At 46.1% G+C, this 144,179-nt stretch overlaps 1 protein-coding gene across 1 annotated transcript; it reads left to right on the top strand.

Moving 5' to 3' along the window:
- Positions 1 to 24,319: 24,319 nt before the first annotated feature.
- On the top strand, positions 24,320 to 143,962 carry LMNTD1 (lamin tail domain containing 1). Its single transcript, XM_090041116.1, has 8 exons — positions 24,320 to 24,408; positions 28,471 to 28,697; positions 32,494 to 32,692; positions 39,321 to 39,507; positions 46,027 to 46,229; positions 47,991 to 48,163; positions 80,842 to 80,933; positions 143,689 to 143,962. Exons 1-8 carry the CDS (start codon positions 24,320 to 24,322, stop codon positions 143,818 to 143,820), a joined length of 1,302 nt encoding a protein of 433 aa, XP_089897242.1. The 3' UTR covers positions 143,821 to 143,962.
- Positions 143,963 to 144,179: the final 217 nt, after the last annotated feature.

Raw genomic sequence — 144,179 nt, 5'->3', positions numbered from 1 at the left:
ATAAAACCAGTCAGTGGAAATGGAAATGGAGATGTCAGAGGGTGAGGGACAGGATAGGGTGGGGGGTAGGAGGGAAAGGGGGATGTAGCAGGTACAGGGACATTAGGTACAGACACTGGTCCCACCTCCTGGCTTCCGCTAGCAGCACTGATACCATGGCTGCTTGGGAAGAGAATGCATCTGTTTGGGATGGGGGGGCTTGCAGCTCTAGCTCTCCCCATACCCCTTCTCCCTCCCCTGCCAGAAGACCTGGCACCTGCCTTTCCAGCACGCTTCATATTGAACTTCCCTGTGCTGCAAAAGGTCTCTGTGTGTGTGTGAATCCTTTTGTATATCTGTCTGTCTTGTTCTCCTGTGAATATCTGTATCTATCTTGTGCTCTGAATAAAATTATTTGTGTGTCTTCCTGTGTCTCAATATATTATCTGTGTCTTGGTCTTCTGTAAATATCTGTCTGTCTTGTTCCGCTGTGATTTTTTTTCTATATTCTGGGTCTCTGTATATGTGTGTGCGTGCGTATGTGCATGCGTGCAAACACTCTGCCTCCCTGCACAGTATAGAGAACACTGACTGGGAAAACACAACTGTCTTTTCACAACATTTCCAAAACATGTTTCCAAAAAAACAATTCAAAGAAATAAATTGAATTGTAATACTACTAATTATTGAATAGAATAGCTAAGCTAAACTAAGCTAAGCTAAGCTAAGTGCTAACCACTCCTTTATAACATGAAAAAGCAGCAGGCAGGTCTCAGTCACAGTGTTCCTGTCTCACACAGTCACTGACAGGGAATGACTTGCAAAAGGCAGAGAAGGCCTGGAAACAGGGGCTTTTCTAGGTTTTTTAGTCCCACGCCACAGACGCTGCCATTGGAAAGGTAGCCAGGGAGAAATCCTTCTCACTGGCTACCTATAGACATCAGTCTTCCCCCACCCCTGCTCCCCCTCACTCCCGCCTCCCACTCTCCGTCCTTCCCTTGCTCCCCTTCCCTCTTCTAATTGCATCAAAATGGCCAAAGCAGTTCTGAAGCATCCAAAGTAGATCCAAAGCACTTCGGATGCCCCTGACCCACTCTGGACACCATTTCTGGGATCCCGCTTCGATCTGGAAGTGCCGCTTCAGATGCCGAAGCATCCAAAGTGGGTCCGGATCCAAAGCGGAATCCGAAGACTCGCACAGCCCTAGCACATACTGCCTTTAGCACATGCTCCTCTTTGGAGGAGCTGTAAGGACCATTGCGATGCAAGTTATAGCAGGACTCTTGAACCACTTTATTTCTCTCTCTATTAAGCAGTGCACTCACTTTCCCCCCTTCTAGACACTATACTGCTTTTCTTGCCTGAGGTTCATCAGGAAATAAAGCTTCCCCATTTTCAGGACTTTTATTACTACACTGCCATATACTGATTGTGACTCACATTGCATTTATTGCCTTCATACTATTTTTTGTTGCCTTCTGTCCTAATCCTTGTTTTTATATCTTGTCTGCTTGAACTATAAAGTTAAGGTCTATGGTGCCTCATTTCTTTGGAATCATTGGGAGAATCTGGCTGGGGGTCTATACATGTTTACAAAACTTGTTGCTTTGCAACAAATATTACCTAGCCATTTTGTTGCAGCTGTACTTCAGATGATTTTAAATAGCTGAAAGAATGCATTTCAGATGTGATATAATGGATGGTCTATTATTTATTCCATGTATTCTGTCACAGATATATATAATAATTTAATTAGCGTGTATGTTGTGTGCATTATATTAGACTGTGAGCTCCAGATCTGTGGTTCCTAACTTCCATAGAAATCAGTGGGAGTATTTGCCTGTGTGTGTATATAATATTTTATTCTCTCATTAATAGGCAAATGCTGCACCCACCATACTATTTACTGAGAATGAAGCCTCAATCTGGACAGTACCCAGATTGATAGCTTATAGCAAGAGCTTTTCTTAGAAAACCTTAAGGATCTTTTCTGGGAGCTCTTTTATGTATAATCTATAAGCCAAAATTTTAGTCACTTTCCTTAAATCTTCAAGCTTTTCCAGTTCATTCAGATATTTGTTGTTAAGTAAAGAAATTTGTTAATATACTGGTGAGTATTTTAAAATGAAGCTGAAGTATGCATGATAATAATAATGATAATAATAATAATTAGCATTTACAGTTAACCAGCACCTTGCAAGCCGACATGCTCTATTAACTGGCATGCCTGATTGTAAGGTAAGAGCGAAACCGGAAGTACCCACCATAGCACTTCCAGTTTCGCTGAGCCCCCATGAGCCATGGCAAAGCAGCCTGCACTGCCAAGCCCCACAGGCAAAGCAGCCTGCACAGGGCCCACCTCCTTATCCCTTCGGGGCCTGTGGGAAGGGCAGTGAAGGGGCGGGAGGGGCGGCGACACCCCAAACACGGTGGCCCAAGCAGGCAAAGAAGCCTGTTCAGATCTCTCAGTTAACCAAAATATTTTGTTATCCGGTACCCCCCATTCCCCATGGGTGCTGGATCACAAAGCATTTGCTCTATATAGTAGTTGTGCTTAAATGTCAACATTTGCCAGTGTATTCCAGATAAGGTGAGTGGGGCCTGATCCAAAGCCAACTGAAGTCAATACAAGGACTCAATGGCTCCCACTCATTTCAATGCCTTTTGGGTCAAATCTTTTCTTCTACGTACTGAGAGCAGAAAAATATTGTAATATGTAAAAGATCGCCACATAACTGTGGGCAAATGCAATACACTTACAGTAACCTAATGTTTCTAGCCAATACTATACAGAAAAAAGGTGTAATATGCTCTAAAATGTTGCAGGTCTACTTACTTTCTCTGTTTCTCTTAATTCTTACCTCTCCTAAAGAAGCTTTTTAAGTCTTCCTGCCAGTTATAAGAATTATCTTATCCAATGAGGCAACTGAACCCCCCCCATATGATACATTCAACCTGTCATTATTAACACAACAATATTGGAATTTTAATCCAAAATACAAATGTAAAATTAATTCATAAGGTTATAACAAATTGGGAGAAAATACATTTGCAGAGAATGCAGTCCTCCCAGGAGAAAAGAATGAGGTTAAATGCAGAGTGGGCATTCCAGAAGAAGGGGGGAAAACACTAAATTAATTCAATAAATTATTTACTGAAAATCATTAATCTGGTTCTGGTCCCAGGTCAGCTTTTAGCTGCTTATTGGAAATTAATTGATATAGATATTAGTTAAATATAGGCCAGGCAATAATTTTAATAATTTATCTTGTACTTTTTGAACACTTATTTTACTAGATGTTAAATGTGAATATTAGGCAATATATATACTCTGTGTGTGTGTGTGTGTGTGTACATGCACACATACATACACACTGTGTATTATTAATCGTTGTTACTGTAAGCTGATGGCACCAAAGGTATTTTTACATGAGGAGTAAAGTAAGTTGTTTGGCCAGCACATCCTTTCCTGGTTACTAGAGAAAATTAAAAACTTATTTGTATACAGATGAACTTACATCCGCATGAGACTTTTTTACAGAGATAACATTTTATAGTCACTTATGTCCTGAAAACTAGCCCTAGTCAAGGTTTCTGAGCTGTGAAAGCATTTGTGGGAAGGAGATAAGTACTCTGCCAGGTTCTCTGTTGTTAATTCAGAATTATATTATTACAAATAATGGGGCATACATCCCCACCGATGCATGTGATGGATGGGAAAAATATGGAAGAAAAGTCCTTGAAATTCTAGAAGGAGAGACATTACTCTACTACCTGCTTTCCGTAGGCTTCAGTCTTTATAGGAGATCCTCTACTCTGTACAGTTGGGGTTCCAGGGCTAGAAAGATACAGAACTGAGAATGGACCATAGCCTGAGCTTCTGGTGTAGGTGGCTTTTCATTTAGAAATTTGCTTGGTAGTTAATGGTAGCAGCCCTAGTGGTAATTGTCCTCTCTGTGGCAGTTATTCCTTGGTACAGAAAAAGAGTGGTGGACACCAACTAACCAATTGACAGACCTCTCGTCCTGCAAATGGTTATTTCTCTAAGCAGTCCTTATTCACACGTTATTCCCCCTGACCTTACCTCTTCAGTTTCTTGATCTACAAAATGCAGCTGATACTTAAAACAGAGCTGTTGTAGTTTTCAGAAGTGTATACATTGGCCTAACTCTAACATGGATACACTATTCCGTGGTAGATGAGTTAGGCCATCCATGAACACTTGGGAAATGACCCCTCATCAAATAATACATTTGATCCTGCTCTTCCTTCTGGAAAAGTTGAAATTTTCTCTTTCTTGTTGTAAAACCTTTGACTTTAAAAAGTATTATGTAATATTACGTTCTCTTCATGTGACTTTAATGTTCAAAATACTTACATTTTCCGTAGTTAATTAAGAAGGAATTGTCTTGATCTACTAGTTTTTCTGTCTAACATCTTTCCATTTAGCTCAAGGGTGTTAAAAGAGTTAATTTTAATGAAACTTACATGTGCACTGAGTGGAGAACATATTCTTAAATCTAGCAAAAATGCTTCTGAAATGTCATTTTTGCAGTTCAAAAAGGAGGTCATTTGAAAAAGATACTTGGAAACCTATTAGAGGACAAGAAATTTGCATGTGAAAATGAACACAATTTTAGGCACAGAACCATGCTTAAAAAACAGCCTCTAACTGAGTTTCTAATTTACAGTTATATTACATTTTCATGTGTAGAGTGCACAGTGCTTTACAAAGAGGGTACATATCATTATCATCATTGTTCAGGGACCTAAAACAACAGAGGGATAAAAGGTGCCGTGTTCAAAATGCTGAACTCACTTAGAAACATAACCCCTGTTTTTAAAAGTACCTGAAGAACTTAACCCTTAACAACTTCCAAGGAGATGGAGGGCCCAAAGCATCTATGTCACTCCTGAAACTGCATTTCGACTACCAGTACTTGGTGCTTTTCTATATATATGTGCAATTATATATAGGGCTGTGTGAGGCTTTGGATTGCACTTTGAATCTGGGGCCGCTTTAGACACCTCAGCGTCCGAAGCGGCATGCCCAGCATGAAGCAGAGGCTCAGTTAAGCTGTCTGAAGCGGTTCAGAGCTTCCAAAGCACTTTGGAAATACTTTGGATGCTTTGGATTCTTCAGATGCTGAAACTGAAAGTTGGAAGAGGGAGGGGGAGCAGGGGAGGAAGGGAGAGTGGTGGGGGGAGGGGGAGCAAGGCAGAAGACTGACAAGTGTAGGTGGCCAGTGAGAAGGATTTCACTCTGGCTGCCTTTCTGATGATGAGTGTCTGTGGGGGGGACTAGAAACAGCATAAAAGCCTCTGTTTGGAGGCATGCTGTGCCTTTTCCTAGCTTGTTCTCTCTCAGGAACTGCATGAGAAAGGAACCCTCAGACTGAAGCATGTCAGCTTGCTTGCTGTACTCAGTAGTTAAACTTGCCTGCTCCTTTTTCTTGTTAGAAAGGATTGGGTAGGATTTAGCTTATCTTATCTTAGCTATTCTATTCAATTACTGTTACTATTCAATTCATTTCTTCGAATTTATATTCGCTCTTTGTTTTTTTTGGAAACCTTGAAAAACGAAAGCTGTGTTTTTCCTTGCAGTGTGAGCCATCACTGTGCAGGGAGGCACACAGATTGCACACACGCGCGCGCACACACACACACACACACACACACACTATAAAGGAAAATCAGATATTCATAGGAGAAGACAGACAGACAGACAGCACACAACTTTTATATAACTCTTAACACTGAAGCAAACAATCAAAGAAGAGGCCAGTGCATGCATGCAACAGAGGGAATAAAACAATACAAAAGGATTGACACACACACAGAGACCTTTTGCAGCACAGGAAACATCAGTATGAAGCGTGCTGATGCCAGGTCTTCTGGCAGGGGAGATGCTTGGGGAGCACTGGGGAGAGTATTGGGGAAATACTTCCTTTGGCTAGCCAGCCCTTCTCCCTAGTTGAGTGGATAGGGTTCAGATGGTTCGTAGCACTTCTGTCCCCATTTTACAAAGTGCCCACGTGCACCATCTTTACCAGGACAGTGGTGCCCTCCCTGTATCAGGCATGCGGGGAGTACTTGAGGGAGGAGCTGCACAAGGCAGGGCCACAGGTTGCCTTGTACTTCATGTCTGACATCTGAAGCAGCCGGGGTGGCAATAATGCCTACCTCTCCCTCACAGGGTACTAGTGCGATCAGTCAGGCTGTAGAGGTGCTGGATGAGTCCCACATGTCAAGGGAGATCATGGGGGCCATGAACCACATGGTGCAGGGGTGGCTCATTGGGTAGGCTGAGCTCATCTGCGGGTTCATGGTCACTGACAACAGGGCCAGTATGGTGAAGGCTGTCCGTGATGCCAACTTTGTTGGCATCTGCTGTGTGGCACACAGGCTGCACCTAATAGTGAGGGATGCCTTGGAGAAGGACAGGGCTGGTGGTGACAGCACTGCCACCAGTACTGTTACAAGCCAGCTGATTTCAAAATGGAGAAAGGTGGCGGGCTACTTCCACTGCAGCATCAAGGGGAAAAGGTGCCGCAGGACAAAGAGGCAGAACTGAACATCCCATAGCACAAAATCATGCAGGGTGTGGCAACTCAGTGGAACTCCACATACCTGATGCTTGAAAGTTTGGTGGAGCAACAGAAGGCCATCCATCAGATGGTCTTGCTTGGGGATATTGGGGTCAGTGGTCCCCTGAACAGAGCTGAGTGGGGTACCATCTCCCAGATCTTGCTGGTCCTCAAGCCCTTCCTCGAGGCCACCGAGACCCTTAACACTGGCGATGCCCTCCTCAGCCAGGTGATCCTCCTAGTGAGGGAACTGGAGAACTAAATGGAGAAGTTCCAGGAGATCAGTGTTCCTGGCTGGGGCAGGCCACTGTCACCAGATATGCAGACACTGGTGAGGCAATGTGGCCCATGTCCATGGCTTCAATGCTGGGGTGCAAATGCACCAGACCCCAGCCTCAGGCAGGTAGCACAGAGGCTTCAGTGGCTGCCTATCTTGCTGAGGATGTGGAGCCACTGGACTGCAACCCCTTGGCCTACTGGGCAAGCTGCAGCCAATGTGGCAGGATCTGGCCACATTTGCCTGGCAACACCTGTCCTGTCCACCGACCACTGTTCCAACCGAGATGGTGTTTAGCATTGCTGGGGATGTTGTCACCCGCATATGCTTTTACCCCTTTAAAACCCCTGGGCCAAATCCTTACCAGATTGGTGAGGAAAGGGAATCCCAAGTCCTCCAATCATCTTCTACCCTTTCAAAACCCCTTGGCTACCAGCTAGCCCATCACACCACTTTCCAGGGCTAGGCCTATAAACTGCACTTCATCAGCTTCCTAGGTAGTAGGTACAGAAACTCATGGGCTCAATATACACAGTGGCATTCTGGTGCACTGCAACCTGCTGGACATCTGACACCCCAGGCACCCCTGCACTTTTACCTGCACTGCTACATCTCCCTTTCCCTCCTACCCCCCACCCCATTCTGTCCCTCTCCCCCTGACACCTCTATTTCAGTTTTCACTGACTGGCTTTCTTGCATTCATTGTGGGCCAGGCCAGCCTCTGGCTTCTTTACTATTCCTTCCATCCAGGACCAACTACAGGTACCTCCTCAGCATGACCAGAGGGTTTTCAACCCTAAAGCTTCCACAGATACATTTTTTTAAGTACTCCTTTTTTTTCATAATACACATATGGACAGAAAAACACATGATAACCCATCGCATACCATGAGTAACATCATATGTCCAACACAACACAGCATATTTACTTGCTGTCAATTCCCTTATAAAACGACAGGCTCTGTGACAGTTCCGTTTAGGTACCTTTGATGCTGCTGCTGATGCTACTGGTGTTGAGCCCGCTAAGTTATTTTACCTGTTGTCACATAAAATGGAGGACCGGGCATGAGGCTGTAGGGGAGGAGAAGACCTCACTGGGGCACACTGCCATGTTGTGCAGAGGCCCCAGCACCAGGAGGGGTACACCTTAACACACTCACAGTGTCACCCACCCACATCACGAGTTTTGCCTGTCAGCAGCTTGAGGTCCAGTTCCCCCAAACCCTGCTGGCATGCTTTGTGGCCTCACCAGGGGCCACCACCCCTGCAGTTTTCACCCCCCTGTGGTATAACGTATAGATGTGACAGGAGTTTTGCTCTAAAGAATTTGGGGTGCATTTCCCCCCGAACCCCTGAACTTATCTTCTTGAAGCTTGGCAGGCTTCATGCTCTTAGCAGAGGTGACCACCCCTGCAAGTTTCACCGAAAGCAGAGACAGAACAACAAAATTATAGGTATTTCATTGATCCCCCCATTATAGCCTATGGCCAGATTTCCGAGACCGCTCCGAAACTTCGAAGCCGCTTTGGCCAGATCAAAGCAGAAACCCAGTCCGGAGCTTCATATTGGACCTTTGACATCCAAAGTGGCCACAGCCAAAACTGAATCGAATACCTGCCTGCTCACAAAGGCCTATTATATATATGACGTTATTATACAAATATTAAGAACAAACTATATAAAATATTTTACCTATGTTTCTTGCTTGCAATTATGCAGCAGATCAAGTTGTAGAGATGGAAATATATCCCACTGACTCATCTTATGTGATAGTGAAAAACTGAATTTGCTTGTTAAGAGAAGTGCAAAGCAGGTAGCTGTGGCACTCAGAATTATCCACACACACCAGGTTTCTGCTCATGCAAGTAATTTTGCACATAAAATTGTCTGCTTGGTTGTGATGTAGTTAATAAATTAAGAAACTTGTGCAACTGTTTGATGGAAAATGAGCATGCAATTCCACCAGGGCAAATATTTGATACAGTACTGGTTCTTCATGGTATAATCTCATGGCTCCAATTAGCTGTTCTATGGCAAGAAAAAAAATCTTTCTAATTCTATAGTTAGAAAATGATTATGGTCTTGGGGTAGGAATAGACTAAGAGTAAAGAAATCTGGTTCTATTCTTAGTGTTCAGCTTTGGAAATTACCTTACCTTGCTGAGCTCCTGTTATCCCTTCTCAGCCTTTTTGAATAGGACAGGATATAAATGCAAAAAATGATAATAACAATAATCCTGTGGTTGTTTTTTTGGTTTACATGGTAAGGTTGTCTGGGTCTTCAGGATGGTGGCTTATTGTGTGCTTCTAGGGATCCAGGAAGAATGAGGCCATGTTCTCAGTAGGGCCTCTAGGCATAACTGTAGTATAAATAATAATAATCTCTGCCTTCACAGTCGTAATACATTGTAGAAATTTCTAGTATTTGAAAATGTGATAACTGTAATGTAATCAAACCTAGCACAAATACTTTAGCCAAATAATAATTTTCTACTGTGCTATAACAAGGGTTTTTTTATCGCATCTGGGAAGATAACTAATAAAATATAAAATGCATAATCATTACAAAAATAGATTTAAATTCAGTACAACTAATTTAAATTAATATTCATGGGCAAGTAAAGTAGAAACTAAGAGGAATATAGGGAAGTACACTAAGAAATAGTTTTATGTACCTGATTGTATAGTAGAAAAGCATAAGTCAGTGTTATTGAGCTTTTTATCGTGCATACATATTGAAGGTGAATGGGAGAGATTTCTGATTGACCTTACAATGTGCTGGCTGGGGGCTGATGGAAACTTGTAGCCGCAGATATACAAGTTAAAATTCTGTCCATTTTTTTTTATCTGTTGAAAATGACTTCTCAGTTGAACTGTTTCTTTTTTTCCTCATTTGCTTGCTGTTTGGTTAGGTTCCCCGCCCCCATTTATTCTCCATTTTTGTGGATTTTTTTCCTACTCTTTTTCTTTTCTGTTAAAAAGCCCCCCCACCACTGAACTTTGCTGAGCCCTTCACTCTACAGGCCAGATTTAGTAGCTCCATGGGGTGGATCCAGCCATGAAACTGGTTGCCTATCCCTGTTTTAAGCAGGTGTAGTTAAGGATTGTGCTACCACCATAGTATGTTACTTAAAAAAATCACATATACTGTAAATGAGAAAACATTACAGGATATCCAGTCAACTTCTACACTCCTTGTTCATGTGAATTACTACTGAGGTGAATGAATTTACTTGAAGTACAAAGGGTTATTCCCATAAAAGTGGTTTGCAGGCTTTGACATAAACATGAGATAATAAGAAAGTCACTAAAGGGCATAAGTAGGAGATGGTATGTTTCTGTACTTTCAAAAACTGAAACTTTTAATTTGTATGTATAATTTGTTAATGTGTATGTGTATGGACTAAATCCCCTGATTTACTCTGGCAGTGGCCCATTAAGCACTTCCTAGGTTTCTGTCAGAGAACATTAGTAAAGGGCTTTTACTAAATAACCTTCTGCCCTATGCTTCTGGTTTTACTCTTATATGTGTGTCCTATAAATTGGCCCACGTTCCTGTAAAAAGAAAAACCCTGTGTGTGATGAGACAAAATGTTTTACAGGTTTCAAAGGTAACATCGTTTTAAAGATTGGCGGCCACTCTAAAGTAAAAAAAGGGCAGGTTGAAGGGATGATAGTAGAGGTACACTGATATGTTGGTTGTGTATTGGATTGGCACTGATAAAAGGAAAATTAACGTTATCGGCTATCGGCTTTTTTTAGCTGATGTAGCCAATAATGTTCTCCGATAATTTAATTAGGCTGGGGCCCCCAAATGCCTGGGTTCTCTCTCACCTTTGGGGCTGAGGCCTCAGACACCTGGGTTCCTTCCCATGAGCCGGGGTGACCCCAGATACACCCTCAGTCCCTCACCTGTGGGCCAGGCTGGGCTGGAGTGGAGCAGCTGCCGCAGTTTCCCAGGTGCTGGAGCAGTGCAGTGTGGTGTGGGCTGTGGGCTGGGGTGGGCACTGTAAAAGCCACAGATGTGACTGGGTTAGGGCAAGGTGGGCAGAGCTGAGCTGCCCAGCCCAGCCCAGCCCAGCCCAGCCCAGCCAAACCCAGTGTGACTTAACCCACAGTGCCTGGTGGTCTGCACCCCAGGGGCTGGGGCAAAGCCTAGTAGGGGCTGTGGCAGCCACGACCTCCCACTGTGTGCTGTAGGGTCCTTCCCCCAATGAGAAGGAAGCATCCGGGAATGGGGGGCAGTGTTTTAATGAGAGCAGCTCTGAGAACCGCTCTAATTAAAGTGCCCAGAGACCACCCAGCCCTGGGTATCCTCATGCTCAGGCAGCTGCCCCCAAGCTGGGGTTCAAGGGCAGGGGCTGCAAGTGGCATGGGGCACTTTTACATGTGCTGCAGAAGTGGGGGGGAGGAGGGCACTGCTTTAGTTAGTGAAGCTGTGAGAACTGCTATAATTAAAGTGCTGCCATGTCTCCTGTATCAGTGTCCCGATACTTAGAAATGGTGGAGGGGGTGCTTGAACTAAAGTTCATTCAATGAGCTTTATAATTAAATATTGGTTATTGGATCGGTATTGGCCAATATGGCTGGTAATTGGCTATCCATATGGACCAAGAAAATCTTTATTAGGGCACCCTTATGTGATAGTCATAACTCAGCTGAACAGACAAATGTTTAAAACATGTGTGACTTTTAAAAAACAGGATGTTAGAATGAAAACTGTTGTGCAACATTAACTATAGCATTCACTGCCACTCCAGTATAATATACTACATTTCAATACTGATTGGTTCTTATTGCCATCTAGGATACCGTGGTAAATCAGGGAAAAACAAACTTGACCTTCCAGCTCTCTATTTCCAGTTTTTCCACAAAACTTCCATAAAAGGGACACTTGGGATTGCAGACCCCAAAATTATAATTTCTTTAAAACTTCTTTCATAATCCTGCTCAAATAGATGTCATGTCCTGGGATATGTCTAAAGTGCAGTGCGGTGAGGTAATAGCAATAACTGTAGCTTGTGGAATATGTCCTGGATTATTAGGGTTGTGCAAAACAGCACCATTTTGCTTTGACTTCTGTTTCAGTGTTTCAACGGAACAGTCTTTTGTTTTGAGTTTCGTTTAGTTTCAAAAGCAGTGTTACGTTTCATTTTGTCGAAACATTAAAACTGTTTCGACACTGTTTTGATGTTTCACTCAGGCTATAATATGGAAGCACGAAACTGGAGGAGGAGCAACCTCCTCTGATCTCAAGCAGATAGGGGCCCACACCCTGGGGTGGAGTCCAGCAGAGCCCCGCAGCCCTCCAGGGGGTGCAGCAGGAGGCTGCCACTGTCGCCTGAGACCAGCCCTGGGAGCTGAGCCAGGGGAGGGAGGCAGAGCTCCACTGCCTCCTATTGGGCTCAGTTCCATGGGGCTGCAAGCAGCTGGGAACCAAGCCAGGTAGAGGCAAAGCACAGCCCCTGGGCTGTGCCCCACCTGCCTCTACCAGGCTACAAGCTGCTGGGAACCTAGCCCAGTGGAGGCTGGGTTCCCAGTGGTTTGCAACCTGGTGGAGGGGCTGAAACTTTCAAAATGTTTCTACTGACCTCGTTTTGTTTTGAGGGTATTTCGAAGCCCTCTCTTTCATTTTGATTTCACTGTTTGGAGCTCAAAATGAGTCAAAACAGCATTGAAACAAACCAGCTGGAGAAATTTTGCACAGCCCTGTGGATTATCTCTAAGATTGTCAGCTAGGGTATTACCAGCAGTATAGTCATGGCAGCATGCAGCTGAGCACAGGCTGCAAAATCTTTTCAAGAATCAGGGTAAATGTTTAAGTGGCTGGTGTGTACTGGCCTCCCTGCTGCCCTAGTTACGTTGTTCACAATACCTGACACAGCTTGTTTGCAACCATCTTAGGTGGATGTCTACCCTCAGAAACATTCAATTCATAGTTTTACTTAAAATATGTTAGTTCTGCATCTTGGACCCACTGCAGCAACCCACTGTTGAGAAAACTAATTCAAACCTTACAAAACTGAAGGTATGCTTTGCAACAGAAACAGTGACATTTCTTGTATATGAATATTCTGTAGTCAGCTGACCTTTCCTGAGGGTCTAGCTGCCTCCTGCTCCCCTGCCTCCATTTAAGTCTTCAATCACCAACATGTTTCAGTATAAATGTTTTTCTTAATTTAAAGACAGTTCTGAGAAGAGTAGGACCTTCTGTTAAGGTAAGAAATTCTGAGACACATGAAATTATGGATACCTCAGGCACTTCCCTAGAGAGTCAAGCAACAGTGTAAATATTTAAATGGATACTTTCTTTAGTATGCTTTATTAAAATGCTTTTAATTAGCTGACAGTTGTCCTGGTCACCTGCTAACCTGGACAACCAGACTAGGGCTAGTTATGTGAAACACAGCCCTTATAAAACAGTGTGGTTCCCTGCAACCTTGGTTGTGTGATTTGGAGTTAAGGGACATGAAAAGCAAAGACTGATATTCAGGTGTAAAACATACTGTGTTCTAATGGTGATCCCTTAAATTTGTATGTCTGTGTTTTTCAGTCTCTCAGTGATGTATATGAAGATATTTCTTCAGTACAGTAGCCAATATTTCCACCTAATTACAATACTAAACTTGTTGCCTGCTAATTTGATACTAGTTATTAATAACCTGATAAGACTATACTTCTATTCACGTTTTCTGTCCCCAAAGAAGACACCACATTTATATTTTGCAAAAACTTTTTCTTTTATGTAGGATCTTATTTGTTACAAGACCACACGTGCCCTCTGCTGTCCCTTCCAAATTATAGGGAACTAAGTCACATTGACAGAATATAATAGTAGGAATTACAGAAAAATTAAGAGGAGGAATCTGCATTTTTTTTAACCCAACATGTTATTCTTCAGTGGAAATCTATGTAAATCAGCCTTGAAGAATCTAAATATAAATCTCAATATTATATCTAGATACAGACCTCGGGCCCCTTGGAATGTGTCAGTAAGAGCACATGGCTACATTATGGCTAAGTACAGACAGTCAAAAAGCCTGAGGCTGAATCAATTCAATCTTCTCATGTTAGTCTGAGCTGCATAGATTGAATTGATAAGCAAGTCAACAGACATTCACTTTTGATTCTGGAAATGCAGCCACTTGCCTGCAGTTGCCCAGGAGAGGGAACACTATGGAAAGACACCTCTTGGAGATCTTTCACAGGACACTAAACTCCTGTAGTGTGCTTTTGCTATCTAATTATGGCTTCCAATTGGTAGCCATCCCCCTCCCCCAACTCCTTCACCTTTTTCAAGGCATAATCTATTCTTATTGTAGACTATAATCATTTATGAATTGGTTTTTCTAGGTATGTACATGCCAAGATTGAGCTGGGATGTAACCACACCAAGATGCAGGCCATGTAGCTGTCTGTTAGATTCCAAACACGACAGCATTCCTGTAGCTCCAATATTGGTTAAACTACTAGCTTGCTCATGGAACTACTAGGATACAGTTATGAATCTGTAGCAGTAGCATAACAAATACGGAGTGACCAAGGCACCAGCCACAGGCACTAACCCAAATAGGGTGTAAAAATTGCAATTGTGGTTTTGCTGGCCTGGCCACCACCACAACTGCAGCCAGCACAGCACCAGATGCTGCTCCATGTGCCACTGCTACCCAGGGTACTTAACCATCCATTTACACCTGCAAGCATGGAAGCTTTCAGCATATGTTAAAGTTTTCAGCACTGTCACCATTGTGGTAATCAAAAATCACAATTATTAAAATGAAGCTGATATAGAATGTCTAGTGCATTACACCAGACAGCTGCAGAAATAAAGCATCCTCATTGAAAATGTGAGGACTGAAGTATTATGGAGTAGAATATCTGATAGGTAATATGGGGACTGTCCTGGGAGGTGAAGTAATGCAGGGCACTTACCTGAAGCCCGGGATGGAGCACATGTGGAGTGGAGGGAGGAACCCACACGGCTTGTTAGCCGCCTCTTTGTACAGCTGCAGCTGGCCGGTGACATCAGCATCAGACGCTGGCTGGCAAAGTTAAAAATGGTGGCCACTGCTGAGGAGGGGGCAGTTAGCCAGGAGATCAAGCTGCAGCTGACACCGGCAGCAGAGTGGGCTCCACGGGCAGACACCAAGGAATCTAGTGCGCCACAGGTAATGGTGGCTGAGAAGGAGAGCACCACATCAAAGACCCCCGCTAATCAGCAAAGGAGCGACTGGCTGACTGAGTGAGTGAGGGAAAGCAGAAGCAGCCCCAGGAGCGCCGCTGGATTCAGGTGTGAGTGCTGAGACGATGGGCTTGGAGGATGCCATGCCGAGAGGCGAAGATCCAGGGACAACCCTGAAGGGGATGGTGGTAATTGGGGCGGGGATCGCCGCCGGGCCCTGGGACGTTGAGCATGGTATTGGAACTGGTCTGGGGAGCGACAAATAGAGAGTAGTGCCATCCCTCCCCTTTAAGGGCCCAGGGATGGGGAATAGGTGGGGGGTTGGTGAAGGTGCATTGGTTGTTTCAGAATACCCCGAGCTAGGGGGACAGAGTCTATAGGGGTGTGCCCCCGTGGTGGGGTTTGCAGGGAAGCCCTGGTAGGGGCAACAGTGGGGAAGGTTCCTCATGGGACAGGAGTAAGGTGTGAAGCACTGCAGGGGTGAGCAGAGTCTCCCACCATTGGCTTCGGGACACAGAGTGGTGGACGTGGTCTGCGGGGAAGACCACAGGTAACAATGAGGTGGTACACTGAAGGTGGCGTGAGGCCGGGGTGTAGGGGTGGTGGAGCCCTGTGAGCAACTGTCGGGCCTAACCCAGGCCACCGAGGGACCTGCTAACTAACCCCGCCTACTGAGGTGGCAAGACGTGGCAGGAAAGAACGGGGTTGGCGACTCAGGAAGGAAGAACTACCTTAGCAACAAGCCAGCCTGGAAGAGGCGGAACAACCACTAAGAGACCAGAGTTGCCCGAGAGTGGTTAGCCGAAGCCCGGCTGTCACAGGGACATTTAGAAATTCAAAAAAGTCATATCAAGGGATTCTGAGAGTCAGCCATACTTAAGTTTGCCAAGTCATGCCAAGTGCAGGACCTCCCCAGCCCACTGTTGTACACCTCATATGTGAAGACAGCTACAGACTATTTTGGTGTAGAGCCAGCCGCACCAGCTGCAAACCACCTGAGAATTTCCTTTTTAAGGAGGAATCCTTAGGTGGCTGTTTAAGCCAGTTTTTCAGTGTCTTGCACCTTGTTGGCATGATGCAAAAGGGACAGAGCAGGATGTGGCCACAGAATATCTAATTATGGATTTCTGGAAAATAATCAAAGCCAGTACTGCCCAACCTTCTATCCCCATAGGCTGGGTGTGGTGGTGAGACACCCCCACAGCCTCCTGATGGGGAGAGGGTAGTTTGCAGCATGGGGAATATTTTTTCATTCCTGTATGTGCCTCTTGCCCCATCTCAAAGGGGTTTGAGGAGGGGAAAGAGACATGTGTGCACTCGTCTGGACGCACCCTAAGAGTCTAGGATATTTTGGGGTGGTAGCTTTTATTAAATAAACTGCATTGTTGGGATAAAGTTAGAAAAGCTTTCAAATGCAAGGCATTCTTTTTTAGATTGAAAAAAGATATCACTCAAAAAATCCTTGTGTCTCATGTAATTCTGGGACCATCACAGCTATAACATCACTCTTAACACTTCCTGAATACCTAAGACATACCCAGGTCATCCAATGCTCACTAAAGTCAATGGAAAGCTTCCTATTGATTTCAACTGGCTTTGCTCAGCATCTGTCTGTATGTGATTTCAGTATAACGGAGATCAGCTGAGGGGCCTGACTTATCACTTCTGTGGCTTAGATTAGGCCTGGTCTAATTTTGTTTGCTTTGCCTTTGGGTATTAATTAGGGTTCTGGAATGGGTAGCACAGGGAGAAACATTAGTGTGTGGAGGTGCATTTTGAGCTAGCTCATATTTGAGCTATAGCAGTGGTTCTCAACCTATTTGCCATAGTGGGCCACACTTGTAGCTCTCAATGTGTTATGTGGGCCATAGCCACACAACTTACTTCCTGTGTATCCATTTAAAAATATTTTGTAACTGTTATCTGATACTAATACCTCTCATTTCTACACCATCAAATGAAAACTAAAAACAGGCATTTTCTGAGGGATGCCTTGAGTTTAACAGGGTGGGGAGACACTGCTCTGTGGGTTTGTAAGTGCTTGTCTTTGTATTTCACCTCAAGTGGTGGGTGGGGACTTTTATTAATAACATTATGTTTTTGTCTGTTTATTTATTTTCAATTATGCCAATTACATGCTTGGCACTTCTTGCATACATAAGAAGATACCATACCTGTCCCAAATACATGACAATCTGGGAACATAGAAGTAAATGAAGGGATAAGAGATGGATAAAGTAGACCATTGCTTTTTAATCATTATATAAAAATATTTACCATTACCTGCTGAATCTCTAAAGGAGGAGACTGTACTTGCATTGTAGTTCACAGAGGGCCTTCTAGGTCTAAGGGGTCTCATGGAGCAAGACAGAAAGATAGTTGTAGGAGAAACAAACAAATGCTTGAGGCTGAACTACAATATTTAGAGCATCAAAGTATGTTGAGGCTGAGTTCTGAAGGGTCAGGAAGATGAGGACAAAGTGACTGAAGTAGGAGAACCCAGTGGAAGGTACATGGTCAGAGTGATGAGCAAAGAAGCTGATATAAGCGGCAGCATTTTCTTGGGTTGGATGGGCTGGGTATTGGTGTCAAACAGTCCAAGAAAGGATGATATTACAACCCTCAAAAAGTAGAATGATAAGGACCTGAACAAACACTTTGGAAGCATAGACTGAAATAAAATGTCAGACCTTTGAAATGTTTTAGAGGAAGAAGTGGAAAGAACTGGACAAAGGCTTGGAAGCGTGGGGCACAGGATAGGGAAGAGTCAAAGATGATCGCCAGGTTACAAATACAAGCAGGAGGGATAGTGGTACTTTAAAAATGAAATGTATTTCAATGTTAAATTCTGACTTTATTTATTTATGCTATTACAACTTATTTACATTATTACTACTATTTATAGTACTACTAATGAAAATTCCTCCTCCATGAATGTTCTCCATACTCATGTGGAAATTATGCACTGAGTGCTCTGGGAAAATGAGCAGTTAGAACTCACCAAGCTATGAGCAGATGATTAAAATTTGAATATTTTAACCAAAAGGTCAACTGCAGTGATTGGCATTTGGAGTATACAGTAAACCATATGGTTAGTCAGAGGGAGCAATCAGCTAAAATGAGCAGTCAGCTGCTTAGCAGGAGGCTAGGTGAGGAGATGAATTTTCACCATGCAAATAAATGAATGCCAACGTATCTGGAATTGTTAACTGAACAGAACACTCTATCAATGTTCAGTTAACCTGAACTGAACATCAGTAAAAGCAAGTGCAGATGATATGTCTGCGTGCATGCATGCACATGTATGTATTACTCATTCTTCAGTCAGCTCTGAGAACAATACTAGGTGTATCTACACATGCATTTGAGGAGGAACCAGTTTACTTGTGAGTAAACTACTCATTCCTGGGCAGGTGCAAATGTAAAGTAAATGTCCTTGGCCGGCGTCTACGTGTGAAGGGACATACGAACATTTTTGCTGCTCCTAACAGCAAACTGAGGTGGTAGTGGGATTCCATGCCCTGGAATTTCTTCAGTGCATTGGGGCCCTGGATGGGACCCGCATCCCCATCACTTGCCCACCCCATGGAGACCACCCCTACTACAGTTAGAGGGGCTTTCACTCCATTGTGCTCCAGGCCATTGTCTATCATTGTAGTGCCTTCACCAGCATGAGTGTTAGCTGGGCAGGGAGTGCCCATGACACCCAAGTGTTTCAGAACTCTGCCTTTTCAACCCTGGTGCAGAGTGGGTGCTTCATGTTAGGGGTGCCAGACCTGCACCTGGGCAACTTGGTGGTCCCACCCCACCTCATCAGGGACCCCACCTACTCACTCCTGCCCTGGCTCATGTGGCCTTACACTAGCCATCTGACCCCCACCAGACCCACTTCAGCTGGTGCCTGGGATGGACCCATGCCTTGGTGGAGTGTGCCTTTGACTGCCTCAAGGGACACTGATGCACCCTTGCCACCCGCCTTGAATTCACCAAGGACAACATCCCCTGTGTCATCCTCACAGCCTGCATGCTGCATAACAACTGCAAGACATTGGGGGAGCTTTTCCATGAGGCCTGGGTGGAGGAGGCACAGCGGGCAGAGGATACCTGGCAGTGGGAGCACCAGCTGTGGTTGCAGTGACATCAGAGGGCTCCTCCCACTGCAGTTCCAGCCTAACTGCATACCCACCATAGGGGGTCAGGGCACCAGGTGCAGGAGGTGCCTACTGATCACATTTTCCTGCACTTCCTTCTGTAGACTGCTTGGCTGGCCACCCATAGATCCCTGCCCCAGCACCCATCCCGACCCCCATGATCACTGTGGACAGTTCTTAGAAAAAACTCCTTATTGCCCCTCACAACAAACAGATCCTTCTTCCCCCCCTCCCTGTCCAACAACAGAGCCCATACCCCCTTCTCCCTCTCACCAAAGCCCCTCCACCACCCATCCCACCCACCAACAATAAAACACCCTCTTCCCCATGCAAACTATTTACAATGTGGTTTGTGTGTGTGCCCTCCTAAGGTAGGCAACCATGGGATGGGGTTGGAGGCTGGGGACAGGTGCCTAGCACCCCAGCCTCCAGCCATGCCCCTGCAAGTGTGCACACCATGGTGAGTCCAGCGGATGGGGGGGCTTGCCCAGGGGCAACGGTGCCCACTGGTCCCCTGACACAGGTGGCTCCTCCAGCAGTCAATGGCCAGGGCCAGGAGAGCCAGTGCATGGTTTTGGCTGCCCTGCAGGCAGCTTGGGCTCCACAGTTACATGGAGCTGGGGCAAGTGGCAGACCTGGGCCCAGATGGGGGTGCTGGGTGGTAGGGGACCCAGGGCAGAGTCTAGGGCAGAGGCTCCTGGATAGTGGAGGCAGTGCTGGAACTCCACTTAGGCCTACAAGGGGGCCTGCTGCTCGGTGGCAAAGCTATGGTCAGGGGCACAGAAATGGGAAGCATAAAGGTGACTGCCAGAGCCAGGATGGTGTCTAGCACCTGGAGGTTCACTGCCTTGGCCACAACCACAACCTGTGGCCTTCACTGCCTTGGCCATGACTGCACCCTACTCCTGCAGGGCTTCCACACGGTCACACTCCAGGGCCATAAACTTTACCCTGAACTCCTTATCCTTCCAGGCAATATCCTCTGTGTGGCCTCCTGCCAGTCCTCTATGGTCATCACCAGCTGGTCCAGGAGGAGGGTCTGATCCTGGGTTCTCCTCCTGTGGAGATGGTGCATTCCCAGGGCCCCAACTGTGTGTAGTAGTGACCCTGAGACCACATCTCAGCTGCCAACTGTGGTTCCCCCCCGCCCCATGCAGCTGCAGGCTTGCAAAGCCATGAGAAAGAAGCTGTTTGTGAGAGTATGCAACATTTCTGAGATATGGTGCTCTGTATGAAGGGCTGTGTGGTGCCTGTGCTTAGACTGAGGGTCTGGCATGCACAGGTGCCCAGGGACCATGGTAAGTTGGGTGGGCAGAGCCAGACCCAGGAAGCCACCAGCCAAGTGCCCTAACCATGCTCACTCCCCAAGGGCCAGTGGGCTGCTGGGTGCTGGCTGCAGGTAGCCTGCCTCCCCCACCCCATTCTCAGGCTGGGACAGGCTAGGCTTCTGGCAGCACCTGCTGCCCCAGCTCCAGCCCCCACTGCCCTCCTTCTCCTTCTGCAGATCCACCAGTCTCCTGTGCTGCTGCTCAGCCCACGGTGCTTAAGCTTGGGGTGCAGGGCTCCCGGATGACTGGGACAAGGAGCTGCCCATGCCCCCACCCATCCCACAGGGGGTCCCTCCAGGAAGAAACCCTGGGACTAGCCCCCTGCTCATGCTGGTGCTGTGCCCTGAGCATGCCCCTGTTGTGCGTGTTCCAGGAGATGCATGAGAAACTGTTTGCACAGACCAAGGGGTGCCTGACCCACTATGTTCTGCTGATGATGATTACCATGGTGCCCTGGGTGAACCTATGCACCTGGCATGGGACCCTGAGCTTCAACAATGTGGGGGGCAAGCCCAGGCTACCTTGAAACCTTTGCCACCACCATGTGGCTGTGTTACATGTCTCTGCCCCCCCAAGCTGAGGAGAACATTGCTGCTGGCATAAACACATTCCTCAGCATGCAAGGTCCATGCCTGCTTAACTGTGGTGGCATGGGCTGCTCAATAAAGTTTTTCACTGTCTTCCACCTCCCTGTGTACTGTTGGGGGGAACCTGTGGGCCAGAAGAGTGCACCTGGGTCAGGCTGGGTGGGGCGGGGGGAACAGGGCGAGGGACAGGTGTCAGGCTTTACCATGTGGGTGGGGCTGGCATGCCCAGTGACTGTGGTGAGTCCTGGCTGGCAGCAATGGCATGCAGCTACTGGAGGTCTCATTGGGCAGCGGGATGTGGTGTGTGGGTGCATGGCCAGCCCCATCCCCAGGGAGGAGTTGGCATTGTTAGTGGCCAGTGGTGATGTGCCAGCTGTGCCTTGTGGGTGGGGCTGAGGCTGTGAAGCTGTTGGGGCAGGCACTGGCCCAGGTTCCCTGAGCTGCTGGTGGAGGCTGGGGTGCTGGGGTGCTCAGTGGGATGGGTTGCTGGTGCTCTGACAAGCCCTTCCCTGGTGACATATCACTGTGGATGTCACTGCTGTACATACCATGGCTGTGGCCTGGGTTCAGGGGCTTAAAGATGGCCTCCAGCTTCCACATAAAGGGAATGGACTTGCGGGCACTCCCCAACTTACAGTTGTGTTCGGTGATGATGACCCAGTGCCCAGTAGGCCTTGTCCTTTATGTGGCACTGTGGCGCCAACTGGTCATTCCCATGGTCCCACATCTGGCCTTACAATCCCTTATAGACATAGGTACTGGAGCACCCACCCAACACAAACTGCTGCTGCACCTCTGCCTCTGAATAGTAAATTATGCTACTGCATAGTAAAGAGTCTTGTGTAGACACACCCACCATATATGATAAATATTCATAAATAATGGTATTTTGAAATAATTAAAATGTTGCTTAATATATTACCTGGAACAAATGCATAGAAAGTTACTCTTTTTAAACTTTCCATTCATTTACACTAGATTACACTTGCATTTCAAATGTAACAAAATGTCGGGGTGGGACTGGAAGCAGGATGTGTATTAGGCTACATGTCTCATGGTTTGCAGCCCAGCTGCAGGCAGTAAGAAAGTGACTGAAGGCCTGACTAGGGGGACTGGAGCAGTTGATGAGGATAACTGGCTGGCTAGAGGAAATTACAAGCTCCAATGGAAGGGAGCTGGGGGAGGAAGAAAAGGCTGTGAGACTAGAGGTGACAGCATTGAGCTAAGGGACTCTTCCAGGGCATAAGAAAGACTGCAGGGTATGAATTAACCCTTTGTTGTTTATGTATTTGTTGGTTTGTTGGTTGATGTTTTATGTTGTATCCTGTAGGGCAAGTTCACCCAGAGAAATAAAGACTTAGTTATATAAGCTGACAACCCATTACATAGGGATTGTCTTACAGCAGTTCCTATACCAAAAATAAGATTAGATGTTAAGGTTAATTAAAGTTCCTATGAAATAGAATATATTGAGAGTCACTTGAAGGCCCAGGTTTTTTTCCCTAAATTATTTTCACTTTTGGAGGTTTGTGGCTAGAGCCTATTCTTGACTGGCCTGGGATGTGAGAAATCAAGAATTTGGAGGACACTTGTCAGAGACAGTTGCCTAGATCACTATACAGAGGAAAGGGGTAAGTTGAAGGTGAGGTTAAATGTGCCCTTTGTAGTCCCCCAATGCTGGGAGCAATGGTGTACCCTTCTAGCAGTCTGAGGCAGCATTGACTTACATATGCAAGCACTGGTTCTAAGAAGTGACCTTATAACCAAGAATCAAGGAGTTACATTTATACTTCTTTTTCCTGACTTCTGTCATTGTGCTAGTTGGACCTACTGGCTTTGGATCTTCACTCTCTTTTATGTTGATGACATGACTCAGAGTGGCTGCAGCACTGTCCAGGAGGAAGGCCAGTAGTTGTAGTGAAATGGGGCCACATGGAAGGAATCTAACTGTACTGAGTCTGTATTCACTATTTTCATACAATGTTGTCCCTGTTGCACAGTTTATATGGATTCCAAGATGTTTAGCTGTTGGATTAAGTACTCTAAAAAGGCACAATGGGGGATGGAGGGGAGGGGGGGGAACATAGGACAACACACAAAAACAAAAACCAAACAAAAATAAACACAGTTCTAGGGGGTCCTGCTAAGTTATCGCAACTATGTGGAGCCAAGGGTAAGAAAATTCAACAGCCTCTGCAGAAATAACACCCATTCATCAGCACCCTCTCTCCTGTCCAATCTTCCAAATATGAGGTGACCTAGGGTTTTTAAGGTATTCATAGAGTTTTTAAGAAGAAGATATGGAATTTCAGTTCTGTACTATCTTTTGCCCAGCATTCAGGAGTCACACAGCCAGAACACTCCCCAGCCAATTTGTCCTGGTTGGCTGCATCCAGACAAGCATGGACATTTCATTCCCCAAGGACAAGTAGCAGCAGTGCACCTTGCACTGCTGTTGCTTGTCTCCAGGGAACGCTTGTGCCATGCACACTTTGGCACACAGCAAGTTACTTTGGGAGTGGTAGGGGAGGCTGGGGCCAGTACTGTGCTGGCCCCAGCAGCCTTACCTGTGGTTCTGGGGGCCTCTGGGGCTGCAGCTGCAGTGATCCTGCTGGGTGGAGCCTAGCCAGCAGCTGCAGCACAGGTCTAGGTGGCCCAGCTCCACTTTTCAGCTGCATGCAGTGCCTGAGCATGCACTGTTCTATTTTTTTTCCCCGTGGGTTTTTTTGACCCCTATATATAAGAACTTCCTTTCTGACCTATGCACAATCCACTTATACTCTGACACATGAGGTATGTTTACCTTTCTTGCACCATTTAATTACAACTGTTATTGAGTAAAAAATGATCCTGCTATTACTTAAAAGGCAAAATTAAATAGAGCCTCACTAATGAACACAAATGCCTGTGAGACTGTGAATAGCTGAATGTTAAGACTTACTGAACAAATGAACTGTTCTATTTTTAACCACTGCATTTTCAGTTGTGGGCAGAAGTCTTTATGTTCAATATATAAACTTTGTTTCAAGTACCTATGTTTGTGAAGCATTTTCAGTTCCCATTAGCATGACAGGTTGAATATAAGGGCTTAATCTATTTAGACATTTATAACATATCATTTGAGGAATATTGTAGCCTAACCTGTACAAAATAAAAGTTTCAAAAATAGTAATCACCTGATTCTGTATGATTCCTTTCTTAGGAACTGCAAGATCTTCTTGTAGAGAAGATGAAACCACTGAATGCTGTTCAGGAGAAAAATATTTCCTTGCAAAGTGAGATCACTTTGCTCAAAAGCATGACTGAAGGAGAAAAAGGGTAAGAGTATCAACTAAGAAACTGCTGTTTGATATCTACATTTGTTTCGTGTTGTATTGCACAACCATTATTAACCTGATGTGGACCTGCAGACATCAGAGGTTCCCAATATTTGTAGTAACTGAAAAAGTTTTCTACCATGACCATACTTAGAGCTTACAGTCCCTCATTTAATTAGTACAGACACTAGAACTCAAATCTTTTGGGGATAGTGTCATTATTACCAGGCTATTCTATTTATTTAAATGTTGGCTGATATAGCATTTGTTTATGTGATGTATCACTAAAAATATGAGTAATACGTGTGCACCTCTTGACAAAATTCAAAGGTTCATCATCTCTGTAAAATCACTTATTATCTTGCTGAAGCCCCATGATAGCAGGTCTCAAAGACTACCAACACACTGGACATGGGGGGGAGGGGAGTGGCCAGAATTTCCAGCCAGAACAAGTACGTAAACAACCAACCTGTGGGACTGGTAGGCAGGTTAAACAACAAACGTGGCGGCCACCCACACAATAAGAAGTCTGAAGGGCCTGGCCAGTGCTCCCCCCCAGGCCGGTGCCCAGGGGCCATGGCCCCCTCCCACCCTCCCACCCCCGTCAGTCCACCACTGCCTCAAACAGTGGTGCAAGGTGTTGCTTCCCTTGAGATGTGATGGCAGAACAGCTAGGCTAGGGACAGAGATTCAAAAAGCCTGAGCCTGAATTGATTCAATCTTTGCAGGTTAGTGTAACCTGGCTAGGTTGAACAAGTTTGTAACTGTACAGAGGTTCCCTCTGGAATGAAGAAATGTGGACACATGCCTGCAGTGGCTCAGACTAGAAGCCAGGGGGCACTAGAGAAGCCCTCCATTCCCTTTTACAGTGCTGAACTGAGGGGGGCATGGCCAGGCCCCAGCAGGATGCTCTGATTCAGGAAGTTCCCTCCCCCCAGTGCTCCTGATCAGTGAGGGAGCCAGCAGGGAGTTGATAACAGAGCACTTAGCACCCCATCAAGAAAACAAAAGCCCTTCTCATTAGTTCAAGCTCTTCTTAAACAGCTTTTCTCAAGAAAGGAATGGAGGGACATTACCAGCTACCTGTTGATTAGGTCCAAAGAGCCCTAAGCAGGCACTGTCCTGTCTGCCTTACAAAGACATCTCTCAGCATTAGCTCGCATACCACATACTAGCTATGGTCCATGTTGTGGGAAAGGGGTGTGGGGAGTGGGGAATCCCTGATTGAGCAGGAGCAGGGGCAGGAGGAAGCCAGGCAGATGCTGCTGTACCTCCAGTCTTTGTCGGAGCTCCAGCCAGGGAGGAGAGGGGTGGGGCCAGCTCTGCTGTGGAACAGAGATCCCTGCCCAGGGTTGCAAAGCATCTGGGGTGCTGGGGGACTCAGGTTTAAATTAAACCAGGAAGGGGTCTGGGACAGACATTGCATAAGCTGGTTTATCAGTATGATTGCCTCAAGAACTTTCACAATTTGGTGAGGTGATCCAAATTCGGCCTAAAGCATAACATGACCCAGAGAATATATTACTAAAATGTAGTCCATGATGTTATAACAACAGGATGAGGTCAAAGGCTTTCCACTGCAGGTTTTTAATGCTGGCGAGCTCAAGAAGTAGCAATTTCTGTCACTCAATAATGGTTGATAATACTGTATTTATTTGCATTCTACATGTACCTTTCCCTTAGAATTAGTTAGTCCTCCCAAACTGTGGTGCATGTCTTAAGTGAGAGAAGGTAATTTTCTGCCTGGAATGGAAGCACAGAGATGCTGTAAGGTGTCTGCTGCTTCTTTTCCTTCTCTTCTCTCCAGCAGCTGATTGAAGGGAGGGACAGAGTCCAGTCTTCAGTAGAAGCTACCGTTTTTATCCTTTCACAGTGGATTGGAGCAGGAACAGAGCCTAAAGCTCACCTCATTCACCTTCCCTTTCCTGCTCAGGCAAAAGCAGTCAATTCATCTGTGAAAGGGGTAGAACTGTAGCTTTTGCCTGGGCAGAAAAGAGAGGGTGAGTGAACTAAGGGTTAGGCTTAGTCCCTGCTCCTGGCTGCATAACTCAGGGGAAAAAATCTTCTTTTGTCTTCATTCTGTCTTCCCAAAAACAAGATGTCTGATTTATTTGGATGTATGTGGTATGTGAGAAAATACAGTAGGCAAGCACTATGTCTGTCTGCATTTTTAGTTATTCAAATATCTTTGTAAATGTATATATGAAAATTGAGTTCAGCTCTCCCTCATTCATACCAGCTAAAACCAGTTATTTAATATTAAGGACTTGAAGAAGACAACTTTGTATCAAAAGTTGGGATAGTTTTGTAGTTTACTGTCAGACTGAACCATTTTTTCTGTTTTTCCTATTGTACCCAGTGAAGTCTAAATCTCTTGGGAGAAAACTTGCTGATTGAAAGTTTGAAATAACTGATCCATTCCAGTAGCTTCTCTGATACCACCATGATTGCCCTCCCAAAGCAGCAACTATATTTAGCTTGTTCTTTGACTCTTTCTAGGATGGCTGCATAAATAAACCTTTCTTGGTAGCATTTTTCAGCCCAGAGATCTAAATTTTCCAAAGCAGTTATTGATTTGGGGTGTCGTAATCTGGAGGAGCCCAACTTTAGACACTTTACAAGGGTCAGATTTTCATAGAGTAAACCCTTATTATTTTCTGAAAAACTGGTCATTTTCAGTTGTCTGGGCCAACACACCCCAAATCACTAGTCACTTCAGAAAATGTAGGCTGGTTTTCATTTATTTAAGATACAGTGCTTTCATCCTAGTCTTACCTACACTAGGAGAACTCTGTAGAGCCAAATTCTCAGTTGGCATGATTGCACTGACCTCACTGGAGTCAAACTTATAGTGTATTTGGCTTATTGACTTTAGTTAGTTATTCCTGATTGACTTCTAGGTATGTGGAAGCAATGTGACAGATATGCCTGTGCCCAGTTGTGTGTTCCATTTGATTTCTATACATTGTTTGTTATTGTATCTGTCACTATGAATTATATCATCCATTTGGCAGCAGAAGTTTGACTTATAAGAGGGAAACTATCTGGAAAAGTGTGACAATGCCATCAGCGACCATCAGCATTGAGCAGTTTTCCCTTGTGGAAACAATGGGTTTGTTACCAGCAGAAACATTAAGCCTAGCTTGACTATTTCCACTTTGCTGTGATCATACCTCTGAGAAGGGCTTTGTACCTGGAGGAGTGCCGAGGGACACAAAGCTAAGAACAGTAATCAGATATTACCCAGCACCCAGAAGCTTAGCAGTGCTTGGGAATTAGCAATTGGATCCCATCACAAAACATCAGTGTCCTTCTAGACAGCAGGACTGGGACAAACAGAATTAGACCAATGAGTACTACGTACATCACCAGGATAGGCATATTAGTTTGAACTGGAGGTGTGCTCCTTGGATGAATTTTATAATTTATGCAACACTGATGAGCACAATTAAGGTCAAGATGTAATGTGATAATTGGCTAGTGGTTGACATGTTTTGAAGGGAGAGTGTAGAAGTAATTGGCTTACTTGACTAGAAAAACAGACAAAGACCAGAAGTGCTGATACTGCTTAATTCAGTTAAATATTCTGAGATAAGGAATCCTGCACAACTTGGGTTATCCTTAGGTTATCTTGCCCTGTGCATAGATGGTTTGTTTAAGTAAACTTCCTAAATTTTTGTGTAATTTACTATTGTTTTGTTTCTCCAAGGTGTATTTTTTATCTCTTTCTCTGTCTTAGGTATAAATAACGCTTGTAACCTTAGAGAGTCTGAGAAATCCTTTGAAACAGACAAGTGGGTGATTCCCCTTGCTGTATGGAATTCTCCCTGTGATCACAGTATAGCCTTAAATAAAGAAAAGCTGGCTCTGTCAGTTCTGATTCAACCACAATGCGAAGTTTGATTTCTTCCACAAGAGACATGCCATGTTATGCCCTAATTTACAACCCATCCATCCCTATGACAGTAAACACTGTTGTGCAATGTGCCCATTGGCCCTGAGTATTAAATGTGTTTTCCATAGACTCATGGTAAATTAATGCATTTTCATTGTTTTTATACAGAATGGAGGCAATACATTTCCACCCACCCTTCAATTCACCAGACTTGGGCCAGTTCTGTGGTTCCCCAGATTTCATGACAAAGAGATCAACTGGGCCCTCAGAGGATGCACTCTTCTTTGAATTAGTTTCGCCTCCTTCTGCAGCTGCTATGATCAATGGGACCACAACAGCAACCAGATTATCCAAATCTCCTGCAGCAGTTCATACAACTCAAGAGAGAGACTCTGGTAAGCCCTCCAAAATTTTACATACAGCATGACTAAAACAGGGAATTGGAGAAATTGCAGCTCCTTGAATGATGTAATTCACCATTAGATACATCTAGAACAAGGAAATTAAGCAAAAAGAACTGGCTTTTCTATGTGACCTAAGTTTCGTCTGCACTAGTTACAGTCTTATTAGGGAATCCAGTTACAGCACAGCTGTGCTCCAAAGACAACACTTTCTGGTTTTATGCAGACCAGGCCAAAGTATATTATAGTAATTTTAAGAGAATTTTCTGTAGCTCATCACTAGTAGGTGTATAGCATATCACTCCAAACATTGTAACTGAGTGATACCGAGTTGGTTGAAAATTGAAATTTTCCATCCGGTCAGGAATTCTCACATTTTGAAATATGTTTTGGGGATAAATTAAGACAAAAAATACAAAAAATTGAAAGAATTTATGGAGCCAAATGTATGGACAATTTTGAAATGATATGTTTAACCTAAACAAATATCCTCTGACATCCCTGAATGGAAACATTTCATTACAATTTGTCATGCCAAATCAGAACACTTAGTTTTGGTTCAATTTGATGCCTGAATGGCTTCTGACTGAGCTTCTTCATTGCCTCTTGGGAGTTTGAGTTTTAGTACTTCATCCTAGGTGACATTTGTTCAGTGAAATATGTGGTCTGGTCATCCCCAAACTATTTGTAAATTCAGACTGATTTAACAAACAGTATTAGCTAGAAAACAATTTTCAAGGTGTACTTTTACCCAAAGCAGAGGGTGATCAGCTAGGTGCTAAAACTCTGGATATCCCACAACAATGCCCTAATCATTAGATTATAGTGGGGGTGGGCAAAGTCCAGCCCATGGGCCGGATTGGATCCACAGTGGACTCAATTTCCCAGCAGCTCTTGCCCAAGTCTCTGTGGCTGCTTTCCATGGAGAATAGCCTCAGTCGTGCTGGCAGGGCACACAGCTAGTCAGGAAGCTTGTTTGGGGCTGGGATCTTGTGGCAGTGACAACGTGGTCCAGAACTGGGGCAGAGCTGTGATCCGCTGCCTGCATACCCTGGATAGGGGCATGCAGGCAGCAGATTGAGGCTCAGCCCCAGCTCTGGACTACACTGTCACCACTGCAAGATCCTAGCCCAAGCCATGGAGCCCATCCCTGCCCAGCCGACATTAATGGGACCCGTCTCAATGGAAACCCCGGCCCTGTGCTGTCATGGCACTGCCGCTGCTGGGGTCTCCATAGAAACCGGCTATAGTGATCTGCCAGCCAGATCTGTCATTTTGCCCACACTTGGATTATAGGGTATTCTGCAAAAAGGGCTCTCTCAGCCTTTTTTGTTCCCAGATTCACAGAAGTTTAGGGCTGGAAGGGACTTTATGAAATCGTCAGGTCCAGCCCCCCTGCTCTGGGCCCTTTCCACTTTGCATATATACTTAAATATTGACTGAAGCAGGGACTGGGGCTGAGCTGTTCTCTTTCTTGATTGTTCTAACCACCAGAATGGAAAGTCATTCTCTCTTTCAGTATCTGTATTATTTAGTATTTAAATATTTTATATGGAATTAAACTGTCCCAGCAGGAGAGAATGAGGGAGCCCTTCAGCATAGGGTATCCCTGCTCTGTGTCAGGTAGAGGGTACATAAATATGAACTCCTTACCTCCCTGGAGAGTTTCTTACTCCTGAGGCTGCCCAGGACCCTGGAGTGGGCTTCTCAACTTCTCAACTGAAGTACACAATAGAAGTCTCAAAAATGCTCATTTATATTGTATCCTGAGAGCCAGGCAGGCAAGTGACAGGTACAGGGAAACCAGAACCTTGGCCTTTCTTCACCATCCTATTATACAGGGGAGCCAGCACCCCATTAATCTGTGGTGCAGCATAGGCAGAGGCCATGTTTGCCTCAGGGCAGACTCCTCCTCTTCAAAGACACAGTTCCCGACAGTCCCCTTCTCAGTTCTTGTGGCTAAATGCCACAGTTTTAGGACCAAATTTATGCACCCAAATCCCATGGCATTTTGGTAGAGTTTGGGAGCCTAATACACTGAGGCATTGTTAAAATCCCAGCCATAGCCCATGGTATCCGGTAATACAGGAGAAGAAGCTATTAGTGTAATCTGAGAAACAGACTGGCTTATTGACACATCTCTGAAAATCATCTTCAACACAGTCTCTTCATTCTTGTACTGTTAGCCCTACTAACCACTCTGAATATCTGATCCAACAAAGACTTTAGCAGAGAAAAACAGACTGCAAGAACTCATCTTGTTTCCTGATTACAGAGCTTATTGGCCTCTGCCCTACCAAGTCCCCAGACACTATTCCTAGTTAGGTTAATTCTTTACAAAATTCACACACTGTTAAGCTGCATACCTGCCATGGCTCTCTCTTTAGCCCACTGAACTGTAACATTTAACCTCCTTATTACCCATTTGTTATTATACTTGGCTGCTACCAACTGTTCATTTGCCAAGAAGATGAGAATCTGTTTCATTGCCCAAGGAATGGAACTGCAGGTACATCTGAGCATTAACACAGGGTATCTCAGGGGAAGGCACTACAAACAAAGTGTTAAACTGGGGCTCTGAGCTGTATCACTGCCCTGGTATAACGCATTACCAGAAGGAGACACATAAACTCAAAATGCTTCTAGCAACAAAAAACAACCACACTGAAAAGGAATAGCAGCATGCCTGGCTAGAGATAGCTTTCCTGGTATGCTGGAAAAGATAATCCATCCAGCAGTGACTTAATTTGTCAGGAAGGTAGGAGGTTAGAGCATACATGACTCTTGACCTATGGCAAAGCCAGTCAACTGCAGCATGGATTGTTATTAAAGGACTGTGGTGCAGCAGTGGCTGAAGAAGCTTTTGTTATCGACTGACATTGCATCTGCAAATGCTGGCCAGGTGGAGTTGTGTCCAGGTGGTGAATAGTCCAGTTAATCTGAGTTCCCTCTGCCTAGAAGCTGAGTCTTCTACAGTCTGCTGTAATGTGATTACTACATACTTTGGAGAAAAACTGGTCTGTGTCCAGCATGGGTTGCTGGACTAAAGCCAAGATGCTGTGAGATACAGAGCACTTCCTGGGAGATGAGGCTGCCCCCTGTCCCATCAGATCTGCTTAAGGACAGTTTGCCGAGCAAGGAATTTCTGAATCCAGGGAAGTCTTAAATGCAACAGTGGATGACAAGCATCAATAGGAACTGAAGGCAGCTTTTTGGGTCCACACTTCAACATCTCACAAGGAAAACTCTTGGTATAAGGGGCAAGGTTCATTAGCAGTGTTCACCAGAGTCTGTCAGAGTGCAGAGCCTATGGTAGTGCCCAAGACCTTATCTCTGAATATCTTGAACATGTTGCAAAAAGGAGAATACAAAGTAATCAAGCATATTATCACATCATTCTGTAAGTGGAAGAGAGATTGAATATATTCATTACCAACTCACAGCTGATGCTAGGCCTTCTAGCAGCACTGAAATTGCAGGATGACAATTATACTGCTGATGGCATAATTTATTGTTTTTTAGCTACCCAAGGTAATTCTGACACTGTAATAAATCTACGTCACCAGCAAAATATTTACTTCACCAGCTGTGTTTCATTTTATGGTTTATTCATAGGTTTAAAGTTTTTGTCATCAGGGCTCATTGAGTACTGCTTTATATCAGCAACTAGAGGGGAGAATAAGGAAATTAAATTATGCAGTTTTGATATTAAAAATGTAGCGTTCCTGTTTATTTGTCTTTGTATATTTTTCACATTACTCACCACATCCTTCTATTGCCCATTCAACAGCTACTTCTGTCACTAATACAAACTCAACAGAGTGGTCATGTCCTAACTGTATGTGCCCCAGCCCTACTACAAGTATATCAGACCAAGGTCAAGAGGATATCAGCTCTTCCTATACTGACTTGGAGAAGAATACCCAACACCTAAGACATTTGGAGAGGACACCTTCAGCAGCTGAGGGTTACAACATTTCTGCATCCAGGTACACGTGCACATTACCTACCAGATGTTTAAGGACTTTGACATGTTATATTTAAGGCTTGTATACATCCTGTTATTAACATCCTTATAATCAGCCTAAATATGCCCTTGTTTAAGTTCATTACCTTGCTATTAATTAAAAGCCTTTGAGCCTAATATTTCTTCTGTCTTCTTGAACTGTTCTCCTTCAGACATATTTTCTGTCGTCAATACTCTGTTGTGATTACCGAACTAACCCATACCTATTTAACTTTCTTGGTCTTATTTTTTTTTTCATAATTCAGACCATAATGATCTTTTGTGACCTTTCTATGATTCCTTCCAAATTGTCAGTATTTTCCTGGTAATGAAGTGCTCAGAAAAGAATACAGAGAGGCTGATGATACTCTCACATCAGAATAAATAAAGAATGATGAATTTATTGTCAGTAGAGTTCTACTCAGATGAGAGGAGAATGAGGATCAGTATTCCAAAGCTTCTTCAAAGCTGCTTAAGGAGAATCTATTACTTTCCTGCTTCCTCCTTTACATATGTGCAGCTACAACTGAAGCAGCCTTTTTTCTGTTTCTTTTTTCTTTCTTTTTTATTTGCAATCAGGTTGCAGGACTATCCTTGTCCTACCCTCCTTTCAACTTTAATGCTTTCCAGCTTTTCCTTCCCACTTAATATTATACTTTTGATTACTACCTGCAATATATTAGCATGTAATTTTCTAAGCTGCAATGCACTTTATTTCCTACCTATATTTCTAGGCCTTCTAGAGTCCTGTGTGTTGTCTCTGTCCTCATTGGTGTTCCCCCATCATGTACCTCCTCTCAATTTAGCATTATCTACATACTTTATTAACTAGATGTTTTTCTTCCCACTTCTACATCATAAGTGAGGATATTCTATGTGATGGAACCTACAACCAATATCTGTAGGAATCCCACATAACACCTTCTGTCTTCTCTTTATCTTGTTATTTGTTTGCAGCCCTACAGCCTGTTTATACAACATTATTTATATCCAAGTCAAGAAGAACAAATGTTTTGAGAGGTACTATATCAAATGCTTTACTAAATTCCAGATCTTTGCTTTTTTCCCTGCCTCACTAATTTTGTAATTCTGTCAATTTTATTTACACTTTTCTTGAAGCTGTATATAGCAGTCTGTATACATCCCTAGTGCTTAGCAATTTTGTTTCCATAGCAAGACCCATTTAGTCCAGAACTTTTTAGGCATGGCTCTAAAAATAAGCCTTTGAAAAGCTAGCTAGAAAGCCCAGTTGTTTCCTGCATTCTAAAACCATTTCCAAATAATGAGATATGCCATATTGTTTGACTGAATATAAAGGATAACTGTAGTTAAACACCAAAAGATAAAAAAGATTACCTTCTTCTCCATGTATTTCCTTGTATTGTGTGACTTATTTTCCAATGGGGGATTGACTTCACATCTTGTCTAATATGGAAAGCCAGATAAATTATTAATTCTTCTAAATTGTAGAAGATAAAGAGAGTAATGTGATGACAATTTGCAGTGTGTGTAGTTAGAATTGTTTAGTGTATGAAAGAGGCATTTAAAAAAAATCTTGTTTAATTCATTACTATTGTGACATACAACCACACCAGAACACTAATGCCCTTTTGGACACATTCACCTTAAATCTAAAATCCATTCAATGTCAATGTACACATTAAATAATTGAAAATTATACTCTAAAGCATGACCATAATGCCAACCTGTTATTTTGTCATTTCATTAAATGACATGTTATTAAAGTATATATGAAATAGTGCATGTGCAGATATATCAATAATTAAATGGCTGTATAAATTTGTCAGTAGCATGTTTAAGGGAGTTCTTTTTATTAGCTTAGTTATTTTGATGTATTTTGATGTATTTGTTTATTTAGTAGATTTATGTGTCATCTTTCCCCAAAAAAGGTTCAGGGTAAATTGCAATAAGAAAATAATGATAAAGACCAGTAAAATCTTAAAAATAATCCCTAAACCATAATCCAGGCTATCCTGGCTTGCTAAACACCTGCCCATATAGGAAGGTCTTAGAGCATTTTCAGATGTTCAGACTCAGATTCTGGCAGACCTCAAAGACAAAGGCATTCAAAAGCTAGGGAGTGACTATCAGGAATGGTCTTCTGTATGTTTTTTCCAAGCACATTTGGTGCACTGATGGTACTTGCAGAAGGCTGCTTTCAACTGAGTTTAGGGTTGGCACTGAGGCATAAGAAAGAGGGCTTTCCCTTAGGTACATAGGGTCCAGACTGTTTAAGGATTTTGTGGGTCAAAACCAGTGCCTTGAATTGTACTCAGAAAGCTATTTGAAGTCAGTACAGACTCTACAGCACTGGAGTTTTGAGCTGCTAGTGACCCAACCCTGTCAGAAAGCAAGCCTTTGCATGCTGCGTCAGGTGTAGCTTCCAGACAGTCATCATCAAGAACAGTCTCATGTAGAGCAGATTGTAGTAGTATAGACTCAAGATTACAATGGCATGAATGATGTGTAATGAGATCTGAATTTGAAAGGAAGTCTCAGCCTTCTCACCAGATGGAGCTGGTGAAAGGTACTCCTAGACACTGCCACCACCTGAAGATCCAGGTGCAGCAGAGGATCTAGGAGCTCTCCAAATCTGCAAACCTCAGGGACAAAGGAAGGCTGAATTCTGTCAGTAATAGGTGTCCTAATCCTTCCCTAAAAGCCAAGTGGTCTACCCACCACCACCACTTCTGTCTTGTCCAGAATCAACTTCAATTGGTTCACCTACATCCAGACACTGGGAAAGGATGGATACTGCTAACAGGGCAGATGAGAAAAAAAAAAGCAAGCTGAGTATGATCAGCATACTGATGACACTTAAGGCATAGCAATGCAGCTCGGTGCCCAGGGCAGCTATAACACATGGGGGTAGCAGTGGCTTCCAATTGCCACTGTACCACCACTGCAATGGTACAGCTGCAGCAGCAGCCAATCTTTCCCTATCCCCTACCTAAGTCTGTGCCTGGGGCAGCTGCCCTAGTCACTCCACTCTAATTTTGCCACTGATGGCACCTCACTTTGAATCTCCACATGATACACCCAGCAGCCTCATATACACTTTGAAGAAGAGAGACAATATCATGGAGCCCTAGAAGACCTCACATGAAAGGTCTGAAGGGAATGTTGAGTTCTCACCTGTCACCTTCCTGTTGGATCTTCAAAATTATGCTCCTAGGCTTACTCTACAGTCAGTGCCCTGCAAAGGGCAAATCAGAACCACCCAATGGTGAACATGGAACCACCCAGTGGTGAACCACCGGAACTAGACAGTAGGAAATGCTGAGCACAGGAATGTGTCTGAACTCCAGCTTCTGTCCAGAGCTTAGTCATTTCAATCTTGATCTCCTTGGTCTAGATGGATCTAATGGTGAATTACAGCATTCAAGGAGTTGCAATTTCTCCAATTCCTTGTTTTAGTCATGCTGTATGTAAAATTTCTGAAAGTAGATGAATAACTGACCAGGACTGACTCTTTATAATTCAGCTGGAGAAGAAAAAGAATTGTGATTATGCCCACCTTTTGTATGATAGCCTAGTGGCTGCAGCATCACTTAGAAAGTGTCAGACAAGGGTTTTAGGTCCTTCTTAGCCCAGAGATATCCAACCCTACATCTCTCACCTGCCAAGAGAGTGCCCTGCCCATCAGGCTGTAGGCTATACTATGTGGGGATGCTCTCCATCTCCTACGGAACCTGGGTCACCATGTAGCAAAGAGTGTAAAAGTCATGGGGCCAGGAGATCAATCAAGAGAGAACCTCATTCTATTCTGTATCTCATGACTGTCTAATGTAAAATGCCTAATCCATCTGGGAAACAGGGACTGGAAGGCATGTTTTTTTCCCTTGCCAGCTACAGAACTGAACTACTAGACTCCCTCTTGCCTGCTTTCCTTCGGGTCCAATAAATTCTGCATTCTTGGCTGCACAGTGGTTCAATTTTAAGCCCACAAGTGGGACAGAGGGTGATTTGACATGCATAGTATTATACAGTAGGGCTGTGCAAAGTTTCAGTCCCTGATTCAATTCGATGGAGATTCGGCCCGATTTGATGTCCGAATCTCTGAATCCAAATCAAATCAGAGGACACTTTAATCTCTCCTAATTGAATTGGAACCTTCCAAATCAATCTGGAGAGATTTGGGAAGATTCAGCGATTTGGACATAGACACAGCTTTAAATATTTTTTCTACATACCTCTATGTAGCAAGGGGCTCATGAATGCTGCGCTGCTGGGGCGCATGGAGTGTCATAAAGAAGTGCAGGGGGCTCCCCAGAACACTCAGCTGCAGACCCAGAAGTGAACCAGAAGCACTTCCAGCTTCCAATCCACTTCTGGGCCTATCGGAGAGTGTGCTGTCCCCACCCCCCATCCCACCCGGGCTCAGCAACTGGTGCCTCCTGTATCTGGGGGGGCACCCAGGGTTCCGCTGTGGCTGATCACTGAGCTGGGTGTGTGTGGGGGGGCCCAGTGTGCTGCCCAGTGGACCTGGAAGTGCACTAGAAGTACTTCCGGTCCACTTCTGGGTTTGCCGCCAAGCACGCAGGGGGTCCCTGCTATTTGGAGTTGGAGTGTCTTATGGGACACTCCATCCACCCCAGCATCTCAGCATTCATAAGCCATGTCTGGTACCTTGAGGTATGTAGAAAAAAACATTTAAAGCTGTGTCTGTGTTCAAATCGCTGATTCTCCAAATGAGCATCGGATCTTCGGATTCAGCTGAATTGAATTGGGGACGGTGATTCAAACCAACAAATCAAATCACAGTCCCTGATTCGGGCCAAATCCAAATCCAAATTGAATACAGCCCATTTTGCACACTCCTATTATACAGCCTGATGCTTAGAGCTGCCTTTTGGAAGTGGGAGAAGATGGGTCCCCTGCTGCTTTATCCATCACACTCCTAGAACATTCTGACCATGGTCCCATTCCAGGTGCCCTTTCCAAATCTCCTGTCCCCTTCAGTCCAGATTCAAGTCTTGCCTAGAAACAAGTCTTGTTCTAGCACCTACCCTAACACCTCCTGTTTCCATCCAATGCCAGCTGCCTCTGCTGTGTTCAATACTTCTGTATATTTTGCAGCTCCAGCCATTTCTAAGCCCTGAAGTTCATTTGTCTCTCTTGAGTCTTCTGCCCATCTTCATATTTGTTCGCTACCTGATTCAGACTCCTACAATTTTTCTTTTTTCTTCTTCATGTAAACCCAAGCTTCCTCTAGAAACAGGTTCCCTGTGCAGGAATAAGAGGAACTACTAGCAGAATTTTTGTGTCACCAGTGGAATCTGGGCAGTGGGAGGCAAGGGAGCTTTTAGGAAGACTTCGGACTATGTAACTTTTGTCATTTATACCCCTAGGGTGTGTCTTCATGAGTGCACATATGCATTTCCCTGGGGACAAATAGCATTAGTACATAGTTATGTCACTGCTACTTGTCCCTGGGGTATACCTGTGCATAAGCACCAAATTGCTCCAGGTTGGGTAGGGGAGGCTGGGGCCAGCACCTAGTCATCTCCAGTAGCCTTACCTTGGGCTCTGGGGGTCTTCCAGGGCTGCAGCAGCAGTGATTCAAGTGTGCAGAGTGGCTCTGTCTGTGCTGTAGGGCCAGACTTGAGTACAAATGCAGATGTCCAAATTAGGCTTATTGGTGAACACAGCAAGGCAAACAGAGCAAGGAAAAAACATTACACAGGCAGGCAACAAAGCCAAGACATAATAGGGCTAAACAATTAACTAAATCACAGTGGGTGTCACACGGAAAGTTGAATGATTCCTCAGGCTCCATTCACAGTTTGTCTAGTAAAACCTGCAATGAGCATTACAGCACAGTGCTGTGTTTTTAAAAGTGCTCCCTTGACAGGTGAGTTGCTCAGGAGGAACAGGCTAGAGATAAATTTGTTTTCTAGGGCTTGCACAAGATTAAGTGTTCCTCTGCTCCCTCAGGGAGTCCCTGGGTTTACTGCTGATAAATAACATATCCTGGTTTGCTATAGTTCCAAAACAAAAGAGAGAGTAGGTTTTAATTGTTTTAACATGTTGTCTCTTGGAGTTAGTTAATAATAAAGATGCCCCTTCCTCCAGAAAGAAAGAAGAAATGAAGGGCATCAGGAGAAAGCAAGCAAGCAAGCAAGAATATATAACTGAACTCAATAACTGAGATTTTCCAACCTGAGAAGGGGGTTTACTACCCAGCTCCCACTGATTTTAATAGCCAAATCCCTTTGTTGAGCATTGATATGATGGGCTACATACATCCAGGAAAAACAAAAGCAAATAACAATAGGGGTCCTCATTACATTTTTCCTCCCCCACAAAGAACTTTTAAATTTCTGACACCAATAGGAGCTGCATAAATCTGTCATATAATTACTCTTTTTAAATATTGTTAAATATTTCATTTGTTAATATTTAAACTTTAATTTAAACTAAGTTTATGAAAGGAAGAGAGCTCTATAAAATGCAAAATATTTTCTGTCAATAGTCAGCATATGATGTGATTACTGTGCAAACCTGTGGGCAGATTTTTATAATTAAAGATATGAATACATCACATGTGAAGTGCCTTTAAATCTTTGGTTTGACTTTTATCATTTTAGTGCTCTTGGAAACTTAAGAATTGCTGATGTTCATCCAGGTGGTTATTTTGTGAAGATCCTTAACTCTTCCCCTGTTACAGAAGAGAGTATTGGGGATTATATCCTCCAGCAGAATGTCAGTGGCCAAGCAGTAGCAGTGTTCAGATTCCCACCAAACATCAGAATGAGTGCCAACTCTACAGTAACAGTGAGTACAGAATCTGAACTAACTCAGAGTACAGCCAAAATGTAACATGTATAATTCAGCTGGCCCTTATCTTCTGCAACATAAAGACTAGGACCAGCTTTTTAACCTAATTGCATGAAGGCTGAGTGCCTAAATATCTCAGTGAAGAAAGATCACTGCTGGTGCCCATCATCTGTTTATTTAAGGGTCTAAATATGGACTAACAAGACTGAATTTAAGAATTCTGGCCTGATATGGTAAGCTATTTCCTCTTAACCCCAGTTTCTTGTCATATCAATCCTGTAAAACTCTACATATTGTGGCCTAATTTTCAGAATTGAGGATGGGTCTGAACTGAAGCAAACAACAAGACTAGAAAGGAAAAGTCTTTTATGCCTTGTGAAAAAGGGAGCCAGGGGCTCCTGCTACTTGGAGAAAGGCTGCAGCAGAAAAGACCCCAAGCGGCTAAAGATAGGTCAGCTGCAGGAGGGAAGGCAGCAAGGAAGCAACTCCAGCCTGGGTGCAGTAAACTGCCCATGAAGCTGTCACCAGTCAGGAGACCAGAGGAGGAGCTCAGGAGCTATAAAGCTTTTGCAGAGGGGTAGTGCAGCCCTGAACCCTGTGTGGAGAGCTCCTGCCAGCACAGACAGGCAAGGGAGGGAATCTGCAGGCCAGAGCAGGGAGGCCTGGGGACTGGTGAAGAGACTTCTGCAGCAGCCTGTATGTTTAAAGCATTGGGCTGACATTGGGGTTTTTTTGTTGCGGGGTGGGATTTGCTTGTTTGACTGGAGGATGAGGTAGTGGTTGGAGGGGAGGATGGGAGGTCACACATGGGTGCCTGGGAGATGCTCCAGATTCTGAGTTCTAACAGCAGGATTGGGGCAGGCACAAACTGAAAGGGTCAAGGACTGAAAGCCCTCCTGAGAGAAGGGCTAAGGCCCCCAAACAAAGGCCAGACCAGGCTGAGACTCGAAAGCCAGGCCAGAGAAAGTGGGACTAAGCTGACAGACTACAAGAAGAGTAACCAGCAAGCTAAAGCCAAGAGGGTTCCAGCCTATACAAGCTGGTGTGTGGATCAAAGGCCACAAATAGTTCATAAGGTGACTGGTGCCCTAGGGCACTAATAAGGCTAGGAGAGCCACAACCGAGTCTCCCGGGGACAAAGTTGCTCTGGACTGGGTTCACTCTGGGGCCCTGGGTTGCAACTTCCCTTTCACACTAAGAACAACTAGATCAAAGCATGGCAGGAGAGAAAGAAGGGAAATTTCCCTGAGGAGCTGGAGTAGAGGGCAAGAGTTGAGGGGCCACCATGACCAGGCCAGGACCTGCTACACCTAGCTTTGATAAAGCCTTGAGATGTTTTATCATGTATCTAGTGGTGCCAAAATTGTGATCCTGTCTATAGTAACAGGTATAACCAAAAGCTATATCCAAGATAGGGCTTGAATTAGAAAATAAAAAGTTATAGTAATACTCTTCCAATCTCTATCCAGCCCCTGCTGTGGTCTAGTGGAGAGAGCACTGTACTGGCACTTGAGAAGTGCTGGCTCTGTCACTAGCCTGCTGGGTCACCCTGGCCAACACATTTCACCCTTCAGTTTTCTGCTCTGTAAAATAGAGAGTATGACTTTTGATCTCCTGAGGAATTCTGGGTGTTATCTGAGGTGCCATTGGCAGTCCATTTTGCTGGTATTCAGGAAATACTCATACAGGTTCTGCATTTTAGCCTTGGTTTCCTGTCAGTGGCCTTCAAATACACCCTTAGGTTGGCTGATTTAAGGCATAGGTACTGTGACAGCAGCTACAGCAGCTGGCTAACTTGCCCCCTCCTCCTTCTTGCTCCTCTGATCCGCCATTCTCTATCTCGCCTACCAGGTCAAATGGGAAGCATCCAGAGCCTTGAAGTGGGGTGGGAAGGATTCATTTGGGCCACTTGGCTTCCCCCTTTCACACTTCTCTTGGCCCAGACCTTCTCAGTTGGGTCCTAGCTGCTCTTTTCAACTCTGGGCCTACTCAGTCTGGCCTTGGCTCTCTGTTAGCAGCAGCGCAGCTTGGGAATTAAGCTGCACAGCAGGGCTCTGGCCCTCTGGGTTACCGCACCTAAAACAGGTTAAATCCCCTCTGTCTCTTTCAGTGTCTGAGGCGTCACCTTCAAGGAGTGAAAACGCATAAGACACTTTAGGGCACCTGCAAAGTGACCTCCACCTCCCCTCACAGTCACTTCTGATTCTCCAGGTGTCCAGTAACAAACAAAAAGCAAAATCCTAATTGAAAGTTCTTCCCCTGCTTTGGGGTAATAGACACAGTCTTTATTTTCAGCTTCATCCCATGGGCCCACTGCCTAAGCCACACAGAAACAAAAAGAAAAAATTGCAACAAAACTCACTCCCTCATTTGGGCATGTGGGCTGTCTCTCCCTTCAATCCTGCCCTCTCCATGATCAAGGCTCCACTATCCTTCCAGCCTGAAGGCAAGTCTGTTTTCCCCTGGAACCTTGCCCCTTCCAGCCAGCCTGGCCTATTAGCTGGCCTGAGCACAGGGGCTGCTTATTAGTCCAAGCCCTGGCAGATGCCTCAGCCCAAGCCACAAACACCCTTCTCTCATCATTCTGCTTGCTGGCTTTGTAGCCCTCTTACAGTAACAGAAAATTACAGTATATACTGACACCGCTCCCTATTATAGTATGTGCATAGGATCTTAGCCCTCAGAGTCCTATGATCATGCTGGAAGATTTCATTAAAAGCAGCTTTATTTTAAAATTGTGCATATTTCTACTTTCCAGGGTTTCAAAGAAAGATTTGAACATGTGAACTGAGTACAGGGGCATAGAGAGATTTTCACAGAGATGGGGCAAAATCTTGAGGCAGCACCTCTCTGCATGTGCAGGGAGCATACCCTTGTCCAGGTTAGAGCTTTGCTGGGGTGGGGGCAGTTGGCAGGTGGAGCTCTGCCACTGGGGGGAAGCAAATATTCTTGAGGACAATTGCCTCCCCTCCCCAGTGCTATAGCTACACTCCCAACCAAGTATAAGAAACTGTGATCAAAGTGTAGTGGAAACATCAGTTCAAACCAGGGAAGATGCCACCTGGCCCTAGACCCCTCAGAGTAAGCTTAGACCTTGTTGCACTGGGCACAGGGGTGCTACCTGGCTGGTTGGGTGCAGGGCTTGGATGCATTTTAGGGTTCTGTGAGATCATCTTGGTTGGGTTTAGATGCCCCCCTGGGCTCCTTCCCTCTCCTCTGGCACTTTAGGGGATTGTTTTGCGTATACTTTGATCAGCAGTGCATGGCATTTACTTTATCACTAGGTGTCTGAATTAAACACCCTTTTGAAATGAACACACAAGGTCATATTGCTTAGAGCTATTGGCCCACTCTCTCTGCTGCTACAGGCATTGCTGCATTTGCTTGTATTGGTTTCATACTTACAAGGTTGTCTTTTTTTGCCTATAACATATTATTTATTTAAATGGAAGGTGAGATTCTGGGGAATCAGATGGCCACCTTGGGGGAAAAAAATGTCCCAGTTCATCATTCCAGCTCAACTCAACCCAGTTTGAGCCCTGATCTGAGAACAGCACAAATGCACATTAGCATATATCCAGAAGTGCCACAAATCACAGATATGCTCTGGTGTATATGTAATACAGTCACAAAAGCACTTTGGCATGCTGTCATCTAGCAAGCACTCTATAAAGAGAGAGAGGGTAAGTATCTTTTCAAGATACTTCTACTGCAAATTAAAGAAAGATTGCTTTTCCTTCCAGGAAATGGTTAAAGGCATTGTCCTGCAGATATGGAAATACAAAATGCTTTAGAAGTGCTGTTTGTAAAAATGCATTATAGTGGTCTGTTGTCAGGAGAATGTTTCCATAATGGCTCTTTTTGCTACTTTGATTTTAGTAAAGGTCAAAATGGCTGTAGTAATTCTGCTGCATTTGCACAGCACACATGATGGTTAAGATCCTCTGTGTAAAACAAAAGCATGAAAAAATTGCCACTGTTCAGTGCAAATAGTTTTCTCTTGCATACAGTAACTCTAGAAGCAATTGTGAACTGAGATTTTAAAGGTGATATTATACATCTATGGAAATACCCTGAATATATTAATAAGAACCACCCATTGTTAATCAGTTCCTTAATAAGATCAGCCAACCATGCTCCTGGCTCAACCTACCACAAGTGCCTGAAAAATAGACCCCCCCCCCCGTTGATCTCTGTTAATCCATTACAGCAGGGCATGATGATGATAAGCTGTTGCTATAGGTCCCCAAATATGTTCCCTTCTGCTTTATTTCAGCTCTGTCATATAAATGAGAACCTGTTACCAACACTGCCAAGCCTGGTGAAAAGAAAACCGGCTCATTCTCAGTACATCTACCACTCACTAAACACCTATGGACTGCCTTCCCTGTACCCAATTACTCCTTTTTTATCATTACAGGTGTGGGCAGTAGATGCCAATATGCTTCATAAGCCTCCATCACATTTTCTCTGGAAGGAACAAAATAGGTTAAGGACAGACTTAGATTGTACCACCATCCTTTGTGAACCAAGTGGCCAAGTAAGCTTTGTTTTTGTAGCATAATTAATAACATGGATGATTTCTCTTGCTCTCTGAGGTTAGCAGAAGCTAACTCCATTTCTTCTAAAAAGTGTGACTTTACATAATAATAATTGGGAAGAGCTGAAGTGACATATCATGTTTTGGCAAATAAAAGAATAGTGCAGAAGGGTAGGTATGCTGAAGTGTGAGTTCCTGAAACAACAAACCAAAAGTTCTGGGCTCACGATTTTTGTAGCACTGAGCAAATGGCACTGGAGGAAAGCTTTTGTCGCGGTTGCCTACTTTGGATCCTTTAAAACCCTGGAGCTGACTATATAGGACTAGGTCCTATTAAATTTACTGGACTCAGTCAGAGGCTTAAGCAAGTGCTTTAAAGGGCCTAGCTGAATTGAAGCTGCAGTGCTCAGTGATTTGCAGGATCATGCCCATGACTGAAAAAATCAAAACACAACATACCTAACTTTCAGGCCTCTGTGACCCTTGCATGGCTTGGCAAGCTAATTTTGAAATCTGGAGGACTAAATAGATGGGATAGTTGAGGAGGACTTTGGGGTACAGAATTTTATACTTGGTTAGATCAGTGGTCCATCTAGCCAGTATCCTGTCTCCAACAGTGGCAGGAGTGGATGGTATAGAGGGAGAGAACTGAACCGGATGTATCTAGTGCAGGGGTGGGCAATTATTATGGGCAGAGGGCTACTTTCTGAGCTTTGGCAAGCCATCAAGGGCCACATGACAGGCAACCAGGGGCAGATAAATATGAATTCTCTAAATTTTTAGGGGCCCCGTGGGCCAGATAGAATGGCCTGGTGGGTCGCATCTGGCCCCTGGACCACATTTTGCCCATCCCTGATCTAGTGTGATCTATTCCTTACTCAAGACCTACCCTGGCATTCACCATTATTGGTTTAGAATTGCCAGAAGAAACATCACCAACTGTTGTGTTCAATAGCTGGTCCCTTTTCCAACCTGGCTATGCTGTCTGCCTCTACCATCTCCTGTGGCAATCAATTCAACAAGTTAACTATGCATTGCATAAAAAAGTACTTTCTCTTTTTAGTTTTAAACTTGTCACCTACTAATTTCAGTGGGTGCCCACTAGTTCTAGTATTCTGGGACTTGGTAAACAACAGCTCTTTGTTCACTTGGTCTACACCTTTCATGATTTTAGAGACATCTATCGTATCCCTCCTCAGCTTGCTCCTTTTAAATTGCAGAGTCCTAGACTTTTTAGTCTCTCCTTGTATGGCAACAGCTCCATGAGCCCGATCATTTTCACTGTCCTTCTCTTTGTCTTTTTGAATTCTACTACATCCTTTTGAGATTGGGAATCAGAACTACACACAGTATTCAAGATGTGAGTGCTCTATGGATTTACATAATAGTGTGATGATGTTCTCCATTTTGTTAGCAATGCCCAACATTTTATTGGCTTTTTTGATTGCCATTGCCCATTGAGCCAGCATATTTAGAGATCTACAATGACTCCAAGGTTTCTTTCCTGAATCGTAACACCTGGTTCAAAACCCAGCATTGTGTATATATAGTTGAGGTTATTTCCCCCCAGCCCATGTCATTCAATCCTTGAACATCCAGTAGTCCTTGCCAGCAAAACTGTCAATTGCAAGGGCTTTTTGTGGGACAGACCTTTGTCCACTTATTAACGAGATAATGCCTGAAGTCATTTTAACCATGATGTTGTTGGCCATTAGTAAATGCTGATTTGGTTTAAATCAAGCAGCAAAATGTCAAAGCTATTATATTATGGATCCAACCTATAATTTTAAAAACAGATTGAAAAAGCAAACACAATGTCTGCAACTTGGTGCACAGTGCTATTATTTTGATGATAATTTACCACCTGTTCAAAAATACCTCAGGACACTGATCCCCAAGTCCCCATACTGATCACTAGAAACAGTTATTTTTATGAGGAAATGCAGTAACCAAATGAGCTATCCTTTTTTCTTTAGGCTGTTGCCTGGTGCACTCCTATGTACTGGAACAGAAAGCTGAGATGGAAGGGGCAAGAAGATGGTGAAAGCCTGAAGAATAACACAAAACCAACAAAACTAATAAAACAGCAAAGAAAATCAGAATTGAAGCTGTCTGATGTAGAGCAGGGAGAAGCTCTCCGAGGCCAACCAGAAGAAAAAGGACCAATTTTCATTAAAAGGTGGGCACCCCACCTTTGACTACACTCTTTCATTACAACACTGTTTCCTCCTGGCTGTGTAAGTGGCAATTTTTAAATGAGTGTCTTACAAAGAAGGTTTCCCATACCAGGGTTGGAAGAAATAGTTGAAAAAAAAAGAAAGATATGACCTAAATCTTCAGAGAGAATATTCCCTTAAGTTCCACGGAAGAGCATGCTCAAATCAGGCAGGATTTAACAATGAAGTCATGGAATTTTACAAGAAAGCCTGATTTTATCATTATTTTTATGTATTTCTGAGCACTCAAAAGTGCAACGGGGACATCCAGATATAAATGACACAATTCCTAACTCAAAGATCTTACAATGTGAAGGTTCTGACGTTCACAGAACATTCATTAGATTGATTAATTAAGAAGATTGGCCTAAAACTCATTAGGTAAGTCTACACTGTTCAATGACAGCTCCAGACTAAGATATTTATTGGAGTGTACATGACAAGACACTAAGGCTAGGGACAGACATTACACATAAACCAATATAAGTGATCAAAAACCAGTTCAAATCTGTAACACAACAAAAATTCAGTGCACATGAATCACTTTCAAAATGGCTGAAACCGATGTAAGGTAAACCTGAATGGATATAGTATCAGACTTAACTGATTTAGGTTAAATCAGTTTATTGAACTTCTGTCCCAGATGCTGTCCAGATTCAAGTTAACTCAGTCCCCCAACATCCCAAGTTGTTTTGCATCTTCTCTGCAAACCTCCCATTGCATGGTGGGTGGGCTAGCCTTGGCCCAAGCTGTCTGCTTCAGCTGAGCAGGGAGGCATACTCCAGCATGCCACAGCTTCTGGCCGGTGGCTGCATTTCTAGAACCAAAAAAGGAATGGCTATTCACTTGCATATTGGTTCAATCTACACAGCTTAGACTAACCTGCAAATACTGAATCAATTCAGCTTCAGACCTTTTGATTATCTGTACTTAGCCTAAGATAACTCTTCTGCTTGTGGTTAAAAAGTTAGCTTGCATGGCCTGAATGCAGTATGTTTCAGTACAGCACTGCCTAGATCAATAATTAAGTGGTACAGATATAGCCAGGGTGCCCTGATGCCCAGCCCACTGGACTTTTTTCCAAGGATATTTTGAAGGGGAACAGCAGCCTTGGCCGTTTTTATTCCATGGTCTCTCCAGAGTTTTGGTTATTGCTGTTCCTGAAGCAAGCTCATTGAAGAATGACAACACATGCAAAGGAGTTGAAATGTTTTGAAATTCAGGGCATATCAGTTGCATTCATTCTACTGCATGTGTCCTAATGACAGAAATCTTTTTGCATGATTTGGCCAACGTGGACAGATTTTCACAAGTATGGCCAAAGAGCTATTTCCTCAGAATAATTCCCTTGCTAACTTGCAACTTCCTACTAGAGACAATTCAAAAACATTGGCTAATCCACCGTCACTAGCCTTTTTCTTGGAAGTGATTGGGTCGGTTTTGCTCAGACTTCCCAGAGTACATTCTATCTGAGGTAGATTCAACCTGAGGCAGAAAGGTTATGTAAAAAACTTCAGTGTAAATGGTCAATGTTTGGTAAAATTATAGATCAGCTGTCAGCAACCTCCTCAGATCACAGGCTGAAATGACTCAGTTCAGGTCAAAGGCAGGTAAATCTACCATTGCTTTTCCTTACCACAGCATGGGGAAAGTTCCTACTGCTAATGCTTCTCCCCACTGAAACAAAATATGCATAACAGCTTCATTTGTTTTTCTGTTTACAGAGAAAACAAGGCCCCAGCAACCCTTTTCCCAACACAGAATTCTTGGTGCCGAAGTCCAAACTCTTCTACTCACCCTCACTTCTCCCTGGTTAGACCATTAACCATGGGCAATGATGGCAGCAGTCTGTGTAGACAGTCCAGGTGTCAGTCAGCAAAACCTGACCCAGCACCAGGTGAGTTGAAGAACAATTACACTGGCAGGCAAAGACATTTTTTTTCCCTGCTAGAGGAACAGTTAGCAAAATTTCTGAGAGATATTTCAGAAGGACTTCACGTATACTACGTGTATGTGACCCAGTAGTGTAACAAAGGAGGATAGCAGGATACAAACCCCAGGCATGGATCCTCAGGGAGTGCAAAGCCAGCAGCAGCTGTACCACCAGCAGTGCAACCACTGACACTGACCTACGTGTGGTTGCTGTCTAGGGCACTCAAACATCCAGTTATGCCTCTGTGATCACTTGCATTACAGACTTATCTGCCACAAACACATTTGGGAAAGAAGTGTTGGTTTTTTTTTTGCTTTTATTTTTAATCAGAAAATGTTGCTGTGCACCATTTGCTATTAGGATTGACTGGTTTTAGGAAGTAAGAAAAATGTACAATGACTTAGAGAGAGAGTGCACAAAGAGACCCTTCTACTAATGATGAATGATTAATTAGGCACTGGTGAGAATCCTGTGTTTAATTGTGGTACTTCATCTCCAGACAGCTGTTGACAACCTGAAAGAATTCAGAAGGGAGTGACAGTGTAATTAAAAGTCTGAAGAGACTGACATATCAGGAAAGATTTAAAAGGATTAAGTGTGTGTTTGACAACTAAGGTGACTGTCAAATGTTTGGAAAGGTTCAAACACAAAGGAAAGAAATTGTCTGACAAAGGCTCAAAAACTATAACTATGAAGAATCAGATCAACCTGAGTGCAGAAAGACCTGGAATTAATTTTCTTAATACAGGCATACCTCGGAGATATTGCGGGTTCGGTTCCAGACCACCGCAATAAAGCGAATATCGCAATAAACCTAGTCACACAAATTTTTTGGTTTCCCAGTGCATATACAAGTTATGTTTACACTATACTGTAGTCTGTTAAGTGTGCAATAGCATTATGTCTAAAAAAAAATGTACATACCTTAATTAAAAAATACTTTATTGCTAAAAAGTGCTAACCATCATCTGAGCCTTCAGTGAGAAGTAATCTTTTTGCTGGTGGAGGGTCTTGCCTCGATGTTGATGGCTGCTGACTGATCAGGGTGATGGTTGCTGAAGGTTGGGGTGGCTGTGGCAATTTCTTAAAATAAGACAACAATGAAGTTTGCCGCATTGATTGACTCTTCCTTCACAAAAGATTTCTCTGTAGCACTCGATGCTGTTTGATAGCATTTTACCCACAGTAGAACTTCTTTCAAAATTGGAGTCAATCCTCTCAAACCCTGCCGCTGCTTCATCAACTAAGTTTATGTAATATTCTAAATCCTTTGTTGTCATTTCAACAATGTTCACAGCATCTTCACCAGGAGTAGATTCCATCTCAAGAAACCACTTTCTTTGCTCATCCATAAGAAGCAACTCCTCATCCGTTAAAGTTTTATCATGAGATTGCAGCAATTCAGTCACATCTTCAGGCTCCACTTCTAATTCTAGTTCTCTTGCTATTTCCACCACATCTGCAGTTACTTCCTCCACTGAAGTCTTGAACCCCTCAAAGTCATCCGTGAGGGTTGGAATCAGCTTCTTCCAAACTCCTGTTAATGTTGATATTTTGACCTCCTCCCATGAATCACGAATGTTCTTAATGGCATCTAGAACGGTGAATCCTCTCCAGAAGATTTTCAATTTACTTTGCCCAGATCCATCAGAGGAATCACTATCTATGGCAGCTATAGCCTTACGAAATGTATTTCTTAAATAATAAGACTTGAAAGTGGAAATTACTCCTTGATCCATGGGCTGCAGAATGGATGTTGTGTTAGCAGGCATGAAAACAACATTAATCTCGTTGTACATCTCCATCAGAGCTCCTGGGTGACCAGGTGCATTGTCAATGAGCAGTAATGTTTTGAAAGGAACCTTTTTTTCTGAGCAGTAGGTCTCAACAGTGGGCTTAAAATATTCAGTAAACCATGTTGTAAACAGATGTGCTGTCATCCAGGCTTTGTTGTTCCATTTATAGAGCACAGGCAGAGTAGATTTAGCATAATTCTTAAGGGCCCTAGGATTTTCGGAGTGGTAAATGAGCACAGGCTTCAACTTAAAGTCACCAGCTGCATTAGCCCCTAACAAGAGAGTCTGCCTGTCCTTTGAAGCTTTGAAGCCAGGCATTGACTTCTCTCTAGCTATGAGAGTCCTAGATGGCATCTTCTTCCAATATAAGGCTGTTTAGTCTACATTGAAAATCTGTTGTTTAGTGTAGCCACCTTCATCAATTATCTTAGCTAGATCTTCTGGATAACTTGCTGCAGCTTCTACATCAGCACTTGCTGCTTCACCTTGCACTTTTATGTTATGGAGACGGCTTCTTTCCTTAAACCTCATGAACCAACCTCTGCTAGCTTCAAACTTTTCTTCTGCAGCTTCGTCGCCTCTCTCAGCCTTCATAGAATTGAAGAGAGTTAGGGCCTTGCTCTGAATTAGGCTTTGGCTTAAGGGAATGTTGTGGCTGGTTTGATCTTCTATCCAGACCACTAAAACTTTCTCCATATCAGCAATAAGGCTGTTTCGCTTTCTTATCATTCGTGTGTTCACTGGAGTAGCACTTTTAATTTCCTTCAAGAACTTTTCCTTTGCCTTCACAACTTGGCTAACTGTTTGGCATAAAAGGCCTAGCTTTCAGCCTATCTCGGCTTTCGACATGCCTTCCTCACTAAGCTTAATCATTTCTAGCTTTTGATTTAAAGTGAGAGATGTGCGACTCTTCCTTTCACTTGAACACTTAGAAGCCATTATTAATTGGCCTAATTTCAATATTGTTGTATCTCAGGGAATAGGGAGGCCCGAGGAGAGGGAGAGAGATGGGGGAACGTCTGGTCGGTGGAGCAGTCAGAACACACACAACATTTATCGATTAAGTTCGCCATCTTATATGGGTGCGGTTCGTGGCGCCCCAAAACAATTACAATAGTAATGTCAAAGATCACAGATCACCATAACAAATATAATAATAATGAAAAAGTTTGAAATATTGCGAGAATTACCAAAATGTGACACAGAGACACGAAGTGAGCAAATGCTGTTGGAAAAATGGCACCGATGGAAAAATGGCGCCGATAGACTTGCTCGACGCAGGGTTGCCACAAACCTTCAATTTGTAAAAAACACAGTATCTGCGAAGTGCAGTAAAACGAGGTATGCCTGTATAGTCTTTCAATGGTAATAGTAAAAGTGTGAATCTCTTATTTTCAAAACCACCTTTGGAAGTTGTTTTAGTAAATCTTTTTCAATATCTAATAGTTTAATCCTACAAGGAATTGAGCATGCTGGGCTTGATCCAGAAAAGTATCTGCTTATACGCTTAATTTTAAACATATGAATTATCTCATCGTGGACATGGACTTAAAATTAATCACATGCTTATACCAGATCAAGGCTTGGTAGCTCAAAACATTTCAGGATAGAGCTCTGATTCCAAGGTGTACCTGAAGTCATCCTAATTCTGTGATAGTATAACAGGAATGTAGAGATGAATACAGATAGAGAATATAGCAAAAAAACCATCAGGTCTAACCCAAATTTATCTGGCTCCAGCTTACTAGGATGTCCAATTACAATCCTGCAGACTTGTTCTGAGCCTCTTTGAAACCAGCATTCACTTCTTTGGGCTGCATGTTCTCCATAACCTACTCTTTGCTATCATACCCTTATGGTCTGTTACTTCTAGGTCTGTTACTACTATTAGTATTGTTGTTGTTACCTGCTCAGAGGACCCTTTCTGCTATGCTTTACAGGCATAAAGGTGGATTTGCCTACTTCCCCATGGTGTTAACCATTAGGGGTGTGCGAAGCTTCAATCCCTGATTTGATTTGGCAGAGATTTGTCCTGATTTAGTGGCTAAATCTCTGAATCTGAAATGAATCAGGAGACCCTTTAATCTCTCCAAGTCATATCAGAACCCTCTGAATTGATTCAGAGATATTTGGAAAGATTCAATGATTTGGACATAGACACAGCTTTAACTGTTTTTTCTACATACCACAAGCTAGCAGGCGGCTCCGGAATACTGTGATGCTGGGGTGCATGGAGCGCCCCACAGGAGAATGGGGGGTCCACTTCTGGGTCCACTGGGGAGCGCTTCAGGGCCCCCCCCACTTCCCTGCAGCTTGGTGGCTGGTGCCTCCTGGGTCTGGGGGAGCACCCAGGGTCCTGCTACAGCCCATTGCCAAACTGAAGGGGCATGGGGGGGTCCACTGCATGCTCCCCAGTGGACCCAAAAGTGGACCAGAAGTACTTCTGGGTTTGCTGCTGAGCACGTGCCCCCCCCAACACTCCTGTGGGATATTCCATTTGCCCCAGAATTGCAGTATGCACGAGCCACACTTGGTACCTCAAGGTATGTAGAAAAGACATTTAAAGCTGTGTGCCTGTCTGGCCTCTAGGATATGCTCACATGCTGCCTTAGCACGTGCACCCGGTGTTGGGCATTGCGTGGGGTCTTGTGATCTCTGGAGGGGTACTCAATCACCCCAGGGAAAGCCCAGAAATTTTCCTGCCATGACTTTGATTGAATCTTCAGTGGTGGGTTCCCCTTCTGGGGACTCTCCCAGGTAGGTCATGCCTCCTGACAGGTATCTGGGGGCTTCTGCCTCCCCCACACCCCTTTCATACACCAACCTCCAGGACAAGTTGGTTGGTCTTTGTGTAGCTTGTCCTCCAGTTGCACCAGTCCTAGCTCTTCATGTTGCCTGCACAGCTGGTTCGCCCTGGCCTCCCAGTGTTTCTTCATGGCCAGCCAGCTGCCTGCCATGGGTCTAAGGCTGCTCCATTCTCTCAGAGCACTGCCCACACCCTGGCCACAGCAAAAGGAAAAGAAAACCCAAAAGAATGACAATGGAAAAGACAAAAAAAAGAAACACAAAAAACTGAGGGAATAGGCTAGCAAGCCCTCCTCCTTCACAGCCCCCATGCCTGTGGCTCGAGCCATCCTTTGATGTTGCTCTGGGTCCTCCTTCCTGTTGAGGATCTCTCTTCCTTTCCTTATGCCAGGTCTTTGGCTGCACGCTGGTGCTGCCTACGCTTGGCGTGGAGAGTGCCTTCCTCGCCGGCTCTTTCCCCTGGTCTTCCTGCATCTCTGCCAGTGCCGGCTTTTATTTTGGCCAGGTGGAATTCTATGATGATGTCAGCCACTCATGCCAGCTCCAGCTGGAAGTAAGCATGGCTTACAAACTGCACGGGTGGCTCTTCCCAGCACGGCTCGTCCCACTCTTCCTGGCCTGAAACTGGCAAGTTTTCCCTGGTTTCAGGGCTTTCTTTGTCAGAGTGGGTCAGCCTCATCCCCTATCCTAACGTGAAGGGATCCATGTCCTACCGGTCCCGGTGACTGTCTCCCTGGGACACTGTGTTAAAGCTGTGATGGCTGATTCTCCAAATCAGCATCAAATCTTCAGATTCAGACGAATCGAATTGGGGACAGTGATCCAAATCAACAAACTGAATCACTGTCCCCAATTTAGGCCAAATCCAAATTGTCTATGGCCCATTTCACACACCCCTATTAACCATCTGGCTGGACTCTAGGGGTACTACTAGAGTAATTGGAATCTACCCCATTTGCACTGTTCCTTTGAAGCCCTCAAATCCACCCAGCACTTGAGCGACAACATTCTCAGCAGACACATTCCAAAGGAGATTTCATTAGAGACTATCAGCCAGCCTAGATCAAGAGAGCCAACATCCTCTGTTATCAAGAAAGCTGGTAGTGCCTGTCTACATGGAGAGATGGATCAAGGCATCTGATGATCCAGGCCAGTGATTCTCAGCCAGGGTTCCATGAAATTTTTAAATGTGCCATTTTAGAACTGGTAGGTGTGCAAACACCCACACATAATTCACAGGATAAACCCAGAGATTTCAAATAGAAATCTATAGTGTCAAAAAAGTGTCAAGTGCCCTGTTGTGGTGTTTCTGAATTCTTTGTAATATAAGAATTGCTCTATTTTTCCTTAGTTAAGAAACAAGTGAAAGCTAAAAGCTGACATTTTCCGAGGGGTGCCTAAGAGATTGAAAACCACTGGTCTAGGCACATCTCAGTGTGAGATCCACTCCAAGTGGAATGACAGGAGACAGGGGACCTCTACTCTTCCCCGCCCAGAGAGCAAGGGGCAGCAGTCTAGAGCTTGCTTATCCCTCTTAGGGAGTGAAAACAGGGCACCCTTAACTTGGGAGGCAGAAGGTAAGAGTCTCCCAAACTACTTATCTTAGTGGCCAAAGTCTGTCTGCTTGAGTAGGAGGGACAGGACATCTTTGCTCTTCTCTCCCCATACCCTGAATCTTTTGTTGGGATGAATTTGGCAAGGTCCTCCAAACAATAGGTTTTGAAATTAAAATCTCATTGAAAAGCATAACATGCGTCACCTCTGAACTATTTTTCTAGTCTGCTTGAATACTCAGGCAGACATTGCTACTGGGATAGTAGTTGGCTTAAATTTCCAAGCTTCCCCCACCCTTACAACCATGAGGGACTGAAGCAATTCGATTTTATTTTATTTTATTTTTTAAATTGAAAACTGAGATTCTAATATAATCACAAACTGAACCTGGGCTCTAGACCCATGAAGATAGTCCCTTATGCCTTTATCCAGTACTTTCAGAGTGTGGAAACTCTGAGTATGTGTTTCAAAGAAAGTTGGTCCAACTCATAGTTTTATAGTTGGTAGGGTCGGAAGGGACCTGAGCAGATCATCAAGTCTGACCCCCTGCCATGGCAGGAAAGGGTACTGGGGTCAAACAACCCTGGCAAGGTGTTCATCCAGCCTCCTTTTAAAACCCCCCAGGGCAGGAGCCAGCACCACTTCTCTTGGAAGTTGGTTCCAGATCCTAGCTGCCCCGACAGTGAAGTGGCGCCTCCTGACATCTAGCTTAAATCTACCCTCTGCCAGCTTGTGACTGTTATTTCTTGTCATTCCTGGTAGTGCTTGGGGGAACAGGGACTCCCCCAATTCCTGCTTGTCCCCCCTGACCAGTTTGTAAATGGCCACTAGATCCCTCCTCAGTCTTCTCTTGTGGAGGCTGAACAGGTTCAGGTCCCTTAGCTTCTCCTCATAGGGCCTGCCCTGCTGACTCCTGATCATGTGGGTGGCCCTCTTCTGGACCCTCTCCATGGTGTCCACATCCCTCTTGAAGTATGGCATCCAGAACTGGACGCAGTATTCCAACTGCAGCCTGACCAGTATCACATAGAGGGGGTAGATCACCTCCTTGGACCTGCTTGAGATGCATCTGTGGATGCATGACAAGATACAGTTAGCCTTCCTGACCGCTTCCCCACATTGTCGGCCCATGTTCATTCTGGCATCAATAATAACTCCAAGATCCTTTTCTGCCTCTGCACTGACAAGAAGGGAGTTCCCCAGCTTGTAAGTATGCTGCTGGTTCTTCCTCCCCAGGGGCAGTATCCTGCACTTGTCAGTGTTGAAACCTATCCTGTTCTCATCCATCCACCCCTGTAACCTGTCCAGGTCTGACTGCAGCCTATTCCTCCCTTCTGGTGTGCCCACTTATCCCCACATCTTAGTGTCATCTGTGAATTTGAACAGTGTGCTTTTTATACCCTTGTCCAAGTCACTGATGAAGATGTTGAACAGTGGGGGCCCAAGGATCGAGCCCTGGGGAACCCCACTGCCCAAATCCCTCCAGGTCGAAATAACCCGTCCACCACCACTCACTGGGTGTGGCCTTCCAGCGAACTAGTGACCCATTTGACTGTGTAGGTGTCAACACCACAGTCCTCTAGTTTTTTAATGAGAATGGGGTGAGAGACAGTGTCGAAGGCCTTCCTAAAGTCCAGGAAGACTACGTCCACTGCTACCCCTGCATCTAAGGATTTTGTGACCTTGTCATAAAAGGCTACTAGGTTGGTCTGATAGGACCTGCCTCTAATGAACCCGTGTTGGTTGCCCCTAAGCATAACCTCCCCCCCGGCCCCTCGCGGACATGCACCAGGATAATTCTCTCAAAAAGCTTACCTAGGACTGAGGTAAGACTGACTGGCCCATAGTTTCCTGGGTCCTCCTTCCTCCCTTTTTTGAAAATGGAAACCACAGTGGCCCTTTTCTAGTCCTCTGGCAGCATGCCAGAGTACCATGAGTACTCGTAAAGCCATGCCAGGGGTCCTACTATGACCTCTACTAATTCCCTCAGCACAGTGGGGTGGAGATCATCAGGACCTGGTGATTTAAATACGTCCAGTCCCTCCAGAAGTTCTCTGACTAGGTCCTCACTGACCCTAGGCCTGGGTGCGTCTCCCCTGGGACCTTTGGGGGTCCCAGTGGAGGGGGGGGGTGACCCGGTCCCTGCTCAGAAAAATGTAGGCAAAGAAATTGTTAAATAGGTTTCTTTATTTCTCTCCCCCAACTCTTCACATATCTGACTTCCTGAAGGTTTTATTTTCTTACACACTGGGAGCATGGGAGAAAAGAACAGTTTAGTTAGAGTTCCTTTGCAATTGTCTGTAACAATGAATTATGAAATTATTCCTTTGTATGCTGACAGGCAAGATGACAATACTCATGATCTCAAATAAAATATTAAATATAAGAGCCATAGCTAGTCTTTCCTCTGATAAATATTCTTGAGATACATTTTGCTGCAGGATTATTTCCATAAATTAATAGGAAAATGTAAGAATAATTCTTATTTTATTACAAAAAAATTACAATCATTTTAGGCAGGTTTATAAATGTATACTGCTGGAGATTATTACTAACAATGATTACTAACTAATCATTTTGAAATACAGAGCTAGCTGGTTATTTTTTTCACATTATAAAATTATTAACCAGCAAACTTATAAACTGTACATTGTATAACTGGAATCCACAATTGCATGAGTAACTAGTTTCATGAGGCTTCACAGTTCAGGAGAGCAATCCTGTGCAGAAAAGGCACAGAGGAATCATGGAAACACAGGCCTAATGAGAGCTTTATAGGAATCAATGCCACTAACTTTTCATTTGTTTTTCCCTTTGCAGAATTTTTAAATCAATGTGTCTTTTATACATTGGCTTCATATTTAGTATATATAAATTGTGTCAGTATTCTCTCCAAAGTTGATGGGGCCACATCTTTGAGTCAAAGAAACGAATGATTTCATAGGCCTTTTGTGTTTCTTCCAGAATAGTTAATTTTATTATACCAAACTAGTTCAGTTCTAAGGACCTAGATAAACTTCACATACTATACTGTCTCGCGTTCTTTGATTATTTGTTTAGAAATTAGATTTACTAATTTTATGTTGTGTCAGTGCTGTTTCTAATATAGGCAATGAACCATATTTCAGTTTTAAGCTAAGATCATTCAAGTGTTATTTCCTATAGCATATTTTCCTTCCATCTCACTACTCTTATCCCTTGCATAGCTGCTCTGTCCTTTTTGTCACAGTGATATTACTACCACATAATATTCCAGGAAAGGAAATGGTGTTATATTATTTTCTATCCCATTCCATTTTCCCCCTTTTTGACTACAGCTACACATAGTACTGAGCTGTCCACAGTAATTGCTAGGTGTTGGTTTTGATTCTTTAAGGTGTGTACATCGGCATCCAATCTACAGTCACACAGCTTACTTTAAAATGTGTGAATGTATAATGGAAGAAGTGTGTGCACCCTCAGGAACCACACAGGGCAACAGGTGTAAGTAATTCATGGTGGATGCAGGGGCAGGCGGGAGTGTTGGTGGGTCCAGGGGGAATTTAGTGGGATTAAGGGTTTGTGGGGAGGTGGGGGTTGGGGGCTATACAAAAAGCCCAGTAGAGGTCAGGGGGTAGGAAAAGCACAAACCTGGAGCTAGGGTGAGCAGCTTGGCTTTCCTAGCCACAGGGGCTGCACTCCAAAACATATATAGGTATTTGATAGATCAGGTTAACCCATTCCCAATTTAAGTTAATTCACCTCCTCAAGTAAGCAGATGCATAGATGGACATTTAGATTAACCCAACCCTAGTTAGGTCAATCTAAATGTAACAGCTGCACATACCCTGAGTTAATTCAGAAAGTACTAAAGAATCTGAACATCTTTTCCTTGCACTGGGCATTTAGGAACCTAACATTTCACTTGGCGTCATGCTGTTCGTTCACCTCGTCTTATTGGGTCTTCATCACAATTTTCTTCAACTATTGACCCATCTAAACATTTTGATTTTTATTCATGTGCCATCATTTTCAATTCTTGCTTCATTTACCTAACTAAGAAGAAATACCTATTTTGTTTAGTGTCTAGCTGCCTAAGTGTATTCCTGTCTGTTTGACACTCCAGAGTATCCCCATTTTTCTCCATCCAAGATCTAAGAGAAGGAAGCAGTTACTGCCACAGCTAACAAGTTCCATCTCAGCCTTGTTCAAGTTCAATTATGCAGTTCCATGCATCTCCCATTCTCCCCAGAAATGCATCACCATGGTTGTTTGCTGCTTTTTGTTGTTGCCTAAATTATGCTCTATCAGAGCATTAAGAAAGGAACTTTGCAATGAGTTAAAAAATAGTCTGGGCATGTATGATGAAGCAAGCACTTTGAAGTCTCATCCAAAAACAAGTTTTGTCAATCAGAATTTCTTCACATCTACTGTTGCTGAGAAACACTAATTAAACTTTGGGTGGCAAATGGAGAATGAAAGGCAGGGAGAAAGGGAAAAATTCAATGCATGTTTTTGGTAAAAAAAAAGGAACCTTACTATAGCCCCTTTCTGTATGAAGTCAAGCCAAATCATTATTGTTCTCTCTTATTTTTCCCCTTTTCCTCCATTTGTTCCGAACAGATCACACAAAGTCTATTCTGCATCCTTTGCTCACATTAAGAAGCACTTACTTTCATAAATTGTCCTAGCGACTGTTGAAGCAAGTGGGGCTGCTCATGTAAATTGTAGTGAACACAAATAATGTTTTTAGAATCAAACTCCAATTTTTTATCTTAAGACACCGACCTACTGCAGACAGGCTTGTAATAACATATGCCCTTGTAAATGAGGTTCTGCACACACACTAATGTCATTCTGGAATAAAGGTAAAATAGCCAAATATAAAATTAGGGTAAAGGTCAAACAAGGGACTACAGCAGCAGCAAGGAGAACAAAGTCACTTGTTTTCTTAAATAGATTAGATGACACCAGATGAAGATCAAGTAAATGTTCCTCACCATCAATCACAAAGGAAAGCATACCAATTTGTCCAGAACACTATCATTCACTATAATTGACAGCTGGGTGCTACACCCCAATTTGCAATCTGAATTCCTGCCTTTCCTGCCATGTCTGATTTTCCATGCAGAGACTTCCAATCTTCTTAACCGTTAAAGTTCCTCTTCACATATAGTTCTTAGCCTCCACCTTGCTTGGAAGACTGTTCCAAAATTTTAATCTGCTACTAGTTAGAAGCTTTCTCCTAATTTCTAATCTACATTTATTTGTAGCCAGGGAAAAGGGGGGTAAAAATCCAACAAAAATAAATAAATAACTGCCCACAGAAGGACCCAGGTATAACAGACAAAGCCTAGGGCTATGGCCTGCAAGCTCTGCAAGCTCTGCCCTCACAATCTAAAAACAACCCAAAAACAGTTAGTCCAACAACAATCTGCTCAGACCCTTGAAAGGGCAGCAGAATCACAGTGCAAAGATTAAATGGATGCCCTCAACGCTACAGAGCACCCTTTGAATGGCCCAACATGCCTGGAAGGTGGGTACTGTCCACTGGAGAGTTGCATATTCAAATTCCAGTGTGTCAGGCATGCCTGGACCAAGAACTAAAAGAATCTCAGGGTTTCATCAGAGCTGGCCCCAATGAGCCGGTTCCTGTGGCTCTTGAGGATGGCCGTCTTAGCCTGACCAAGCAAAAAGTTGGCCAGGCAGATGATACCCCCATCTGCCACCTGGTATGGGAAAGAAAACAAATAGGTGGTCTCCAAGAGGTCCAAATCTAGTGCTTCAAACGAGGTGCCAAGGGCAGCAAAGAGCAGCAGCAGCCGGAGGCACACCTGAGGAAGGCATGGAATAAATCCTCTTCTACCTCCCCTGGGCAAAAAGAACAGACCACTGATGCAGTTGGGTCCATGTGGCAGACGAGAGTGCCGGTGGCCAGTGTCCCATGCAGCAACTGCCACTGGAGGTCACCAGTCCGTTCAGCAATGGGTAGATTCTAGATTGTGCGCCATGCAGGGTGAGCTGCTGTGAGTGCTAGTGCCACTAGGTGCCGCCTCCACATTGTGTCAGGTCAAGTGGCAAGGACATGAGCGTGGTGGGCACAAACCACCCATATGTACAGGGCTTTCTGGGGAAGCATGTCAAAGCGAATCCCGGCATCACTGTCAGGAGGCACAGAAAGAGTTAATAAGATACCAGGTCCACTGCCCAGGTCGCTATCCATAGGTGGGACAATGAGCAGTGGTGGAAAGGGCTCTCCAGAGGTATCTCCAGCAGGGATGTCCCTCGATGGCAGCCACTGCCTCCACTGGGAGGGTGGCCTACACATTCCTCAAGAGATGGGTGGTGCAGTGGACTGAATGCATGCCCAACTGAGCAGCCAGATTCTCAGCTGACAGCCAGTCTGACTGGTCCAGATCAAGAGGGTAGCCTAGCCAGAATGTATGTGACTGGATGAGAGAGTCAGTGAGGCTATCAGACCTGAGGCTTGACAGTCTGTGCTGCACGGCCAGGTTGTAGACAAGTGGCTCCTGCAGCAACTATGGAAATTGCAGATGCCTGGCCTGGTGTTGGAGGTGGAAGACAGTTTGCCAGGGCCACACCAGTCTGCGGTAGAAGGGCAGAATGGTGCCCCAGTCCAGGAGGGCAGGAGCCAGGAGAAAGAGTTCTCGGTCAAACCCGAGGTTTCCTACCTGGTGCAGAAACACGTAGGCCAGCTGCTGCCAGGGAGGGCAGTCTTCACAATAAGGGAGTCTCTGAAGAGCCTGCAGGTGGAAAGCAGTCACTCTACTCACCAGGTCAACCAAGCCCTGGTTTCCCTCAGCCATAGGCAGATAGAGAACAGTTTGGGGGAGCCAATGGTGTCCGTCCCAGAAAAAGTCCACCAGCAGTTTTTGAAGCTGTTTGAGTAATTGTGGGAGGGGATCCAACATGGCACACCGGTGCCATAATGTTGCGGCTGCCAAATTGTTCACATGGTAGGAGAGGCTGAGCATGCACCAACGCCACTGCTGCAGGCGTGCCTCCACCTCCTTGCTAAGGCCTTTCCAATTCTGTGCTGGGAAGACTGATGGGCCAAGGAGCACATCCAGAGCTTTAAGGCCCTCGCACTGCCAGGTGAGACCCCCAGGCAGGTCTGGGGGGGGATGTTTGGTCCATGCACCGATTGCACCAATTGCATTGTTCTTAGGCCAGTTAATGCCAGTTAATCCAAGCTGAGGAAGCATGCTCATAAGCATGCTGACAGTCCACCAGCAACTGGACATCACTCTGGGTGCTGAAGAGAATGGTCAGATCATCTGCATGTGCCGTCAGCCTAACCAGTGGGCTGCCGACCAAATCAGAGGTCAATGGAAGATGAGGCCAGTCAGACACTGTCACCGTGTATGAAGCAGGGGCTCGATGGCCAGAGTGTACCGCATTCCTAAGAGGGGACAGCCCTGGTAGATGCCCTTGTGAGCCAGGAATGGAGCACAATGTTCACTTTCAAAAGATTGAAGACATCTCGGTACAGTACCTGGAGGGCAGAGGTGAAGACCAGTCCAAAACCAAAGGCATCCAGAGTCTGAAAAAGGTAGTTGTGGCTGACCCTATCAAAGGCTTTCTCTTGGTGCAAGGAGATAAACCAGACATTCAGTCCAAAGAGGTCTGTGGCTGTCACCAGGCCACAAAGCAGGAACAGATTATCTTGGATGGTCCTGCCTGAGGCTATGGCAGTACCCAGTTGATTGGCTAAGGCTTTTGCCAGAATCTTGTAGTCACCACACTGAAGGGATACCGGCTGCCAGTTCTTAATGCATCTGAGGTCCCCTGTCTTTGGAAGCAGGGTGAGGCTCTCATGAAACACATGCAAGAGGCAGGGGCCAAGGAGAGGCGAGAGGTCTTATAAAACCCAGTGGGCAGCCCTTCGAGTCCTGGAGCTTTGCCCACAGTGAGGCATCCCACTGCAATCATGAGTTTCTCCAGGGACAGCTCTCACTCAAGTTCTTCGGCCACTACTGGGTACAGCTTGGGAAGGCCATCAAGTAAGCTCTTACTGGACTCTGGGCAGAGCGGTTCAGCCACATACAGGTCTTGATAGAAGGCTACAGAATCCTTGAGTAGCTGTCTGTCCGGAGTCTTGAGATGGTCAAGGATTTTCTGCAGGGCCCATCACTTTTCCAAGTTGAAAAAGAACAGGGTCAGGGTATCAGCCTCTGCCACCTCTTGGCAGTGGGCACAAATCCTTACACCTCAGGCTGTGCCCTCTGCCAGCTCCCACAGGTGCTTCTTCTGTGTGTCTGCCAGCATCACATAGGGTCACGTCAAGCAGTGCTACATCCCCTCCAACCCCAGACACGGCAGCAGAGCTCACTCATTGCCAGCTGTGTGTATTGCTGGCAGAAAGCTCTTATCTGTGCTTTCCCCACATCCCACCATTCCTTCTAGGAGGAATAGGTGGTTCTCAGTCTCCCATGTCCACCAGAAATAGGCAAAGCATTCACAGAAGTGAGCATCTTGCAGCAAGCCGGTGTTAAAGCACCAGTAGGGTGCCCGGGAACGTGCTCTGCCAAGGAGACTCAGCTTGCAGCAAATAAGACTGTGATCCAAGAGTCTGGATGTAATAATGTAGCTGCCATGCAGGACCAGCAGGCTATGCCTGGTGACATTGAAGCAGTCAAGGCATGCCATGGCAATCCCACCAACAGTTGATGTATTGCTTGGAGTCAGCATGGAAATGGCACCAGACATCCATGAGGTCCCCTGCCTCCAAAACTGTCTGCAGCCACCAGGCTGAAGACAGATGGGGTTCTGGCCCATTCTGGTCATGCCATTTGTTGACCGTGCAATTAAAGTCCCCACCCAGGAGGAGAAGGTTCTCGTCAGCTGCACTCCTTAAAATTCAGCCAGGGTCTCAAAAAAGGCTGTCCATTCTCCCCCAAAAGCGGGTGCATAGATATTAATCGGGAGGAGGTGATGTGCCTATGTGATATGAGCAGTGAGCAGGCGGCCAGGGACAACCTCTTGGGTTACCACCGAGTCAGGCAGTAGCTGTGGTAATAAGAGGATTGTGACTCCTGCACTGAGAGAGGTGCCATGGCTCAGGAAAGTATGGCCCTTCCAGGTGGCATGCCAGTTGGCTTGACTAGCTGCTTAGTATGGGTTTCTTGCAGAAAGGTGCAGTAGGGGTTTCTTGCAGAAAGGTGAAGTCCATTTTTTTTTGACACAGGAAATCAAACAGTGCCATCTGCTTCACATGGTCTCTGAAGCTGTTGGCATTGAGTGAACCAAAGATTGTGGCAGCCACGCATGAAGGGTGTAGAAAAGGAGGGACAGGCAAAGCCAAGGGAACAGAGAGGAATAGCAGAGAGGAGCAAGTATGAAAGACAGGGAAAGAAAAAGGCCTACAGCTTGCCAGCAGGTGCTGCTCTCAACAAGTGCCCAACATCACCCACAAGCTTACTTAAGTGAAAACTATATCGCTGCATCCCTGCAGTGGAGTGCAGCACTGCAGCTTCAGCCTTAACAGACAGCACAAATGTCTCCAGTTCTGGGAACCATTTCTGTGTATGTTGTGTAAACCTTCAGTGGTGCTTTGTCTAGTCAAGAAACTTAACAAGGCTTTCAACTAAGTAACCAACACAGGGAGGTTCCTTAGAAGCAGGAACAGGTGGGAACACTCCCTATTGAGGGGGCACCTTAGCTAAATCAGAGTATGCCCCCTCCTGAGGCAGGACTTCTGTTAACTTGTCCTCAGAGGCAGAGTAAAATTCTGACCCCAAGGAGGAGGAGCTGTACACATCAGGCACTGAGAGCCACCAAGTCCAGGGAGGAGCACTTGTCTCCTCACCAGGATCCTCAGCATCAAACCCTGTGGGAGCAGCGTGCTCCAAGGAGGCCTAGGAGGGTAAATCAGTCCCTGATCTCTTGGGTGGAGCACTCTCATGGGTCAGGCATTCTTGCTCCTGGAGCCTCTTGTGGCTCCCAGAGGGTCCAACCTCCATATCAACCTCATCATCCTCAAGGAGCTGAGAGGTGGTGGGAGGGCTATTGGACCCCAGCACCACTTCCCCCACTCCCAAATCACCCCTGAGAACCACAGGGTCTGGGGGGGATGCCGAGGAGGCAGGCAGAAAGACGAAGCCCTGTTCACAAACCTCATCTGCCCTTGAAGTGGTGGTAACAAGGTCTTTTTAGGAGACCCCTTTTTTTTCTGGGACTTGCCCATCCCAGCAGGAGGAGACAAATCCTCCCCTGAGGGGGGAGGGAAAGGGAAGGCCAGGTCCACTGGCACAGAGCCAACTGACTCCCATGAAATGGGGGAGAACTGGGAGAAAGGCCCTTCCCCACCACCTGACAGAGCTGCCGCACCAGAGGTGGATGAGCCACCATCAGGCACAGCTGCAGGAGGCTCTGATGTGGCTGGCTTCTTTGAGCATTGGGTAACCAGGTGGGACCTGCTAACACAGCGAGGACATGAGGTGTCCCCAGTGGTGAGGTAGACCTTGTACCACTGCCTATCAATCATGAAGGACAAGGACTGAGGCAAACCCCGACCCTCCCTGTTAAACAGCATGAACAGCTGCCTTTTAAAGGACAGGAAGGACATGCTGGAGTTCAGGGACCTTGCTGTCAAGCAGCAGTCTATGGACTGGCCTTGTAACCATGCCATAAGAGCGCAGGCAGTTAGTGAGGTCATCATCCTAGAGAAATGGAGGCATGTTCGAGGCTACCACACAAATGGCTGATGTGTCTAGAGGCGTTGAGAGGCAAAAAACACCCCTGACTGACACCCATGCAACCACAACCTCATTCACTAAAGCAGGGGAGCTGAGGAAGCTGATGGAGACTGAACTCACCCAGGCAGCATACAGGACATGCTTACAGCCTATAAATGCCCCCACAGCAGCATTACACTCCTTCACTCCAATGGAGGGAGGGGCATGAAGCCAGAGACCAAAGCTCTGGTCCAGACCAGGTGAAGCCCCAGCAGTAAACTTCTGGAAGCTTCCTTCAGCCATTCCAGTGAAAGAAGGGTTAACCCTGCGAGGAACCAGAGTGGTGAGGGGAGGGCAGCCCTCTGCCCAGCAAGGAACAAAGAAACTGGAAACAAACAAACTAACCCCAGGGGAGAGAGAAGGGTAAGCAATGTGGCAGGGGAAGGGAAGGGAGAAAAACAAAAAAAATCTGAGGAGGGGGAGAGAGGGTGACTGCAGGGGAAAGGGCTGGGAGAAGGGGAAAAAAGGCAAGGAAAAGTAATGAAAGTGAAGAACTACAGTGGAAAAGGGGTCAGACTTTAGGGGAGGGAAAACAAAACAAGAGAAGGAGAAATGTTCACAAAACAGGGAGAAGCACTCAGAGCTCTGAGCAGATATTCCTGTCAGCGGGCATCTTGAAAGAAAAAAAAGACAGAAAGAAAGAAAGACTTTGACTTTTAAAAACATTTAGTCCAGGGAGGGTGACAAATGGGGGGCAGTAAAGACACTACAGGATGGTCCAAAGGTCTGGGCCTCAAGGACAAGTCTGGGCTCATGGCCTGCAAGGCCTGCCCGCACAGTCTAGTCTATGTCTTTTTAACAAGAGGCACCCCCTCAATGACCCAACACTCCTCAAAGGTGGGCACTGTCTGTTGGAGGACTGCATACTCGAATTTGAGCAAGAGTCGGGCCCACACCAACAGGTGGAAAAACTGCAGGGCATCATCCATCTCAGTCCCGGCAAGTTGGTTTTGGTGGCTCTTCAGGGTGGCCATCTCAGCCTGGCCCACCAGGAAGTTGGCCAGGCCAACCACGCTCCACTTGGTCACCCTGTATGGGAAAGAACAGATGTATGCATACTCTGAGAAGTCCCAGCCCAGCACCTGAAGCAGCACGATGAGGGCGGAAAAAAGCAGCCACAGCTGGGGGCAGTTGAGGAAGGTGTGAAAAATGTTCTATTCCACTGTCTCTGGGCAGAAGGGTCAGGCTGCCGAGGCCAGCAGGTCCAGGTGGCGTGCAAAGATGCCAGAGGTCAGGATGCCACGCACCAATCTCTACTGGAGGTTGCCACCCTTCTTGGTGGTGGGTGCCTTGTATAGTGCATGCCATGTTGGGGCCCCCAGCAGCATCAGGCTCCGCTGCCACATGGTGTTGGGGTGGCTGGCCAGCACCTGGTCATGCTGGGTGCACACCACCCAGGCATAGAGGCAGTGTACCGAAGGGGCTGCCCGTATTGCTGTCTGTGGGCATGGGGAGCCTCAGCAGTGTGTCAGGCCAGTTAGGCAGCTCACTGGCCACCACTGGGATGACTGGAAGCACAGGAAAGACGTCGCCCACAGCGTCCGCAATGGGGAGGGCCCGGTACACCTGAAGGTAGCTTTCTGGGGTGGTTGCCACTTCCATCAGGAGGGCAACCCTAATGGCTAGTAGAAGCCAGCCCACCATGTGGATGGAGTGCAAGGCCAGCCAGGCGGCCAGCCAGGAGGCCAAGCTCTCAGCTGACAGCCAGCCCAACTGAAAGGGGTCCAGGAGTTGCCTCAGGTGGATGGTGTGTACCTTAATGATGGCAGCCATGAGATTGGCAGAGGCCAGAATGGCACCACATGCTGCAGGGCCAGGTTGTAGATCAGGGACTCCTAAAGCAGCTGCAGGAACCGCAGGTGCCTGGCCTGGGGACAAAGGTGGAAGGCGGCCCGCCAGCCCCGCACCATTCTGAGGTAGAATGGGGGAGGACCCATTCAGGAAGGTAAGGTCCAGCATGAACAGCTCCTAGTCAAAGCCAAGGCTCCCCCACTCAGTGCAGGAACCGGCACGGCAGCTGCCACCTTGGGAGGTGGCCCTCAGTCTACAGAAGCCGCTGGAGGGCTTGTAGGTGGTAGGAGGCCACCCTGCTGGCCAGGTCAGTCAGGCCCTAGCCCCGCTCGATGGTGGGCAGGTAAAGGGCAACTCATGAGAGCTAGTGGCGTCTGTCCCAAAAGAACCCCACCAGGAGCTGCTTCAGCCTCTTGAGCAGCTCCAGCAGGGAGTCCAGCACAGTGCACTGGTGCCACAAAGTCGTGGCCACCAGGTTGTTGGTGATGAGGACCTGGCCATGGTAGGAAAGGGCAGGCAAGTGCCAGTGCTAGCACTGCAGGCAGGCCTCCATCCCCTCCACAAGGTCCTCCCAGTTGCGGGCTGCAAGAGCTGGTGGCCCCAGGAACAACCCCAGGGTTTTGAGGCTTTCCCAGCACTAGGCGAGGCTCCCCAGCAAGTCCAGGAGGGGTGAGCCAGCCCATGCCCCGAACAGGAAGGTGCCTCTCTTACCCCAGTTGATGCAGGCTGATGAAGCGTGCTCATAGGTGTGCTGGCAGTCCACCTGGGCCCTCATGTCCTTCTGGCTGGCCAGGAACACAGTCACATCATCCACGCACACTGTCAGCTGGATCAGGGGCCTGGTGGTAAGGGTGGGGGAGGGAAGGGGGTATAGCAGGGGCTTAGCCATGGGCAACAAGCTTCCAGCCCGGGCTAAACTCATAGTTTCATAGTTTCATATTTTCTAGGATCAGAAGGGACCTGAGCAGATCATTGAGTCCAATCCCCTGCCATGTCAGGAAAGAATACCAGGGTCAAATGACCCCAGCAAGGTGTGCATCTAGCCTCCTCTTAAAGACCCCCAGGGTAAAAGCCAGCACCACTTCTCTTGGAAGTTGGTTCCAGATCCTAGCCGCCCTGACCATGAAGTAGCGCCTCCTGATATCTAGCCTAAATCTACCCTCTGCCAGCTTGTGACCATTATTCCTGGTCACTCCTGGTAGTGCTTGGGGGAACAGGGACTTCCCCAGTGCCTGCTGGTCCCCTCTGACTAGTTTGTTACAGGCCACTAGATCCTCTCTCAGCCTTGTCTTGTGGTGGCTGAACAGGTTCAGGTCCCATAGCCTCTCCTCATAGGGCCTGCCCTGCTGCCCCCAATCATGTGAGTGGCCCTCCTCTGGACCCTCTCCTTGTTGTCCACATCCCTCTTGAAGTGCAGCGCCCAGAACTGGACACAGTACTCCAGCTGCAGCCTGACCAGTGCCGCATAGAGGGGGAGGATCACCTCCTTGGACCTGCTTGAGATGCATCTGTGGATGCATGACAAGGTACGGTTGGCCTTCCTGACTGCATCCCCACACCGCTGGCCCATGTTCATCTTGGAGTCAATGACGACTCCAAGATCCTTTTCTGCCTCTATACTGACAAGAAGGGAGTTCCCCAGCATGTAGGTATGGTGCCAGTTGTTCCTCCCCAGGTGCATCACCTTGCACTTGTTGGTGCTGAATCCCATCCTATTCTCATCCGCCCACCCCTGTAATCTGTCTAGGTCTGATTGCAGCCTATTCCTCCCTTCCAGCCTGCACACATCTTAGTGTCATCAGCAAATTTGAACAGGGTGCTTTTTACCCCCTCATCCAAGTCACTGATGAAGATGTTGAACAGTGCAGGCCCAAGGAGCGAGCCCTGTAGAACTGCACTGCCCACATCCCTCCAATTCGAATATGACCCATCCACCACCACTCTCTGGGTGTGGCCCTCCAGCCAGTTGGCGACCCAATTGACTGTGTGGGTGTCAACACCACAGTTCCCCCAGTTTCTTAATGAAAACTCGGTGAGACAGTGTCGAAGGCCTTCCAAAAGTCCAGGAAGACTATGTCCACTGCTACCCCTGCATCTAAGAATTTGGTCATCTGATCATAGAACGCCACCAGGTTGGTCTGACAGGACCTGCCACTAATGACCCCGTGTTGGTTGCCCCTAAGCATAATCTCCCCTGCTGGCCCCTTGTGGATATGTACCAGCATAATTTTCTCAAAAAGCTTGCCCAGGATCAAAGTAAGACTAACTTGCCTTTAGTTTCCAGGGTCCTCCTTCTTCCCCTTTTTGAAGATGGGAACCACATTGGCCCTCTTCCAGTCCTCTGGCACCACACCAGAGCACCATGAGTGCTCATAAAGCAGGGGTCCCGCAATGACCTCAGCCAATTCCCTCAGTACTCTAGGGTGGAGAGCATCCAGACCAGCTGATTTGAATACATCCAGTCCTTCCAGAAGTTCCCTAACTAGTTCCTCACTAACCCTTGGCCTAGGTGCACCTCCCCTGGTATCTAAGGGGAGCCCACAGGGGGGGTAACTGTTCTGGTCCCTGCTTAGGAAAATGGAGGCAAAGAAATCGTTAAATATGTTGGCTTTGTTGTCTGGTGTGACAACCAAATTTCCTAGCGTGTCCTGCAGGGGCCCCACATTACCCAGAACCTTCTTTTTGCCCCCTATATATTTAAAAAAGGACTTCTTGTCCTTGATCCAGGAAGCTAGTCCCAGTTCTATCTCCCCCTTGGCCTTCCTGACTGCCCCCCTACATCCCTGAGCAACTGCAGTATAGTCCTCCCTGGTGACGGCCCCTCCCTTCCATTGGGTTTATGCCTCCCTTTTAGCTAGGAGACATTCCCGGATGCTTTTGGTGAGCCATGGGGGCTTATGTGCCCTCCTGCTCCCTTTGATCCGTGTTGGGTTTACCTCCCTTTGGGCTTGGAGGATCGTCTCCTTAAGGAGCAACCACTCGCCTTGGACACCTGGCTCCCCTCCCCTCCGGGACCTTATTGCTTTCCTGACTATTCTCCTTAGCTCATTGAGGTCCACCCTCCTGAAATCTAGGGCTGCTGCCTTGCTGCAGGCCTTTGCCACCTTACACTGGATGGTGAATTCCAGCAGGTAATGAACACTGTCGTGCAGGTGGTCAAGCACCCGCAGCCCCCTCACCACGTCGTCACCCGTGGCCAGCACCAGGTCCAACAAGGCATCTCCGCTGGTGGGGCTGTGCTCCTCCTGGGTTAGATAGAGGTCCTGCATTCTGGCTAGAAACCTACGTGAGTGGTCAGACCTGACTGACTGCTCTTCCCAGCAGATGTCTGGAAAGTTCAGGTCCCCCATGACGACTGCATCCTTTGACTTCACTACCTCCATGAGCTGACTTAAGAATTCCTGGTCGAGCTCTTCCCCTTGGTTGGGAGGTCTGTAGTAGACCCCCACTGTTAAGTCTCTTTCCCCTTGACTGCCTTGTATTCTAACCCAAAGGACTTCAGAGTGCCCCTCCTCTGATTCTTTGCTAATTGACAAGGTTGTGTATTCCTCCTTAATATAGAGTGCCACTCCCCAAGCTTGCCTTCCTATCCTGTCCCTCCTGTACAGCCTATATCCCTTGACATTCACCTCCCAGTCATGCATTGGGTCCCACCACGCTTCAATGATCCCCACTATGTCAGGGTTGGTGTCAGCTAGCAGGAGGGTAAGTTCCTCCTGCTTGTTTCCCACATCAATGGGACTCCTACATCAATGAGACTGTCTGAGTGTGTGTGTGGGTGGTCAGTTGTATTGTGGGGCCCACCATGGAGTAGGCAAGCTGGGTTGTGTGGCTGGTAGAAAAACTTTTTAATTTGTGAAAAGAAGTAGAGCAAATTCCAAGGCATGGGGCAAGAGTGAGGGGGGCACCTTGGCCAGCACAAACCAGGAGTGCTGAAAGGGAGCCCCCAGCCATGGGAAACAGTGATAAGAGGATAAGCAGTGTGTGTGGGGGGGGTGTTGTGTGGGGGTGTCTGTAAGCCCCATATAGAAGGTCCCATATAGGAAAATATGATTGAACAGTAGGCATCGGCAGTGCTAGAAGACAGGAGTTCAAAGGTGGGGGGAGGCTGTTTTGTTTGAGAAGCCCCAGTCATGTGGCAGGAGTGGGGGCAAGCAGCAATGGGAAAAGGCTCGGAGGGCCTATCCAGGGAGGGGAGTTCTCTGAAACACTGTACTGTAGCAAGAGAGGGCATGTAGATCCAAATGAGACCTAAACTGAGAGAGAGGCCATTTTTTCTGACACATTACATCCTAAGACCAAAACTACATTTTACTTATTTTGCTGTACCTACCAGCACCCATAAATGACAGTGCTCCTTTGTATGTGGGTGGAGACTAAACTGAGCCCAAGTAAGGTAATAACAAGGTAATAACATTGCAGAGCACCATCAATGAGGGTATTCAGTATGTTAAGCTGGACCCTGCACCAACAGGTCCCAGGAATGTTCCCCTGTGCCAACTACTCTCAGAAACTGCCAGCTGTTCCCAGTTAACACACTATGATCTGGAGAAGTTGGTATTCAGGTGGTAAAGCATATGCTCAAGAAGATACCAGGTTTTACAGACACTTGTGTGTGTGTGAATCTTCAGCAGAAGCTGCCCAGCTTATTAAAAATTGCCACAAGCTGCCTAGCTTGAACTCTTACATCAACGGGACTAGCTGAGTGGAGTGGGGGGGGGAGAGAGGGGACATGGCCATTGGCAAGGGAGTAGGGTGAACAGTTTCGAAGGGGTGTGCATGGAATGGAATATGGAATAAGGGTGTGTGTGTGCGTGTGTGTGAGTTTAGGTTGTAGGTGAGCTCTTAGTGCTGTGCTGTGAAACCCTTTCTTTTTGACATTTTCTAATAAAATGAAAAGTCTATTTTTAAAGCGTGGCTAGGCTTTTTATCCTAAATATTTATTTAGAACAAAGTTTTGCAAAGTACTCCTTTCAAAATGCCTGGTTGAATTCAGGGAGGGAGCTATTTAGACAACAAGCTATATAGCTTGAAATCCTACATCAACCATACTGCCTGGTTTCATCTGGAAGATGGCAAAACCCCTCTGCATCTTGCCTGTGAATGGCTGAGGTCAGAGACTGTCCTCATTCTCTTAGGCAATGGGGAAGGAGAGATTTTTTGCCCAACAGCCACAGCCCAGGTGGCAAGCAGCAATGGCAAAAGGCTAGGAAGATCTGTCCAGGGAGGGGAATTCTGGGAAAAACTGCACTGTAGCAAGGGTGAGGGAGCTAGGGAGAAAGAGACATCAGGACTTGTGCATTCCCTGAGACATGGCCAGTAACCAGGAAGAAGGGTGGGTGGGTGTGTCTGTCTGCAGCATGAGGAAGTGGGAGTGAGGCCCTTTCCTGTTACAGTTAGTCTTGAAAGATCTCTGGGATGAGTTAAAAGAAAGTTATGGATATTATTTAATGAGCTTGGGTAATGAAAGAGAGTCATTGAACACTTAAAATGAGAGCCATTTTCTCTGACACATTACAAATCACTTTACATGGTGTTTTAGAAGAAAGCAATAATAACAAACAAAATAAAATCCCAAACATTAGGACATGGGTGAAAAATGAGAATTTAAACAACACAAAGAACATAGTGACTTCTGCAGGATCGAATGGTATTGGCAGAGATTCACCGTCATATTGAAGAAACCTAAGAAAAAAGATGACTAAGGGAAATGGTACTGTGCAGATTTTTCAGGGATGTGTGAATGGGGCATTTTCTCTAGGCTGTCTCTTTTGCAAGACAGGCAAAAGAGTTTCTTAGTGTATGGGTTATGTATACCAGAGGTGTGGAGAGTACAGCCAGATTCTACCCCTCTATGACCCCTGAGAAAGGGAAGAAAAAAAATGGAAAGGTAGTTCGCATTGAAATACTTATGAAACACTGGAACAAAACAGATAGGAAATTAGGAAAAGATAACATATCTGATAGCTCCCTAACAGTGAATTCTAATAAGGATGTAATTTCAGATGTTCAGGAGGAAACCATACCAATAATATTAGTCATTCCCCAGAATTGTTCTGGCACTGGAGAATACTGTTAAGGCTGAAGATATTAGAAGAATGCCAATGGAAGGGACTTCTACATATCTATCAGTCAACAAGACAGAGTGTATCCCTGGTGGCAAAAAACCTCGCAAAGCATGTTGTCTCCTCCCTGCTCCCTCCTCTCCATTTGGGAAGTGGTACCCCTATCATTTGCATAAAGCACCCCTGCAGGGCAGGGCAAAAGGGAGGGCCATTGCCCAAACACCACTGAGGATTCATTGAGTGATTGATTTGAATTTGTTTACATTAACATTGATTTAAAATCACTAAATCACACTTATGGTCATAGGGGTTGATGTCAATAGAGATGCAGGGAAGAAGGAGCTAATAATAAGAGCCACCATACAGGAGGGAAGAGGGAGATGAGGGCCTTTGCCTTTGCTGAGGCCTCAAATGACAGTCTGAAGGTTGCAGCAGTATCTGCATTTAAATCTTCCATTGTGGAGGGCTTGTTCATTTGCTGACACATGGTCAGTATGCAGGAATGAGTGTCTTTGCCCTCCACCCCAGTTGCTAAGGAGAGGCCTTGGGTGCTAAAACCTGAGAGGGGAAGACTGAGTGTATGTATGAATGGATTATGTATGAGGGACTAGAGTAAGTGTACATATGTATGTATCATATATTAGGAGTGTGAGAAATGGGCCATATTTGATTCTGATTCTGCCTGAATTGGGGACAGTGATTTAATTTGTTGATTCAGATCACTGTCCCCAATTCAATTCAGCCAAATCTGAATCTGAAGATTTGATGCTGATTCGGAGAATCAGCAATTTGGCCATAGACACGGCTTTAAATGTTTTTTCTACAAGTGTGGGAGGGCCCCACACATGCTTGGTGGCGAGCCCAAAAGTAGACCGGAAGTAGTTCTGGTCCACTTCCAGGTCCGCCACTGAGCAAGCTCGGGGGCTCCCCTCTGCCACCCCCAGGCTCAGCGATGAGGCACAAGGGGACCCTGGGTGCCCCCCCCAGACTCAGGAGACACCAGTCGCCGAGCCAGGGGAGCATGGGAAGGGCCCCCCGTGGACCCAGAAGTGGACCAGAATTGCTTCTGGTCCACTTCCGAGTCTGCTGCCGAGCACACTAGGGATCTTCTGTGCTCATGTGGGATGCTCCATCTGCCCCAACTTTGCAGCAATCACAAGCTGCCTGCTACCTTGAGGTATGTAGAATTAAACATTTAAAACTGTGTCTATATCCAAATCGCCAAATCTTTCTGAATCAGTTCAGAGGGTTCTGATATGATTTGGAGAGATTAAACGGTCTTTTGATTTGATTCAGATTTAGAGATTCAACCACTGAATCAGGCCGAGTCTCCGCTGAATCAAATCAAGGACTGAAGCTTCACATAGCTCTATCATTTATGAATATTACTATTATTACTAGTGTAATTATTAATTTAATCCTTACTGTAATGGTCCCCATTGAGACCCTGTTGCTAAGGGAACGGGGGCAGCCAGAAATAATTATACCATGAGGGGGGCGGGCCCCCGGCCCTAAGGAGCCAATGGCGACTAGACTCCGGAGGATAAGATGGAGAGGAGGAGGGATGCTTTCGGGCACCAGAGTGGCTCTGCAAGAGAGAGAGAGAGCTTCCAGAGAGAAGGACTGGGGAAGCAGGACCTGACTCAGGATCAGAGGGAACAAAGGGATTCTGGAGCCCAGGCACTGACTGACCTTGATGCTACAGGAACGGTGGTGAGTGACGGGAGGAGCAGAGCCGCGCCGCAGGCAGGAGTTATCAAAGTGCGGGGAAGCTCTGGTGAGTTGAAGAGGTGACAAGAGGGGGAGGATTCCTATCCAGACACCTGGAGAGTCCAGAGGACTCCAGGACATCCCAAGGGGAGCGAAGTGCTAAGGACCAGGAGATCAAGGGAGAGCTGCGGAGTCTGCACACCGGCTCTGCCGGAGAAAGCTGCAGGCGGCAGCTGTAACAAGCTGCTAATTGGCTCGTTAGCAGCAAGGAGAGGACTCACCGTGGCCATAACAAGCCACTAATAGAGTAATTGGATAAAGGCAGTGTGACTTTCAGGGACTGTGGCACTAAAATGGGGGCTGGCCAGGAGCCTGGAGACCCCAAGATTAACCCTTTTGACTGTGATCTCCCCCAAGAGGGGAGTTCCCTGTTAACAACTGCAAATCACTGAATAAAAATCAAAAAAAGTAAGTTTATTTCAGCGTGGTACTTGCCACAGGTACTTCCTCCCTATTTCATCTCTTTAAGATCCAAGTCGTGGCAGGCGGGAAATACGAGGACAGAGAGGGTACTTGATGGACACGCTGACACTTACCATATACAGAATTATTTGGGATAATTGTCCTTACAAGATACAAGACAGCACAATCATTAGGAAATAGGAACCAGAGCCAGGCCTGGGTCTAGCACCTCAGATTTTGGGCAGCCACCAGAGGAAGGTAGACAGCAAGGAAGGGAGGTAGGCTGAGAAAGGCAGACACATGAGTTATTATGATTATTACCATTATGAAAATATAGTATCCTAAGACCAAAATTTAATTTTACTTATTTTGCTGTACCTACTGGACCCAGCACCCATAAATGACAATGCTCCTTTGTATGTGGATGGAGAGTATACCAAGCCCAAGTAAGGGCTTGTACATTACATTGTAGTAAAAAACTGTAGTAAAAAATTTTGGCTACATAAACAAAGAGAAACAAAGCAAAAGGAGCATGATATACATGATCTTTGAAAAGAGCTAATGAAGCATATTTCGGTAAGTAGCTTCTTGGACTAGGTTGACCAAGCTTTATTTGTTGATATATTGACAGAATACAAGGACTTATCTACATTATGGCAGAGAGAGGTTAATGGTGAATTCCCACATGGTTTTTTCAGTAAACGGATATTAAAAGTAGTGAAGAAGCACCTGGCAGTGACATTGCCAGCAGTTTTCCTGGAGATGGAAGTGGTGCCAGGTGAGTGTCTGAGGCTTCTGTTCTTCTCTCCTGCCTGCTGTGCATGGCAGGAGCAGCATATGGGAACTAGGATTCAGGAACTAGAAATAGGAGGGAAGGGGAATGTTAGTGTCAGCGTGTGTGGAATACATCCTCTAACCTCGTGTTTCCCGCCTGCCATGACTTGGATCTTAAAGAAATTAAATTGGAAGGAAGTGATTATTACCAAAGGAAGTATCCGCAGGAAGTACCACGCTGAAATAACTTAGTTTTCTCCTTTCTGCTTTTATTCAGTGGTTTGCCGGTTTTACAGAGAATTCCTCTCTTAGAGGAGAGGGGAATCACAGTCCTAAGGGTTAACCCTGGGTCTCCGCTGGGTCACCCTCTGTATTCGGCAGAGGATCTCCGGCCCCTTACTTGAGACAGCAAGTAAAGTAGGGTGCTTACTTGCTTGTATCGGCGGTGCAGAATCAATGTCCACATCCCCTGCCCCGCAAAGGGAGTCTCTGGGCTTCTTAGTCATGCCTGAGTCCTAGCCCGCTCGCCCCGTAATTGACAAAGAGAAAAAAAGGAAAAAAAAGAAAAGTTTCCTTTTGTTCTATTAAGCCACTAATTGACTAATTAGTGGCTTGTTTCAAATGCTGCTTGTTTCCTTTTGTCATGCGGCTTCAGTGAGCAGGCGCCACGGCTCTCCCATGATTGGGGCTTGCTTTCTCAGCCCTTAGTGTCCCTTTTCCTTGAGTTCCTGAAGTCACCCAGACTCTTCAGGAATCTGGGCGGGGTCTTCCCTCCCGCTGCCCCTCTGGCTCAACGGAGCGTCCCCGATTCTTAATGCAGAGCGTGGCTCCAGCCCATGGCCCGGCTCCGCTTCTCCCCGCACTCACCATCGCTCAGGTGGACTCAAGGTAAGATCAGATGAGATCTGGATCCTGAGATCCCTCTAATCCAGTGCCAGGGTCCCTCTTGCAGCTCCTCTCTCTCTCTTTCTCTCTCTTTCTTCTGTGGTGCCCAAAGGCACCTTTCCTTTTTATCCTCCAGGGTTTAGCTGCCATTGGCAGCTGAGGGCCAGGGCCTGTCATCCTCATGGTGTCATTATTTCCAGCTGCCCCCTTTTCCTTAACAACAAGGTCTCAAGGAGAACCCTGTTACATAGAGCATAAGACTTTGTATTGTAAAACCACCATGCATTCTCTCCAGCCCTGAAATGGTGGTACCCTTTCTGTATTAAAGTTGGGGGGGCATGAGAGGCGAGAAGGGGGAAAGGGTGCATCTTCTACCCCCCATTGAATACTTGCCTTGCAACTTCAGGACTTCATGCTGTGGGATAGCTTGTGTAACCTGGGCGGTACTCCAAGAGGAACTCCCTGTCCAATTGAAGGGACCAAAGCAGGTACACAAGCGCTGTGGGAGGTGTAGGGACTCTCCTCCCCGTATAGAGCAGAGCCAGGCCACCAAAGGGGACTTAACCATATACCTTTTAATACTGGGAACATAACAGGCATAAATCAGAGGGTATAGTGGACACTACAGTGCCCCAAAGAGGCAGGATTCAACAAAGGTTAGACACTTACAATCATTGACAAAGAACAAGGGTTAACAAAACATAAAACACAAACAGCAGAACAAACAATACGGGTTGGTGAAATATAAAAAGGCGCAAAATGTCAAATGATAAGGAAATATAGGGCCTTGGTACTTGGAGGGAGAAAAAGGTGGGGGGGAACACAATGGCTCCTTTCCACTGCAAGAAGATTTGCTTCTTGTTATATCACTCACCCCAAGTCACCTCAGCTTGAACCCAGATCTCCCATGTGTTAAGCAGGAATGCTGCCACACAGCCACCAGTAGTGGCACTGCTCAAGCCTGCTAGGGGTCTTGACCTTCCTGGAGCCCCAGCCTCACGTCCAGCTGCCTGGCCTCTGATTGGAGGAGCTGGAAGCAGAGCTGGGAACCCCTCAAGTCACTGCTCAGAGCCTTCCTGGAGCAGGGAAGCCTCTCCTGCTGGCTGCAGCCTCTCGTAGGGGATCCTGGAGCCCAGTGGGGAGCCTCTCCTGCTGGCTGCACACTGCGGTGCTGAAGGTCCCACTGCTGCCTGCAGGTTCTGTTCTTTCAGGCTTTTCTGGGGCACTGCTCCTGCCTCACTGGCTCAGCTCTGTGAAGCTCCTTCCTTGTTGTCCCTCGTTGGTTTCTCCTGAGTCAGCCCATGCTGCCCCTTTTATCCCCCTCCAGGTGACCCAAGGAGCCAATCGGGACATGGCGGGGTGAGTTTCTGGGGCCTGATTGGTGCAGAAAGGGAATCCCAAGTCCTCCAAACATCTTTTGCCCTTTCAAAACCCCTGGGCTAGGTCACTGCCAGCTAGTCTGTCACACTTGCACCAACATTCATTGCAATTAAACCCTATTTACATGAAAATTTAAGTAAATAATGCAAGCCACCCTCCCTCAGGACACAGCCACTTACCTATGCATTGTTTGTGAAACATCTCAGGGTGTCCTGTTTCAAGTGTCGCAAAAGCAGTCTCATCCTGCAGGAGAATGCTGCCCACACTGGTCAAACCAGTTGTGCCACCAGCTGCAAGTGTCCCACTAGGCTGAGTTCCATTTGCCTTAAAAATCTCTTGTTTGTGGATATGCTGCACTGCACTAGACATCAGCAGCAAGTACTGAACTGGTTGAACTGGTTGTGCCACCAGGGACAAGTGTCCTGCTGAGCTTCGTCCCATTCTCTGTGGATACAGTGTACGCACCCTGATCCCTGTTCCACAAATTTATAGACCCTCAAGGAGGCAGACTCCCCCCTACCCTGCCGGCCTTGTTCTGGTGTAAAAAAAAACAAAACCCAACAACCCAGACAGCCTGGCACCAGGATGGAAAGCACGTGAAATCCCTCATGGGCTGCAAAAGTGCATGAAAAGCACAGCCCAAAAAACAGAACTCTTCCCTACACAAAAAACAGCGGGGGAAAAATGTGCAGCTTTGTAAAGTGGGTGCATGAGAGATGCAATGCTTGTAGACACTTTTGTAACCATAAGGTACCCCACACTCAACACCACACCCAGCATCCAGTGCAAAAAGCACGCAGAAAAAGAGGGAAGCAAAAGTGCTGTTGCAAAAATCACCCAGAAAAAGCAAGCAGCAGCCAGAATTGTGAAAGGGAGGCAGACAGGATGCTTTTGCAAGGAAAGATTTTGCCCACCAAACCCCCCAAACACCCAGAAAAAGCAAGGGGAAGAAGTGGGTGAAGTCCTTTGGGAAGACTCTCCTGGGCATTTCTTGTCCTAAAACACTACATCGCAGTAGTGGTACTGAAAGGGCAGGAGGGTGAAATTGTTCTGACATGCCCCCTATTGCATTTTACTAGCTATAGCATAATAAACCATTATGTGGTAAGTCCCGTCCACATTACTCATTTAGTCATCATAAACAAAGAAAAGAAAAGTAAGCCACAAACATTTTTGGGAGGATAAATGCCAGTTACATGGACAAGTACTTCATGAAATCATCAGGCAGCTACAGATGAAGTGAAAGTCTTGGATGTCTTTAGATATTGGGGGAGGAGGGGCACGGAGGTGCTTTAGAGTGGCTCCAAGTGTCTCATGTGTTCAGTGTCCCACACTTCAAAATGGTAGCAGGGGCACTTTAACTAAAGCTCATTTGATATGCTACAGGTGCATGGCAGGAGGCATGATTGTGGGATTGTGCATTAGATACCATCACACCTTATTGCCAGTGCAGGAGGAGCCCAATCCTGAACTCCCCCAGCACCAGCAAGACACAAGCTCTTGTGCCTGGGAGCACCTTCAGTTCAGGAGCTTCAAGCTGTGGGGGCACCTCATGCACCCTGTACAGCTGGTAGATCACTGCAGTGGCAACCTCCTTTCTTCAGGGGTTTCATGCACCTCTGGGGCGGGGGGATTGCCTGACCCTAGAGGGGTTCTGCCACCCCCTGGGCAGGGAGATCATAGCTGCACCCTGTGGAAGCTGGACCCAGGTGAGTCCAAGCGCTGGGAGGCACACTGTGGGGCACAATTGTCCACAGTCATGAAATGCTGGGTTTCTGGCAGTTACACAGTGCTGTTGAGATCCAGAGTACACAGCTGCTGGGGCTAAAATTTCTCAGCAATTGCAGGACTCAGCCTTGCCTGGTCATGGTGCACCCCTGTGGCTGGGAGCCCACAGCTGATGGGACTGCCAGCCACAGGGAAGACCCTGCCACACGTGCAAATTAAAGCTAGATAGCAACCAGCTATAAAGTTAGTACACATTTTTGAGGTCTAACTTTATAGCTTGTTGGAATTTTTTATTGTATGATAAGTACTTTGCATGTGTAGCTGATCTCAAGGTAATTGTGCAATCAACCAGTTACTTGTGCAATACCAATAATGTGTAGAGGGGGCCTGACATGACAGCATGCAGTAGAATGAGCAATAGTAGGTGTGTCTACATGAGATGCTACTGCACAGTAGTTATTGCACATTTAGTTAGTACTTGTAAGTTTATACAAGTACTAAATAAATGGGCAGTAACTGGAGTTGCTGCATACTAGCACTGGTGAATGCCTTATAGTGATTCTACTGCACTCAGGCTGCTGCTCAATCAGTATCTCATGTAAATGTGCCCAGTGAGAAGGAAAACACTGCCATTACATAAGCCCCTGCACACTCAAGGGCTACTCAAGCACTGTCTTAAGTCTTTATCAAAAGATTTGAGTTTGATTTCAAATCTTCATCAATTCCAAATTCTTCATCAGAACGATTGAAAGAATTTTATTGGTACATTAACATAAAGGCATCTTGCTGACAACTGTGAAATTCTAGGTGACTTGGGATTTATCATCATATGCCTTTTATTTACAACTTTTTCTATGAGCTGAGGAGAGAAATAGGTTTCCTGTTGTTGACCTTATTATCAAGTTTGGCTTCATTTAAACCAGTGTATATAGATAATTGTATTTTTCCATCCACAGGTACTCTGTATGTAGGAAGCAGCCATGGAAGAGGCAAAACCATTGCATGTTCTCGTGAAAAAAACAGTAGAGGGTCCACTAGATCAGCAGGGGTGAGTAGAGACTAAGTGCTGTTTTCAGTAAAGCAAATTAGTGGGTTTTGGATAAAAGATAAGAAGAAAACCCCTTAATTTTGTCTTCTTACTTTTTTCTAAGAGTTGGGCCCAAAGCAGAAAGCATGTTGATTTAAATCTGAATTCAAACACAGCAACTTGGTCAAAGGTACCTAATGTACCCATAATAAAGCCTGCTTCATTTGGGTGCAGTTAAATTCACATTTTAAGACTGTGAGCTTTATTTTCATTTACACTGAAGTCTGTTTCCACTATTCCTGCTAGGGAAATGAAGCCCTGAAGTAAATGTCCTTTTAAGACAGCTCCATGTTTATACTGCTCAATATAAAGGCCCAGAATTTAGCACTGTATTAATAATGTCAAGTTCAAGAACCACAAATTGGTCATGGTGCACCCCTGGGGTGGGAGCCCACAGCTGATGGGACTCCCAGCCACAGGAAAGACCCTGCCACACGTGCAAATTAAAGCAACTCTGGGACTAGGGGGGCAGTACACACATCCACAGGAGGCCTCAAATGCCTCTACACAAATGCTCGTAGCATGGGAAACAAGCAGGAGGAACTCACCCTCCTGATGGCTGACACCAGCCCGGACATAATGGGGATCACGGAAATGTGGTGGGACTCTACGCATGATTGGGCAGTGAATGTCAAGGGCTATAGGTTGTACAGGAGGGACAGGATAGGAAGAAGAGGTGGGAGTGTGGCACTCTATATCAAGGAGGAATACACATCCTCGTCAATTAGCACGGAGTCAGAGGAGCGGCACTCTGAGGTGCTTTAGGTTAGAGTACAAGGCAGCCGAGGGGAGAGAGACTTAACGGCGGGGGTCTACTACAGACCTCCCAACCAGGGAGAAGAGCTTGACCAGGAATTCTTAGGTCAGCTCACAGAGGTAGTGAAGGCTAAAGATGTGGTAGTCATGGGGGACCTGAACTTCCCGGATATCCGCTGGGAGGAGCAGTCAGCCAGGTCTGACTGCTCACGTAGGTTCTTAGACAGTGTGCAGGACCTCCATCTAACCCAGGAGGTGCACAGCCCTACCAGGGGGGATGCCTTGCTGGACCAAGTGCTGGCCATGGGCGATGACCTGGTGAGGGGGCTGCGGGTGCTCGACCACCTGGGCGACAGTGATCATCGCCTGCTGGAATTTACCATCCAGCGCAAGGTGACAAAGGCATGCAGTAAAGCAGCAGCTCTAGACTTTAGGAGGGCAAACTTCAATGAGCTAAGGAGGATAGTTGGGGATGCGCTGAGGTCCCAGAGGGGAGGGGAGCCAGGTGTCCAAGGAGAGTGGTCGCTCCTTAAGGAGGCAATCCTCCAAGCCCAAAGGAAGGTAATCCCAATGAGGATCAAAGGGAGCAGGAGAGCACACAAGCCTCCATGACTCACCAAAAGCATCTGGGAATGTCTCCTTGCTAAAAAGGAGGCATATACCCAATGGAAAGAAGGGGTCATCACCAGGGATGACTATTCTGCAGTCGCTCAGGGATGTAGGGGGGCAGTTAGGAAGGCCAAGGCAAAGATGGAATTAGGACTAGCTTCTCAGATTAAGGACAATAACAAGTCCTTTTTTAAATACATAGGGGGCAAAAAGAAGGTCCCATGTAACATGGGGCCCTTGCAGGACGTGTTGGGAAATTTGGTTGTCACATCAGACAACAAAGCTAACATGTTTAACCATTTCTTTGCCTCTGTCTTCCTAAGTAAGGACCAGAACAGCCACCTCTCTGCTGGGCCCCCCTTGGGCCCCAGGGGGGGCACATCTGGGCCAAAGGTTAGTGAGGAACTAGTTAGGGAGCTTCTGGAGGGGCTGGACATATTCAAGTCAGCCAGCCTGGATGATCTCCACCCTAGAGTCCTAAAAGAATTGGCCGAGGTCATTGCAGGACCCCTGGCATGGCTTTATGAGCACTTGCGGTGCTCTGGTGTGGTCCCAGAGGACTGGAAGAGGGCCAACGTGGTTTCCATCTTCAAAAAGGGGAAGAAGGAGGACCCAGGAAACTATAGGCCAGTTAGTCTTACCTCGATCCTAGGCAAGCTGTTCGAGAAAATTATACTGGCACACATCCATGAGGGGCCTGCAGGGGACTGCATGCTTCGGGGGAACCAACACGGGTTCATCAGTGGCAGGTCCTGTCAGACCAACCTGGTGGCCTTCTATGATCAGATTACCAGATCATTAGATGCAGGGGTAGCAGTAGACATAGTCTTCCTGGACTTCCGGAAGACTTTCGACACTGTCTCTCACCCTGTTCTCATTAAGAAACTGGGGGACTGTGATGTCAACACCCACACAGTCTATTGGGTCGCCAGCTGGCTGGAGGGCCGCACCCAGAGGGTGGTAGTGGATGAGTCCTTCTCAACTTGGAAAGACATGGGCAGTGCAGTTCCGCAGGGCTCGGTCCTCAGGCCTGCACTGTTCAACATCTTCATCAGTGATTTGGATGAGGGGATAAAAAGCACCTTGTTCAAAATTGCTGATGACACTAAGATGTGGGGGGATGTGGGCACACTAGAAGGTAGCATCAGGCTACAATCAGACCTAGACAGGTTACAAGGGTGGGCAGATGTGAATAGGATGAGATTCAACACAGACAAATGCAAGGTGATGCACCTGGGGAGGAACAACCAGCACCATACTTACAGGTTGGGGAACTCCCCTCTTGTCAGCACGGAGGCGGAAAAGGATCTTGGAGTCATAATTGACAGTCAGGAAGGCCAACCGTACCTTGTCATGCATCCACAGATGCATCTCAAGCAGGTCCAAAGAGGTGATCCTCCCCCTCTATGAGGCACTGGTCAGGCCGCAGCTGGAGTACTGCATCCAGTTCTGGGCGCTGCACTTCAAGAGGGATATGGACAACGTGGAGAGGGTCCAGAGGAGGGCCACTTGCATGATCAGGGGACAACAGGGCAGGCCCTACGAGGAGAGGCTATAGGATGTGAACCTGTTCAGCCTCCAAAAGAGAAGGCTGAGGGGGGATCTAGTGGCCTGTTATAAACTAGTCAGGGGGGATCAGCAGGCATTGGGGGAGTCACTATTCCCCCGTGCACTGCCAGGAGTGACCAGGAATAACGGTCACAAGCTGGCAGAGGGCAGGTTCAGGTTAGATATCAGGAAGCGCTATTTCACGGACAGGGCGGCTAGGATCTGGAACCAACTTCCAAGAGAAGTGGTGCTGGCTCCTACCCTGGGGGTTTTTAAGAGGAGGTTGGATGAACATCTTGCTGGGGTCATTTGACCCCAGTATTATTTCCTGCCATGGCAGGGGGTTGGACTAGATGATCTACTCAGGTCCCTTCTGACCCTAGAAACTATGAAAGTATGAAATTGGTAAATCCATAGGATTTAGGTCACATGGTTCAGGTTTACCTCTAGGTTTCACAAAGAGATGGGGTAGGAGTGTTTTGGTTGGGGTTTTGGGTTTTTTGTCTTCTAAGGACCAGCTGCATGATTTATTGGACTATAGAATGCTTTCTCTTAACTAACAGGCACACTAGATGCTGGTGATATTGGGGGAATGCACGGCTCCTACAGACATGCAGGAAGCCTGCTCTGACATGCTGGAAATTCAGTGCAGCAGATTAATCGAGCCTGTTGGAGCATGGAAATTGACATGCTCCAACAGCCTTCTGCGTTACATTTATTGGTTTCCCCGTGCATCCCCATGCTGAAAAAATGGGGCACTTTAAAATAAAATACGTCAGATGAGCTTTAGTTCAAAGTGCGCCACTGCCATTTTTTCAGTGTGGGGGCGCAGTTACATATGAAACTCGGGAGCTTTTAACTAGTGCAGCTTGCCAATTAAAGCACTGGGTGCCACGTTCCAGACCACATGTAAAAATGCCTTTAGATATTGCTTTGATATCATATCTTCATTTCTTAGGACTAATCCAAAGGCTGTTGAAATCAGTCTGTTTGGATCCTTAATGAATACTGAGTAATACTATTATTAAAGGCATATGGAATAGATATTATTGTTTTCCAAGGTATAATTTATATTTTAAGCACTGTATACATTATTCATAGTAGTGGAGTGTCTATTAATATTAACATCAGTCACAGTAGTTACAATAGACTGGAAATGGAAAGTGTCATAGGATTTTTTTTTTAATTGCGTGTGCATGTTTTTAACTGTTGACATGAAATAGGGTTCTTGTCCCAGGTATACCTGTGAGTGAATAAATGCATCAATGACTTGATTTTCTGATCTGTAAAGCAGTGGTAATAATACTTCTCAAAGTACTGAATATGTTTTATAAAAGTAGTTCTATATATTTAGATTAAAGCCACTTTTGAAGTGCCAAGTATTAGTGTTATTATTAGTAACACTAGATGAAATGCTCTTTGATCATGAAGCCTGCTCTTGCTGAGAAACTACTTGAATTAAAATAAGATGAACATCCATCCAGAAAGGCTGTTCCCAAACATTTGTTTCTAATCTCTAGGTTTGGTAAGTGGTATTCAGGGCTTGACTGAGAAATTCAACCTTTGAGCTATGTCTAAAAGTTACCTGTCTGACTTTTTGGAAATTTACAGATGAGTCTTTTTTAGTTGTGATATGTAGCCTAATTCTTATCTACATAGCCAGAGTCTTAGGGTGAAGTTACATGTTACACTTAGACCATAGTAAGGACATTTAAAACATGAGCACATTAAAACTTGTTAGCTTGTATTGAGTGTCCTCTGAGCATCTCAAAATTATGCCACTTCAGGTGAGCGTTAACTCTGGGCTATGTTACCCAACTCATGTTGAATAACTTCAGTCCTGTCCATAGAGGTAAAACTAGCAACTCGCAGTCCTTCATAGTCCCAGGATATACCACTCCCACCTTTCTGCCCCCACCCATGGCAGGGATAGATCACAGGTTTCCTGGCTCCTAACCACACCGCTGTTCACTAGCCCTCTAGTGGCAGTGCTGGCAAGAAATTGTATTAACTCTTAATTTGTGACTGCTCACAGTGAACACATCTACATGTGTTATTAATGTGCTGTAAACTTCCTGTGCAGTAAAATAGAAAGCTTTCCCCAGCAGAGTGTCTACATATGCACCCATTGAAAGCAAATTTGCTGGGACTGGGACTGAGAAAATGTCCTCACACTCGGCTGCTGCTCCAGTCAGCAGATTGGAGCACAGGCTGGGAAGCAGCTGCCTGGAGGAAGGGGCAATTTCCCCGCCCCATGCTGTCTGGGTTAATTAAGAAAAATTTGCTCGCATTCAGCAGTCTACATGTGCACTACTGCGCAGTAATTACTGTGCAGTTAATCTGCTGCCTGTATTTACAGGTAGTAGGCAACCGTGCAGTAGACTAGTCTACTGCACAGTAAATGCTGTGCATGTGTAGATGGTGATGCTTTAGTGTGCAGTCGATTAGTCTTTATAGCTGGTTGCTATCTAGCTTTAATTTGCTTGTGTAACAGGATCTGGCTTCATGTGCCTCCTAAACCCTGCCCCTTCCTGTCAGTTGATTCTCCAGTCATGCATAGGGGTTTCCATTCTGGGCCTGATGACTAGTCTGCTTTCCCTGCTAGAGCTTAGCTTAGATCCCTTTAGCTCTTTTCTTTTGGACAGCCTAGACACTTACACTGGTGCAGTTTACTACTCTGCCTACATTTTCTGGGAGAGTTACAGTAAAGTACAGGCATATCTCAGAGATATTGCAGGTTTGGTTCCAGACCACCGCAATAAAGCGAATATCGCAATAAACCGAGTCACACAAATTTTTTGGTTTCCCAGTGCATATACAAGTTATGTTTACACTATATTGTAGTCTGTTAAGTGTGCAATAGCATTATGTCTAAAAAAAAATGTACATACCTTAATTAAAAAATACTTTATTGCTAAAAAGTGCTAACCATCATCTGAGCCTTCAGTGAGTCGTAATCTTTTTGCTAGTGGAGGGTCTTGCCTCGTTGATGGCTGCTGACTGATCAGGGTGGTGGTTGCTGAAGGTTGGGGTGGCTGTGGCAATTTCTTAAAATAAGACAACAATGAAGTTTGCCGCATTGATTGACTCTTCCTTCACAAAAGATTTCTCTGTAGCACTCGATGCTGTTTGATAGCATTTTACCCACAGTAGAACTTCTTTCAAAATTGGAGTCAATCCTCTCAAACCCTGCCGCTGCTTCATCAACTAAGTTTATGTAATATTCTAAATCCTTTGTTGTCATTTCAACAATGTTCACAGCATCTTCACCAGGAGTAGATTCCATCTCAAGAAACCACTTTCTTTGCTCATCCATAAGAAGCAACTCCTCATCCGTTAAAGTTTTATCATGAGATTGCAGCAATTCAGTCACATCTTCAGGCTCCACTTCTAATTCTAGTTCTCTTGCTATTTCCACCACATCTGCAGTTACTTCCTCCACTGAAGTCTTGAACCCCTCAAAGTCATCCGTGAGGGTTGGAATCAGCTTCTTCCAAACTCCTGTTAATGTTGATATTTTGACCTCCTCCCATGAATCACGAATGTTCTTAATGGCATCTAGAACGGTGAATCCTCTCCAGAAGATTTTCAATTTACTTTGCCCAGATCCATCAGAGGAATCACTATCTATGGCAGCTATAGCCTTACAAAATGTATTTCTTAAATAATAAGACTTGAAAGTGGAAATTACTCCTTGATCCATGGGCTGCAGAATGGATGTTGTGTTAGCAGGCATGAAAACAACATTAATCTCGTTGTACATCTCCATCAGAGCTCCTGGGTGACCAGGTGCATTGTCAATGAGCAGTAATGTTTTGAAAGGAACCTTTTTTTCTGAGCAGTAGGTCTCAACAGTGGGCTTAAAATATTCAGTAAACCATGTTGTAAACAGATGTGCTGTCATCCAGGCTTTGTTGTTCCATTTATAGAGCACAGGCAGAGTAGATTTAGCATAATTCTTAAGGGCCCTAGGATTTTCGGAGTGGTAAATGAGCACAGGCTTCAACTTAAAGTCACCAGCTGCATTAGCCCCTAACAAGAGAGTCTGCCTGTCCTTTGAAGCTTTGAAGCCAGGCATTGACTTCTCTCTAGCTATGAGAGTCCTAGATGGCATCTTCTTCCAATATAAGGCTGTTTAGTCTACATTGAAAATCTGTTGTTTAGTGTAGCCACCTTCATCAATTATCTTAGCTAGATCTTCTGGATAACTTGCTGCAGCTTCTACATCAGCACTTGCTGCTTCACCTTGCACTTTTATGTTATGGAGACGGCTTCTTTCCTTAAACCTCATGAACCAACCTCTGCTAGCTTCAAACTTTTCTTCTGCAGCTTCGTCGCCTCTCTCAGCCTTCATAGAATTGAAGAGAGTTAGGGCCTTGCTCTGAATTAGGCTTTGGCTTAAGGGAATGTTGTGGCTGGTTTGATCTTCTATCCAGACCACTAAAACTTTCTCCATATCAGCAATAAGGCTGTTTCGCTTTCTTATCATTCGTGTGTTCACTGGAATAGCACTTTTAATTTCCTTCAAGAACTTTTCCTTTGCATTCACAACTTGGCTAACTGTTTGGCGTAAGAGGCCTAGCTTTCGGCCTATCTCGGCTGTCAACATGCCTTCCTCACTAAGCTTAATCATTTCTAGCTTTTGATTTAAAGTGAGAGATGTGCGACTCTTCCTTTCACTTGAACGCTTAGAAGCCATTGTAGGGTTATTAATTGGCCTAATTTCAATATTGTTGTATCTCAGGGAATAGGGAGGCCCGAGGAGAGGGAAAGAGATGAGGGAACGTCCGGTCGGTGGAGCAGTCAGAACACACACAACATTTATCGATTAAGTTCACCGTCTTATATGGGCGCGGTTCATGGTGCCCCAAAACAATTACAATAGTAACGTCAAAGATCACAGATCACCATAACAAATATAATAATAATGAAAAAGTTTGAAATATTGCAAGAATTACCAAAATGTGACACAGAGACACGAAGTGAGCAAATGCTGTTGGAAAAATGGCACCGATGGAAAAATGGCGCCGATAGACTTGCTCGACGCAGGGTTGCCACAAACCTTCAATTTGTAAAAAACCCAATATCTGCGAAGCGCAATAAAGTGAAGCACAATAAAATAAGGTATGCCTGTAGTAAAGAATCTTGTGTAGACATACCCAGTATGTTCTAACTTAACACTGCTTAATAGTCCACAAATTTTGAATGGTTTAAGTATAACATTTAATTTAATTGAAGAAACTGTTTTTCATGGCAGACCTAGCCTAGATTTGTAATCCAGTGTTACCCCAACTTCTGCTCCTATCCACAAAAAAATGCCTCTGACCTGAGAGTTGATCAACTAATTAACTCTTTTTTGAAGACCTGTCTTTGAGTATAAATAATTAAGTGGGTGCTCCCTAGACCATACTTGCATGAGTCCAATGTTTCAGTCATCTGCTAAGCAGAAAATTCTGAGAGGAAGCAGAGTTTCATCTGTCCCAGCCCAGCCCTCAGTAGAGTCCCAGAATTCAGGGGCCCAGTGCAGTTAATCCCATATAAAGAACTTTTCCTTGTGGGGAAATTTACCACTAGATCACAAAATTTATATCAGTATAAATTCCTATGTGGGCACTCTCATTCCAGAGTAAAAATATCTTTTTTCTGGTTTACCTTTCCAAGGAACATAAAATATTCTTATTCTAATGGGATGGCAGGAGGGAACACTACACAGGAGGATAAACCATATTGAGCTAGCAGCATAACTATACTGGTAAAATTATGCAGGTAAATTATCACATAGGTCAGCCCAAAGTTGTCCTTTCAAAAGGTTTCAATGTGTACGTTCCTTCATATATTTATTTTTAAAGGCAGCTGTCTTTGAGGACTGGGTAGGTTAAGTGATTAATAACAACATTCAGTGCCTTTCATTTTTTGGTTTCTCTAGCCTGAAGCAGTTTGCCTCATATCGCTGCTAGGGCTTTGGGGTCTGTGCAGCTTTTTTATTCCCCCTTCATGCCCCTTACTTCCCAAAATAAGGCACAGTGACATCCTTGCTCTAACAGAACTTCTGCCTCTATGCTAGCACTTACTTTAATCACAGAAGTTCACCTTAACTGCTGGCACTGCACTTTACTTGTTCAAATCTGCTTCCAAGTGCTAGAATCTGTTTAAAATGCTGCTGCTGGCTCCTTTATACAGTTTGCCTGCATTCTCCACCAACTGTAGCAGGCTCAGGATTATTACTTAGCTCACAAGGTCTTGAAATACAATATCGTCGTTTGTTCTCAGGAATATCTGTCCCACAAGCATATTCCTACATCAACCAGTTCTCAAACATTACTAAAAACACAGTCTACAAAGGGTTAACTCACAGGTCTGAGTCCTCTTCAGTCCCTGAGAAGGACTTCTGGCTTACTACTGCTTCTTCCTCACTGCAGTCTTTTCCTCTCGGGCTGGCTATGTCTTAGTTCTCTGCTGTGGCGCTGCATCTCACTATCCCATAGCCCTTGGGTCTCTCCCCAGACTCTGAGTCCCTGGTCACTAGTCAAGCTACTCTTTCTCTCTCCCTTATTTTTTTCTCTGGGAGCCTTTTAATTTCCTGTGGCCACTAATTATCTCTCTCAACTGGCCCAGTCCTCCTGAGCAGCCTGTACTGCATGTCACCACTCACAGCTGACCTGTAGCCCCTGGCTCCAACAACTTGCTACAGTTTCTAATTCAGATCCATGCTGGGCTGATAGTGAATGACTGTCTGGGGACTGCATTGAAATTAACTGGGAGTTTCAGTTCCTGGTAGGCGGTTTTCCTTGTCATAATATATTAGCCTCTTCTGCTTGCAAACTCAGTAGATAGCTTAAAAACTAAATGGGAAAGGCTCTGAACAACTGTACCCTTTTGGCCCTTGAAGACCCTTGGCCCTTTTGACTCTTGCTGTTTTAGGGCAAGATAGAAACACATTGTTTGAATGGGGTGAAGTTTGGGTTTTCATGGCCTTTTAATAGCCATAAATTCCTTTTGAATTGAGTCAGGGTAAAATAGGATCCCATATGCCCACCTATCTCACAAAGACTTGTTCATATTTTACTATGTTATTGCAATTGACTTTTCCTTAGAAGGAGGAAATTCAAAACTAATGAACAGTAGGATCCCCTGGGCTGTGGTATCCAGCCATCAACTCTTAGGAGACAGAGACAGCAGCTTGTAAGGCATCTTATCCACTTTGAAGAGAATTAGATGATTGGATCTTCAAGCTATCAACTTCTCAAGGCAAGAGCAAAACACTGATGTGATTCAGGTGCTTGCCAAACAAGGAAAGAGGGAACAGTTCAAAGCAAAAAGACCCCAAAACCGAAGCCAAAAGTTGGCTTATTCTTTACCCTGGTACTAGAAAGTACTAATTTCATGCTCCTTCAGTTCAGCACAGCTCCTATTTTTGGGACGTGTGATACCACATTGTCAAGAAAGCCTAATTAAGGAGGGGTTGCATTTGAAGACACTTTATCTTCACTAAACATTGTCCTTTTTTTAAAGGAAGTTTAATTAGTTCCATGCCACATGGATATCAGAATTTGGAAACCAGTAAAAATGTAAGAAATATTGTTCAGATAATTGATAGGAACAGAACCTATTTAGGCAATCATCCCAAAGCAGTTTTCTAACCCTATGATACAAAAGTGGGCAATTATTTGGACTGGAGGGCCACTTAAGCAGTTTTGGTGAGTTATTGAGTGCCAGGGGAAGTATATAGCCCAGAATTTTGGTGAGATGTTGGAGGAGGGGGAATTTTGACCTGGCCTCACCTGATCCATTTCCCCCCCAGTAATGGCTGTTTATACCACTCATTGCAGTGGTGGCGGGGGGGGGGATGCGTGTAGGGAGATGCTTATTAATCCTATCCAACCCTGCATCTGCCTCACACTCACTACTGGGGGTGTCAGGCAGAGTTGGCAGGTGGGCAGGCAGGGTGCACTCAGCTATGCAGATGGGATGGGGCCATGGGCAAGCAGGGAGAGGTATCTGGGAGAAGAATGGGTGGGGCCAGGGCTGGGATCACGGGGTGGTAACAGTGCGAGGCCAGGGCTCAGGGCAGAGCCACAATGTATTTCCCACATGAGCAGAAGAGATCATTAAACCCAGGCTCCCACAACTTGGGTGTGTGCTCTAGCCACTGAGCTACTAGATAAAAGAACGATGGTGGCAGTAACATTCCTTCCCATCTCAAGTTGTGTCTTAAAAAAGGGTATGGATCCATATCACATTTTGAAAGTGAAAGCTCAAGTGTCTAATTCTAGGCACATTAACCATAAACATATATCTGGAAAATATTGTATTAAAAGTTAGTAAATGCTATATTTACTCAAATATAAGATGAGATTCCCCCCAATCAGCATAGGGGAAAAGGCTTTTTGTCTTACAATCACATTCAAGGAACCCACATTAAATACATTGTCTATTGTTAAACTCCTGCAAAAACAGCATGTACTCAGTAATCAAAATCAACCATGAGGTTTCTTAAATACAGCAAACCCTAAGCTTGATTGTAAAACACGTAGCTTATATAGAACAAACATACAGATAAGAACATGGAATAGGAATAGGTTATAACTGCCTATCTGAATAACATATACAGTAGTGCCCATTGCACTTAGTCCCGCTCAGTGCCAATTCATTTTCAAGTCATGGTGAACCACTGCACTGAATACATTTTGACTCCCTCTTCACTTTCACAGCTGAGCTGTGCCTTTCTTTTCCATTTCCAATCATTGCTGTTTCTTCATCAGCCTTAAAGTCAAGCAAACAGCACCAAAGGAGCTCCACAAAGTTCACCCAGAATTCCTCTGTTGCCCCCGTTCTCAGCCTTTGGTTGCTCTATGCCTCATCTTCATAAAAAAAATTTTGCAGGATCCCAGGACTCAAATGAAGAATACCCAGTTCCAGGCATGAGTAGGGGGTTAATTAGCACATGCCTTCTTTGTTGGGCAGTGGTGATGAGTGATGAGTTTGACACCCCTGACTTAAACTGTTGCTACTGCTGTCATTGTGCCCTATTCTCTGCAAAGCTATACAAACGTATTCCTCGTAATTGCAGACAGAAGTTTCAGAAGGCACTCTGTTTTGAAATGCCTTCATCTGATTCACCTCACCTCATGCAGATTTTCAGATTTTCACCGTTAGCTACAAAGGACCAACTCTTGGGACCATCATAAATTCTAGTTTATTGGATGGGATGTGAAGTTACCAATAAAATCATAAACTCAAACTTTGAGTTATGGGTGGTACTGGTCACCTTAGCACATACACATGCACTCACTCATTCAAACCCATGTAGTATAGTAGATGCTGTAGTGATTGTGAGAGCACTGGTGTCGGTATATCTACCTATCGAAGCCCCTGGAGTCTGCTGTCAATCATCAGCTTCCTTCAAGGTGATGTCTTCTGCAGAAGGGGGTCACCTGCTTGTCCTTCTGTCTCAGTAAGTCAGGTGCTGGATGAGAAGGTGCCACTCAGGGTCACGCTTCACTGCCTCTTATCCCTTTCTGGTAGACTTGTGTGATCCCTAGCATCATCTTGACAGCCCTATCTGGAGGTCACTGTCCCACATGGGCTTTAAGTAGTACATGACAGCTGTTAGTCACAGGGGTCTCTGCCTGCTGAAGCCTGAAGTTTCAGGAGTTCACCCTTGACTTATTGACTTAAAGGTTGTATTGTCATGGGTTACAAGAATAGTCAGTAGGGTGGGTTCTCAGTTCTAGGAATTAGTTTCTTGGCTTGATTAGCTTAAAATGGCTTGTAGAGTAGAGTTTTGTTTGTAGATCAGAGGTAAGTTCCTCTGGCTAGGCTATTGTCAGTTAACAGCCAGAGGTACTTGGTTTGTCATTCATACTTGCATTCGTTCAAGGGACCACCCAATATAGCAGATTTTATCACTTTACAGTTACGATTTCAATGCAGTTTTTAACAGTGGTCCAGGGTATAACTTCATTCTACAGGGAGTACATTTCCTTAAGGGTTTAAAAGTATAAAATATAAATTACAGAATGCCATGGTAAAAATGAGACTGATGAAATATAAAAATTCACTGTGAGAAATATATAAAAATGCAATGTGAGGTAGTGAGAATCAAAGGTTACTGGGGACAGTGAGTTAGGTTAGCACCAGGATATATTTGCAGTTGTTGAAGTGGATATTTTAGTTCTTTTGTTTTCTTTAGTGACACTGAGCTTAGTTGATATGTAGTTTCTAGGTTTCTCCTACAGAAAGCCACTTCAGTTTTCTGGCTTGCCCTGAGCCTTGCTACACCCATGCAATGAGTGTGCTAGGTCTCTGCCAATACTTAGAAGGAAAATAAATGCACAAAAGTGTGGGGGGGGCGGTGGAATGCAGGCAAGAAGGGGCTTCTGTTCTATCAATGTCCAGAAGGGAAATGTACAAAGGGAGTTTTCTGCTGCAACCCAATTGGCCATTTTTGAAGTTGTCTGCAGCTGAGCACTTGTGTTTGGTTACAGCTACCACTTGTGTTTGGTAACAGTTTTCTGTGGCCAGATCGGGCGAAAATTGCCACTTCTGTCTACACCCAATATTAACAATGACAACTGGCACAATATTGACATTCCATTCACTCCAGATTAGGTTACCTATTTAGGCAAGAAGGTGTGATATTCAAGATCAATTTTCGATTATGTACAGATGCAGCAGTTGTATCAATATCAAAGGATACCAACACAAATTGTTAAAATGCAACTGTTACATCTTCATGATTATTCTAATGATACATACATAGCAAAATTGCTGCAGTTTTAACCCCATTGTATTCAAAGGCAAATTTAGGGCATTTAACTGTATTTATGTCACTATAGGATCAGGCAGACATAATATAATAACAGCTGCTCTATGCTTCTGAGGCTGCTGATCATAGTTCAGTTAAATGTGTGATGGGAACTGATCTGCAATCCTAACAACCATGCCTCCTGCCATGGCAGTCATGGAGGCATAACTGTGGCACTGGCAGTCAGCTAATCAGTGCTTCCAACCATGGGAGCACACAGGAGTTATAAAGGGCTCTGGTGTGCTCCCCAGGCTGGGAGCATTGATCTTCATGGGCCACACATTCCATTTAAGGTGGGGTAGGAACCAGCCACAAAGTTATATATCAAAACTTTATGGCTTATTCCCCATTTCATCATGCCATTAATTGCATGGATGTGTAGCTAGGCTACTACTTAAGACATGATTAAGTGTGACATCTGTCAGGGGCCTGAGTGTCAGTTTGTTTTCCCTTTTAAAGTGGTTACAAGGTATATTTATCCAGACCCTTCGTACATGTTTTTCCTCTTTTTCTATTTTTTCTTTTTACCTGAACCCAAGTTGCATTTGCACTTAACGATAATCTAAACAGTTTCATTGTATGGATTCACTAGTTCAAATTCAGCCTAGAATAGTAATAAACAATTGTTACAGCCTAATCGCTGTTTTTTAGCTCGTAAGGTAAGATTTTGCAGGATTCAGTCCAGTTTCAAACAGAGAGGGTGCAACTCAAACTACTAGCACTATTGCATTAATAGTAGCCTAAATAGTAGGCCTGTGCGAAGCAGCTAGTATTCGCTTCAGATTCGGTTTCAGCCAGTTCAGGGGACAGTGATTCAATTTGATGATTCAAATCACTGTCCCGAATCAAATCAGCTGAATCTGATTCAGAGATTTGGTCACCGCTGAATTGGCTGAATCTCCAAATTGGCCCCATCCCCTGCCCACTCTCCCAGGCCCAGCTCCTGGCTCTTTAAAAAAACCAAAAAAAAGCCCCCATTCACCACCTGTTGCCAGGTGGGGGGGCAGTCCCTGCTGCCTCTCACTTCCTTCCACTGCATGTGGGGCTCTACCACAAGCCCCTCAAAGCCCCAAGGTCACTACAGCAGCTGGTGAGTCAGGGCTTTTTTTTTTAAAGAACCAGGAGCTAGGGCAAGTGGGGCAGACATAGAAGGGGGCTGGGAGAGTGGGGAGGGGATTGGGAGGCTCGTTACAAAGCCTCCCAGACAGTGTGGGGCAGTGGGGGCAGCAGGGATCACCCCCCTGCCTGGCAGCAGCTGGTGAGTGGGGGATATTTTTTAAAGATTCGGGAGCTGGGGCCAGGCAGGGCAGCCATGGCAGGGAGGGGCTGGAACAGTGGGCAGGGGTTGGGGGGCACTCAGGGGGGCTGAGAGAGCAGGCAGGGGATGGGAACTGGCAGGGGTCTCCCCATGGTCCCTTCCCCCCATCTCTGCCCCCTGCCCCTTCTTCAACCCCCCACCTTCTCTGCCCCTGCTTACAAGCATGGAGTCCAGGTCCAGCTCCCTGAGGCAGTGAGCAGGGACTGCCTTAATCTCTGAAGCTGTCCAAATCTTTTTTTTAAATCAATCTGGAGAGCTTTGAATTGATTTCGACTTTTTAATTGGTCTCCTGATTCAATTTGGATTTGGAGATTTGGCTGCTGAATCGGGCCGAATCTCCTCCGAATCGAATCAGCACCTTAAGCTTCACACAGCCTTACTAAATAAGAGCCAAAGGCTAAATGAATTTTTAAAAATGAGTTATCATTTAATCCCTAGAAGGGCTGAAGGACATAGATGGAACAGCATGAAGATGCTTGCTCTGTCACCAAATTGCTTCTTTTAACAAGCTAAATTTGTTTCAAGCAATAAGGAATACATCCAGGGATTCTTAAAGATGTATGATTATATGCTCAAGATTGATTTTGCTTTCCTTGTCTTCCACCTCACTTCCAGTGTTAGACAGACACTAGATATCAAATTATGGTTGTTCTGGAAAAAGATGGCAAAATTCCCCTTCTATTTTAGGTCTGAGCCAGAGCAAGACCATACTGATATTGAGTTAACAGGCCTTTCTTTCTTTGAGTGGAATGCAATCACTCTGAGATTCTAGCCACAGTTTATCAACAGGGGATTCTTTTGGAGACATCAAATGGGAAAAATGATTTTGAAAACCAAACTGACTGCAAGGCCTTTGGACATGTTTTTTTTTTTTTTCTTTCTAAATCCCATCACTGTTGCAACCATAGCCAAGGTATCAAATGTGTGTACAACCTAGTTTTCCTTTAACTTAGTTATAATACGGTTAAAAGTTATGGTGCAGAAATGGCTATGTCCTTATATATGTTCAAGCCTTTGTCACTGCATACTAACTGAGTTGTAACTTTATTATATGTTAGATGTCCAGCACTGACTTAATATGAACCGGGCTTTACAATACATTATAGGAACAAAAATGAATAGTTTCAGATTGACAGAGTAACTCACAAGGCAACTAATATAGTATAGTTATCAATAGGACCTAGTTCCAGCTTCAGGTGTTTTGATGATGAGAAGTGAGTGCTTACTGAAATATTTTAAGGGGTTGGAAATGAAAAGGAGGGCATGAAGAATAAGTAGCAAATATGTTATTAGATGACAATTTATTCTAGGGTTTGAAGATATTTATGGACTGAGAAATGGGGCTGGAACAGCAACTCCATAGCCTCAAAATCACAGTGATTAGCTTTAGTATCATAGCATAAACAACAAGTCAGGCACTGAGCACTAATTCATTATGCTCAAAGATAGGCAGATCCAGGATGTTGTGAAGCGTAATGTGTGTTCAAGCTTCAGGGGTGGCTGCACCCCTGCTTCAAGCTCCATCCCCTGCTTCCAGGCAAACTACATCATGGGAGCAGCAGCAGAGACCTTTGTTATTTCCCAAAATCAGGAATGTATCCCACCTCCATTCTTGGCACTCCTCCTTTCTCCTCCTTCCTCAACAACATGCCCCCTCCCCTCCCATTCACTCCCCCCCTCCACTGCCACTGTCACTGTCTCCAGCTGATGAGGGGGAGGGGAGCTCCAGAGCTGTTTTTGCCCTGCTCCAGCTGGGTTCATCAGGGGACAGAAGCAGCTGCAGTAGGCGGGTTCTTCCCAAGTTATGTAAACCCAAGGTGGGGAATTTTTGTTGTTTAATTGGGTAAAGATGTACATGTAGTTTCCAATAGATAATAGTGTCAAGAGATGTTTATATATCTTGAAATCAAGAAGATTTTGGTTTTATGGTTCTGTTATGATGTTTTGTATTTAATTTTTTTTTAAAAGGTAGGTTCTTCTTGCCTGCTGGAAACAAGCCCAGGGTGGAGGAACTTACCTGCCGCAGCTGTCATCTGCTGAGCCTGACTGCAGTGGCCCTGGAACCTCTCCCCCCACAACTCTCCCAAACCATAATGCTCCCAATTCATTTCACAGCAAGAAGGGTCTCCAGAGCCATTACAGCTAAGCTCCATAGGGTATAACAGTGGCAGTGGACAGGTTCTCCTGCACTGCACTTGTTTTCAGGCTGGCAGGGAACACCCAGGGGGACAGGGCAGGGAGGAGGAACCCAATTATTGTTGCACCTGTACCTGGCTGGAGCAGGACAGCAATAGATCTGGAGTCCCTTCTCTCCCCTCACCATCAGCAGCAGTGCCAGATGAGAAGGAGGCAGATGGAATGGAAGGGGACTTGCTGCTGAGGATGGAGGAGAAGGGAGGGCGTGAGAAGGGAGGAATAGGTGGGGTGCATCCGTGTCCCTGCACCACCTCTGGATCTGTTCTTGCAGAGAGATATGTAATAGAGTGCAAGTCTTAGCCAGCACAAACCCAGTGGTGACCCCAGAAACAACAGCACATTCACTACATTGGCAATATGGAGCCATCCTAGGCAACACAAAGTTGATGGAAAATACCTCTTTTTCTCATTGTCATCCATGCCATCCATTAAAAATATACCATGAATCATATCAGCATATTCCATCCAAGAGACACAGAAATACACAATGACATTCCCTAGAGACTTGATATTGGGGTTTTTTAAATCTTCCATAGAAGCTTTCTATTACTGTGTATCATTTCAAGGAGTTAGTGTACATCTGTACACTGACAGATGTGTACTGTCAGTGCATTGACGCTGAAAATTTTCATTAGCTTTGGTTCTAAAAGCAAAGCAAAATCAAATACTATTTGTGTCATGGTTATTAGGAAGATGATGGACATGAAATAAGACTTAGAAAGACAATATTGCTTCCTATAAATATCCCAGTTCTATAGAAGCCCATTTTGCCTGTCACTCGTCTGAAAAAAACTACATTACCACAAACTCTTAAAAGGGTTGTGTTCAAGATGAGCCTTAGCTGACTGGAGGGAAACTTTCAAAATAAAATTTTAAATTAAGCAAAAGTGTCCCTTGGTTTTGGGCATCTCTACAAACCTCAGACTACAGTCATGAAAAGGTGATTGTGGATAAGATCAATCACATAGTCCATGAATCAAGAGTAGATAAGCACATCCCATGTCCAAGTACATAATTTAGGATCAGCTTTAAGTAGTCTACAGAATGCCCATTTAAAAATCCCTGATCTTAGTCAAATAAAATTCCCATTAGCTTCAGTGGGATTTTTCTCTGGGTAATAACTCAGGCAATAAATTAAGGATCAGGTCCTGACCTAATGTCAAAAATGTTCTGATATGTCCAATCAAGGTAGCATGAACCATACTACTGCAGTATAACCTAAGACATTAATACAAAAACAATTCTATTAAAAAAATAAAATATATCCCCACATAGAGCACATTGCATTAGTCTAGCCTGGAAGTTGCAAATGCATAGATGATAGTGGTTATATTTAGGGCTGTGCAAAGTTTCAGGTGGTGATTCAATTCGGAGGAGATTTGGTCCAATTCAGTGGCTGAATCTCCAAATCCAAATTGAATCAGAGGACCAATTTAAAAGTCCAAATTGATTCAAAGCTTTCCAAGGCTTCAGCAGAGATTCAGAGTACTTTGATGATTTGGGCATTCCTCAGTGGCCACAGCAGGGAGCTGCAGCCACACCATAAGTACTAGGGGCAGGGGAGGGGGGGCTGGGGAAGGGGATCATGGGGGGAAACACCTGCCAGCCCCCCCAATCCCCCCTCTGCTCTCCCAGCCCCCACTTGGCTGCCCCCACCTGCCCCAGCTCCATGCTCACTGGATGCTATTGGGCAGGGGAATGATCCCCACTGCCCCATGCTGCATGGGGGGCTCTGCACGAACCCCCTCAACCCCCTCCCTGCTCCTCTGCCCCCCCCCCCCACAGCTACCCCACCTTCCAGGGCTCTGGTCCTTGAAGAAAAAAAAGCAGAGAAAAGCCCCGGGACTCACTGCTTCTGATGCAGCCCTGGGGCTTTGGGTGCTCGTGCAGAGCCGCCACGCCAGCAGGAGCAGTGAGTCATGGGGTTTCTTCAGGTTTTTTTTTTCTTAAAAGTCTGGAGCTGGCCAATGTGGGGCACCCATGGGGGTGGCTGGGGGGGTTGGGGGCTCATGCAGAGCCCCCCATGCAGCACAGGGAAGTGGGGGGGCAGTGGGGATTGCCCCCCACCCAAGCACCTGCTGAACTGGGGCTTTTTTTTCTCCAAGTGCTGAGAGCTGGGGTGGGCAGGGTGGCCATTGCTGGGCTGGGAGAGGGGCAGGGGATGGGCCTGGCCTGGCTGATTTGGAGAGTTGGCTACTCCCGACTCTCTGAATCAGATTTGGCCAAATCAAATCAGGACAGTGATTCAAATCACTGAATCAAATCACTGTCCCCCGAATTGACCGAATCCAAAGTAAATACTAGCCACTTTGCACAGGCCTACTTATATCTAAATCTGAAAGAAAGGATCACAGCCTTTTCACTAGATGGAGATGGGGGAAGACACTCCTAGCCACACCCATTACCTGGAGATCTAGATACAGGAGAGATCCAGGAGCAACCCAAGGCTGCAAACCTGAGGGACCAGGGGAGGCTGAACCCCAATCATTGTTAGGTGTTCCACAGCCACTAAGTCATAGGGACTTCCACCACCATCACTGGTCTTGTCTGGATTCAGATTTAATTGGTTCACCCACATCCAGTCCCCATCTGCAACCAGGCACTGGGAAACAGCAAAGACGGATGAGAAAGGAAGATAGAACTGGCTGTCATCAGCATACAGATGGCACTTCACTCTGAATCTCTGCATGAATTTGTTCAGCAGCGTCATATACATGTTGAACAAGATTGACAATAGATGGAACCCTGCGGGGCCCTACAGGGATTGTCCCAAGGGGATGATGAGCTCTTTCCCATCATCACCTTTCTTGCCCAATGTTCCATCACAGATCCAGTCTCCTTGATTTGCCAAGCCACATCTCCACACTCTGGGATCCTCATCCAAAGCCCAGTCTTCTTATCCAGTTAGTCCCAAGCTCCTGGGGATCCTTGTCCCAGTCTCCCTGCTCAGCTGGTTCTAATTTTCCAACTGGCACTCATTCTTTTTTCCCATACCTGGCCCCAGTGTTCCCCTGCGACCCCAGTTTCCTCACACACTTTTGTCCAGCCAGTCTCTCCAGGCCATATCTTATTCTCAGTTTCTGTGTCCTTCCCTCAGCTCCTTAGCTCAGCCCCCTAACTTCCCCATTCCACTCACTCCCTGCCCATCCAATTCCGGCCTCCATACACATTTGCTTTGATTTACATGGATTTCTGCATTTGCCACTTTAATGAGGAAAAATACTCCAATACTCTTAGACCAATTTCCATCTAGGAGGGACTTAGTTAACTTTTAAAGGAAGTGTTAATTTACTTGCAGGGTCTTTTTCAGAGGGAGGAGCCATTAGCAACCCAGAAACAGGAAATGGGCCACTTTTCCAGCTGATGTAATAATTCAACGGATGACAGTTATGCTCATCACTTCTTTATATACAGCCTTTTCCATCCAACCTGAGCAGATTTGGTTTTCAATACCACAATATTTATATCTTGGTACCATCATTTCTATGTCATGGAGTAATGTGGGTTTCCATAATTTATGACTATAGCCTAGTCCTCATTGGTTTCACCTTTTTCAAATGTACACAGAATGGCAACCTGTCAAACAGCTGGGATGGAAATGTGTTCTGAGAAAAGATTTATTCCATTAGTGGAACATTAATAGAAATTACTTTTAAGTGTGCCTCATTGCTTCTTGGTTCTCTTACAGCCATCACAGCATTTGTTTTGCCATTTTACAATACCTGTCAAATATATTAAGCAGAGGTCAAATGGCTGCAGACGGTTAAGTAAAGACAAGTTTCTTTTTCTTTTTTTGCCTCATCTTCTTAATTGAGTATTAAGCAGGAAAGATCCCACTTCCATCTATGTTAGCTATGAAAACAGTTTCAGCAAATATGAAGAGGAACTTCCACCCATGAAAATGTTGAAAATCACATGCTGGTTTAGAAGGAGTGTCATTTCCATGTGTACCAGCATTGCTGCAAAGTGACCATACAGAGCTGATTATGCTGACTAATGATGATTAAATAAATTGTGAACAGCTGTTTCTTTAGGCTGTGGAATTGCAAAAACAGGGGTTTGAAGCAAGGGGAGACAATCACAAAGAGAAGAATTTCTCAGGGCCAGATTAACCATTTAGTGGGCCCTAGGCAAAAAAAACCTGTGGGTCCCAGGCTGGTTGATACCTCCCTCCTCACCCAGGCACTGCTGCCCATGGGGACAAGGGCTCAAAGCCGCTGCTAGGAAGCAGCCATTGTGGCAGCAAAGCTGACAAAGGGTGGGGCGGTAGATCAGGCCAGTTGCACCTCCACTGTGAAGGGAAGGACCAGGTCCCCTTACAGCTCTGGGCCCTAGGGATATGCTTAGTTTGCCTATGTGTTAATTCAGCCCTAGAACTACTTCACACCACAGGAGATCTACGGGCAGGCTGTATATTCTCTGCACATATTTATGAATCTGAGACAAAGTGCTGCTTTTGGAGATAATTGATTTTTTTATTCATGCCACTTAATTCCCTACCCCTTAATTTTTGTCCCTTGCGTTTGATTTTTGGTTTTATTGTTTATACACACTGAGTTTTACAATCTTAACAAAGCTAATTTAACTTCAATAAAATGTTGATCATTCTCTCTTAACTAATCTGCAGACCTAATAATTTCTGCTAAAAAAAGGGCAGGGTGGAAGAAGCTCAGTAAAGATTTAAGAGTGCTGTGGTCAAATCTATTATTTCGTTGCTTTGTCGAGTACAACTGTGGAACATTTTTTGACATTCTTTGAAATATTATCATAAATAATTAAAATGAAACTACCACTTCAAAATAAATGAACCAAGCACGTTGTATGGTATAATATTGTTGATGATTTAATCATGTTTTTGTCTTTCTAATTTGGCAAACTTTAGTGTGTGCAAATTGTAGGGTTTGTAAAAGTTTCCAAGCTGACAGATTTCAAATTTCTTCTGTCTTGCCAATGTGCTTAATGCCATTCTTTATACTGTAATCTCCAAGTCCGTTCATTTGTGCCTCTGCTAAAGCTGTCAGCAACAGTAATAGTGCAATAAATAGCAATAAATAGAGCAAGTGGCTCAGCAATGTTTTTGATGTAAACAATATTTTAATAAGAACTAGATTAGGGTCACAAGCTCACTTTTAAAAAGCCAACAAACAACCAATAATTCATGTTTTCATAAAGCTGATCAAATATTTTGTTGTAAGCAAGTAACCCATCAGTTTTGGTTTCAAATGGTTTAAGGTCTGATCCTGTGTTTTTGCAAACGAATTAACCACTCTCAGGAGTTTATAAACTAAAGTTGAACTTGTGGGCCTTTTTTTGAATTTTTCACTTTCATTTTTACTATTTACAGAAATGGATTGGACAAGTTTCTGTGTCATTAGAAATGTTAAATGCAGGTAAACAAACCTCCCTAGAATTATTTGGACAAAGATGACTCTGCTTTGAGCAGGTTGAACTAGATTTCATAGACATTAGGGCTGGAGGGGACCTTGGAAGATGATTGAGTCCAGCCCCCTGCCTCAGGGGCAGGTAGTCAGCTAGGGTCAAAGGATCCCAGCAAGATAGGCATCCAAATGTTAAAAGAGTCCAGAGTAGGTGTTTGCACCACCTCTGGAGGCAATCTATTCCAGGCCTTGGGGGCTCAGACAGTAAAGAAGTTTTTCCTTATGTCTAACTGTCACAGGGCACTGAAGTGCCTGCTCCTAAAGAAGGACAGATGTGGGTTGCTGGGGCAACCACAGAGGTCAGCTGACCGGAAGGGGGCAGGGCCTGGCCTATATAAACAGCCTAGGCTGAGGCCAAGCAGTTCTCCTCTGGCAGCTGAGGAAGAGAGAGAGCTCTGCTGGGAGTAGGCAGAGTTGAGAAGCCTGATGACCTGAGCAGATTATGGGTGAGAATACCAGGCAGAGGAACCCCTGGCAAGGATGGAAATGACGATTAGCCAGAGGGCTTAGGGTTAGAGTTTTAGCCAGGAGGCTTGGGTTTGAGTTAGGGCCGATTGGCTGATGATTTTGTTTGTTGTTATACCGGAGGACCAGGTGAGGCTATAAGGGGTTGGAGGAGGCTTCATGGGAGCTCCCCAGTAGTGGGGAGGGGGGTTTCCTGAGGGCGAGTGCACTGTGAGGAGCCCCGGAACGGGCGAGTGCACTGTGAGGAGTCCCGGAGAGGGCGAACATAACAAGTATAGACTCAACAACGTCCGGGACATCTGAGAGGCTTGGGGCATGGTATTAGAGATGGTAGGAGCCACGCATAGCCCATGAGGCTGGGTGCACCAATTCAACCTAAGCAGAACAGGGTCCTGGAGAAATAAGAGCACTGTGTCCAAGGGGACAAAAGGCAGCCTCCCTTACAATATTTGTGTCATCAAAGACATGGCGGGCGAGAACGAGGGCGCTGGATAGCTAACTTGGCACAGTAGGGGTGCCAGGAGAGATCACGGCTGCTCCTGGGTCCCCGCCCTGTGACAAGTGGTGCATTGGCCGGGAAACTGGCTGCGCACGGGGAAGGACCCATGTCCCTAAAAAGAGAAAATGAACCCAGGGGCTAGAATAAAGATACGGATGGTTGAGTAGGAAAGGCAGTCTTACCACAGCTCGTTAGGAGGAGCTGAGGGAGGATACCCGTTGCTGGGAACTTTAGGGAGCAAAACTGAGGCCTTGACCTAGGAAGATAAGGTCAGGGTAGTCATGGCTCAAAAAGAAGTGACGGAAGGCCAGGGGCAGGAAAAATTTACCTGGCAACTGAAAATAGAAGGGATACAAGAGAAGATGGACAGATTAGAATGGGAGTTAGAACTAGCAAAAGCCCAGAAAGAGAGAGCTGAGGCTAAGTCAGCAGCCTTAGAGCGACAATTATTGCCAGGGAAGAAGGAGGGAACTGCAAAAGAAATCAGGCCCCTAGTGTCAGCAGAGGCAGAGAAATCTAGAAGGCTGGAACAACTGATTGCCCAAGAGGCTCAGAAGAGTCAGGAGAGGGAAACAAGTCTGCAGGAAATGCAGAAGGAGATGGTGGCCTGGATGGCTTCATCTCCTGAGACCTGCACAGTTCAGATAGGGGAACAGCAGGAGGTGCAGCAAAAGCTGGACATGGCTAAAAGCCTAATAGGGGTCCTACAGGAGGAAGTCCATGACCAGGTGGACCAAATAGAGGGTCTACATGAAGAACTAGAGAGGTGGCAAGAGAGATGTTCACAGGCCAAACATTTGGCAAAACAGCTGCAAGAAAATCTGGATGAAAATTGGGCTCAAATTGAGAAAAATAACAAGGTGGTAGTACAGGAGGTGGAAAAAGTGAAAGCTTTTATGATAAGCCACAAGGCGCTACATGAACAATACCGATCCCTTGAGGGGGAACTAGAGAACCAGAAAAAAGAGAATGAGGGGTTAAGAGCTCAGATTCAGGACCTGGAGACAGGAAAAGACCACCTCAGAGAACAGGCACAGTCACTTAAGACCCGCCTAAGAGACAGCCAGGCCAGAGAGGCAGGTATCACTGCAGAAAAGGGACAGCTGCAGTCGGAAATGCAAACTCTCAGGGAAGAGATGCAGAGGTTGAGAGCTGGTACGGAGAGGCTACAAGAGATAAATAGCCAGATGACCCTAGAAATCCGAGAGTTCAAGGAAGTTGAGAGGCCAAAGGAGAAGGCAATAGCCGAGCAGGAATGGCAGACCCTAAAGAGCCTGGATACTCTAAGGGAAAAGCTGGAAGTTCTTGAGACGCTACTTGCGGGGTACATGAGAGCCACGAAGCTGGAATTCCAGGAGAGGGAGGCACTTGTGTCTCAGCTTGTTTTATGGCTTCCACAAGTTGAGAACGTCCGGCCTAGACTTGTGCGATACCTAGAGTCAGAGGGACTTCCTAGGGTCAAGAGTTCAGCGAGTATTAAAGAGGAGGCTGAACACGAACAGTTGGGGAGGAACATCAGGGAGGAGAGTCCCATGGACAAGAAATTGGAAGCTGTACAAAGGGAGGTCCAGTCTGCTATACTAAAATACTGGGACCTGAAATGGGACCAGTGGCAGAATTGCCACTTACAAGAAATGATCCTACTAGAACACTGGCTCAGGGAATTATCCCTCGTACAAGGCGAAGGAGGAAGGCTAGCGCCTAGTCAAAGGCAGCCAGAGGAGGCTGACTCAGCGAAGATAACGACAGCCCAAAAGGAAGAAAAGACTCCCTCAAGGAAGGAGACCGCCTATCCTAGGAATAAGGGCTGTGCAGTACTCCAGCTGTGGCCTTACCAAGGCCAAGTACAGAGGGAAGATGGCATCCTTAGATTTACTTGAAAAACATCTATGGATGCAAGCCAGAGTTATGTTCACTTTACCAGCTGTGACATTGCATTGGTGGCTTATGTTCATCTTGTGGTCAGTCATGACCCCCAAGTCCCTTTAAGCCATGGTGCTAGCGAGTGTAGCACTACCAAGCCTATAAGCGTGATGCGGGGGTGTAGCAGGGCACTGTTAGTGCCTGCCACTTTAAGGGCCTGGAGCTGGCAGCCGCCAGGTGCCTGATTAGGGCAGCCATTTTGAACCAAGGGCTGCCCATATAAACAGAGCAGTTCAGCTGTGAGATGCCAGGTGATAACATCACCTGGCTGGAAGGCTGCTGATATCATCTGGAGGTAAGGGAGGAGCTGTAGGGGATGCTTTAGGAGGCGCCTGGTCCTGGGTATGACTTAAAACTGCACCCTGCTGGGAGTGGGTGGCCTGGTGGGGCTTCCAGTGGTGCAGGAGCCCTCAGGAAATGCCAGGCCAGTTACCACCCTTAACCCCTAGGCCCCACAACCAGGTGGGTTACCCCTTGTTTTGGAGGGCCCAAAAAGTGGACCCTCAGAGAGAAGAAAGGGCCTGTCTGAATTTCCCCTGACTGGCCCATGCTGGGGCCAGGACCGGAAGGGTCAAAGGCCTGGGGGCCCACTGTGAGGAACGCCCAAGAGCTGAGGGCTGGGGGTTCCAGTTGGCCTGGAGGTAGGCCAGGGCTAGAGAGCTGAAGTTCCTGGTGGGAGGACCACACCCAGAAGGGGAAGCAGGTCAGGGAGCTATGCTGCCCAATATGAAGATGGATGAGACCGCCTGATGACAGGATTCCAGGTTGGAGTTCAATCAGAAGGATTCTGGGGCCCAGTGTGGGGCCAGTGATAGTGATAACATCATGATGCCATCTGCAAGGCTTGGGCTGCAGTATAGGGGAGGAAAGGAGCCGCAGATAGAGCCCCCTGGCATTGGGGCAAGAATGGGCAGCCTCCCACTGATTAACATCTACTAATTAAATATAACAACAAGGCATGGTGGGTGAGAACGTGAGTGGTTAACCCAGGAACAGGTGGGCAGGCTGCAGGGAAAGCAACCTCAAGCAGGCCCCGTGTTACAGGGGGGTTTTCCCCAAGGTGGGCTACCTTGGATTTTTCCATATTGAATGTCATCAGGTTTTTATCCACCCATTTTCTAAATCTGTCAAGGTCAGCCTGGATCACCAACCTATCCTCAGGTGTGGATGCTTTACCCCAAAGTTTGGTGTCATTGTTGAACTTGGCCAGTCTGCTTCTGATACCAGTGTCCACATTGTAAATAAAGATGTTAAAGAGTATAGGTCCAAGGACGGAGTCTTGGGGGACACTACTGGTCATGGAGCACTGTGATGATTAACTTTGATCAACTACCACTCTCTGGGTCTGACCTTGGAGCCAATTCCCCAGCCATTGGACTGTGATGTAGCTGAGGCCTCAGTTGGCCAATTTTTCCATGAGGAGATCATGGGACACCAGAATAAAGGCTTTTTTAAAGTCCAGATATATGACATCAATCTCTTCTCCCTTGTCCGGGTGATAAGTCACTTGGTCATAGAAGGACATGAGATTGGTCAGGCAGGACCTTCCCACAACAGACACATGCTGGCTGTCCCTCAGGATGTTTGTCAAGAATGGTCTCTTTGATAATTTTTTCCAATATCTTCCCAGGGATTGAGATCAGGCTGATTGGCCTGTAGTTCCCCAGATCTACTTTCCTCCCTTTCTTCAAGATAGGCACCACAGTGGCCTTCTTCCAATCTTTAGGCATTTCACCTGAGCACCATGAGTTCACAAAGATCCTTGACAGTGGCTGGGCTATGATGCCTGCCAGCTTCTTAAGTACTCAGGGGTGCAAACTGTTAGGACTAGCTGACTTGAAGGTGTCCAGCCTCTCAAGGTGTTCCTTTACATAGTCTACGCTGAAATAGGGTATAAATTCATCCTCGCCCTGGTCGTCCTGCATCATGTTAAGCAGGGACTTTGGGCTGACAAAAAGTGATACAAAATGCCTGTTAAGCAGGTCGGCTTTTTCCTGGGTGTCAGTTGTCAGTTGTTCCATTTGGTATAGCAGGGGTCCAGTGTTGCCCTTGCTTTTCTTCCAACTCCCCACATATCTGAAAAAGGACTTTTTATTGTTCTTGATACATGTATCCAGTTGGAGTTTGGTTGCAGCCTTGGCTTTCCTGGTTCACTCTCTACAGGTCCGGACCAGTGCAGAATATTCTTTCTTTATGGTGATTCCAGTCTTCTATCCTTTATAAGCCTCTAGATGATCCTTTGTCTCCCTGTCTGATTTTTCCCTTCTCTTCTCTAAATCTCTGTAAATCACACTGTGTCTGTGTCCTGATGGGATGGTTGAAACTTTTTAAACAAGAGAACAATAAATAGCAAGCAGGTAACAGTGAAGTCACCAATGATTACATTTTCTTGGGCACAGATATTCATAAGCTATGTAATGCAGTCAAGCCTTGGACATACATCACATAATTGCCTTTGTAGTGCTGCAGAAAGTAAGTGTCCACTAGGCCCGTGCAAAGTGCCTAGTATCCGCTTCGGATTCAGATTCAGCCGATTCGGGGGACAGTGATTCGATACAGTGATTCAAATTGCTGTCCTTATTCAATTCGGCCAAATCTGATTCAGGGATTTGGCTGCTGCTGAATCTCTGAGTCGGCCAGGCCCATCCCCTGCCCACTCTCCCAGCCCAGCAATGGTTGCCCTGCCCGCCCCAGCTCCTGGCACTTGGGTGAAAAAAAGCCCTGACCCAGTGGGTGCTGTGAAGTGGGGAGTGATTCCCCACTGCCCCACACCTTATGGGGGGCTCTGCATTACTCCCCCACCCCTGTCACTCCCTCAGCCCCACCACAGGTGCCCTGCCTGCCCCAGCTCTGACCCTTTAAGGAAAAACCCCCCAAGAAAACCTCTAGACTCACCAGTCATGCTGGCAGGGGGTGAACAAACTGAGTTGGCCAGAAAATTGCAGAATAAGAAATCATCTATAGACTGGATTGTGTTAAGCATGGTTAAAATAGGGATTATGGATTTTTATCCTAATATTTGGATTAGCTTTTGTGACCCCTCTGTTCCTATGGGTTCTTAGCCTGTTTGCCTCTCCCAGTACTGCCCCTTCTCCCAGCTTCCTCTCCCTTCCTTCCTTTTATATGCAAATCTCTGGGTGCTTATATGCAAATCCATCAGTGCATCTAGATGTGCACTTTACTGTGGAGTTGACTAATTAGCTCTACAGTAAAGCATCATAGTCTACATTACATAGTCTATACCAATATTAGGCCACAGTAAATTAATTAGCTCTACTGTCGGATAGTACCAATATGGATAGTACTATCCTACAGTGGAGTAATTTACTCTGCCAAAATGCACATGTAGATGCTGATAGGGGCTGGCTGGGGCATGAGGATGCTAGAGTGTGGGGACTGCCTGCCAGCTAGCCCTGCACTGAAGCACACTTGTGCCCCAGCCAGCCCCTTTGCCACCCAATGCTGCTACCCAGAGCTGGGGCTGACCCCCTAGGCCCCTTGCCAGCCTGGGGCTGCTCTTCCAAAGCTCAAAGTGCTGCGGTCCTGGGCACACATGTAGACACTGTGCCAGGGAACGGCTGACTCTGGCACAAACAGTGGTGGAATTTATCATGTTGCACTAAGTGCACGTGTAGATGCACCTACTACCTCCATTCTATACACTGCTCTGTGCACATCCATTAATGGGATCTGATGACGTGAATCCATCTTATTCTATATATATCAACCTAATTGAATAAGTCTATAAGATGCAAATCTATCTTACCTTGCCTTGTCAGGAAAGTCAGATAGAAGCAGAGAAGGGTGAGCAGTCCCAAACTTGGATGGATTCAAAAGGTTTGGCTAGATTTTTAGCTGCTGTCAATAGGTGCAATTACAATGGTTTTACCATTGGCCCTTGCTTTTGAGTTGTACATCTTGAGTCTATCACTGTGTGGATAAACGTACAGGTCTATTCTCCTGTCCCAAGTTTCGGGTGCTGATTCAATTCGGAGAAGATTCAGCCTGATTCAGAGGCCAAATCTCTGAATCTGAATTTATTTCTAAGCAGAGCATCATTAGGGTTTTATGCTTATTTTCTTCAGAATAACTTTTAAAAAATGAAATCAGTTACCTTTCAGACATCGGTATTTCTGTCAAGCCTATACAGTGTTTCCATACTGTGGGGGTTCTCAAGCTTTTTGGACTTGAGGCATCCCTCATTGTACTTGAGACACCCTCCATAACTTTTGCAAATTGATTGGCACCCAATTTCAAAACTAATTTATAAATTAAAGTGCAGAGGTTCCTGGCAGTGGGAATGGGGGTGGCATCATCCAGACAGGGACAGGCCTGATCCTGTGCTTATCTGTTTAGCTGATCTTCTTATCTTCTACCATCTCACTTATTTCCTCACAGCACCTTTAAAAAGATTGGGTGGTACCCCAGGGTGCCCAGGACCCTGGTTGAGAATCACTGCCCTGTTGCATGGTTTGATATGACCAGACTCCTGGCATTGTTTTTTTTTTCCTCCAGAAAAAAGGCTGAAAATTGAGTACTTAAAGCAAGGAGCCAGTCCCAAGAGGTCTGCTCCTTAGATGCTCTTTTGCCTTGATTTTATCCATTTATATCACAGGTGTAATATTATTTCCTTACCATGCATTTGTATGGCAAATGCATGTTTGCAGCGCACCTTAGAGACAGGCAGTTACATAGTGTGAGGTATTACTATGTGTTGAAGGAATTGGTTAGGAAACATAAAGCATTCCCACTTGAAAAACAGAACAAAAAGGGGGGGAGGGAGGGGTCAAAATATGAACTGGGTGCCAACCTTGAAACTGTCCTTTTGCACTTTGTTTGGTATCTTATTAGAACCATGCTGGGTACATCACTTCAGAAAAAATTATGTAATGAATGAGAATCTTGTCCATGTTGTAATCGTGCTTCATGGTACATAAATCAAGCAGATTGCCTATTAGAGCTGTGCCTCTTCAAAAGAGCAGATGCAGCCTTACACTAAATGTATTGTAAAGACACATCCTTTAGGGCCAGAACGTAGTGTCCTCAATCAAATTCTGGCTTAATAGAGGGAAAAAAAATGAATAAAAAGGCAATCTGCAGTGCTGGGAATAGGCAAGCTTGTCCTGGAAAGTAAAGTTTTACTGCTTAAACCTACAGGTGCAGGCTTAATTGATTCCGATAGCAGAGCATCATGCTGTGTACAGACCTTGGGATATAAGAGGGGACACAATTGTTAAACAATTTGTATTGCATAGCAAATATTTTGCCTAGTAACCACATTTCATTGAATTGCATGCTTGGTGGTTTGCCTTGATTTCGTGACAGCATCATAGGGAGGTGTCAGCACAAGGCCAAATTCACCACTCGAGTCCAACATAAACCCTATCATGAGTACAAGTTATGGCCCACTAAAGGCTTCAAAACAGGTTCCCAGTGGTAAGTAAGTGGTGGAATAATGTTCATCATCCTGTGGAACAAAGAAATTGGGTGGGTTGAAGAATGTGGAGCTGGGCAGCTCTAACTAATTGGTTTAAATATAGCTTTGGCTGAGAGCAGCTGAAACCTCTGTACAGGACTACTTCCAAGTGGACAAGTGTCCACAGCATCTCCCAGTGGCAACATTTGGGCAGAAAAGGATTGAATGGACTTTTAAGAGTGAAATACTCTCTTCCCCCCAGTGATGGTTTTATGGAGAATACCACCACGTTACAATACATGTAGCTTCCTTTAAAGGGCTAACTGACTGGTGGTCAGTTCTCATGGTGGCCAGCTAACATATATTAGAGCAGTCTCTGGGTTGCACTGTGACATACCAAAGAATCTGCTCCACAATCAAGGATTTCACTCAGCTATGTAGTAGATCTCTTCACCCTCTTGGATATAGGAAACGGGAGGTGTGATTTTTGCCAGGCACTAGTAAAGTCACCAACCTGATTAGTGTTTGCATCACACTATAATTTTGTTCTACACTAATGCTATTTCAGTGCTTTAGAGCACCTTTGGATGGATCCAGACAAACACACATACAGGAGCTTGCGTTTCCCATGGCACAAAAAGCAGTGGCACACATGGGGTCTTGGGGCCTTCCTGGGGCAGCAGCTGCATTGATTTAACCACTTGGAGCCTGGCCACACTGTTTCTGGTGGTGCATGCTGCTGCCATGTGTGCCGTTCCATTTTTTTTAGCAGTGGGTTTTTTTAACACCAGGATCTCCCAGTGTCAAATTTGGTGCTGTGCTGCAAATTAGCAGCAGGGTGAATGGGTGCACATGTGGTTTGAGGTGCATGCTCATCTGAACATGCCTTTTATGTCTATATTAAACAACATGGCATCTAGTCCACATGTATAGCACAAATAGTCCCAATTATATCTTCTGCCAAGTAGGCAATAAACAAAGCCTATGAATATTTACATCCAGCTGGAGTAGGTGTGTATCTGTTGTAATCGTGACCAAAATAGTAATATATGCTGGAACAGGGCTCAGCACACTAATATTGGTACACACTTTTAACTGTCATGCAGGAGTACGTTTCAGTGTATATACACATTCTTTCTCACTACAGGACAGAGCAAAAGAGGGATATAAGCCGTGCAGATCTTGCTATTTAAGAGTCTTCTGGTGTGAGGGAGTTCCTAACTAGATAAAAACCTGCATATTTGGTTTTGGGCCACCATCCCTGTGCAGGTGAGGAGAGAGGCTAGAGACTGAGTAAGGAAGGGATGCACCACCACACTCTGGCCACCTCTGACTAGTGGTCAGTTCTCATGCCAGCCAACATAGGTTAGAGCAGTACCAAGGTGCCAGAAAACTAGCACCACTATAAGGCTTTCACTGAGCTGCTTAATAGTTCTGTCCACTCCATCAAATATTTAATGATCTGGCTTCTAGAGATATTTTGTGTGTATGTGTTTTACACTTGGAAAGGGCATCAAAGGCCAAACCAGCCAATAGCTTAGAAAATCGTTAATATATAGTATAACCATTTACCTCTAGAAGAATCTATTTTAATTCCTGTGGTAGTAGTTATAAATCATTGGCCTCAATCCTCTAGTCTGCTGTTATAAAGGAACTTAACACAATATATATTTGAACTCCCCTAATCTCAGGGGCAGTCCCTTCTCTCTAGCCAATGCCTCTACATCTGGGGCTGTATCAACATACTATAGCTAGGAACAGACATTCAAAAGCCAGAGCCTGAATTGATTCAATCTTTGCAGGTTAGTCTAACCTGCATAGATTGAACCAATTTGCAAGTGAACAGACATTCACTTTTGACTCCAGAAATGCAGGCACATGCCTGCAGTGGCTCAGGCCAGAAGCTGGGGGTGCTAAAGTGAGCCCTCAGCTAGAGGGAAACTAAGCTGAGGAGGGAAAGGGCATGGCCAGGCCTGGGCAGGCCTGAATATGATTGGGGAGGGGTTTAAACCCCCACCCTGGCCTGCAGGTACCCCAGCCAGGGTCTGCATGGAGGGGGAGGGAGGAAGCAGCCCCTGTCAGGGATCCCCAGCCCCTCTGCTCACTCGCTGGCTGGTGGTAGGAACAGGGGTGGGGCCAGACCTCAGTAGCCTCAAGGGGAAGTGGGGGTTTAATCCCCACATTGCAGGGGGGGGAGGGGCTCTGCTTATTTACAGGCATGCAGGGGCTCTACAGCAGCCAGAGGCCAGTAGCCTGAGGGAAGGGAGGGATTTAATCCCCCCATTGCAGGCAGCAGTAGCGGGCATGCAACTGCACTCTGGGCCAAGTCCCTCCAAGGAGCAGCCAGCCGGCACATGGGGAGGGGAGAGTGGGGATATGACCTGGCTGCAGCAGGGGGGAGGGGAGCCAGGGCTAGTTATGGAGCCCAATTCACCACCTGCCCTCACTGCAGCAGTGCATGGCCTGGGCTGGGGTGGCCCCAGGGGGCAGGGGTCAGCACCATCCCTTCCTGACCTCCAGCCCCATGTGGGGGCCAGGGTTTGCAGGCAGGCTGCAGCTGAAGCAGCATGGCTCCCCACCCCCTCCCTCTCCCAGTGCAAACTTATAGTGGTGGATGGTTAAGTACCTGTCACCCTGCCACCTACTTGCAGCAGCATCTGGGCACTCAGGGTGGGAGGGGGCACTGCTGCAGGCCAGGGGCATAGGAAGTGGCAGGGGGAGGCAACAGACCAATGCAACCAGGTCCAGCCTGGCCCCATGGCCCAGAAGTGCAGCTTGGTCCAGCCTGGCCCTGCAGCCCAGTGAGTAGGCAGTGAATGGCCCAAAGCAGCCATCCCAAGATCCTGGCACTGGAACGAGCAGCAGTGAATGACAGGTGCCTCACCTCTGCCTGCTGTAATGGTTTGTTCTGCCGCTGCCGCCAAGCCAAGGGACCAGGCTGCTGCAAGCCAGTTGCTCCTAATCCCTGGTCTGCAGGGTTGGGCTCCAGGCCGTCCCAGGCCATGGGGTCCCACACTGCACAGTCCATTGCCTGCCCACACTCCTGGCAGCAGCCTATCTTGAGCACCCAGCACCACCCAAGCAGGCAGCAGGTGACAGGTGCTTCACCTCTGCCTGCCACAATAGTTTGCTCCACAATTGCCACTGCTGTCAGGAGAGGGAGGGGAGTGGGGAGCCACACTGCAGCTGCAGCCTGCCTGCAAACTGCAGCCCCCCATGCAGGGCTGGAGGTGGCAGGTGGAATGCTTGGATGAAGGTCAGAGGGTAGGTGCTGATCCCCACCCCCTGGGACCACCCCAGCCTGAGGCCACATGCTGCTGCAGTGGGAGGCAGTGGAGTCAGGCTCCATAATGAGCCCAGCTCTCCCCCACATCCCCCCTCCCCGCCCCCTCCTGCCCCCTCCCCATGGCTGGCTGGCCGCTCCTCTGAGGGACTCAACCCATGGCACTGAATCAGCTGTTGGTGCCTACACTGCTGCCGCCTGTGATGCGGGGATTAATCCAGTCCCTTCCCCTCAGGCTACTGGCATCTGGCCACCTCAGCACTGGGTGCATGGCCCCAGGTGCACAAGAGGAGCCTATTGGTGCTCATGCAACCTGTGCCACCCCACATGGAGGGATTAAACCCCCTTCCCCTCAGGCTACTGGGGTCTGGCCCCACCCCCACTCCTGCTGCTGGAGTAGCAAGAGGGGTGCAGGGCTGGGGATGCCTGGCAAGGACTGCTGCCCCCTTGCCAGCAGACCCAGCAGCACTCCAGAGCAGGGTTTCCCCCACCCTTTCTTAGCCAGCCAGAGCAGTGATAATGCTAGGGTAAGGAGGAGAGGGGGGACAACCCTGATTGGCTGGAACAGACAGTCCAACCCAGCCCAGCCCATGGCTGCAGAGCATGCTGGGATGCTGGAGAACTCTGATTTAACTTAAACCAGGAAGGGGTCTGGGACACAAGTTCCATAAACCAGTTTGACCTCAATCAGTTAATTCTGATACTACATTCAATCAGGTTTATCTCAAACTGGTTTCAGTCATTTTGAAACTGGTTTATGTGCACTGATCTGCTGTTCTGTTACAAGTTTAAACCAGTTTCTGATCACTTAAACTAGTTTATGTGTAACTTCTGTCCCTAGCCTGTAGCTTATGCTACCATCTATTATTGCGGCTTCTGTGAAATGAGATGGTGATCTCAGTCTTGTTCCTCCTGGGCATCTGTCCACATGATGAGGAGAGAGGGAAGCACATCCAAAGTGCCAGTGTTCAAACTCAGGTTAGACAAAGCAATAGTTAGCACCACAAGTCTGAATTCTCATCTAACCATCTCAAATTTGCAACATCCAGTTAAGTATTTCAAAAGACTAGTCATTCTCTGCCTAGTATTTTTCTCTCCCCTTTCCTTGGCCAGGACCCAGAGCTGTCCAGTTATCAAACCACTTCAGAACCTCTAATACACAAATACACGTATACAAAACTGAAAAAAGATGACGACTCTAAAATCACCCATGTTTCAGAGTTTCTTATGTTTTCTTAGCTAGCTTCCTCCTCCATAATACCAATTGGCACCAGTGTGGATTCTTACCAGGAATATGAATAGGTAAAGAGCTCTCTCCAAAAACTCGCCTCCTCCCCATACCACATTGTTCAAGAAGGCAGGATTGATTGCTCTCCAACTGCCCTTTCTTCCTTCCAAGTTCCTATATTCTATTGATACACAAAGGTTTGCAACTCCCAGAGCTCTCCCAAGGATTGTTTTTGTGAGCACCAAATTAATTTAAAAATCAAAGCAAGGACAAGATTCTCAGTGGGTGTAAACTGGGGTAGAGCTTTTGGCTACAATGAACCCATGCTTGTTGACTTGTTTCAAGTTTTGCAAATGCTATTTTTAATTGGCTTGAAATCAAGTCGACAGGAAAAGCCAGCAGAAAAGAGCACTTGGGAGGTGGGGAAAGGTGAACCATTTGTGCCTGTGGTTTGGCAGAGAGAAAGGGAAACAGATTAGACTAAGCTGGGGCATAAAGAAAAGGAGACAAAACCTTTTTTTTGTTATAACTTCCACTATTTTGATTGCTGAATGATAAAAAGATTGAGGTGAATGATGGGAAGAAGGAACAATGCTAAGGGGAGTGGGGAGATTTTGTGTTACCTTTTATAGTATAAATTCTGACTGATGTTGTCTACAGAAAACCAATGTCCAGCAGAGGGAACAGAGAGGGTGGAGGCACACAGACCTATATTCTGGCTCCTGAAATATTGGTGGGGTAGTCTTGGAGGAGCATTCGAGAGCAGGGCCCTGTGTGTGGTCTGCATGTTTATGTGTACACATCTCCTAATAACCAATAGTCTCACCTTTGGATCCTCCCCCTCACTCCCCCCCAGCCCACCCACATACACAGGTTATTCTCATTCCTGCAGGCACAGGGTGGGGAAGAGCATTTTGTCTGGTGCTACTTTCAGCTGTGAAATGAATGCCTGTTGGCATTGCACCTGTTTTGGGGGGAACATTTTGTGCAGCCTTAGACTTGCCCCTGTTTTTGGACAATGGATGTATTTGAGAGTTGAACCATGTAGCATTCAGTAATTGATTTATTTGCTCTGTTTGGAAATGTACTGAAACGGCACCTAGAAACTATATAAAACCAGCATGTTAAGGGCTTTATATATTGTTCTTAAAGATTAATGTTGTTTCACTATATCTGACACCAGCCAACAGGAGCAGGAAAGCCTTTATGAGTTATACCTGAGGTTGTTTCTTTGTTTGCAAGAGAGAATGTAAAGTGCAGCTGGTCCAGAGCTAAATTGGCTGGTTTAGGATTGCCATCCAATCCTGTTTCTGTGGGATAGTCAAGGGTTAGCTGGAACCAGTCCCCATCCAAAAAGCTCTGCTTCTAGAATATTTGCCTCATTGGGCCCTCAGGCATCATTGTTTGCATCATCAGGGTTGTACATTGTTGATGAGATGTGGTGATGTTGCACATGACGATACAGCATTACACTGAAGCCCCACAACATTGTGACTTAAACTGATAATGAAGGGCAAAGCTTAGAAACTTATCCTTATTCTCTGTATGTGCACTGTGATAAAGCAGGACAACAAGTACACGTTGGCTGTGGATTTAGGACCCGGAGACCAACTATGGCCTTTCCATTTGATAATAGGCAAATGTATTGATACACAGTGATAACTGAAAAGAAACAATACAAACAATCAAGCAATTTTGTATGTGTACCAAATCCTAGGGCTGTCATCAGAGTCAAAGCATATCTGGCCAGGATGCAGGCTTCACTCTGAGGCACTCTCTTATATATCAGATGTCAGCATGTCAGCAGTCTGGAGGTAGGATGCCAAGACCCCCCTCCAGTAGGGTGGATGAGATGGGCTGGTGGTGTGTCCTCTCTCTATTCATGGTGGGCTCGGGGACCCCTCCCAGGGGAGGAGGTTCCATCTCAGGGAGGAGGAAAAGGAGGGGCAGGGAGGAGGGACTTAGGCAGAGGATGGGGAGGAAAGAGGAGGCAGAGGGACGAGGACCTGGGCAGGCCAAGGAGAAGGAGGGATGGGGAGGACCCTTTGCCGCTCCAAAGTCTTTCTTTTGTGTTCTCCATCCCTCCTAAGGACTCCTGATGACTCTTGATCTGTGGCTGTTCCTGGTTGGTCTCTCTGTGTTTGTCACACAACACATACTAATTTGGTCTTTCCGGACCTTCTCCTAATTTGATCTGTTCCCCCAAAACCAGGACTCAGCCCCCATGCTCCCTTCCCCGCTCTGGGGCCTTGTTAGCTGGTACCACCCTTTTCTCATGTTATGGAACAGTGTGGTACATGCCCCCTCTTTCCCAGGCTGTGTGTATCCTTTGATCTTGTTGTGCTTCGAAGGCTGTGTGAAACTCTGTCTGTGATATCCAGGCTTTTTAGAAATCAATTAAGCCCTGCCATGCATCCTGAACCATTCTAATAGATATATACCCAAGTTTTAATTCCATTTTGTAGTGCCCAAGACAACACCGTCTTTGTACAGTTGGCTTAGAAATACTATTTAAAGGTTTGTTTTTTGGGAATTTACTTATAGGCATGTGTGTGTGTGTGTGTGTGTGTGTGTGTGTGTGTACATGCGTATATAAAACACACACACACACACATTGACCTTGAGGGATGTCCCTCTTGGTAGCTGCTGGATGTCAGCTGTCAGCCCCAGGGATCACGTTCGCATTGTTGCGAAATGCCAGATTAGAGACTCCGACACCGCTTGGTGAGCCGCGGACTTTACGGAGTGAGTGAGTACATGGCTCACCAAGCAGTGTTGGAGTCTCTAATCTGGCATTTCGCAACATGGCGTCACGAACAGGATCGCAAGTAGACGACCACGCTATGCTGGTTTGCATGTGTCCCTGGCGACTGGGGCACCGTCCACCCCCCCAGACCTCTGATGATCTCTGGAGTCACCTTGCCTACAATGCGGCGGGCAACAGCGACCCCAAAACATACATCTCCGGTCGCATTTGGGTGGACAGGCCAGAAAGTAAAATCTGGACATGCTCGCTAGCTGCTGCTGCTCTGGGGTATGTAATGGCCACCCCCAAAGTCATGTTCTCCCCAGTAAATGCGGGAGGAAACGGAGCCCATGTAGGCGTCCTCCCCCCCAAGGGAGATGCATCACCGGCCGATAGCGAACAAACCTCCATCTTACGGCTCCTTAGCAACACCATAGGAAAGCACCCCTCTGGCCATTACAACCCCCGACAAATATCTGAAACGGGGAAGGCCTACGATTGTCTAGTCCGCTGCTGCTGTGAACTAGAAGCCGAAAAAAACTAAAAAGAGACCCTTTAATAAAGCCGAACTTACACCCGGCAAGGTGGTAGAAGTGTTGTTGCGGCATTTCATAGGTGCTGTGGGAGCTATAGAAAACCTAGAGTCGCAGCTCCACACAGCATGTCGTAATGCTGCAGAACTCGCAGCGGCAAAAACATCCTCCACATTGATGAGCAACCCGGAAAAGAGCCCCGAGTACTTAGAGGAGGCGGAGCAACATATTCGCCCCGCCCCAACCGCTCCAGAACACTCCAGTGAGGAGCGCGGAAAAAAAGAGCCACCCCCGTACTCAGAGCCCAAACCCCCAGCTCTCATCACTGCCCCGCCACCAGCAATTTATCCGTCATTGCCACCAGTGAACTCGCCGCCAAGTGTTTTGCCTGTTACCACCCGCAAAGTCACAACGGACGACAAAGAAGAAAAGACAGTTGCCGTCTTCCGGTCACGAGACCGCGGTGAACTCCGAGAGCTCTACTTAGACACCAGAATATGAGCAGGCGAAACACCCATAACGTGGCTAGGCCGTCTGGTCCTAGAACACGGCGCAGAAACCCTTGATAAAGCAGAGGCGCACTACCTAATGCGACAGTCAACATGGAGCGGAGGGACATGCGTCGATACAAGCCTACTCGATGACACAGATGAGCTACCACTGCTAACTCCTGCCACCCTAGCTGCAGGAAGTATCCTGTGTTGTACCTACAGAGGACATGAAGGAGACCTCAACAACCTTCGAAGGCCACGGGCCCTGCAACTTATCTTTGCAATAGTCGGATGCTCGTTTCTACGATGGAATCCAAAAAAAAATCCCATAGACGGAGTTAAGCTCGAAAAAAGAGATGAAAGCTGGCCCCAAAAGCACTTGCTGGACCCCAGTCGAGTTCCCGTCACCACCAAAGGAGTAGAGGAGTCGTATCAAGTCTATGGGACCATCTATGGACAGGCGGTACGTCTTATCATGCTCGCCTCCGTCGGGCAACCCTGTAGCAGCATCTTACACCTACAACGACAATTCTTACCTGAAGTCCCCGAACGCGAAGCATTCCCAGCTACCACTGATGGCAGTTCCCAAGGTATGGCAACCCAAGGACAGTGGCAACCACAACAAACACAACAAACACAAGGGCAATGGGAGTTGCAAAGAAAAGAAAAGAATGAAGGGCCACCCATTCGGACACCTCTAGAACGAGCAAGATTTGGATTTTTATTGGGATGATCTGGACTCAACAAGGCTACCCTACGAAAACTTTCAGAAGAAGAACAATTAACCCTTGCTATCAAATTCGGATGGGACCCTAACTGCCAACCGAAGCCAAAAAACGAGTAGCAGCCACTGAGGCAATAAACCTCGGTGGTAACCTTCAGCAGTTCCGAGACCCACGTCCCTACGTCACTTTGCCCATCAGAGACCCGTCTTCGCTCACCAAAGCAAAAGAAATCAAGTTCCTACTAGACACAGGTGCACAAATTTCTGTCATTCGACCGTCCACACCCAATATTCTACTCAGCGGCAAAATTCATGTACAAGGCCTAAACTCCACCGCCAACGTCTCCACAGCCCGTTGTGTACACCATTTAACAGGAAAATCGTTCACCGCTGCAATGGGAGATGTTAATCTACTTTGCGTTCCCGAAATTCTCAAATTCAACTTCAAACTCACACTCCTACAAGCATTTCCAATCAGCCCCTGCAAAGCACCAAGCATCATGCCACACACGCCGAAAATCATCAATCATCTGTCATGGCGTTACACACCTATCCCTACGAAACCGCAACTCCAGAACTCGCTTCAAAAACTTCTCGATGAATTAGTCAGCAGGCCGCTTTTCTAAAATCTCACATGCTAAATTTTTGTCGCCCGCATGGGGCATTGCAAAATCTGGAGACCCTAACCAGGCCTGACTCGTGGTCGACTACCGTTGCGCCAACAAGCAGATAGAACCTTTATCGCAGCCTAACCCCAAGACATTACCACAAACTTTAAGCAAAATGATAGCCTATCAGACAACCCCCTAGTTCGGAAGTACTCTAGACCTCAAAAACATGTTCTTTTCTATCCCCATCATTGACGACGTCGGAATACTCAATATGTGTGTAAATGGACAAATGTTCAATGGAGTGTCTGCCCCCAAGGGTACTGCAACTCACCAGCAGTAGCCACGGCAGCCATCAACAGTACCCTTGAGGCCTACACTACACCTGGTGACGTCCAAAACTGGAGTTACGTAGATGACATCGCCATTATGGGCAGAACTCCAGAAGCAGTAACCCAAACTACGGAAAAGCTGGTACACCACTTACAAACCCACGGATGGACTGTAAACATGCAAAAATCTCAACTCAGTGCAAAGCCGCACATTTCCTTCCTTGGTGAAGTGTTCAATCATGAAACTCGCAAGGCGACAATGCACACAACTCCAGCCATACCCTGGGTCAAGGGTGCCATCCCAACGAAAAAGGAAATCCAACAACTTCTAGGCCAGCTAAACTGGCACAAAGCTCATATTCCAACAAGTCATCTAGAAGTCATTGCATGCTTACTTCAGCAACTACGTACTAAAGCCAGCACCCGAAATATATGGGACCCCATCTATGACTATGATAAGTTACAAGAACTTTTAAAAGCCGCTTCGACTACAGTCCTCCACAGTATTAGCCCCAACGAGCCCATAACCGTTACCCTTGGGCATATGAGTCAAATACTCTGGGCAGCTGGCGCTACTAGCACCAACAAATTACTATTTTCAACGTACAAGGCTCTACGACCATCTCAACTTCGATATGGAGTTATAGGAACCCTTTTACTAGCATCCCAACTTGCCGCAACCGCCTGTCCCAGTATTTCTGCAACCACTGGAACTCTCGTCAGATCAGGCGTCACACTACTCCCACTTCTCACTCCCAACCGTCCAGATCCAACCTTTCATGGCCTATGTACCACCTGGCAAGAATTAGTCCAAGTCTTCCACTTTCACTTCCATCACTGGAAGACAAAAGAGGTGCCAGTAAGTACAACGCCTTCCCTTCATCATCAAAACCCTTTATTAATGTACGGCACTATCCTGCCCGCCTGGGTAGCAATAGACAGGAGCACAGCCCATGGCGGAGCACACGGGTTTTTCTGTAACCCATGCCAACACATTAAAGTAGAGCCCGCAGCTCCACCTCTAAATGCACAACTTGAAGAACTCCTCGCATTTAAAGGGGCCCTCCAACATTGCTTAGACGCCCATAATGTCCACGAACCCGTCCCCATAATAGCTATTGACTCTCAGTATATCTACAAAATATTAACTGGCCAGGCACAAGCCACAGAAAACCAACCTGTTTGGAATACGATCTTCACTATATTACCCCACTTTAAAACCATACCTCTATTACAGCACACCCACTCTCATCAGCCAGATACCGACCTGGTCCACGCCCACATCGATGCCGTATTGCAGGACCCAGAAAAGCGCACAGCAGCCATCAAGGAAACAGCAAACCAACCACAACAAGTTGCAGCAGCCATCCTCGCTAAAACAAGTGTCAATAACCAGCACCTAGTGCAATGGCTACATGAGTTCTGGAGCCATCCCAGCCCCAACAAGGCCCATCTCAAATGGAAGCAAATAACTGCTGAGACACCACCATTTACCATTATGCTTCAGGATTGGAGAACACAGAGCCAAACCTGCTACATATGTAACAAAGTCAAGGCCACACCAACTGCATCAGCCAAACAGGTGTTTGACCCAAAGTACTTTCCCCCAGGAAAGACATAGGAAGTCGACCTTATGGGACCACTCCCTGGAGTCAAACGTCAGGCCAAGGCATTAGTCCTAGTTGATCTAGGCACCAGACAGCTGCAATGCATTCCCCTTACAAAGACTACCGCCAAAACTGTCTGTTCTGCACTACTCCAGGCCATGAGCCTCTGGCAAGTGCCAAATGAAATTCAATCCGACGGAGGACCACCCTTTACGTCAAAAGCCTTAGTAACCTTCTGCAGTACCTACAACATCATCTGGCACACCCACATCCCATATCATCCACAGTCAAATGGCGTTGTTGTGCGTTCCATAGGAATCCTCAAAGAAAAACTCTGCTTAACAGGCGACGGCACATATTCAAACTGGACTAGCCACCTCCCACAAATTCTAATTCAACTTAACGAAGAAAAACCATTGTGGACCAACAGGAAACAAGAAACACCAGAACCATGGAAACCCCGATTCCAGCCGGGGGAGTTTATTTGGGTAGCCATACCAGGACCCACGGAGAAGAAACAACTACTGTACCAAGGAATAGTACAAGCCGCAGGAACATACCCAAACACCTACCAAGTCCAAACTGAGCAACCTACAAAATTGTTCCTAGCTCACCACAATTGGTTAAGCCGTTGATTCTAACCGAAAAATTAAGCTCAATATTTTAATATTATTATTATATGTTTCTTTTTCTCTCTTATTTTCCCAGACCACAGTTTAATAACGCACACTCCGTCAATGCCACCTTGCCACAGCTGCAAGATCAACACCCACCATGCTGTGTCCACCATCACCGACACTTTATTACCTTTTCCTTAGCCCTACGTATCATTGTGTCTACCCTTGCTCCCCTTGTTTCATTACCTAATACCGTACTCCAGCTTTTATCCATATGGGCTAACACCTCTAGCAATGAGTCGCCTTCCGGCTTAACCGCCTGCCTTAGAATTCCCTTGTCTGTAGACACTCCCATTTTAGACCCACATGTCATCCCCCTCAACGTCACTACTTGGTTTCTTAACGCCTTTAACTCCACTAGTAAATCGATTAAGATCTCATACCCTGGGTCACGAGATGGTAAAGCAAGCCGCTCCACAGACCAATATAACTGACCATCAAGCCTCTCCCTAACAAATCTCACCGCTCACAACAGCAACTGCATACATGAGAATAGACCCTATAACTGTTCCGCAATTCCTTGGGGCATCAACCCTCAAGGTAAAGATTGGATCTGCCCCGATTCTTCATTAATTTGGAATCCTCATACTATTTTCCCCCCCGGTTTATATCCTTTACTTCTTCCCGTACCACCCTTCTCCCAACTAATTGGAATATTTTCCACGCACTCAACTTAAGCGCTCCAGGCAGCCATGGTAACAATTCATTTTTTGCTTTTTATCAACCAATATTACATGCTGTTTTAGCTCATTGTGACTGCCATAGACTTCCACGACCCATCCCGTACGCAACCGGACCCCCCATTCCGTCGCAACACAATTTCCCAAGAAATCCCCCTTGTCAGCAAAACACACCAGCTCCCCTTGGCCTAGCCTGGGCATGTTCCAATGGTCACTTATTCACCATTTTGCCTGCCTCCCTTACTAATACCCATTGTTTTCTCGCCTCTATTCTTTTTTGTCCTCCCCTCATGGCCAACACGGCCTCCCCCTCCAGTCCCTTATTAGCTCATATATCTAAGTGCACAACCACATATAGCCCAGTCTGGAGCCAGCTGACCGACAATGAAAGAGTCGTCGAAACACTCAGTTGGGCTGCTGAAGGCCTATTTATCTGGGGAGTCAGCATTACAAAAGCCCGCATTGCACTAGCCCAATTAGCTGAGGAAGTAGAGTTATTAGTGAACCGTACAGCCGACAACTTTTTTCTCTTTAACCAGCAGTTACAGGCCACCTCCCAAATGACCATACAAAACCATCTTGCGTTAGACGCCTTATTACGCCAACATGGTGGCCTATGCCAATACCTTAACCTATCTAATGACCTATGTTGTATTGCAATCCCTAATGTTTCCATCCCACTCAATCAACAAGTCGATAGCATTCGTAAAATAGCTACCCCTGTCAACAGCATCGCTGGCATTGGCAACAACTTACTTTCTCAAGTTTTTAATGCGTTAGGATTTAATATTTCATCTTGGCTATCTAACCTACTTTCGACACTCCTCATGTTATTTATACCTATTATAATATTTTTATGCATTTTTTCCTGTGTTGCAAAATGTATCCAAAATCGTATAAACTCTGTAAGTGCCTTTTGTCTATACTAAACTTCCCAATAGGCCCAACGAAGAAAAGAATCCACTCACTATTAACCCCTTTACAAATGAAACCGCTGCATAAATGTTCTACTGCCCCACGGCACACGGGCATATAAATGTTGTATTTCATTTTGTATAACTGCCGCGTGGCATTTTTCACATTTATGTAACTTTGTAGTCTTAACTTTTGAGTCAACCCAAACCAAAATGTTTGTTTAGTAATAGCTATAACCGAAATCCTATCGCGCACGCTTTGCGCGTGCAAATTTTGTATTTTCCCCCGCGCGCGAATTTTGTATCAAGTTGCGCATGCGTACTTTGTAAGTTTCTTTTCTATCCTGTAAGCTTCACTTTTGCAGAAACACAATCTATATAAAAATCTGCCTAACAACACCCATGTAAAAGAAGCTATCCTATCCCTGCACGCTTAGCTTATGTTGTAGTTAGTGTCATAGAGGCAGTCCAACCAACATGAATAAATTTTGAAAGCGTATAGCATTTCACCTACTTGCGCCAGTATGGCGAACCTCGAGGGCGGTTGACGAGCCACCTCTTATCCCGCCCCACAAGCCACGTACTTGCTCGCTCCGTAAAGTCCGCGGCTCACCAAGCAGTGTCGGAATCTCTAATCCGGCATTTTGCAACACGCATGTACATGCAGTCTCCGGAGTCCATTGATGAATTTTGACTGATTCACTGCCATGATGAACAGAGCTCTGGAAGTGATGGATCAGGGGATATTTCAGCCCCAAGGGTCTGTTTCCAGCATTGATTAGTTCAAACGGGGGCAATTTCTGGCTCTTTATTGATTCTTTCCTCTCCTTGGTCTCTGATTTTGTAGGTGTTAATTGCTGCTTATTAACATGCTTATCCAGACTAACTACTGTGTTACACAATCAACCATGATTCAGTCAGGGGCCTGCTCCATACAGAGATTCCTGCTCTTGCTAACATTGTTACATGGTACAACTTACTTTTAAACTTAAAGTACATTTGTAAAAGCATCTACAAGCTCTATTTTGACTACAAATACACCTTTTATAACAATAATAATGATATAATAAAAGAAAAAGAAAGAGGAAGGAAGAAAAGGTAGAAAAGCAAGCATCCCCAAAAGGGGGCAAATACTAAAAGAGGGGCTTTTGCCGTATGGAGGAGCTTCACATTTGGTGGGGGGGCAGACAAAAGGGTTTCTTGCTACATACCTATAATCGAATCTGATGCAGCGTGCTAATTAGCCTCAAAGTTTTATGTATTCAGCATCCCTGTGCTTCAAAATGGCAGCAGGGATGCATTAACTAAACAAATGAGCTTTAGTTAAATCAGCCCCATTGCCATTTTGAAGCATGGGACTCTGAATACACAAGATGCTGTAGACGCTTTAATTAGAGTGGTTCCTGAGAGGTATTCTAATTAGAGCACCTCACCCTGGACCATGTGTAAAGATGCCCTTTGGTGCTGTGGGACATAGCATAAGTTAAAGGAGCCCTAATATTGCTTTAATTTCAACAACAGCATATCAGTCCTGAGTACGGGGGGAGGAGGGAGGCGTGATGGAAATACACTAAAGCTACCTTGTGTGTCACATCAAAATATCTCATTGTCTTTAGGGTGCATCTACACAATACAGCATGTAGAGATAGCCAAGCTAGCTATGAATGATCAAGCCTAGGAACTGGAAGTAGAATAAGTATACTAGCACTGCACTCTGCTTGGATTAGCCCTGTTACGAAACCTGAGAACAAAGAGTACACTAAACTCTGCAAAGTGCTGAAATTACACAGCTACTGGTATATTGCTTTTGATACCTGAGCTACTTCATTCTACCCTTAATCGCCTGCTCTAATCCTTGGTGCATCAAAAGTGTTCAGTATCTTTTGGCCAGTCCAAGACTGTGCTTTCTTGTACTATCTCTGCCATATTTGCAGTCTACACAATGATTCCTCAGTACTAAATTAAGTCCAACTCTAAAGAATAAAGCCTAAAAAAACAAGAAGAGTAAGTTTCTTGAATGAGCAATAAGTACACATACAGCAAATTTCTTGCTAGGGTTGCAGTTTTATTTCAGTACTTATTTCAGAGAAAGTTTTGATCTCAACAGAAGGCAATGAATTAAGAGATCAAGCTGCAATTTATAAAGATCCCATGAGAGCTAGTGTGCTAGCAACAAACAGAAAATAATGATGAAATAGGTGGAGTTACTTACTTTCTCAAGGCCTTTCTTCCACTTTAACTTGTCATTAATAGTTGAGCTATGGAAGAAATGAAGATGACAAATCTGCATCGATGCCACAGTTTGTATCTAGGATAAACCTACTAAAGTGAAAAAAGAGACTCCAATGGATTAGAAGGGAAGGGAGGTCATAGAGCACAAGACTTGAATGTGGCATTTAAGTTTTGGGGAATCCACAAAATTTGGTGTCCCTAGTTTACACCATGTTATTAACATCAAGGGAACAACATTTGAATTATCCCTCAATTCTATAGGGAATTACCTCTTTGGTTTTGGTTCAAGCAAGGCCTTTTTTGCCAGCCATGGTATATTTACACAACAGAATCAAAAAGGAAAACTGGAACAGCTCTTTCTGGGGATGTTCGTCACATTGCATGATTAGCAATGAGGCCAATTTGCTGTTCTTAAGGGCAATACAGGATGTCTTCTCTTAGCCTACAGTGGCATGTCCGCTGCCTTTTGTAACCAGAAAAACCCACTAGAGCAAGTTAGAGATTAGTGTTGATGGGCTTCTTCCCTCGTGGAAACCATTGACTTCTAGGTTTTTCAAAGAAACTGACAGTAGAACACCAAATAACCAATTTGCCAGTCAACCTCACCCTCGTGTACAATCAACCACAGTTTAGTTTCTTACCTTCCCTTAAAGTTATAGAAAAAGTTCTTGCTCCTTTTTAATCTTGTAAAAATAGCTTTCTGACTCTCTTCTGTGTTTGTAGTCTAAAATGCAATCTCTAGCTTCAAAAGGGGGAGAGGACTATCAAAGAAGCATGCATCATCTGTTTCCTTGTAACTGCTACCTTGGCATGCTCCTTCAGACATACAGATTAGCTGAATTGCTGTAAATTTAACCCTGAATTAATAAGGTTGAGATCACAGTGGTTTTGATATACGTGGACTGCTGCAAGAGTTTGCAGACATGACAGTTAAATTGTGAAGTTACATATCAACCACAGTTTCTTAACTTCACTGGGGTTGGTTGTATTTGGGATGCACTGGAGATCTGGCGAGTCAGAGCAGACTTGATTAATTGAGTCTGCCCCGCACGCGAGCTGACACACTGCGCTGCAGCACGTGCAGTTGTATAAGTGGTAAAATGCACATCGGTGCACAGAGAATGATGGTAGTGAGCTTTTGAACTAAAGCACCTCCAATGTGTTTTCAGTTCAAAAGTATACCACTGCCATTTTCTCAGTGCTGACACACATTTTGCCACTTATACAGCTGCATGCACTGCAGTGCCAGGTGCTTTCAAAGCACCTGCCACTGCAGCACGTGTATGTGTACAAATGCCCCCATTTTCCTACCTGAAAATACTTCTGACAGAAAAATGTTGATGAAACAAAATTAGAATCAAAACTTTCTAAAAAAGAATTCCATGTGTCACTCTTAAGGTTTCATCATAAGAGAACCAGAACTCGAACCCCAGGCCTCCCAAAACGGGCCTAGACCAGTGCTTCAGATTGGAACACCCCAAGGTTGCAAAGGAGTTCAGCTCCAGATGCAGATTTTTCAGGAGGTTACTACCTTTATAATGGATCAGATTAAAACTTTGGGGGTGATCCACATTTGGAAGTGGTACTTAATCCTACTTCAGTTTCAGTCAGTGGAAGCAGAGGCTGACTCCTGAGCTTCACAGCTTGAATTTATTTGTCATTATATGTATGTTCACAGGGGTAGAAGGTTTTTGGTTACATTCTTTCCCTGTGGCTTCTCCATTACACTCCTCAAACCAGAGTTGTAATTAGAGTATAATGTGACAGAGAACAGTTGATATTAAAGATAACTTTGTTCCCTAAAGACAGAATAACAACAAAGTGATACCTGTGTGCATGACAGAATAATTGTTTTCCCATCTGGGAAACTTGGGTTGTTCATACAAACACAAATTAGGCATCATAGCCCCTGTAAAATATTATAATCCTCACTTTGCAGATGGAGAAAATGAGGCTATGAGGATGCAGACAGAAGTGCGGCCCCCAACTGTAACTCAAAACAATTTCTGGAAAGCGTTCTGAGTTACAACAGTAGTCCAGACCAAACAGAAGTTCACCCCTGGTTCCAGGGGAGAGGGGAATTTAGCTGCCTGCTGAGAGCCTGTAGCCAGGTTCCCAGAGCAATGAGCAGGCCAATGCTTGCTTTTTTCAGAATAGGAGGGGAGAAAGACAATGGAGAGAACTTGTTCTTGGGGCTCCCCAGCCAGTGCTGGAGGGTGGGCTGGGTGAATTGAAGCCCCCATCCCCACCTTGGTGGGGAGGGGCTCCACTACACTTGACCACCCCTTCCGCCTCCAGGAAGGGCTGAAAAAAACCCCAGACTGAACTCCAGATACTACATTTTGAAATATCTTTATCTGATACCTCATGCAATGAGGAGTTAGATTTTCACCCAATCAGCCATTTTGAAGCTATCTGCAGCCCTGAACTTTTGTTTGGTCATAGCTCTAAAATGTTTTCTGTGGCCAGATAAGGTGAAATTGTTCTGTGAAATATTATAATCCCCACTTTGCAGATGGAGATAGTGAGGCACTGAGAGGTTAGATAAAGTGCCTGAAATTACACAGTCAGCAACCTGCAGAATGATGAATAAAGTTAAGCAGTCCTGACTTTTAAGATTGAATTCCAAACTGGTGTTAATAGACACAAGTTATCCAATCCATTTACACTCACTTAGGATGTAGCACATAGTCTTCTGTTTTAGACATCTCATACAAAGCCTCACATATAAAAGGAAACTAATCTGCAAAATACAGAGCAGTGCCTTCACTTATGCACATGGGTGGGAAAAATTACATCAACTTCCATGCAAATTATGGGGGTGTACTTGGTAGCCGTGTTGGTCTGAGACAAGAAGGACTACAAAAAACTAAAACTCTTGGTTCCAAAATGATACCTTTTATTAGACCAACTGGGAAATTGCAAGAAAACTGCCCTTTTCTGCAAGCTTTTGTGATCAAAGTCCCTTCATCAGGCTCTGGAAAAAGTATAGATGGTACAAGATGGTAAAAAGTCCCCATAAGTAGGAAATAAACTTCATTTTTTCACAGAGGGAGCTGAAGATGGAAGGCTGTCCCTCTGGGTCCATGAGAGTGTCTTTGTGAGATGTGCTAAATTGGTCTTTGATGTGTAGATCAGGTAGAATTCCTTCCCTGGAGGTGTCAGATGGCAGGCAGGGAGGTAAAAAAATCTTTCTTGTTGTTTAGCAATGAAGTTTAAAATCCAAAAATCGGCTAAAATTTGGCATCTTCCATGTTTCAGGGGTGTCTTGTCTCAGACCAGTACAGCTACCAAGTACACCCCTGAAACATTGAAGGTGTGTACTTGGTACATACCTTTTGCATGGCCTGTCTACATTGGGGAACTACCTGGATTAGCTATTATGAAATAATTTATTCCTTAAAAGCTACCCTGGGATAGTTTCCCATATGGACTGCTTTTTTTTCCTCTCCTGGAAATGAAACACATTGTCATTCACATGCTTTCTCTCTTCACCTTGAAAAGCATCTCCTAGCACATGCTAGCTTAGTTACTCTCACTTTCTTCCAAAGAAGCAGACATTTTGACATGAGATGATATACATAAACTCAAATTATTTCAAGAAGATTCAGTGTAATCAAGATCTCTTGAATGCTCTCATCAATGCTCTCATCTCATGATCTCATCAATATGTCTTGGCCTACAATAGTTTATCTCATTACCAGACAATTTTTAAGGATGACTTCACATAAATATAAAAAAGACATCTTGAGAATACTGACCACTGCAGATTTATTCCTAGATTAGATCTATTGATTTAACAGGTAAAGCCATCTTTTTGTATGGAATAGAATTAGTTTTCCAGGGAAAATATTTATTCTTCATAGATAATTATTTAAGATGGTTGTTCTAATAATGTAAAAATGTCTGAACTGTTCTTTATAAGTATGCTGTATGGCAACATAATGAAGCTTTGTCACCTTTCTAAAGCCACACAGAAAATCAGTGATGGTCATAGATTTCAGAGTTTCTTCTGGCTTCTTCAGTTGCTTTAACCAATATACCACTTTCAAACTATAATATCCTTCCTTCTCCTCTATGCCTTTCCCCATTCAATCTCTGTAAACATCCCAAATTCAGCTTCCTGAATTTTTTCAACTGTGTCAATTTAACTTTTGCTTACAATCTGTGTTTTAAGGGAGCAGCTTTTAAAATAAGTGGAGACCTGAATTTGATATGAACCTGTTGTACATACATTAATCTAGAAGCAACACTTGTCTGAGACAGACAGCTGTTTAAGGTGATATTCTGCCCTGTGCACATATGCCTGTCCTTTGGAAATTAGCGCACTCAAAAAGTCAAGGGTAGAACATGGCTCTTCTTAAGACTTATTTTTAATAAGAAGCACTGTATAGTTCAGCAAAGAATATACAACATCAGGCGCCTATATACAAACAGTGAGTCTGCTGTGGTGCACTGTAATTACAGCATGTTGGAGCAAGCTCAATTAATCATGGCTGGTGGAGCAGGGTAATTACTGTGCTCTAGCAAACTCCAGTGTCTCCTGTATCAGCATCCCTGTGCTTAAAAGTGTGTGTGTGGGGGGGGCGCTTTAATACTCATCGAACAAGCTTTAGCTAAAATATACCTGCTGCCATTTTTAAGTGCAAGTATGTTCATACACAAGACCCTCCAGGCCCTTGGGGCCACTGTACTTAAAGAGCCCCCTGCCCCCCAATTCCCATGTGTATAAATGCCCACAGTGTCAACAGGGTTGTTAAACTCATCTGGTTGCATGGGACAGATGAGAGTTGTGGGGACAGTGTGTAGGTTGGATTAAGCCCAAAGACAAGCCCTATGTGCCAAATCCAGCTTGCAGAACTGGTCCAGTATGGGCACCAGATGCAGTGTGTGCCTTGGACTAGCTATTCTCACCAGCTGCAGCCTTATAAATGCCATGCAGCATGCACTGGCCCCACCCCTACACACAACACATGACAAGTGGCATGGGGGGCTAGTTCAAGGCATACACTACATTAAGCATGTGGAGCCAGTTTGAGGTGTGTCCTGTGTATGGCACCCATGCCAGACTGGGCCTGAATGTTGGATCTGGCACATGTAGCTAGTCTGATCCAAACCAGCCCTGGATCCAGCCTGCAAGGCCAGTCTGGCATGGGTGCAACATGCAGTGCAGACCCCAGAATGGCCCCACATGCTGTGTGTAGTACACGCTACCTCCAGCCCTATGGGCCCCACAGGTTCATTCTGGGGTTTATACTTCATATGATGCCTGTGTTGGACTGGCCCAGATGCTGGATCCAGCACAGATGGCCAATCTGTGTGCTCAATCCAAACTGGACTGGATCCAGTATGCAGAGCAGGTCTGGCACAGGTACCGTATGCAGCATACACCCCAGACTGGGCCTGTGCCATGTACAGCACATAAGCCAGCTCCAGACCCCATGTCATGTGCACACTGCTTATCCAACAGCCCATGTCTGAGGAATGCTAGCATAAACATTGTCTCTAAGTACTAATTTCATATGCACTTTGATGGGCCAAAATTAGCACTGAGAATTCTATATAATTTCTTAAAGAAGCCACCCCTTCCTCTTAGTGACAGATTGCCAAATGATGATAGTGTCAGCTTGTTGACACAATGTACTGGTTGCGGTGTCAGAAACAGAGCTATGCTTTCTACTCCCCTTCCACTTCCAGTCTGAGACATGTGAGTCAATGGGGTTAATAATCCTGCTCAAGTTTAATACCCTGAAACATTTAAAGGTGTCATCATTTTTCCTATGTTCAGATAATTTTAATGTTGAAATATTTATTAATGATTTTCAGGGAGAGTGAGTGGTTTGAAGGCTCTTTGGTATTTCAGTGCTCACCTTAAGCTATTTCAGTCTATTTAAGATTTTCACCCCTTTTTGAAAATGGGTTCCTCTTGTCCCTGCCCCTCTGGATGCCCAAAAGTATTTAGTGAGTTTTGAAAATCTCAGTCCAGAACAGTGCTTTGTTGGACTTTTTTAGATCCAGTGATCTACATTCAGCTCATTCTCTTCTGCCACCCTACAGGAAAGACCTAGATGGTCTATGGAATTAGCAAAGGCTAGTGTGCCTTTTACCTCTGGGATGTTGATTTGAATCTTTCTCAGTGCATGAATGACTCAGAGCTATCAATTGGTGGCTAAATGTGAAGTGGTTTTTGCAATCTGAGCCAAGTTCCCGAAGAACAAAGTTACACAAAAATAACACCATCATCCCAGCTGGTACTTGTTGGCACCTTTGCAGAAGGACTTTCAATGGAATAGACTGACCCCACCAGCTCAGGTTTGAGACAAATTGGTATACACGGTGTAACAGGGGACAAAAGCCCTGTTATTAAGGAAGCTGGGATGGACTGGAGAAGACCATGGGGCCCTGTTAGAGCAGGATTTTTTTGGTGCAGAGAAGCCAGCTCTTGGACATGGGGAACTCAGTAACAGAAAAGTGTAAGTGGCTTAGCCCCAGACCAAGATCCAGGGAGGTGATACTTCTCTGTGTGGCATTGGTCAGGCCACAGTTGGAGTACTGCCTCCAGTTCTGGGAGCTGCACTTCAAGATGGATGTGGATAACCTTGAGAGGGTCCAGAGGAGGGCCACATGTATGCTTAGGGACATGCAGGTAAGGCCCTACGAAGAGAGACGGAGGGACCTGAATCTCTTCAGCCTCCACAAGAGAAGGCTGAGAAGGGATCTTGTGGCCGTTTACAAATTCATTGAGGGCAGGGCCAGCAAGAAATAGAAGATGCTGTATTTACCAGGGCACTTCTTGGAATAACCAGAAACAATGGCCACAAACTGACAGAAAGCAAATTTAGGTTAGACATCAGGAAGAATTCCTTTACTGTGAGGGTTGCCAGAATCTGGAATGGGCTTCCAAGGGAGGTGGTGCTCTCCCCTACCTTGGGGGTATTTAAGAGAAGACTGGACAAGCACCTGGCTGGGGTCATATGACCCCAGCACTCTTTTCTGCCCAGGGCAGGGGATCAGACTTGATGATCTATTGAGGTCCTTTCCAACCCTAATAACTATGAAACTATAAGATGAGAAAATCCCTGTAATAAGGGAAGCGTGGGGAACCATTGAAGCAGGACCCCTGCTAGTAGGGGAGAGATGATGGGCTGCCATGAAAAGCTATCCAGCCTCAGGGGAATCTCTGAGTACTTCTAAAAAACAGCAGAGTTAGTTGGGACAGCTCCAGAGTTGTAGACTCACCTTTAGTAACTGGCAGAAAACTGGGGAAACTTCTGCAGACATGATAAGCTGTATGTAAGCAGTGAAATAGAGATCAGCTAACCAGTAGAGGCAGGTATGGGGCAGCATATAAAGCCTCTCCAGGAAGAAAGGAGAGCAGTGATGCCCTGGATGTCAGAGGAGAAGGAGCTCTCTCTGGCTAAGTGAATAACCTAAGGAAGGTTAGGGTTAGGACACTTAATAGGATGAATTCGCCCTCTCTCAGCTCATGTGTGCTTGGCTGGGCTATACATAATTTTTCCTTCCTTCCTTCCACTTTGGACGCACTGGACCAGGCTTGCTTGGAGCTGCGTGGGATGATCCTGAGTGTAAGACTCCCCGGCTTTCTGTCTCTTTTCTTTTCTGACTCTCATCTGTGTAAAGGTCTCTAGCTTCTGTTTATCTTGCATTCTAATTCTTTTCTTGCATTTTTGTCCCTTTTCTCTCCTCTTCGTCCCATCCCCCCTGTACTTCCAGTTTCTTTGTCTTTACAGCCTTCTTTCTTACTGTCTCTTTTCCTTTTTTTCTCTCTTTCTTTTCTGTTTGCTTGTAGCGAGGAGTTATCTTTTCCATTAGCTTACTTTCCGAAGGGTGCTCTTCATTACCCCTTCTTCCCCCACCTCTTTGTTTTCTTTTTTTTTCACTGTTTCAATCCCATCTCCTTCCCCCCCAGCCACTTTTTTTCCTCCACCCCTTTCCCTCTCCCATCTAGAGTTTTGTGGCCGCATTCCCAGGCACTTATCTTTTTTGTTAGTATAAATTTTTTTTTGTTTTCCTTTTGCTTAGTTATAGCTGGAAATTAACCCTGTTCTAACAGGAATGGCTATACCCAGCAGTATGAGGATGCCTCCCAGAAATTCCCCATTACCCATGGTTTGAGGGTTCACACCCCTCCCTACATCAGGGTTGAGGTCTGCGTAGATGCCCTTGCTAGTCTCCTGGGACAGCGTAACATACGTTACGCAGGTCGTGTCAACATGGTCCCAATAATTTATTTGATTCCACCCTAGTTAACAGGGTGTGTGCAGAGGGCCTGGACATTGTGGACGCACATTATTTTGCCATGTCCCCAGACACCCCAGCAGTGAGGGTGGTGATTTCTAATGTGCCCCCGCACATGACCGAATGGGAGCTGGCCAAGGAACTCGAGCCCTATGGGGTTCTTACGAGTCCCTTTCGCCAATTGACCATAGGGAGTAAAAACCCCAAACTGAGCCATGTACTGTCTTTTCAAAGGCAGGTTTTCATGCTTCTCAGGGTGGGCCCATTGTCTCTGCCTCAGTCCTTGAGCCTCATGTTCAATGGGCAGAGGTTTGTGATCTATTTTTATTTTGGGGAGACCACATGTTTTCAGTGTGGTAGCTCTTCCCACGTAGCAGCTCAGTGCCCACAGGGGAGATCGGCCAAAACATCAGCGACTACAGCGGCGCCAATGGACGGCACATCCACTTCTGGGACGCAGGCCCCACCCAGTGAGCCTGGGAGCTTTTCCCAACCTCCTGTTCCATCTGAGGGGGCTTGAGTCTCTGGCATGAGAATGCCGTCCAGCAGAGGGCCTGGGACTAGGCCACAACCCTCCCCTCCATTTACCCCCCCCTACAGTGCCCACCCCCACCAGTACAGAGATGTCACCAGGTGGAGAGCCTGATGCCTCCACTTCCCCCCTGCCTGCCCTGACCAGCCCGATTGAGGTGGCTGGGGTGGTCAGCGATTGTGGCACCAAGGCTCCATCGGATGATGGGCCTCAGGCCTCCTGCCAGTTGCCCTCCACCATGGCTTTGTCTGAGGTGGCTGGCCCTGGGGAGGCAGGCCAGAAGCAGTCTGGCCCATCCTCTATGAAGGATCAGCTATCTGCCACACAGACGAAGAAGAACAACAAAGAGAAGAAAGTGAAAGGAACCACTCAGGACTCCCCATCCCCACTGAGATCTTCCTCAGCTGGGGTGGAAGGGACCCATGCTGGAGATCCTGGCCCTGCTCCAGCTGTCATGTCAATGACCCTGTTGACTGGAGATGAGGGAAGCTTGGAGGTAGGGGAGGTGAAGGCAGGGGTACCTAACCCCTCACTTATCTCCCAGCTTTCGGAGACAGGTGGCAGCAAGACCTATGCACAATATATCTCTTCTGGAGGTCTGACCCAAGGGGCAGCAGAGGAGTCTGCTGACCTCTTGGTCACATCCCAGGTTACTGAATTAGATGAGGAGGCTAGTGAAATGGAAATCCAGCTTTCTGAGTGTCACAAGCGATCAAGAGCAGGATGACCTCCCTCCCCCCAAGAAGGAGGGAATTGCTCTTCGAGAGCCAGACCTTGACCTGGATAATCAGAGGAGGTTGGTGGGTTTAGATATTGAGGATGTAGATGCTGAGCTCCCAACCACGGTGCAGCCTTGCCGTGCATCTGTTGGAAATGTGCAGCCCATGTTGGCAGACCCCCCCCCGGGTCAGTCCTGACTATGGGGGGCTCCTGACCTTTTTGAAACAGACGAAAGGACAGAAGAGCATAGCAGGGTGCATCACCCAATGGTGCGCAGATCCTAAAATTTTTATCAAAGCTGCCAGAGCTGTGGCCAAACGTATGCAGCAAGATCTAGGCACTAGGCAGATGGCTTATTATCTGGAGAAGCTCACACAGCAGGTGAGAGACGAGTGAGGCCTGGTGGGGTCCCTGGAGTACAGTAGGGCATGATAGGCCTTTTCCGACCTGTCTCTGCTTTTTGCTCTGCTCTTAGGGGCTTGCTCTTTTATCTAAACCTTACCTCGCTCTTCCTCTCCCGTACCCACACCCATGGCAGCCACAAACATTGGTACTTTTAACATCCACGGCTGTCGAGATCCGGTGAAACGGGAGGCTGTCCTGGAGCTCCTGTGCCAGAAGCGGCTGGCTGTCGCCTTCCTCCAGGAGACACATTCCGACAGGCTCAACCAGTTGGCTTGGCACCCTGCCTGGCAAGGCCAGTTGTTCTTGAGTCATGGCACCAACCTTAGCACCGGGGTCGCGACTCTCCTATCGTCACAACTACAGCATGACACGGCGGTGGCATGGGAGATTGTCCCTGGCCGCCTGCTGAAAGTCCGCATAACTCTAGCACAACACCACCTGCTACTTGTCAACATCTATGCACCTACTGATGTCCAGGAGAGGATCACTTTCTTCAAGACCTTGGCCACCCTTTTGCATGAAGTTAGTGAGGATGATGACCTGCTTTTGTAGGTGGGGACTTCAGTTGTAACACTGACACCCCGCTTGACCATACGGGACCTGAGCCTCACCTGCCCTCAGCCCGCAAGCTGCAGTTCACCTTGGAGACTTCAGGCCTTGTTGACGTCTGGTGAGCCCTGCACCCCGATGTGCGCCAGTACACCTGGGCCAGGATGAGTGCCAGGGGTCTCACTGTGGCCCGCCTCGACTGCATTTATGTCACCAGGCATCACCTGCCAGTCCTACACAGCAGCCACATCATTCCCTCAGGCCTGTCAGATCATGGCCTGGTTTGCTGTGAATTGAGCCTGCCAGGGAGAACCTGTGCGAGAGCACCCTATTGGTGTTTCAACGTCAGTCTGCTTCAAGACTCTTACTTCCAGAACTGCTTTGCAAACTTTTGACGGGACTGGGAGGCCACAAGACTGAATTACTTCTCCTGGAACCTATGGTGGGATGTGGGCAAGGTACAGATCCGGGCTTTTTGCCAGCAGTACACTCAGCTGGCCACTAATGAACTGTGCCGCTGTATCAGAGAGCTGGAGGAAGATGTGGTAGAGCTCAAGGCTGCCCTGCTGGCTGCCAGCAGTGATGCGGTGCTGTGCGAGAGCCTCCAGTTCCGTAGGAAGTGCCCGCATGACTTGGTGGAGAGTGCGGCCCATGGAGCGAGGATCTGCGCATGCTGCCAAGAGCTGGCTGAAACAGATGCCCCAACCCGCTTCTTCTTCAACCTGGAGCGACGGCAGGCAGCAAGCAAAGTCTTAGATCACCTCAAGACTCCTGAGGGCCAGGTAATTACTGACCCAGGTGAAGTACATGAGCATGCTGTTGCCTTCTATCATGACCTGTTTGCGGCTGAGCTGTCCTGCCCTGAGGCCATGCGGGAACTCCATGCGGGCCTGCCATGCCTTGGTGCCCTGGAGACCAGCGAGCTTGAGCAGGAATTGTCTCTCACGGAGCTGACAGGGGCTGCAGCAATGATTTACCTGAGTGATTCCACCCTTCTGCCTGGACATTGGCCTCATCTCTCTGGACCAGGAGAAGGCCTTTGACCGGGTGAGCCATGCCTACTTCTTCCAGACCCTGAAGGCCTTTGGCTTTGGGCCCCTCTTCACTGGAACCCTCTGGGTCTTGTACCAAGACACCTCCACCCTGCTCAAGGTGAATGGCATGCTCTGCACCCTGGCTGGGTATGTTCTACATCCTGGCCATTGAGCCAGCCCATGTCAAGGCTGCCCCTTGTCAGGCATGCTCTACACCCTACCCATTGAGCTGCTGCTGCATGTGCTGTGGTGCTGCCTGAACAGTGTGGCCCTGCCCACGGCCACAGGCCCACCCATTGGGCCTCCACACCGACTGTCAGCATATGTCAATGACATGACCATCTTCAACACCCAGGAAGATGTGTGGACCAGCATGACCCCCTTGGATTTGCCAGGGGTCCTCACCTCGTGCCATGAGGGCCTCAAGGTCCTGGACATGTTTCTGGGGTCACCAACCTTCATGGCACACAACTGGGACTGCCTTAAGGAGGGGGTGGAGGCCTTCCTTCAATGATGGCACTGGAACCTACCCAGACTCTTCTACCATGGACATGTCCTCATTGCCAACAACCTGGCAGTGGCAACTCTGTGGCACCGGTGCATTGTACTCGACCTGCCACAGGACCTACTTGAGAGATTCCAGCGCCTCCTGGTAGATATTTTTCTAGGATGGGATCCACTGGCTCCCACAGGCTGTCCTTTACCTACCTGTCACTGAGAGGAGCCAGAGCCTGATCAACTTGGTGAGCAAGGTGGCCACTTTCCACTTGCAAGTCCTTCAGTGACTCTTCTACGGCGAGGAGTGCCTACCCTGACAACAACTGGCCTGCAGGTTCCTGCAGAGGATAGGGGCCCTTGGCTTCAAACAGGAGCTCTTCCTGCTGGACCTCATGCTCCTGAACTGGGCAGTGCTTCTGGCCTTCTACCACAGCATGGTACAAGCCTGGCAGGCCACCTTCCACTTCCAGCCACAGGCCCAGCACCTGCAGTTCCCCACACCTGCTGAGGGACCCCTGGTACACAACCCAGCCCTGCAGTGCCCTGTGCAAAGTCTTTCCTCTGCCAGCCTCATAGCCACCCTGATCCAGGCAAGTGTCCTCCACCTTAACCATCTCCTTGAACCTGCTTGGTTGGCCTGGTTCTTGCCTGAGGTCCTGACCACCTGGCTAGGCATGCACTCTGTCTGCAGCATGGGTCATCTCCTGGGTAACATCCAGTCTGCCCTCCTACTGGAGGCAGCACCCACGATGAATAACCATTTCAGGGCACACCAGGTCCCCAGTACCGCAGATGCACCAAGCAAGGCTTTGTCCAAAATGCTAGTCACCCCAGCCGTGGCCAGCGAGCTGGCTGGTGGGCCTGGCACCCTGCTGACGCTCCCCATGCCTCCCTACATCAACGTGGGTTGCCTCTTTGCTTTGTTGTTGCACAGAAGCCTGTATGCCTTGGTGGTTCATGTCCACCATGCCCAGGTGCTGGCGGGCCACCCTGATACACCATGGCGACAGTGCCTGGGGCCACCAGATTCCCCACCAGCTCACCTGGCATGGCGCACTTTGTATCAGCCACCAACCACCAAGAAGACTGGTGACCTGCAGTGGCGTTTGCTGCATGGCATCCTAGCCACTGGCATGTTTGCATCCCACTTTGACCCAGCCACCTCGATGGCCTGCCCCTTCTGCCCCAGGGTCATTGAGGAAGACCTCTTTTATGCTTTCCTCGATTGCCCCCCCTGCAGCCACTCTTTGTTACCCTCGAGCTGCCACTGCAGGCACTGGGCAGGAGCCTCTTGGAGATCACCTACATGTGCTCCTACCTGTACTGGGTGGCCAAGCGGGGCACCATTTGCCTGGCCAACTTTCTACTGGGTCAGGCCAAGATGGCTGTCTTTAAGAGCTGCCACAACCAGCTTGCCAGGACCAGCTCAGAAAATGCTCTGCAGCTTTTCAGCCTCCTGGTGTGGGCACACCTCTTGCTGGAGTTTGAGCATGCTGTGCTCCAGCAGGCAGTGCCCACCTTTGAGGTATGCTGGGCCCTTGGGGGACACTGAGCCATGTAGAAGACGGTCTTCAATATGCGCTCTGATGTCATGACTGGTCTGGGCAACTGGGTAGGCTCGGTGTTGGAGTGCGACTCCAAGCCCACGCCATCCCTGGGCCCTCACTAAGCTGCTTTTTGCTTTTTTCTGTGTGTGGGAAGTTGAAGGTTTTGTCAAGTGTATGATTGGATAAAGCAGGGTAGGAATCATTTGTTTACAGAGGGCAGTATGACCATGTGGCCGGTGTCCCGACAGCATAATGGCACGTTAAGCACAACGTGTAATATAGAAATAGAATATAGGTCATGGTGTGATGTTATGACTGTAATGGCATGGTGCTTTTGGTTTGATGGTAATTTGTTTGTCTTTGCTTTGTATATTGGGTCTGGACCCTAGAGAGGCCTACTTTTTGTACCCCAAACACCTGAATAAAGTACCGTATTTTTGTGCATATAGCCCGCACCCATGTATAACCCGCACCCATGTATAACCTGCACCCATGTATAACCCACAGAAAATTGTGTTTTTGTAACATACTCCATGTATTCCCCGCACCCTGAGACATGACAGCAAGTGCAGGCTCTGCTGGCGGCGGTGGGGAGCAGGGCTCGCAGCTCACAGTTCCTCATCCCTCTTCCCCCCTCCCCTGCAGAGCTCCGCTTGCCGCTGCCACCACCAGCCGCACTCTGCTGGGCACAGCTGCCAGAGCCGGAGCTGGAGCTGGAGCCCGCAGCTGGGGACAAGTTTGCAGGCTCTGCAGGGGAGGGGAGGGATGAGGAGCTGTGAACTGTGGGCTCCAGCTCCAGCTCCTGCTCCAGCAGCTGTGCCCAGCAGAGTGCAGCTGGCGGCGGTGGTGGGGAGTGGGGCTCTGCAGGGGAGGGGAGTGATGAGGAGCTGCAAGCTGCGAGCCCCGCTTCCCGTTGCTGCCGCCAGCTGCACTCTGCTGGACACAGCCGCCAGAGCCAGAGCTGGAGCCGGAGCCCACAGCTCACAGCTTCTCATCCCTCCCCTCCCCTGCAGAGCCCACAAGCCTGTCCCCAGCTGTGGGCTCCAGCTCCAGCTCCAGCTCCAGCTCTGGCTTTGGCGGCTGTGCCCAGCAGAGTGCGGCTGGTGGCAGCAGCGGGGAGTGTGTCTCGCAGCTCATAGTTCCTCACCCCTCCCCTCCCCTCCCCTCCCCTGCAGAGTCCTGCTGGAGCTGGAGCCCGCAACCCGCAACCAGGGATGGGCGGGGACGGGCTACGTTGTTCTAAAGACTCTGCATAGCCCGCACACTTGTATAGCCCGCACCCACCCATCAAGTTTGTAAAAACGTGTATAGCCCATGGGCTATATGCATGAAAATACAGTAGCTAAAAAGTCAAAAGTCTTCTTCCTTATACCCAGGAGGGTCAGAGCCTTCAAGAGTTTTTGTGTGTTATTGGCCAGTGGCTTGGGGGTGGATATAAAGGGGCAGTTTGAAGGTCATGCTATAGGGTGCCTGGGGTACTCTGCTTTTTGAGCCCTGCATGGAACAAGGGTGTGAGCTGGACTGAGGCAAAGGAGCTGACCCCTGAAACAGTGGGCCAGGGTTGAGAGCCTTAGGATTAGTGGTTGAGATGCTGAAGTTACTGACTGGGTTGGGACTGAATGATACCTGTGAAGCAGGGGCATGACTGTGGGTGAAGCTGGAGGCCATGATTAAGGGCCAAAGGCTACTGTATAGGCTCCGAAGGCACAAAACCTTACAAGCTGAATTAACAAGAGACAGAAGGGAGAGGCATTGTTAGCTAGAGGGTCTAACTGTGGAGTTCTGTTGGAGTCCAGTAGCACCAGATGCCCCCTCCTCCCCTCCCACCCTGCCTTGGGTTCATAGGCAACTTTCCAAGAAATCCAGATACCAGCCAGATGTGAGAGGGAGGAAAGTGAAGAACATAGGCTCAGCCTGCCACAAGGGAAAGAGGGCAGGTACCTCCTGTGGCTGGGCCTGGGGCAAGTAGCTTCCCTGTTTCTCTATGGCTCAAGTAAACTTCAGGATCTAGCACCATTTGTGTGCTTTTAAATCATTAAGGATAAAGACTAGTTTAGCTAACTAAATAAGGGTATTGATTTAATGCCATATCCATGTATTCTCCCCACATTACTTACTGGAGATCTTGTTTTCCTTTTGCAGCCTAATTTAGGTGGAGTGATGTACGTAGGCTCTGCACCCACCAGCTCTGCTCTACAGAAGTACTTTGTCCCTTTGGCTTACAACTTCAGGCTACCAACCCAGGCTTCATTTACTCCTTCCACTTTCACATAACACCTGATCCAGGATCTAGGAACAGGAGGGAGGAGAATTAATGCTCAGGAGCCAGTAATGTGAACCGTTGCTTCAAGGAATGAGGAGGTTTGGCTGTTAAGTGACACTACAAATTGTAAGTCACATTTCTGTGTAGCCTGGTTCCCACAATAAAGTTTGTTTTGCTGATTCTGGTCATTAGTAATGTGATTGAGTGTATTGGCTGGTAATGGGGTATATATAGTATATGAAAAATTCTATCTGTACATAAACTTAAAGCTGTATGTATATATGTGAGAGGAAAGAAATAATTTAACTGCACAGGCCAATAATTGCCTTATAGAAAATAACCATCTATTTTGTTTGCAAAGGGAAAAATA

This window comes from Crocodylus siamensis, chromosome 4, assembly GCF_052110815.1.
Source record: "Crocodylus siamensis isolate JL-2025a chromosome 4, ASM5211081v1, whole genome shotgun sequence".
In the NCBI taxonomy this organism is placed as follows: Eukaryota; Metazoa; Chordata; order Crocodylia; family Crocodylidae; genus Crocodylus; species Crocodylus siamensis.
This window is presented reverse-complemented; position numbering and strand designations above follow the sequence as displayed.

What these genes read in the sequence shown, in the direction of transcription:
- LMNTD1 (XM_090041116.1), top strand. Translation starts at nt 24,320, where the DNA reads ATGAAACCACTGAATGCTGTTCAGGAGAAAAATATTTCCTTGCAAAGT. An exon ending in GTGCCAACTCTACAGTAACA is followed by an intron (nt 39,508 to 46,026) that starts GTGAGTACAGAA and finishes TTTTTTCTTTAG; the next exon opens with GCTGTTGCCTGGTGCACTCC. An exon ending in AAAACCTGACCCAGCACCAG is followed by an intron (nt 48,164 to 80,841) that starts GTGAGTTGAAGA and finishes TTCCATCCACAG; the next exon opens with GTACTCTGTATGTAGGAAGC.